Here is a 110,786-nt window from a genome sequence, read left to right on the forward strand (position 1 = left end):
GCAGCAAAACATTAAATATGAACGTCAGGGGACTTGTTTAGGCCACTGCTTAGAAATTTGGAAGTCAACAGTGATCCACAATTTGAATAATGCACAAAACTCAACTACTCAGTAGTCAGCAGTCTTCTGTATTTTTTATCTATAAACACAAATATAAAAGTATAAGAGCTGATGTAATAACATATAGAGTATGTGGCAAGAATGTATATAGAAATGTTTGAAGTTTTAATGAACTATATTCACAAAATATACATGATGGGCACACATGCAGTGCATGGGTCTGCAAAGGTAGCCTAGTAATGTACTGGAATTTACGGTGAGCCCCGAAAAAATTCAATTCAAAATCTAACGGTCAATAAAAATGTACTAAATGTTACCTTCCACTTTCAGTACTTTATGGGAGTTTCTAAAATGATACTCTCTTCAACATACCACTGTGTTTATACAACTCTTCATTTAAGGCATGCAAATGGGATTCCCTACCTTTAATCCTACCAATAACCTACATGATAGGTCTGTACTTCTTTGTAATTCGATCTAATCTTCTGAACCTCTCCGGCCCACATACAGAACTATATCTCCTCCGACTTTGACTAAAACACACAATATTTTTTTTTCTGTGAAACCTAAACAACTATGCGGCTTCTATTCTCAAAAATAATAGCGTCCAGGCATCCTGCCATGGATATCCTTCTCATTTTCTCCTTTGAAGTTGAACCATGTGTTGACCAGTTCTGGATCAATACTTTAAAAAACCACGAAACAATGAATGAAAACAAAAAAGAAGCTACATTCACTGACATTATTGCTGAGTTCAGTAGACCGAGATCAACACGCAATGCCCAGACCCTTTAATCACAAAGCATTAGAGTAGTCCATACTATACAAAGCCTGGGCATCAAGGGAAATTAGTAGAGACTACTATGTAATCCCGTGAGATTTTTGTGCCAAAATTGATTTTTTGGCCAACTTTGTTAATTTGGGGGTGCTGAATCCAAAAAACTTTGGTTCCATTTTTTCCAACCACGTCTTCAGCCGCCATTTTGAATTTCAAAATGGCCGCCATAGCAAACTGTATCTTGACCCATATTTCATAAAGTGAGCATTGTTGAAGCTTCAAATTTGGTGCAAAATGCATGAGTGTGATGTCAGACACTCTGATATATCTTTTTCTGATATTGTGGATTGTTTTGATACAATTTGTAGGCTGCCATCTTGAATTTCAAAATGGCCGCCATGGGAAACTGTAATTTGACCCATATCTCATAGAGTGAGCATTGTAGAAGCTTCAAATTTGGTTCAAAATGCCTTGTTGTGATGTCATACACTCTAATATATCTTTTTCTAATATTGTGCATTGTTTTGTCCAGTTTGTAGGCTGCCATCTTGAATTCCAAAATGGCCGCCGTAGCGTTTTTACCCATATCCTAGGTCGCAATTATTGTAGAAGCATCAAATTTTCAAGAATGGGCATGCTTGTGGTGTCCAACGTTCCAGTACAGCTGTTTCCTAATTGTGGATCATTAGACAGGTAGCCATGTTGAAATTCAAGATGGCTGCTATATAGAAACCATATAATACTGTTGTAAGCGCCTTAGATGAATATGCCAAAATAGTTCTAGTTAGACCGAATCCATTTCCATTTCAAACAGAATGACAGCCATCTCTCAAAATGGTCGTCATAAATTCAAAATGTAAGGACGAGGTTCCAATGACGTCATCAAGCCATGCTGAGGGGCAGGGGGGGGGGGGATACCCCTGTCCCATACATGACATAATTGTGGGCAAGTAAGCATGTAAGCGTTACATCCCATATAGCCAGGCGGGTATACGCGATTCCTGAATTGCGCGCTAAAGCGGTTTGTTTTTGCCTCTCAGGGAACACATCACTTTGCATCGTGGAACCTCGTTAATGATTACATTTAATCCAAGTCAGTAAAATATTTGTACAAAAGCAACCATTGATACAATTGAAGGTGATCTTCAAAAACTTGATGCTGCCTCGAGAGATTGAAGACAAACAAGGAAAAGTCTCGCAATGGCAAGAAATGCCACGGTCACCCTACCAGGCACCACATTCACAAGCTTGTTTGTTGGCCACAAACTGAAACTAGATTTGCTATACACTAGATATATTTCTGGAATAATGCAGAATGAATAAGGAATGAGTAGCCTCTTTCCTGATTGCCCTTGAGTGGGTCATCTTCAATTATTAAGACTTCCAAGATGCTTACTGCTGTACAGCCTATGATTCTCAAACAACAAAGGAGCAATAATAGCTCAGTTCTGTGGCACTTTGCATGCATCAGAATTCCTCCTCAATTTAGAAGACCATCACATGAGGGTAATCTCAAAAATTGTCACTGCCTTGAAGCTGATGAATGTGGTGTTTGGCATTCAGCTATTGGAAACATGCAAGGGGGATATTCTAGAAAGAGATGAAAAGGGCAGTTTTCATCTTCTGTACTAAGAATTCGTATCTAAGAGAATGAAAATATATTCATATCTCGGATAGTATGAAAAGGCCAGACATTCAGCTCGTGCAATCAAAATACACCATGTAAGATTGGATCCAAGGTCATTAAGCATAAGAGGATCACCAACTTCTCAAAACATTGCTACTGGTTCTACAGTCTAAATAGACCTGCCATTATCCAGTCATTGCTGGACGATACAATTATCGGAAGGTATAAGTTCTAAGTAATTCCACAATCACTCTTCATCTCATAATTTCATGGCCTTCTCCTCATTCTCACTAACAAAGGTTCATTTTTAATACCCATGCCTTAGAGATCCACAAAACTGAGCCAAATAATCGGCCTGAAAGTTGAAATACTGAGCAGTCATTTCTATCTGACACAGAGACCACATCACGGAAAGAAAAGAAACAAAGGGTTCATCAAAGATGCCATGGGAGCTGTCACCTGTCACTCACAACGAGGAAACAGATAGCCTCATTCCATTGTATGTATTAGATGCTACTTCAAGAGCAACGGGAAAATCAGAGATATTGATGATTATTACGTATACACTGACATTTCAATTCTCCTGATGGATCTTGTAAGTTTGCTTTACTTACTGCATTGCATGATGTCTGCTCCATCACTGGAAAATTGTTAAAATGATAAAAGTACAATTGGCATTATTGAGAGATTATGTTCTGCAGTTCGTTGTGGAAAAAAAAACGACTATAAAGGTCTGCTTTTTCATGCCTTTCATGGTGCTGGCTGAAGTTGAAAATTTGAGGATGTCTCAAAGAGCAGATGGACCAAGAAGTATCTGAACCTAGAATCATGCAGAATGTGAAATGACACAGTCCATGTCTTCCAGAAGTTTGGCGTGGATGACTTCAGACTTCAACCAGGACAATCCCCCGCTTTACCCTAGTAGAGTCTTGATACAACATTGATACAACATTATCGAGAGAGCAAACCTCGTCAACTCTCACAACCTAATTTGTGCCTCTACTACAGGGAAATATGATATATTACATTGTAGCTATTTCCAGAGGGTATCCATAAACTGTTAAATTAAATACTTGGAGCTTCCTACACCAACGGTGGCCACAGAATTCACTATCATGCTCATAGCAAGAAATGCAAAAGTCATTGTTTCTGGAAGAATTTTATCGAACCAATCCTCCCCGTGTAGAGCCAAGTGCTGTGACTTCAAAAACTCATGCAGGAAATGAGCCTATAGAAGACATTATATCTATTAAAGTGACTATCCCACAAATTTTTAGAATATATAAGGGCTAATATTGTAAACTCTACGACCAAATCTTCTAAACGGGGCATTTAGTCACTCAGACACAGTTATTAAGAGGTTCTTTTGAAAGTCATTTGTTTTGACGTCAGAATTACATGATTTCCCATTCACAATTTTTACCTAAACGCTACGCTTTTAAAGGAATGTTTCCCATGGCTGCCATTTAGCATTTCAACATGGCAGTGTACCTACGGGACAGGAAGTAGTCCCGCCTACGCAATTCACTGAAGTGATTGACTTACACATGAGTGTTCCAGCATGCTTGGGTTTGCAGTTTAATGATCTTACAGCACCAAATATGGTCGAAATCCATCTTGAATTTCAAGAGTGGCGGCCAGTGCGAATAATCCATTATTACAGAATGTATAGGCCCTATGTGTATGTTTTTAAAAGAATGTACACTGTAAGCCACCATAGACATTCATTGCTTGTAACCAGAGATATTAGCTGAAAAGCAGCCATTTTGAATGCTAAGATGGTCGCCTCGAAAGTGATCTGCAATTTCAGGGAGGGGAAAAGTGCATCTGAATGTTCAACATTATAAGCCTGGTTTATGTCCGAAATGTGAATTTTCTTTATTGCTTACAACAGCCCCTAGCAACATGAGATATTGGTCAAAATATACGTTTTGGTATGGCGGCCATTTTGAATTTCAAGATGGCCACCTTCAATATCAAATTGAACCATCGTTTCAGAAAAAGATGTTTCAGAATGTCTGATAGCATACGCATGCTCTTTGCCCCGAATTACAACCTTACTCAATGTACCGTATACGATATGAGATATAGGCCCAATTACATTTGTTATGGTGGCCATTTTGAATTTAAAGATGACTGCCTGAAAATTGTATTAATACTATCTACAGTATCAGAAAATGGTGTACCAGAATGTCTGACATCATAAACATGCTTTTTTCATCAAATTTGAGCCTTGGTCTATGATGCTCACATTATGAGAATTGGGTCAAAATACAGTTTGCTATGGCGGCCATTTTGAAATTCAAAATGGCGGCTGAAGACGTGGTTGGAAAAAATGGAACCAAAGTTTTTTGGATTCAGCACCCCCAAATTGACCAAGTTAGCCAAAAAAATCAATTTTGGCACGAAAATCTCACGGGACCCAATATTTCGACATAGTAGACTGTACTAAATGGTATGCTTCAAAAATAATCGCACAAGCCAAAGAATAAGAAGCAGGCGAGCTCGGCTTTCATCTGCAAAAAAAAAAAGAAAAAGAAAAAAACAAGAGACCCGCGGGTCTAGCGCTCACCTGAGTATCGCAAGTTCACCTTTCACGCAGTCACTAATCTAAATTATTCACAGCTCTACCAAAATTTGACGAGGCATTCTCAAGTGGAAGATGAAAATGTACAATAAGGGCCCAATTTTTTCAAGATTCCTTAATTTGGGGAAATTGGGGCCCCCTGGGGCCCTCTGGGTGGGGCATGGTGCCCAGTTTGATAAATTGAGATCCTGACCACCTAGGGATGCTACCTGCCAAGTTTGACAAAAATCCATCATGAGGTTTTCAGGAAGAAGATGAAAATGTACAATTCAGGCCCCCATTTGGACCCTTCCAACCACCCCCCTCCCCCTACCCCCAAGAGGGGCACCCCTGGATCTCCTATGAACAAACTTGAAACTACAGTCATTAATGTACTCACTCATAGTATTATCTCAGCTCTATAACTTCTGATTCTAGAGAAGATTTTTAAAGATTCCTTCATTTGGGGGGTTTGGGCCCCCTGGGGGCCCCCTGGGCGAGGCATGGTGCCCATTTTAACAAATTGAGATCCTAACCCCCTAGGAATGCTACCTGCCAAGTTTGGTGAAAATGGGTCATGGGGTTCTCAAGAAGAAGATAAAAATGTACAATTTAGGCCCCATTAGGACCCCTCCTCACCCCCACCCCCCCCCCCCCCCGGGTCCCAAGGGGGGCACCCCTGATTCTGCCATGAACAAACTTGAAACTACAGTCATCAATGTGCTAACTCATAGTATTAACCTAGCTCTATCACTTCTGGTTCTAGAGAAGAAGGTTTTTGCGGATTCCTTAATTTTGGGGGGTTTGGGCCCCCTGGGGGCCCCCTGGGTGGGTCATGGTGCCCATTTTAATAAATGGAGTTCCTAACCCCCTAGGGATGCTACCTGCCAAGTTTGGTGAAAATGGGTCATGGAGTTCTCAAGAAGAAGATGAAAATGTACAATTTAGGCCCCATTAGAACCCTTCCCCACCCCCCTCCCCTGGGTCCCAAGGGGGGCACCCCTGATTCTGCCATGAACAAACTTGAACTACAGTCATCAATGTACTAACTCATAGTATTAACTTCGCTCTATCACTTCTGGTTCTAGAGAAGAAGATTTTTACAGATTCCTTAATTTTGGGGGGTTTGGGCCCCCCTGGGGGCCCCCTGGGTGGGGCATGGTGCCCATTTTAACAAATTGAGTTCCTAACCCCCTAGGGATGCTACCTGCCAAGTTTGATGAAAATCGGTCATGGGGTTTTCAAGAAGAAGATGAAAATGTAAAAAGTTTACGCACGACGCACGACGGACGACGGACGACGGACGACGGACGACGGACGACGGACGACGGACGACGGACGACGCACGACGCACGACGCACGACGCACGACGGACGCCGGACGAAGGGCGATCGCAATAGCTCACTTGAGCCTTTGGCTCAGGTGAGCTAAAAATGGAACAGACGTTTAATATTTGATGATTAAGACATATTTTCTATTCCAAGGTTGGTTGGGGAGAGTTACAATTAGGTGGATCTCTTATTCATTATCCTTGACTCTTTTTAGGTCTTTAGTCAAGGATTTTTGTTTCTTCTCCTTTATAGACAATGATATTGTTATCAATGAAGATGATTTCTTTTTTTGTTTTGTTTAAGTTATGAATGGGAACACGCAACTATGGTTCTTCAGAGTTTGTGTGAGTGTGTGTGTGTGTGGGGGGGGGGGGGGAGGGAGGGCAGATATGCACAGTTCGGTCGATTGATGCAGTGAACACATACATGATATTATTCTGTCCGTATATTTCTTTTATCTCTCAAGTAAAACAACTGAAATAAAATGAAGTCAGTTGGGTGATATGCTAAAGAAATGATTTTTTTTTTTTTTTTTTTTTAATATATAATATGGACTGGCCTTGAGGGGGATACGACATTTATTGCCTGAACTAGAATTGTATTGCCCGAGTCGAATATACAGCTGCCTTTATTCTGTGGTCGGGTGATGGTTAGGCCTAACAAATTTAAACATTATAATAATAATGAAAGAAATGAATTTTCATTTGATCAACTGAATCATCTTGTATAAGTTGAGTAAAGTGATCTGCACATCTTTTTATTTATTTTTCTTTGTGTGTGGAAAAGTGTTTTTCACTTTAACTTTTCCATGTAATCATGCAGCAAATATGAATTTGACCCAGTAGCTAAAGTTAAACCATTTGTTGTAATATACAAGTCTTGTATTATTCCTTTATTGTACACACAAATTTATCTTATAAAGCAGCATCAGTGAGTTTGTGCATTTGACATCTACATGTGTATCATTGAACGGAGTTTGAAATACTATCGGAAATGTAAGTGTGTGTGTGTGTGTGTGTGTGTGTGTGTGTGTGTGTGTTAAGTGCATGTGTATTTGTACCACATAATCATACACATTTACATATTGTACTATCAAGGAACAGTGGAAGCTACAAGTATTGTGTTTTTATTGGAGACGAGACCAAATTAAAATATAACTCATGTTTACATGTACGGTAGGCCCCTACACAGTGTATGTGATCATGTGTGGACAATCAAAATGTAATTTTAAAAAATGTAAAAACGAAATGCACCTGCTGCTACATTTACCATCTGCTTTTGTTGGACGTTCGACCTTGTTACAATGATTAGTTTGCCATGCCATGGGAATAAGACTGAATAAAAACAAAGAGTGTATAAATGTGCAACGGTGTGCATTAGATATCCACGTACCAGGTACATGTGCAGAACTTTGATAAATGTCATGGTTGTGATGCAGTCATGCCATGTTCCATTTACAAAACAGATGTTTTCTACAAATAACAGCAGACAGGATGACATGTATACAAACAAATAACTAGACACACAAAAAGACTGAACATGAATTTTCTTCAATCACTCGGCTTTATTTGAGAATGAGACTGATTTTTGTTGTTGTTGTTGTTGCTGAAAACAGAAGAAAAGAGGCAAGTCCACACACTCTTCCAAGTCGTCTTAAAATAGCAACCACCAAAGGAATAAATTCTGCTTCTTAGGATGTACATACATACATTTACGATTCATCTTTGTTTGTCGTTTTCTCCATTACAGCTTGAGTGACCAATTTAAAACGTGTTCGACAAAATATCAGTACAGTTATATCTGCACGGAAAATGTTCCGATGAATCTCACGCATGAAGGATCAGAAGTATTAGAAAAACATCTTTCTCCATAGGCTCCTAGCTTTAGAAACAAATACATCTCAAAATAAATTTCTGCTTGAATTGAGTGATTATACTGATAAAAGAAAAAGAAAAATCTAACAGTGACTGTTGGAAAGATCAGAATGTGCATGAACGTTTCAGTTTCAGTAGAAAAATGGCAGTGATTTAATCAGAAATCTGACAAGCCCCCAGTGACACATCTGCTTTCTGTTCAATGTTAGAAAGCCAAAACCAAAGCAAAACACAAGCAAGTATATCATTTACTTGCCAGCAACAATAACTTCAGGAAGCCTAACAGACAGTTTTCTTTCTATCTCGGAAGCAAGGTTCGAAAGCAAAGACACAGCTTTAATGTTGGTATCAAATGTTTAAATGACTCCTTACTAGAAAAAAAAACGTACTGCAGAGATCCCAACCTTGTATATACACAGAATCGCAGTATTCTGAAGGCTGAAAAGCATTTTTTTTTTTTTGGTGCAAAAACAGTATCTTTACCCTTCATGCAATAGAAAAGTGTAGGAATGCAAATTATGTAAAACAGTATTTTTCATGAAACCTGCAGTATTGAGAGCAAAAAGCAGTACGAAATACTGCCAAAAAAACCCAAACAAACAAACAAAACTAATACAATGTAATTGGCATCCCTACATAGGAACACGGTTGTAAGTAGCTTCCTGATGACAATTCAACATGTATATCACAACATAGTCCAGCTGGAAAAGATGAACAGTTGCCACATACAGGAGGTCAGCTCAGCAATAACCTTTCTGGCAGAGGGCACTGACAAATGGACAAAATGTACAGCATGATACCAAAACCAGGGATAAATCCATTCTTTTTAGCGTCTGCTGTTGCTTTTCTTTTAACTCTTTCAAAACTAAGCAGGAGAGTTCCCATTACTGTCCATAATTTCAGGTAAACAATGATCCTAGGAAAAACAGTTACAATTTCCCATTGTGGATTGTGGTAGAGTTCTCACAAGAAATTACATATCCATGCATGCAAAAACAAAGAAAAAAAATTACATCATAAAACACATTACAAACTGAAGAACAAGTTGATGAAAGATATTTATCTGCACTGGCTGATGGGGAGATTTTCACAAATATATCTACTACATTTCATATTTGACACCACTTTTTGCTTTAAATGTCTGCACTTTCCCAAAAAGCTGAAAGAGAACTGATTTGCAATTAAGATCTACTACGATGATCAACACCTGAAAAATTGGGCATAAAAACTGGAATCCTCACCTGAACAATTGCAACTTTACCCACAAATACCATAAAAATTGCATTGCTTTAAATATCAAAGTTCATAACTTTGCCAATCATTAATTCTGGCGCTTATCTGGCGATCAAATATGTGCTAAAAATTCATTGTTACGATTTATTTAACTTCTTGAAAACAAGTTCGGTAAAGTCAATTGCATTGGTAATGAAGATTTCACAGTAGAGATCTCTTAACTGACAACACTAGTGATGAATTTCAGAAAGACATCATTTCTCAGTTTCGCCTCACAGGACATCCAAACACACACACACACAAACCCTACAGGACTAGCTTTAAGCTTCGAGCAACGAGCAACAATACTGTTAACAGGCGACTGCCTGCAACTACCATTGCTACAATCCAGCAAATCCATGTTAATGTCAGTTTGTTTGCATGTTGTTCTTTTCAGGAGGGGGATATATTTGTGGACAAATTCCTCAAAGCGTCTTCATCCAAGTTGCTCAAGTAATTCCTGGGTTGAAGCGGTAACAACATAGAAATGAAGCTATCATAGTAATGGGAGCAAGTTCACCTCTATCTTGGCGTAAGGGGCATTCATTTTTGGTTCAGTGCTTTAATGGCGACAAGCATACGCTGTCTTGTTGGTGATATATCATGTCTTTTTTTACAAAAGACACCTTTTTTCTCTTCTTGCTAGACAACCTTCCATCGCACAGTATGCTACGTTGCTCTGATCTTCCGCATCCAGGAAAACAACATATCCTATTTCCTTGTGAATTTCAGTTTCAGAGGCAACATTCCCTGAATTTCCTCGTGGATGCATTTCCCAAGCATGCACACAAACTCTTTCCATATGCTATTTTTCCCCCCCAATAGGGAAAATTACGTTGTGTGCGTGTGTCTGCAACGGGTTCTGTTTTGTTTGCACAGAATAAACGCTTCCATGGTGAAGATATCGAATTCACACGTAGCCAACACAATACACACCAACAACATCTATTTCTCTCGAAAAGCGTGCCAAGCCACAAACACAGAGTTCAGTAGGTAAGGAGCAAAACACATTTCCCCAAGAGAATAAGAACAAAATGTTAACTTGAACTGAGTGGTAACAGTACAATCCACAACTATAGGTATCTCAAAATAGCTACAACTTTTGAAAGAAAGAAAACAAACATGTGTCCAGTTTTGTGTCACTCTTCAAGAGTTGTTGATGTTGGCACAGCTGTTACACAAACTAGATTCCCCACACGAAGTCCAAATTTCAACAGATGTCTCATCAATATATGCCTTCTTCCCGTTGCATCATGAAATGTGTTAATTCATAACTACAGACATAGCCTGCACGTTTAAGTTTATATGCACAATTCATGCAATTTAAGCAAAATAAACTTTCTAGACAACATAAAAAAGCCTTTGATGACATTCTCTGAAACTGTGGACAGCCCTTGGGTAAAAAAAAAGAAAAGAAAAAAAGAAAAAAAAAAGATTGGAAGTCTGAAGGTGAAAACATGGAAATCGACATTAATATACCGGGAAGCGGATGTTTTGTTTGTTCCCATTTTATGTCTCCGTCCTGTTACCAGCTATTATTAGGACAAACATACTTCCTGCACTCATTGGTCCAACGTTGAAATGATACCTATTCTCTTGGAGAAAGTCCTGAATGGAATGTCTATTATCTAGCTGCAAGATGATGATGATAATGAGGACAATGACAACAACAACAACTATTGCTCCTATTACTAGTAAGAATGAAAATGATGATGATGATGATGATGATGATGCTGATGATGATGTTGATGATGATGATGATGATAACAATGATAATTATAATAATAAAAATGAGAATAATAATAATAAAAATGAGAATAATAATAATAATTATTATTATAATAATATTAACAATGACAACACTAATGCAAATCTTATCATAATTATCACCATCATCACCATCATCACCATCATCACCATCATCACCATCATCATCATCATCATCATCATCATCACCATCATCATTGTCGTCTTCGTTATCTTCAAGGAAAAGAGGGTTTCCACTACCAGGAGTAGTAGAAAGGGTACTCAGTACCCTTTCTTTGATAAGTGCTGGTCCCTCTGGTGGTCCTGCCATTACAATCAGATGGCTGAAATGGTTCAAGCAAAGTGGTAACTGGAATCATTGGACTCAAAAGCTATGCACAGCGACTTGTCAAAAATCTGAGACAAACTCCAATTTTCCAGCTGGCCAAAAGCAAATCAATGCAAAACCCTTTGTGAGCTCAGTCTCTAAAATGCACATAGTTCCACTTCATTTCAGGGGTATTTCATCAAACTCCACATACAGCAAAAAGTAAAAGAAGCCTATATCTCCATCTCTATCTCTCTTTTGCTCCAGGGGAAGTAACATACTTGTTACTTCCCCTGTTGCAGTCAATCTGGTTACAATGTTATGCGTATCTCTGTAGCAGAAGTTGTTCCTCACAACCAGTTCAAAAGTTGCTTGAAGTGTATCTGATATAGCAACAACTAATGTATGTAACATGGATTTTATAGCAGTGGTACTGCAACTAGACTGCTTTAGACAGCTTAGCACACTGTGGCAGACTACGGCTGCTGCAGCAACTTGCTACAACAGCAACAGCAAAGATGGTTAAAGGACAAGTTCACCTTTATAGACATGTGGGTTGAGTGAATACAGCAATATTAGTAGAACACATCAGTGAGAGTTTGAGGAAAACTGGACAATCCGTTCAAAAGTAATGAATTTTGAAGTTTCTGCTCAGTCACGGCTGGATGAGAAGACTACTATAGCTTGTGATGTCACATTTGTACAAAGATATAAAGAAAGAATAAAGAAAATTCAACATATTTCCGTTTTTCTCGCACAACGAAAGAACACTCAACTTTTCTCTTTCCGAAAGTAGGGGAAATAATATTACCCTTAACATATGTCATTAACAAGTCGAAGAAATATGCACTTTATTCAAAAGGTAAAGTTTTGTGAAACTCTCTTTTTATTTTCCTTGTATTGTTGTACGCATGTGACATCACACACTGTTGTAGTCTTCTCATCCAGCAGTGACTGCGCAGATACTTTAAGAATTCATAACTTTTGAACGGACTTGTCCGATTTCCCCCAAACTTTCACTGATGTGTTCTACTAATATTCTTGCCTTCACTCAATCCACATGTATATGAAGGTGGACTTGTCCTTTAAGAACCACATAGTCCAGAAAGCCACTTAATGTATCTTCCTGCAATAGAGCCAGCAGCTGCTTGAAAATGACTATTTCACCGCATAGGCTATGAGATGACAGATCAGAAAGACCGCGACAAGAAGAGGAAGGAAGTTTTGTCATATGATATAGCAAAGTCATCTATAGAACTGACTAAGTCCCTTATATTCAGTTGAATATGAAAGGAAGAGATTACACATAGCTCACACCTAGCTAGGGGTCTAGGGGACCTCGTTTCATAAAGGCCTTTGCGACAGACCAGGACACTAGTTTATTCAGACGTCATGCGTATCTTCATCGCAGGCGTTGCTCCTAACAACCAGTTCAAAATTTGTTCGAGGTGTGCCTGAAATAGCAACAACTAATGTATGCAACATGGATTTTATGTACTGAATGCACTTAGGAACATATCAGCATTGATAGGCCAACGTGCGAAAATATCCATGAATTTGAATACATCAAAAACTGGCCTGTTACTGTCAGTTGCTACAATTGGACTCTCTCTGACATGACACAGCAAATTCATCTTTTGACATTTAGTTTGTTGCTATGGTGACCAATCATCATCCTCATAAAATTTACCCCAAGACTACATTGTGTCTTTACTTGCTATCAATGCTATAGCTTTACTGAAGATATTGTACACGAGCACTAGAAAATTCATACAACATTTACAAAATATATACAAGATTTGAAAAATAAAAATTCAAAGGCTATCTATAAATAATATAACTGCACAAGTGATATGTACATATCTGCAGACACGTGGTGTACACTTCAAACAAATACTGTACACTTTGTACACACATTTATACTGGAAAATAATCTCACTTAATTATTTAGAAAAAAAAAGACATCTAACTTGGCCCCAAAGGGAAATTAATGAGGTAAATTGTTATAAGGAATGTATTTCAATATCTCAACTGCTTCAAAGTTAACTGTTTATATGATAGTCATCCAAATGCCACATGAATTAGAAATACTATTCATGCTTAAACCTGGCAAGTCATATTCCATCCTCAAGCAGTGGCAAATGTTCACATTCTTCTAGACACAATGTGAGCGAGTGTTCCCTAGAACCCATTCTTTAGAAGCCTTTTCATGATGTACGTCATTGAGGCACCTGATTATGAAAAGACAACAAATTACTGTGCTTTTCGTATTGCTTCTCTATCTGCCACATCTGACGACGAGCTACCTTCAACCCTGCCTTCTGAGCAAGTACAAAAAGCCTACAAGAGCATGTACATGTAACACCATGAACTACCTACCTAGAGACTAAGACCAGATATTATCCTGGTACATGTATGATTACAAAGATGCCATATCTCAAACTTTGATACCCCATCCTCCACTTCTTATCTTTTAGTTCATCATATGTTCTGCATCACTTTGAATGCTCTGTCTGACTTTGATTAGCTTTCCTAACACACAGGATGGTTGTTTATGACTGAATCTAACGTTTATATGGACCACAAGTGCCCACATGAAGATGCAAAGAACAATTTTATAACTTTACTGAACTTTTTCCCCCCTTTAATACACTACTAGATAGCATTCATTTTGGGCACAAGCACAGTTGTTACACAATAGATGGTGGCACCACCAGGGACCTCACTCTCTCTTTTCCTTGCCCCAAAACTCATCCCGCCTTTTCTTGGCTCTCTCCAGGACCTCCGATGCCAGCGAGATGCTGGAGGCGTTGGAGAGCGTGGAGGTGGAGAGCTCGTCGCTGTCTCTCCGGCCCCGAAGCGGAGCCACGCCCAGGTCCGAGTAATTGTCGTCATCGGCCGGGGTCGACGTCGTTCCGTCGGCTCGGGGAGACATGAAGGAGTTTGTGCGGTGCTCCCGTAGGGTGGCTTGCCGCCTGGACTCAGGGATGGCCGTCTGGGGGCGCCCTGCAATGCTTCCTGAGTGGGGTCTCTCCAGTGGTCCTATGGAAAAACAAAAATACACATATTTATCTCTGCTTCCACAGTGACAGTTGTCTTTTGTCTCTAAAGCATAGTGCCAGTCTAACTTCAAGTTGACTTCCATAAAAAGAGTGATATCAAACAGAACAGAAGTTTATCAATACTGTTAATAAATGTAATATTCATATGTATAATCAAAATGATAACATTGGTTGCAACACACAAGCAAATAAGACCGCATATTATCACTCCAGGACTCTCTCATATCAAAAAAAAAAAAAAAAGCCAAAAAATTAAAATCAGGTCTTGTTCCATAACTTTGTGTCTACAACCCCTTCATTCCACAAAAGTCACTAATGGTGGTATCACAACAGAAAAATGGTTTGATGTGCAAGAAAGTTGTGTCAAAATCTAATATATTGTCATAATTAGTGGGTAAGTAAAGTCTATCATTTTTTTTAATGATTAAGCTGAAATGTTGATGCTCATTTCTTTACTCTTTTGTTTTTAACAATCTTGTAGTAAAACTACAAAGATGTAGTAAAACTACATATTATTACCATTTCATATTCAGTATGGAGAAATTATGCATATATCAGTACCTTCACATTCAGCTAGTCAGAAATTCTACTGTTCCATGCGCTATATATTTCACGGAGTTTTAATTTTCGTGAGCTTGGTGAGTTAGGTGTTATTTGCAAATTAAACAACACACAAAAATCTTTCTATAAACTGATTTCAACATGAAACAATGTACATAGTGTACACTTGTACATGACCATGACCATACGATATTGAACACGTGATCCAAGACCACCATTGTAGTGAACCATACAGCAGTCATTACAACAAGCATATACATAGTGTACACATAGATTATACATAGTGTACACTTGTACATGCGCTAGTATGCAATGCACAGTACATGAACAGGGTGCGTGATAATACAGTTACATCTAAACCAAAGTCTTGGCACGCCTACTGTGAAAATGGATGTTACACTTCTTCCTAAGAATGAGTAATGATAACAATTTATTTGTCCATGGCCATACTCTAAAATCGCCTAATCTAACCACTCACAAAATTGTTGGGAAGTCATAAATCAAGATAAATCAGACTTGTATATACCAAATACATTTGTACAGTATTTGTTTGATATCTGTGTAGACTCCAAAGGAACTCTTTCTTAGATTTCCATCACCAAACATTGCAAAAGATTTGTTTGTGAGCACTCATATTACTTTACATCACTAGCCGATAGAGAAGACAGGGTACCTGGATAATTTACCCAGACTTATTATTTACATGTAGGTCTGTATAACTGATCATTCAAGTCACTCGGGTCATCACTGTGCATGCTCAGCAACAACCAGTGTGAGTCTGAACAATTTGTACATCATTGGTTATGTGGACCTTTAACTTCAAACCTTTTCGGTTTCATGTGTGATGTCACGTGTTTCGTGGGTGTAAGAATGAACTTAACTGCTTGGAAAATGTTAGCCTTGCCTACTTGTTTGAGGAAAAGCACACTTTTGTTATGATAATTCTTAGAATGTTGTCTGGATGCGCCTTTTAGTTTCTTTCTGTGGCAACATTTATCACGATTTATGTGGAAATCATAACTTGATTTAAAAAAAAATACAAATGCAAGTGGAATCATTTGCCTGGAAAATGAATTGAACTGACACAAACCTAAAAAGGACTAGAAATGTCGCTATGGCGACTGGTATGCCTCCGCCATAATGCATGATTCTCCTAATAGGTCTAGATAGTAAATGTACATGTGGACAATGTGTGATTACATTTTCACAAAACTGGCAAAATATTGAAATGACAAGTTTGTCACAAATGTGTTGAATGTTCACCTTCCTTGACCTTGGTTTAATTGGATGAATAGGAGAGCATGTATTTGGGGATTTAAGGACTTTAACTTGACTTTGACCCATTCATACATTTATGCATTGAGTAATTTTCATGGTACCGGTATGGAGAAAAAGTGCAATTTCTGTACTGAATAGTAAATTGTTACCATGTTCATCTGGCCTTTGACCCTAAAATTCATAAGATAATCACTTTCAGGTAGAACATGCATAAATATGCAGTAAGTTTCACGATAAATTGAGCCACTTCTGAGATATAGAGGAAAAAGTTAGTTCAGCACTTTCACTTGATCTTTGACCTTTTGACCTTTGAGGCAAACCCAAAAAAAAAAGAAAAAGAAAAAGAAAAACTCTCCAGAGAATTTCTATTAGGTTACACATGCATACACCAAGTGTAAAAAAAAAAAAATAATAATCCTGCTGGCATTGCATGAACATGAGGGAAATAGTAAAATTTTGAAGTGTTGCACTTGACCTTTGACCCCTGACCTTTGATACCATGAACCCTACATTCTCTAGATAACCACTGCCAGTCAGTACATGTATATACTATGTTCCATGAAGATACCTTAAACAATTTTCCAATTTACAGATAAAAAAAGAAGTTGTAATACTTTCACTCGACCTTTTGACCTTTGACCTTTGACCTCATGACCTAAACTTTCACCAGAGAATCTAAATTGGGTAATACATGTATACACTAAGTTTCAAAAAAATATCTTCAGGCATTGCATAGATATGGTGGAAATAGTGAAATTTTATGTATTTGACCTTGACCTTTTGACCTTTGACCTTGAGCACGTGCACCCAAAAGTTGATAGGTACAACTTCACCCCCTAATACACATACATGCCAAGTTTCATTAGGATACCTCAACAGCTTTTGATAGTTACCTTGTCCACAAAATTCATTACGGACGGACGGAAAGACGGACGGACGGACGGAAGGACGGACGGACGGACGGACAACCCGAAAACATAATGCCTCCGGCACCACTTCGTGGCGGAGGCATAAAAACAGGGACATCCAAACGCGGTTCGTAACAAGCACAAAGCAGCTTTTGCAGTTACATTTTCCCTGAAAGTGAAATTCCTAAAGTGTGCATGAGGGATGCTGTAAGTGTATTAAAGCACCACTTCAGTTTTTGGCAGCTAGAAGATAAGAGCAGGGTAGATTGTACTTATAATTTTGTCAACTATGAAAAGTACTGGAAAAGTTTCACTCTTGAGGTTCAATGTTCCCTGAATTTGAGCATTCCTAAAGTGTGCATGGGGGATGCTAAGTGTTAGATTTTTTAAGAAGCTATTCAGTTTTTGACCGTCATAAGATCAGAGCAGAGTAGCTTGCACTAAAGAAAAGTGCCGAAGTAGTTTCAGTCTCTGCGTGAATATCAAAGAGTCGCCAGATCAGAGAAAGTGTCTAGACAGCCAGTTGTCTATAGAGAAGCCACTAACTTTATGCAACCACTCAAGCAATGTCTAATAAACATGTTATGTAGGGTACATATTTCACTGCATAGTGTATCCACATATTATACTCAGGGATGTGTATTACATACATGTACCAATCTGTTATTAATGCTTTTTTCAGAGTTTTCGTATCCCTTAACCCTAAAAGGGGCGGGGGGGGGAACCCGCCCCCCCTCAATGTTTCGCGCTACAATTCTGTAACGCGAGAAGGCCTCGTCGCGAGGCTTCTTGACTTTGTTTGTTCAAGTCTCGCGCAACTTTTGAGACCAAATTTGCAACGTCCGCGCATACTTTTGCGAAGCCACGCCCATTTTTGAAACATTTTTTGCCCCAAAACGGGCACAATTTTGTGATTTTGTGTACATTTCCTATGGAAAACAATGCTCTGTCATGAAAGTCATAAAAACCTGATTATTTTTACAATTAATCACTTTCATTGATTAATTTTGCGCTAATTATGGTCGAAAAGTGGTCAGTGACAATTTCCAATGAAAAAACAAAGAAAAAACAAAAGTTGGAAAACAAGGAAATACATAAGAAATTCTGAAAACAATAAAATACATAAGAATCGAAATGAGTTTTGGAAGTTTTTGTGATGTATAATTGTTGAATATGCTAAAACAGATTTACAGATAAAAAATAAGACTCTCAATGCTTTTAACTAGGCTAAAATATGATATTGAGCTTAATTTGCATACATAATTAATTAATTAAAATTAGAAATTGATTGTTTCAAAAAATCTCATGACACAATCTTGTAGATTATGACGTGGGTCTCACGCATGCAAAATTTCATCGCGATCGCATCACCGATGGCCGAGATCTCGGGGGGGGGGGGGGGGGGGGTGGCGGAATCCATCCCCCCAGTCTGAGCATAGCCAAAAAAGCCCGGCCCTTTTAGGGTTAATATCCAGCATGTTCATTAAAATAACAACATAAATAAAGAGTAAGAGGAACCGTAAACAAAATATCACATTTTGAACTCATCTGTTTTAGAGACAAGATTCATAACATTTTGCACCCTCTCTCATTCATACAGCACCTGGTATGTGTTATGTGTTAGGCAAACATGCTTTTGATGTCTATTTAGTAATACTGATATATGAGCAAGAATGGTAACTTAGTAAACTGGGGGGGGGGGGGGCCTAAGATCTCTGCTGTTGATAGCGCCATCGTGGCGAAAATCGGCACGCAATTTGCCCATCATGTAATCTCAAAGAATGAATCATTAAATTTTCCATAACACATAGATGTTTTCTCTATATCATGCTAACTATGCTAATTTATGCATGCTTTTGTGCATCACATTTTAAGCTTTGTAAAGCTTTAAATGGGCTATTTTTTTTCTCTAAATATTTTTTTTCAACATAGCTAACGAAGTAAGGTGAAAACAATTGTGGTATCACAAGGAATTTCTTGCGTATTTTATTGTTTTCTTAATTTCTTATGCATTTCTTTGTCTTTAATATGTAATGTATTTTTTAATTTTAGTTTTTCATTGTTTATCTTTACCTAGAATAGTTGATGATAAGCAAAAAACGATGTTATGTGAGAAAACCAAGGAAAAGCATTGATTTTACACTTCTTGCAAAACCTGTACATTGTACACACAAAGATCACAGGAAACTGCCATTTTCAGTGACAGTGGTCATGAAAATGTGCTATACCTCAGCAAGCATACCCCCAATTTTCACAGATGGGGTCTCAAAATGTGTGCAAGATGTGAAAGAAAATAGTCATGAAATTTAGAAAAAAAAAAATTCTGCATTAAAAAAAATCATTGTGAAAGGTGGCGAACAGGGGATGGGTGTTGAAGCCACCCGGGGCTACATAGGGTTAAAAGGGAAATCTAGTCAAAATAAAAGTTAGTCTTATTTAAAAAAAAAAAAGAGTAAAATCTCATGATTTCAGCTGCAAACTAGAAATATCACTTAAGGTGATTAATACCCCCGCCCCGTGACGACAGTCTTACCCAAGGAATGATCTTTCCTTGATCTTCTGCCATTTAAATGCCGTTACCATGGCAACGCAGCTTCCGACACGTCCGAAAAATATGTCTTGCACATCTTCCCACCAAGACTATTGTGTGTGCCACATTTCATAAGCTTTTGTCAAAAACTGAGGAAGTAGTTCAATCCACAAGATCTTTCCTTGATCTTCCGCCATTAATATGCCGTTACCATGGCAACGCAGCTTCCGACACGTCCAAAAAATATGTCTTGCACATCTTCCCACCAAGACCAATGTGTGTGACACATTTCATGAGCTTCAGTCGAATACAGAGGAAGTAGTTCAATCCGCAAGATCTTTCCTTGATCTTCTGCCATTTATATGCCGTTACCATGGCAACGCAGCTTCCGACACGTCCGAAAAATATGTCTTCCACATCTTCCCACCAAGATCAAGGTGTGTGCCACATTTCATAAGCTTTGGTCAAAAAACTGAGGAAGTAGTTAAATCCGCAAGATCTTTCCTTGATCTTCTGCCATTAATATGCCGTTACCATGGCAACGTACTTTCGGGTACTGTCAAAAAATGCGTCTTGCACATCTACAACCAAAGGCACACATCTGTACCAAGTTTCATGGAAATTGGGCAAAAACTGAGGAAGTAGTTTGCAACACAAAATTTTCCATCATTTTGGCTCATGATATGTGAGCTGTTACCATGGCAACATACTTTTTGTCACTGTCAAGAAATGTGTCATGCTGACCTATATCCTAAGACAAACATTCAATATGAATTCCATGAGAATTGGAAGAACACTGATGAAGCAGTTTTGCCATGAAGCATTTTGCCCTATATTTTACCAATAACATGCCGTTACCATGGCAACGCACTTTTTGCCACTTCGGAAATATGTGTCTTGCACATTAACATATTCAGATGAACATCTGTACCTAATTTCATAAAAATTGATCAAAAACTGTGGGAGGAGTTCGCGACGCAAGATTTGTACCCATTTTTGCCCATAATATGCCGTTACCATGGCAACGTACTTTTGGATACTGTCAAAAAATACGTCTTGCACATCTACAACCCAAGGCACACATCTGTGCCAAGTTTTATGGGAATCGGTTGAAAACTGAGGAAGTAGTTCGCGACGCAAGATTTGCAACGGACCGACCGCCTGACCGCCCGACCGACCGCCCGACCGACCGCCCGACCGACCGCCCGACCGACCGCCCGACCGCCCGACCGTCCGCTGATTCCTATATACCCCCTTCAAACTTCGTTTGGCGGGGGTATAAAGATTGACTGAAATTGGATGAAAAATAAGGGAGTTATCATTATGACATTTTGAAGTTTGCTAATTTCTGCAAAACAGTTCTTGTAGAGTGGATATGAATAAGCAGATGAGTGAGCTAACCATGTTAGTAGAGACTACTATGTAATCCCGTGAGATTTTTGTGCCAAAATTGATTTTTTTGGCCAACTTTGTTAATTTGGGGGTGCTGAATCCAAAAAACTTTGGTTCCATTTTTTCCAACCACGTCTTCAGCCGCCATTTTGAATTTCAAAATGGCCGCCATAGCAAACTGTATCTTGACCCATATTTCATAAAGTGAGCATTGTTGAAGCTTCAAATTTGGTGCAAAATGCATGAGTGTGATGTCAGACACTCTGATATATCTTTTTCTGATATTGTGGATTGTTTTGATACAATTTGTAGGCTGCCATCTTGAATTTCAAAATGGCCACCATGGGAAACTGTAATTTGACCCATATCTCATAGAGTGAGCATTGTAGAAGCTTCAAATTTGGTTCAAAATGCCTTGTTGTGATGTCATACACTCTAATATATCTTTTTCTAATATTGTGCATTGTTTTGTCCAGTTTGTAGGCTGCCATCTTGAATTCCAAAATGGCCGCCGTAGCGTTTTTACCCATATCCTAGGTCGCAATTATTGTAGAAGCATCAAATTTTCAAGAATGGGCATGCTTGTGGTGTCCAACGTTCCAGTACAGCTGTTTCCTAATTGTGGATCATTAGACAGGTAGCCATGTTGAAATTCAAGATGGCTGCTATATAGAAACCATATAATACTGTTGTAAGCGCCTTAGATGAATATGCCAAAATAGTTCTAGTTAAACCGAATCCATTTCCATTTCAAGCAGAATGACAGCCATCTCTCAAAATGGTCGTCATAAATTCAAAATGTAAGGACGAGGTTCCAATGACGTCATCAAGCCATGCTGAGGGGCAGGGGGGGGGGGGGATACCCCTGTCCCATACATGACATAATTGTGGGCAAGTAAGCATGTAAGCGTTACATCCCATATAGCCAGGCGGGTATACGCGATTCCTGAATTGCGCGCTAAAGCGGTTTGTTTTTGCCTCTCAGGGAACACATCACTTTGCATCGTGGAACCTCGTTAATGATTACATTTAATCCAAGTCAGTAAAATATTTGTACAAAAGCAACCATTGATACAATTGAAGGTGATCTTCAAAAACTTGATGCTGCCTCGAGAGACAAACAAGGAAAAGTCTCGCAATGGCAAGAAATGCCACGGTCACCCTACCAGGCACCACATTCACAAGCTTGTTTGTTGGCCACAAACTGAAACTAGATTTGCTAGACACTAGATATATTTCTGGAATAATGCAGAATGAATAAGGAATGAGTAGCCTCTTTCCTGATTGCCCTTGAGTGGGTCATCTTCAATTATTAAGACTTCCAAGATGCTTACTGCTGTACAGCCTATGATTCTCAAACAACAAAGGAGCAATAATAGCTCAGTTCTGTGGCACTTTGCATGCATCAGAATTCCTCCTCAATTTAGAAGACCATCACATGAGGGTAATCTCAAAAATTGTCACTGCCTTGAAGCTGATGAATGTGGTGTTTGGCATTCAGCTATCGGAAACATGCAAGGGGGATATTCTAGAAAGAGATGAAAAGGGCAGTTTTCATCTTCTGTACTAAGAATTCGTATCTAAGAGAATGAAAATATATTCATTTCTCGGATAGTATGAAAAGGCCAGACATTCAGCTCGTGCAATCAAAATACACCATGTAAGATTGGATCCAAGGTCATTAAGCATAAGAGGATCCCCAACTTCTCAAAACATTGCTACTGGTTCTACAGTCTAAATAGACCTGCCATTATCCAGTCATTGCTGGACGATACAATTATTGGAAGGTATAAGTTCTAAGTAATTCCACAATCACTCTTCATCTCATAATTTCATGGCCTTCTCCTCATTCTCACTAACAAAGGTTCATTTTTAATACCCATGCCTTAGAGATCCACAAAACTGAGCCAAATAATCGGCCTGAAAGTTGAAATACTGAGCAGTCATTTCTATCTGACACAGAGACCACATCACGGAAAGAAAAGAAACAAAGGGTTCATCAAAGATGCCATGGGAGCTGTCACCTGTCACTCACAACGAGGAAACAGATAGCCTCATTCCATTGTATGTATTAGATGCTACTTCAAGAGCAACGGGAAAATCAGAGATATTGATGATTATTACGTATACACTGACATTTCAATTCTCCTGATGGATCTTGTAAGTTTGCTTTACTTACTGCATTGCATGATGTCTGCTCCATCACTGGAAAATTGTTAAAATGATAAAAGTACAATTGGCATTATTGAGAGATTATGTTCTGCAGTTCGTTGTGGAAAAAAAAACGACTATAAAGGTCTGCTTTTTCATGCCTTTCATGGTGCTGGCTGAAGTTGAAAATTTGAGGATGTCTCAAAGAGCAGATGGACCAAGAAGTATCTGAACCTAGAATCATGCAGAATGTGAAATGACACAGTCCATGTCTTCCAGAAGTTTGGCGTGGATGACTTCAGACTTCATCCAGGACAATCCCCCGCTTTACCCTAGTAGAGTCTTGATACAACATTGATACAACATTATCGAGAGAGCAAACCTCGTCAACTCTCACAACCTAATTTGTGCCTCTACTACAGGGAAATATGATATATTACATTGTAGCTATTTCCAGAGGGTATCCATAAACTGTTAAATTAAATACTTGGAGCTTCCTACACCAACGGTGGCCACAGAATTCATTATCATGCTCATAGCAAGAAATGCAAAAGTCATTGTTTCTGGAAGAATTTTATCGAACCAATCCTCCCCGTGTAGAGCCAAGTGCTGTGACTTCAAAAACTCATGCAGGAAATGAGCCTATAGAAGACATTATATCTATTAAAGTGACTATCCCACAAATTTTTAGAATATATAAGGGCTAATATTGTAAACTCTACGACCAAATCTTCTAAACGGGGCATTTAGTCACTCAGACACAGTTATTAAGAGGTTCTTTTGAAAGTCATTTGTTTTGACGTCAGAATTACATGATTTCCCATTCACAATTTTTACCTAAACGCTACGCTTTTAAAGGAATGTTTCCCATGGCTGCCATTTAGCATTTCAACATGGCAGTGTACCTACGGGACAGGAAGTAGTCCCGCCTACGCAATTCACTGAAGTGATTGACTTACACATGAGTGTTCCAGCATGCTTGGGTTTGCAGTTTAATGATCTTACAGCACCAAATATGGTCGAAATCCATCTTGAATTTCAAGAGTGGCGGCCAGTGCGAATAATCCATTATTACAGAATGTATAGGCCCTATGTGTGTGTTTTTAAAAGAATGTACACTGTAAGCCACCATAGACATTCATTGCTTGTAACCAGAGATATTAGCTGAAAAGCAGCCATTTTGAATGCTAAGATGGTCGCCTCGAAAGTGATCTGCAATTTCAGGGAGGGGAAAAGTGCATCTGAATGTTCAACATTATAAGCCTGGTTTATGTCCGAAATGTGAATTTTCTTTATTGCTTACAACAGCCCCTAGCAACATGAGATATTGGTCAAAATATACGTTTTGGTATGGCGGCCATTTTGAATTTCAAGATGGCCACCTTCAATATCAAAATGAACCATCGTTTCAGAAAAAGATGTTTCAGAATGTCTGATAGCATACGCATGCTCTTTGCCCCGAATTACAACCTTACTCAATGTACCGTATACGATATGAGATATAGGCCCAATTACATTTGTTATGGTGGCCATTTTGAATTTAAAGATGGCTGCCTGAAAATTGTATTAATACTATCTACAGTATCAGAAAATGGTGTACCATAATGTCTGACATCATAAACATGCTTTTTTCATCAAATTTGAGCCTTCTATGATGCTCACATTATGAGAATTGGGTCAAAATACAGTTTGCTATGGCGGCCATTTTGAAATTCAAAATGGCGGCTGAAGACGTGGTTGGAAAAAATGGAACCAAAGTTTTTTGGATTCAGCACCCCCAAATTGACCAATTTAGCCAAAAAAAATCAATTTTGGCACGAAAATCTCACGGGACCCAATATTTCGACATAGTAGACTGTACTATGTCATAACCTCACAATTTTCCATTGATCGTGTTAAAGAAATATGACAAAAATTCAATATTTCTGTCATTGAAGTCTAAAAACTGATGTTATTCTTGGTTGAATAACTTTGGAATAGTGATCAGCTAGATATACCCGGATTTGAGCCTTGGGCACCCGTTTGAATGAAGAACAGGAAATTTCAACAATTTTATGTACAAACTACATATTGTAAGAGCTGAAATTTTCACGGTGGTTTTATTTTCGCGAATTTCGCGAATCGCCTTTGCGCTGCGAAAATAACAACACACGAAAATGTCAACGCGCAAATAACTAAGTTCAGTTAGACCCTCGCAACCGCGAAATTAACAACACGCGAAAATGTCCTCAAAGCAGCAATTCGCAAAAATATCTGTACGCGAAAATTTCAGCTCGTACAGTGTATATGGAAAGTTGTGAGGGGATGACATCCTCACTTTGCCATTTGCATATTCATATTGACCGTTAAAGAACTGTTTCCTGAAAAAATTAGTGAAACTTCAAAATGTGATCACTTCCTTATTTTCCACTCGATTTCAATCAAAATTTTACTGTTAAACTCATAATATCTTACTCTTTCTCATCCGACAAACTCACATTTGGACTGGATTTCCCCTTTAAAATGGTCAAGCCATACCCTTACATCAGCAACAAAGGCAGAGCATGCATGTGCAGCTCAGTACCAGTACTCTACAATAACAGCACCAGTGCCATTGCACTGGCATTGTTGAAAAATCAGTCCAGACTATAATATGTAATCTTGGGCCAAGTTTGTGGATTATAATGACCTCTTTCTGAATCATTGACCACAATTAGGATAACATCTTTCGAAAATACCATCAAAAAATTATTATCATTTCTGTGATTATGTTCATCATGTCATAACAGGGATGAATAATTTGCAGTGGAATATATATCTCCGAATGCTAACATTTGGCTACCATGAGAGCACAAGGCGGCACCACAATTTGTCGTACCCTAAATTGAGGCTTGCTGAATCATATGCAGTCTTCCTGTTTTCTGTGCGATTGCTGTTCACTGTATCTCATCTGAACAAATAGGAAATAAACTTCAAAAGCTCAGATGACCACAATGTGAATCCGAACAGGAATCTGAATGAGATTCTGAAATGAAACCAAATGAGGAGGCTCAAAATAGCCCCACAAGTAGCTTCAACAATACCAAAAGCAATTTAAACTTCTTTCACAGCCTGGACTGTTTTACCCACAGATAGGAAATGGCCAAAACTTCCTTGTTGGAAAACCCCCTGTAGCAATCACACTAGTGAACACAGAAAGCAGAGCAAGAAAAAAAAAATCAAAAATGCATAAGTTGTTTAATGAGGAACATGGATTCTGGCCATTCCCACTGGCCTTCACTGACAACAAGCATGTGGCCTCCAAGAAAGGTCCTGTCTTAACCAGCACTGAATAAGATGAAATGCTTCAAGCATACATCAGCTCACACAACAGTTTTTTTTATTCCTGAGTATAATCACTTAGTTTTCAATCTATCATACTAGTAGATTTAAGCCCTGTTGATTCTTCTTGATATGAAAAGTAAATCTCCCTATGATATCATGGTCTTAGCTTAGTTTGGAAGCATAAAGACAATGAAAAGAAGTGTTTTCTTTACAGTTTATGCAGACCTTACTTCTTGTCTCAAATTGGATTTCTCCCTTGTTCAATCTCTGCAGTAAGTGAAAGAGAGCATGAAAACCTTACAGAAGCTTTGAAAACAGTCAGCAGTTACTTGACGCTGAACTCTATATTTTGTGAATACAGACTACAAAGGGTGATTCTGGGTATCATCAATGGAAGTATCTTATACTGTACGTGTTTTTTACAAAACATCCAAAAGTTCATTTTCTTCATTTGAGGGAGCAAACCTGCCACATTTAGTATTAATATACAGAAGAAACTTCCAAATTGGCTTCCGTCCAACTATCTTTAGCATGTAACAATGGATACTGCCATTATCCACTTGGTTTAGGTCAAGCAACACCTACTGTAAAGTATTTCCCAAAAAAAAATTATGATCGAATTTTCTGCATTGATAACTTTTAAAATGGTTAAACAATCCGAATGCTATTTCAGGGTGTGAAACTATAACTTCTTACCTATACATCTTGCAGAAAACCCCATTCAATTTGGTTAAGTGGTCACAGAGAAACGTGAATTGTTGTACGACATGTCATGGGTGCGTTCTTCCAAGTTTAGCACTTGGATGCTCTTAGCATTTTGTAAGGTGTGAGCACATGGACAAAACTTGGAGGGAAGGGATTCCTAACAATTTCTACAAAGATCCCAATTTCTCTGTGACCTGGGGTCTGTGAATGGGGGTTTTCTGTAAGATGTACATGATAAGTTATAGTTTCACACCTAGAAATTGCATTTTTATTGATTCACTATTTTTAAAGTTATTATTGCAGAATGTCCGATTGTAATGTTTGGGGGGACATACACTACTACAGACTGCTGCTCTGGTAAAAAACAAACAAACAAACAAACACACAAACAAACACACAAACAAACAAACACACACACAACAACAACAACGACATGGCAAAGCGGTTTTCACTCACCCCTGCCCGGTGGTGCCGTCTTCAGGGCCTGCCTAGGGGCTGCCCACCGCTCTGGGGGCTCAATCTTGTTGGGGAGGCTGGGCATGGCCGGGCTGGTCTCAAAGAAGTGCTCAGAGTGACGCTGGAACCCCACGGGGGAGAGCGACTCGTCGAGGAGGTGGGGGTCACTGGTCCTGACCCCGGCTGATGGTGACAGCTGAATGCGCTTTGAGATCTAAAACACACACACAGACAGCATGGGGCGATAAGGGTGAGTTGCCATCAACAAATACCCGACATGCCCCCACTTTAAAGGTATTGTTAACCATTGGGAGCAGTGATTTAAAAAATGTTTGAGATATCACATTTGATGCATATGTGTGTATATAAGTTGAATCACAAAACATCCTACAATATAAAAATTTTGAAATAAAGCTTAAAATATAAGGAGATATCACTATTTTCCCACTAAACCATAACTGTAGACGGTTTAGTCTAGAAACATTATTATTACTATTGTTCACATTTTGTATATATTTAACAATACTTAACATTGATTATACTGATTAAAGTTTTTACATTGGTTGTTTCTATCCCTAACTCACATTTTAGAACTATTTTGAAGCACTAAAGCTGGGTTTTTGTTTCATCTGCAAATGGTAAACAATGCCTTTAACATGCTTTACTACATGATTGTTCGGTGTCTAACTCACAGAACCACAATGTATTAAACAAATGTTTCTTGAGTTACTGAGCAACCAGTGGCAGATCAAAGTTCCACTTTCGACTTTTGACGGCAGTAGTAATGATTCCCATAAATGTGAAGGGCAAGAGATTAAGATAATAAATGAGTTAATATGTATATTATGTATAAAACTTTATCCTTAATTCATGAATTCTGAAATGATCAATGCAAAAGAATGTCAATGGGACGCGAGGATGGACGTGCTCACAACATGGCAGGAACAGAATAATATGAAAGAAAAGAATAAGGGGGGTATAGTTGTATATTAGTAGTGGTCAGTATGTCATCCCAATTCAATTGTTCTCATGATTCAATCATTCCTCATGAGCCTCATGCAACAGCACAGACAGGAATTCTAAGATCAAAGAAAAAAAGAAAACCTTTTCTTTCAGGTTTCGACAGATTTCCAACAGAATCCTGACAGCGCACAGCTTAATGGTATTTACCCGATTCTGTTGTGCAGCACTGCGAGGGGGAGTCATCCGCCCATCTGTTAACGTTTTGTCAAGATCGCCAACGTCATCATCCTCATCATCGCTGTCATACTCAAAGCCATTTGTGACGCCACCAGGAATTATTGCTACATTGGATGTCAAAACACACAGAAATGATGGCCACACATTCCTTTGCTGTAAAAACAGTTTGATTAAAAGAAAAACAGGGTATCATAACAGTAAATGTTTATTCTCAGGATTTATATGATATGTATACAAAGACATTCATAATGAGAAGTAGGAAGGAACGGTAGGCATAGCTGGATTTCAGGAGGTTTAATGGCTGAGCTTTTGGTCTTCCAGTGGACCTTCATTAGGGCTGCATTAACAGACAAAATAAATTAAATGACTTCTTACAGCATCAATCTGCTTAAAACATCACTTATGGGAGGTAGGGTTGCAATGTGTGTGGAATACACCTGAAATCATGAACATGAGTTGACCTACTCCTTCTTCAGGAGTCTTGACAAAGGCGCAGGACGCCAAAATTTTGAGTCGCATAAACTCATGCTTTATTGGCCTAAAATGCATTACCAGTTTGTTTCATCATTTCTTCATGGAGGCAACACAGGAAATCTCAGCATGTTTACATACATGTATAGACATGTAGTTGCATGAACACTCAAAATCAAGATATGACCTAAAGGGCATAGAAATGCTTGTAAAATAAGGAAAAATATTTATTTTGCTTTCAACGTATATCCAGGTAATACATAATGGCATCAGTACGAATTTTATCTGGAGAGGAAATGGGCATTTAGTTTGTCCTTGGAAGCTGCTTATCAGACTAAATCACAACAGGATGGAATACCTGGAGAGAAGGAAGTTGTAACACCTTTATGGGCTGGGCGACAGATGTGATAAGTGCCTAACTGCTGCAATAAACAGCATTAAAGTGGTGGTACAATGTAACAAGAAAAACTGGCTTAAAATGATGAAAAGGCACACTATATTTTCTGGGAAAGCTTAGCCCTGTAGAAATATGAAGTCATATGTTAAGATATGAAAATTTCTCTATAAAGTATAGGAGAGACGGTACTTTGACTCCTCTTACAGAACGCCAGAAACCTATCTGAGGGCAACATTCCTGGCACTGAAATTAGGATGTCATTCTCAAAACACACTTATCTTAAATGCGATCTCTAGCTCTGCACAGGTATATGTGTAAGTGTACATGTAGACATGTGTATGCATGTATGTGTATATAAAATTGCCTATGTGGACACATTGTGTGGCGTCCAACTGATAGCTTCAAAGTTGATCAAAATATCTTTTTATTTAAATCTAATATACAGGATTCTGTAGGTAAATGTTTTCATTTTTGTATACATTCTGTAAGCACTCTAAGGATTTTAAATATTAATTGTATTGTATTGTATTGTATTGTATTGTATTGTATTGTATTGTATTGTATTGTATTGTATTGTATTGTATTGTATTGTATTGTATTGTATTGTATTGTGTTCTGTTCTATACATCCAGTGCTCAGCTGCAGAACTGATACGATGATTCTGCATAGATATACTGCAGCGAGGTGATGTTGCAAGCAGTGATTTAGGAAGTCAACAGAATATCTTCTTCACAGTCTCAGCTATGGTACATGAACATTGTTTCATTTGTCTTTATATAGTCATTTACAATGATTATCAAATTTTACCAAAGATATTGGATTTATTATTTTGTTCAGAACTAGGAATACAGAGGAGATTTTTGACCGGGCATAGGGTGCTGGTTGGAGTGGATAGGCCTCAGGTGGGCCTGCCGCTTCAGGAGTGTGGCCAAGCCCATCTCTGTCACCTTTTCCATCTTCCTCAATCTCCCCAACTTTGCCAATGTTATCATCAGTGTCTTTAGCTGCATTCATCTGAACAAAATAGCGGATTGATGATCACGCTCCTAATCTTGGGATTTTTCGCAAGCATTCACATGCCCAGAAATACAGTAGCAATTGCACTCCAAATCTCTTGATTTTTTTGCCAGCATTCCCTTGGACAGAAAGAGCCCGCTAACCGCCAATCAATAAATCGATTAACTATTGTTCTTGTGCCTCACATTGGCATGCAGCAGGCTGTTGTAAAGTGCACTTAGTGGAAATGTGCATGAACATACAGGGTCTGCTTCTTTTCATACAATGCACTCTCATTATCGATGACATCCTCTTTGGTATGGATCTTAAAAAAGTAATAACATTAATTATTCTTGCAAACCTCAATCTTGCTATCAAACTACAAAAATAAAGGTGTAGTTCTATTGAAAGCAACACTTACCCTTGGTTGTGGCTGGCCTGGATACATAGGTCTTGCTGTTGGGCTTTGAATCCCCGGCCTGCCTCTGTGTTTGGGGGGATGTGCCGGCATGCCATGCCTTCCTGACGGCTGCTGGGGAAGTTAACAGGGCTCCCCCTACATTGGATGGGTGTGACAAGGACAAAACTCACATGAAGGTTGGTGTGTTGCACCATCTTGTTTTGGCAGCTGACATCTTGACTTCTGAACTCAGTTATAATTTCACTAGATGAAACATTGTTTCATACTCTTCAACTGTTGCACCACTTCTGCAACATGCTACAGACAAGAAAATTAAAAACTACAAATGTCTGTTCAAAAAAATTGATTACAGACGGAAAGATGGATAGCCCAAAAACAATGCCTTGGCATCACTTTGTGGCAGAGGCATGAAAAAAGGTTTCTTATACTTGAGCATGTGAATAAAACTTTTTGAACCAACGTATTCACAGAAATACTTTGAATGGCTGGCTGGACAAACAAGTGATGGATTGTCAAAACTTAAATGTTCTGGCACACTAAAGTAGGTATCTCACTGAGCGGCGAACGTTTGCGAACGTAGCGATTTGACATTTGCCAACTTTTCTGACAAATGTTTTACGAAAAATCAGGGTTCGCTTCTGCCATTATTGACAGTTAGCGACTTTTAGCGATGCTTACCGACAATCAGCAACACTTGAGCGAATGTTTGCGAAAGTGTTTGCGAAACACAGGTGGCGACTATTAGCGACTGTTTCCAGAACACGGAGTGTTTAGTGAGATGATTCACTTCTATCCATGAAGTCAATGAGCTCACTTATGGTCCCTGCGTGTAGTTAAGTCTTGGGGGGAGTGGGGCCTTTGCACATGCTAGGCTTTCACTTCAGAATTCATTGCCATCTTACTTAAGAAATGACAGAGTTGTCTAAAAATGAGATGAAAACTTACTTGTTTCAAGATTTTTGTACTTTTCCTGTTTCTGTATCTTATTTCATCCTTTCAACTTTGAGTGTGCCTTGAGCATTGCATTTAATGGATCTGGCAAGAAGTAAATTGCAACTACTATTATTGTTATTATTTGTTTCACCTCTGGCTGGGGTGGTCCTGTCTAAGTGATGTCTTGCTTTTGATGTCTCTGCCTTCAGCGTGGGCGTAGGGGGACGCCCAGTCCCATCACTACTATCTAAACCAGAGCTCAGGGAGGATGACAGGCTGCGAGTAGACTCCTGAGTCATGATGCTGCTGCTACTGAAGTACAGAATCAATAAATAAGAGATGATAATTCTCAACCCAGGTCTTCGCACAGTGATGTATGGAAATAAGAAATAGCAAGCCGGCTATAGATTAATGAATAAAGCATTACACAATTACCATTGACAAGAATTTATGGAACAAGATAAGAACTAGCGATGGATATTCCATGACAAGATATCCAAATACAGACACGTTAGTACATGTAGCATGTGAGTATAAAATCAAAAGCTGCAATTGTCACAGCACATGTGAAGAAATAGAAGGAAAAACAACTTTGAAAAGCATTTCAAACTCTGCGATGCTCCATTTCATTACCTTAAGTGATGGCACAGTTTTTCGACAACTGATCAACCAGTTTATATTTTCATCATTCCGATATAAGTTCAGTGGCCCGTTGCATAAAACTTACCATTGAATTTCAATGGTAACTACCGTCAAAATTAGGCGTCACAACCAATCAGCATCGAGGACTATAAAATTTACCGCTAATTTGAAGACTTACCGCTAGAAAGGAGCGGTAAGTCCAGCGATAAGGGTTTTATGCAACAGGGCCCAGAATGTAATAGCTAAGGCTTGTGAGCAGTTTCATGTGGTGATGACCCAACCTTTGCAATGAAACTCTTTTTTAAAAATTATTATTATAAAAATGAAAACTTTTCGTCCATATAAAAATATCAACACTATCAACTAGAGAGACTGCAGTTAAGATTCAAGAGCAGCTCCTTAGTGTGAAAATAGAAAAAAAAACAAACAAATGTTGGCAAAATTTGAAAGCTGGTTTCAGAAGCTGTCCGTGCATCCGTTCCTGTGTATTTCGTAAGAGTAAATTTTGAATTAATCATCCATTGCATCAACAGGTTTTATGCATGTGTATCTCTCCCATGACAAAATGACAGTCACTAGTTGAAATAAATCTATAAGACTTCAACTGTTTTACTGCAGTTCATTGATAATTGCTAAAACACTACTTTTTCCCCCCTCTGTCAATAACACAACAACTTATAGATATGTACAGGGTGTTTGTTTGTTTGTTTGTTTGTTTGTTTGTCTGTTCGTTTGTTCATTTCCATCTGAGAAGATGGCTGGATAGCCCATATTCAGCTATGCTATAAGCTGGTCTTCCATGGGGTCCAATTGGATGTGAGGTGGGACCACTTCACCGGGTTAAACACCCCGCTCTTTGCGATGAATGAATGAAGCGGGATCTTTTACGTGCGTGAGCTGTGACTCTCTCACACATGGGACCTCCATTTTATGTCCTATCCGAGGGACAGAGTGTTTTGCCTCTTGCTAGAGAGGACGGTATGTCTACACACAACATTGCTCAGTCCAGACTCAGGTTCGAACCCGGGTATTTACGATCATGAGGCAGACGCGCTACCGACTGAGCCAACTCACCGCCCTGACAGGTGTTCATTACCCGCCATAAATATTATCATAACACACTTTCTAGAAGTAGAAGTTTTGGATTTAAGCAGGATCTGGTATCAAAAGCACTTCAAAATACTTCTTCAAGATATATCATACAGTGCTTGTGTGATCAAAGGACACATTGAAACTGAAACTGAAACCAGGTGCTCCTACATGTAGTACCAGAACAAATAAACAGGTCCCCCACCATCACCCAACATATCCCATTCCATATTAAAGAGACAGTGATGACATTTATTCAGAGTACAGACATAGCCAGCATAATTATATATTTTGGCAGGCTCGCTGTCATATTTTTAAGTATCATTCATTGAGATCAAGGATGCTTAATAGTTGAGAAATCTTGGCACAGAATACGCCTGCCTTAGTCAATGACAACGAAATAATAGTTTAATACCCTGGCTGTACTCCAGGTCAGTAATGAAGACAAATGGAGGTTAATATTACTTTTGCTCAATTGTTTGTTTGTTTGTTTGTTTTTTTGGTTTGCTTGATTTTTAAATCTATTTTTTTTGGCACATTTACATATGATATGACAATCTTTGTTCACATTGTATATTCCAATTCGGCTAAAAGAGAAACTAAAGTGCCTATCACTGTTGGTGCGGGATTCTTAACTTTGAAGAAAATTTTCATTACTGCATTTAATCAAACCTCATAAGTGAATGATAAGGGCAATCGCATAAAGCACACCTTCACTCCCACCTCCCCAAAAAGGTAAATAAACAAGAGACCCGCGGGTCACGCGCTCACCTGAGTATCGCAATTTCACCTTCCATGCATTCTTGCACACTCTTACCTGAGAACATTGGAAACTTACATAGGTCTGCATATGGATTCCCCCCCCCCCCCCCCCCCCCCCCCCTCCCCTCAACTCCAGGGAGTGGGTGGCAGGCAGCCCTGGATCTGCAATGAACAAACTTGGAACTACAGTCATCAATGTACAAACTCATGTTATTAACTTTGCTTTATCATTCCTTGTTCTAGAGTAGAAGATTTTAAATATTCCTTAATGTGGGGGGGGGGGGGGGGGGCCTCTAGGGGCCCCCCAAGAGGGACATGGTGCCCATTTGAAGTAATCGAGATTCTATCCCCCTAGAGATGCTACCTGCTAAGTTTGGTCAAAATTCATCATGAGGTTTTCAAGAAGAAGATGAACATGTACAATTCAGGCCCCATTAGGACCCATCCCACTCCCCTCTCCTGGGTCCCAAGGGGGGGGGGGGTACCCCTGATCCTTGAAAAGACAGTCATCAATGTACTAACTCATAGTATTATCTAAGCCCTATCACTTCTGGTTCTAGAGAAGATTTTTAAATATTCCTTAATTTTAGGGGGTTTGGGGCCCCCCTGGGGTCCCCCCAGGTGGGCCATGGTGCCCATTTGAAGTAATTGAGATCCTATCCCCCTAGGGATGCTACCTACCAAGTTTGGTGAAAATCAGACATGGGGATCTCAAAGTGAAGATGAAAATGTACAATTTAGGCCCCATTAGGACCCCTCTAAAGCCCCCTCCCCTGGGTCCCAAGGGGGGCACCCCTGATTCCCCCATGAACAAACTTGAAACTACAGTCATCCATGTACTAACTCATAGTATTAACTAAGCCCTATCACTTCTGGTTCTAGAGAAGAAGATTTTTAAAGATTCCTTAATTTTAGGGGGTTTGGGCCCCCCTGGGGCCCCCCAGGTGGGCCATGGTGCCCATTTGAACAAATTGAGATCCTATCCCCCTAGGGATGCTACCTGCCAAGTTTGGTGAAAATCGGTCATGGGGTTCTCAAGAAGAAGATGAAAATGTAAAAAGTTTACGCACGACGCACGACGGACGACGGACGACGGACGACGGACGACGGACGACGGACGACGGACGACGGACGACGGACGACGCACGACGGACGCCGGACGAAGAGCGATCGCAATAGCTCACTTGAGCCTTCGGCTCAGGTGAGCTAAAAAGGCCGAAGCAATAAGGAATACTGATAAGACCATTGAATATACGACACTTAAACCCAATCAACTGTCTACTAACAAAGACCTTCATCCAACTCATACAAAGAATGTATCATAATATACAAGGTGCATGTGCAATCCTTCTTTTTTGAACTAATGTTTGAAGATGAGTTTTCTCTTTGCTAACCAGATCTCAGGAATGATAAATGAATATTACAATTCTCATGGAAGAAAGCTTTACATCAATGAATATTAATGAATATTATTCCTTTAAATTGCCCCCCCCCCCCCCGAAAAAAAGCACATGATCTCGCCTGTTTCCTCATTCTAAGTCAAACCTGGGGTAACTGATATTCCCTACCACTACATGCTGTGATGTAGTTACAGGTGCACCAATGATTTCCAAGCAGATGTCAATAGACAGAACAAGACAAAAAAAAAATCCTGTTAATGCAAGAGGACCTTCCTCTAAACCGAGTCATGCACGAGTGTTGTTCAAATGTCACACAGAATCTTGTCATGACTTCACAATCCATGTCACAAGCATAGCTGATTTTGATAGAACATTCCAATTATTAAAATCTTAACATCTTTTAGTATAGCACACAATTTCAATTTGAGTGGCTTGGACATTTGTATGCAGTCATGCATGAAACACACTCACACATGACTGGTAATCTGGTCCCATGCTCAGCATGCATGCAGAAAAGTGACCTTTAGACTTACATTGTGGAATGTTTACCTGCTCCAGCCGTAAAAACATGTAAATGTATTCTCCAAAAAGTAGGCTCCCTTTCAGCGATGCCATTGTGCAAATATCAACATGAAATAATTTGTGTTCATGTAGCCATTTAAAATGTTATCTGTTAACACAATTGCTGATACACTTACAGTATCTGGTGGAAAAGCACGCGAAACTTGTAAGATCCATTACTTTCTTATTTCACATCTGATTTTGATGTAACATATACCATTGTGTCTGTCTGATTTTACTCTTCATATAAAGGTCAGCTTCGACATGGTGTAAACTCGCATTGGGAATAAGACAAGGCAAGTGCATAATGTGTCTCGCCCATTTGCGTACAAGAAATTGTACGCAAATGGGATATAACAGATAAAAAAAGAGATATAACAGATAAAAAGAGATATGAAGGGTAAAAAGTTATGGCAAAAAAGAAACGTGCCATATAAACTTAACATTGGGCCCTTAAAGTTTGGTGACCCCTGCCTGTGACCTTTGACCTTGTGGTGATCATCCACTCCCCAAGGGACATCTACCATCCAAGTTTGGTCACAAACGGACCAATGGATCAAAAGTTATGACCCATAATAGAAATGCGCCATAAAAACTTAACATTGGGCTCTAAAATTTCGGTGACCCATGCTTGTGACCATTGACCTTGTGGTGACCATCCACCCCCCAAGGGACATCTACCATCCAAGTTTAGTCACAAATGGAGATATGAATCAAAAGTTATGACCCATAATAGAAACGCGCCATGAAAACTTAACATTGGGCTCTAAAAGTTCGTTGACCCCTGCTTGTGACCTTTGACCTTGTGGTGATCATCCACTCCCCAAGGGACATCTACCATCCAAGTTTAGTCACAAACGGACCTATGGATCAAAAGTTATGACCCATAATAGAAATGCGCCATAAAAACTTAACATTGGGCTCTAAAAGTTCATTGACCCCTGTTTGTGACCTTTGACCTTGTGGTGACCATCCACTCCCCAAGGGATATCTACCATCCAAGTTTGGTCACAAATGGAGTTATGGATAAAATGTTATGACCCATAATAGAAACGCGCCATAAACACTTAACATTGGGCCCTAAAGTTCATTGACCCCTGCCTGTGACCTTTGACCTTGAGGTGACCTTCATATATGATAAAATGTGAAACTTTGTATGACCCCTCTTCCCTCGAAGTTTGATTGCAATTGAAGCCCAGAGTAAAGAGTTATTGAAGTTTTTGTAGCGTTAATGACAGACGACGGACGGACGGACGACAGACGGACAGACGCCGCAGGCGATCGATCCCTTAGTCTCCCCTCACCTCCAGTGGGCTAGACAAAAATGGTGAGCTGAATATAAATACATATAGGTAGGACCAGGCACACAAAAAGGATGGTTTTTGCAAACAGGCAAATACTGATTAAACAATGAGGCACTCACTGGGTGATTTCAAATATGGTGCTTGTGCTGGCGTTAGTGCTTTCTAAACACTATTTTGGAGATTTTTAGAAATTTATGCCATTTTGATTTTCTTTTCACATCACTTGTCCTTTACACAGTATTCAGGGCTGCATCTTTTCACATTTGACTTGAAACAAGTGCAATCACTATTTTGATCAGGCAATTCCAGTGCAACTTCACGATGGTGTAAAGATAACTCTAGTGTTGAGGATCCACAAATATGATTGGTGTTGCATTTGCATTTGTTAGTCTGACTGTTGGTGTTACAGCTCGATTAACCCTAATCAGGCTGGGCTTTTTTGGCTATGCTATATCTGGGGGGGGCAGATTCCGCCCCCCCTTCAGATCTCACCTATGGAACGCGTGATCGCGCCGAAAATCGGCACACGCGACGCCCGCGACATATACTATCAAAATGTATGGTTGCTTTCTCCGAAAAATTTTTCTTATATTTTATATTAATCAATTATTGCAATTTATGCATAAAATCAGTTTTGGGCTCTAAATCACTTATTAATGCTCCAATTAAGCTAATTTCTTTTTAAAAATGTTTCTTGTATCATTCTCCGGAGACATAGGATTAAAAAAAAAATCTGTATCGAAAGTAATTTATGTATTTGATTGTTTTTTGAATTTCTTATGTATTTCTTTGTTTTTCGACCTTTTGTTTTTGTTTTTCGACCTTTTGTTTTTGTTTTTTTTGGCCAAAATTTGTCACAGACATTTTTCTAAGCTTTATTATGCTAAAATAAATTAATTTCGTCCATTCTAAGTCAAGATATGAATTTTTATGTGAATCAATTGAAAAAACACAATTTGCATTGGATTTGTACACAAAATCACGTTTTGGAGCAATTTTGTCAATCAAAACGGTACGCGCGGGTGCAACAATTTTGGTCTCAAAAGTTGCGCGATACTTGAAAGAAAAAAGTCATGAAACATCGTGGCGGGAGCTTATCGCGCTGCGAAGATATTGCACGAAACGTCGAGGGGGGGGCGGATTCCCCCCCCCCCAGCCTGATTAGGGTTAAGGCAGTTGATTCGGATATATCATCAGTGCCGGCACTAGCAATGAACTTGAAGTCACCCACTCCATGAGAAGCATGTGATATATTCTTACCTTGACCTCCTATTCTGTGGGGCTGAAATATGATTGCGGTTGTCGCCCTCTGGTGAGCTTTGGTCACTGGGCTTGTAGAGGAGCTTCTTGACTGGTGGTGGTTTCTGCTCAGCCGGGACATCTTTTTCAGGTTTTTCTTTCTGTTCACTACAATGTTGATGTGTGTGTTTTAATGTAAATAAACAAGGCAGAGAGAGAAATGAATATTTCTTGACAGTAGCTAAACTCCTTAAGTGCAAAATACATGTTCATAGACAGTACATTTACTTTAAAAGCACAATGGCATTCCGTCACTGGAATATTTTTAATCAAAGCAGCGACTCAACAGCAAAAATTTGTTTGTGCATGTTCTTGTAGGATTTCAAATATACAAATTTTGGAAATAAGAAATATTTTCTTCAGAAGTCTGTATGGTGTTTATATTCAGTGAATCAGATTAAAGATATTACATGAGGCAGATATTTGGGAGTAACTTGTGAAGGCTGGCCTCTTCTTTACCTGGAATCTTGGAAACTTTGCTGTGCATCAACAGAGTTATAAAATATATTCTGACCCTGATCAAACATCTATAAACATTGTACTGGTAATTCTTGCTGAGAGTGAGCAACTTTGCTGAGGTTTCTAAGAAACTCAAAGCTTTGAAGTTTTCTCCTCATCACAGTTATTCATTTGTTCAAGAAACACATGCAGACCAGCACACAGAACACTCTGAAGTAGAGTGACTGTTACTGAAGATGCAGAAGAATAAACTTAATAAGATAAACTGAATTTACTACGAGAAATCAAATAGATAGACATAGGGTACACATGCCATTTCCCAAATTTTGATTGTCTTTGTAAAACTCACTCTTTCTTCTCAGATCCTGATGTCCGACTGGACACTGAGCTGGATGCGCTCTGCTGACCGTTGGCCGTTTCCTCCCACAACTTGGCCTGGGCCGCTATGAGCTGGGCCAGATGCTCCCTGGAGAAGTGGGTGCCACGGGACCGCTTCTGGTATTCCTTGGCCCTCTCACGGAGCTCCATAACCTGGGGGAGAGAAAGGATTGGGAAGGGTGGGGAGGTTCCAAGTGAATTAATTTCTTGTTTGTACATGATATTATATATATCCACCTCTTTTCTCATCCAGTCATCTGTTCCAGTACTGCTTATTCATGATGATTGTGCGTCACCCGAAGGGTTTGGTCTTCATTTCTAGGCCATTTCAATGGGTTTGTATGCCGTTTTTTGTTTTTTGTTTGTTTGTTATTATTGTTTTTAATGACTGGAAACCGAGCCTTTGAGGCATGTGGGACTATTCTGTTTTTTTCCCCTGGGGGAAGAAAGTTTGCCATTTTGAAATGGGAAAAGGCATGCACACATATAACATGACTACATGTATTAGGCATCAGCAGGGAATGGTGATCAAACCAATAAAGTGAAGCACCTGCTTTTGCCTCTTACCTTTAACCCGTTGAGGGTGAGTCCCAATTATGCTTGGGCAATTGTCTATGGGAAACGTGTATTTGAAATCACTACCTGATACTTGCATTTTTGTATACTATGCAAAAGAGACAGAAATAATTCACATGTATGTCTTGATTTGATGTATCAGAGACATATAACTTAGCATGACTTTATGGCTTCCCCCAGTTTGTAATGTACACAAACTATTGATGTTTAACTCTGAAATCAATTTACCCATCAACATATTACGCTGATGGGTAAAGTAAAGTAATAAAAGTACCCCGTTCTGAACGCCAGCAAAACGCCAGTGGCTCAGTTCCCTGCCGCCTAAAGAAAGTTTACTTGATACTCAAGTGCAGAAGTATTGACAATGAAACAAGTCTTCTCATGATCAATCTGATTAATTCACAACCAAATGTCATACAGCTGTCTTATGTCTGGTATCTAAATAGCTAACTTGATAAAAATAAAAATCAAAACATGGCATTGTTAAGATGTAGATTGTCAACTTTTAGTTCTAAGTTACTTGGCTAACAACACAATTGGTCCAGTGCAAAGTGATACAATGCCAGCCATGCACTCAAGGGAGAGGAAACCAATGCACTACATAAACATTGCAGAATAAACTTTTCTATTCAAGTCAACTGAAAAGGACTAAAATATATCATCTCAATCGAGAAAAAACTCCTGGATTAATATGAGTCAAGACCCAGTCACATAAATCTGAGTCAAATTACTATGACTATGATGCACACGGTTATCACATATTCTAGTACTTGGATGAGTATTGTTCTGAACGTAGTGGATGTTAGTCTTTGTCAAAGGCCCTCTCACTGTAGTAATTGGAAGGAAAGTGAGCAAGGGATGTCATGTTTAATAGACAAGTCAAACCACCAAAGAGAAGTAAGCCCAAGGACCACTGGAGACCTGTTTGAATTTTTGACTTACACATCTGAATTACTGGATTTCACTACAAGCGTTTGGTGGTGAAAATCGCAACCAATCAACAGAGGAAATCTTTGAAGGGTTCCGTGGCGGTAGAACGTTGGGTGGTAGAAGGCTTAACGGTGCACCACGTTTTCTTTCTAGGGTATGTGTATGGCCTGAAAAGACAAATCCATTCCCTTGAGAATGGCGAGAACATGCTTGCGGAAACGTCGGGTTTGGGTAAGCCCTTTTCAGGGCCACACACATACCCTAGAAAGAACACGTGGTGCACTGTTAAGCCTTCTACCACCCAACAATCAACAGAGCTCCATTTGAAGAGGCTTAAATGTATAATACTTTCTGCATTGATGGCAAATGTAACTGGGCAAATCTTACTAGCAATTTCATTGGTTTACCTGACTAAATGAATTATTCGGCAGAAGTGGTGTGCTATCTAAAGCTTATTCCAGGTTTCTGAATAATGATTCACATTTGCTGATCTCAAAAGGCCCTCACTTCAAAGTTCTACAACTTGATATCATGTGCAGATCACCACCTGACACAGTTTGATCAGCTGTTGCCAAAAGAACATACACATCCCAAGCTATAAAGTACAGGAATGAAAATACCATGACTGTCCCTCACCTCTGCAAACCATGATGGTATGTCTCCAACAGACTTTGACCTCTGTAGTGGCTTGCCCGCATCCGACGCGTCATCCCTGGGCTGGACATGTGGGGGGTCCGCTCCTTTCCATACCCCATTCTCGTAGCTGAACAGCTGTGGAGTCTTGAAGTTTGACTTGTATTCAGTCCTCCACTTCCTGCATATATTTGAAACACAGCCAGAACCCGTAAACAGTTTGCCAATTCATCAATATTCTAATAAATACACACAGGATTTATTCAGAGCAAGTTCGCCACTTTTTCGAGGTTCTTGTACAGTTGTACACAGTACAAATATCGCACTATTGGTCCTGGTGGTGGAAGCATCAAAATGACTGGAACGTCAACAATGTAATGATGACATATGACATCTTTAATACAGCTATGGTATCCCATGGAAATACAGCAATAATGTGCATGTGATGTACTGGTAGATGTACGTGGCAGAATCTGAAGTATGCACCTCAATATTCACATCTTTATCTGGTATATCACCATGGTAACAGAGTGGTTACCAATGGAACCAGAGTAGTTCCATGGCAGTTGATTTGAATCAGTATTAATCATTTTGAGAAACAGTGCACTAAACACTTTTAAGAATGATTTGTGATATTTTTTTTCTTCTTAAAATTAATTTTTCACACCATTTTTGGAACCCTTTACCTCTCGACTAATCCTGCCAGAGACACAATACTGAGATGTAAGGAAATGGTGCTGGTATGACATTCAGAGAGTGCTACTGACCTGGTGGCTGCATGTGGAAAGAACGGTCTTTGAGGATTCTGGGACTGTTTCAGGAGCCTTGGGTCATCATGGGATATGACGGACACCACACCAGCTGGGGGCATTCTGTCTGGGGCTATTCCTACTCTCTTACTTTTCTTATTCTGCAATATATAACAATAACAAACAAACAAACAAACAAACAAATATATTAATGACCATATGCTCAACTTTTGTACTACAAATCAAAAGTAGTCACCAATCTTGCCTACCTTTTGACATTACATACAAATACATGAATTCGAGAGTAACTGCAAGGTCTTGATCAATTCAATTATCTATTTTGATAATGACAGCATGCTATTATGCCTCAACATAAATCATACTCTAGGTCACTGTTATATATCTAAATGTATCAAAAATGTGGTGAGGGTAAATAATTAAATGTCATGAATGATCAAGACATTACTTCTCTGAAATCACTGCTGGTACATTTGAATACAAACAAGAATGTTACAAATCAAAAGGACTACCGTAAAACGAGGAATGTTCGTGTGCATTTTAATTTCGCGAATTGCGCGAGGGCTAAGATTCGCGAAATTAAAATGCACGCGAAATTTCTTCTCTACACTATATGCATTGAACGCTAGTGGCAATTCGCGAAAATTTCTTGTCACAAAAAGGGCCGTCGGCTGCAATTCGCGAAAATTTCGTGCCACGAATATATCATGTTTTACAGTATTTGAAGTATATCTAATATGTCACTTTTATATGGCCAGCTGTCTATGACTATAAATGATTTTATCAGATTTACTGCCAAATTTCTGACCATTAAGGTCAATTGTCCTGTGATATTTCACAAAAATGGATAACATCATGCTCATGAATGAACAGTCCAATGCATCCCTCAAATTGCACCCTCTGATATTGATCTTTCTTCATTCATTCAGTATCCAATCTAATATTTCAATAATGTTGTGCCTTTTATCTACATGCAATTCAACTAATCAAAAAGTTTGACTGTAATCAATGTTTCCATTGATTACAACCAAGATGCATTCTGAATCTATGAACATAATAATCTGGGCTAAATCAAGAATCTCTGCACAAAAGCTTTGCACAAAAACTTAATTTCTGAATGAGCTGTTGATCTTTGATGTTTACTTATAAAAGGGTTACTCCATCTTACGTTACCCTGAATTCAGGTTTCTTAAAAGGCTTAATTTACCATTTGCAGATGAAACAACAACCAAGCATTAGTGCTTTAAAATAGTTATACAATGTGAGTTAGGAATAGAAACCACTGTAAAAATTTGAAGCCGTATTATCGATGTCAAGTATTGTCAAATACACAAAATGTGAACAATAGTTATAATAAAAATGTTTCCAGACTAAACCGTCTACATTTATGGTTTATTGAGAAAAATACTGATATCTCTGTATATCTTAGGCTTTATTGCGAAAATTTTATATGGTAGGATGTTTTGTGATACAACAGGCCTACACATATACATCAAATGTGATATCTTGAAAATTTTTAAAATCACTGCTCCCAAAGGTAAATAGGACCTTTAAAATCTGACTGACTGTTCTGCGCATTACTCCAGCATATTTGGGGGAAAAAAAAAGAGACATTCTGGCTAAATCAGTATAGAGACCGCAGACAGATCAACTGACTGACAAACTCCAAACATACAGCTTTGGGCAGACTTGAGTGCAAAGACACTAAAGGATTGACAGCTCTGAAGTTTGATATATCACGGGCTGTTAGTGAGTCGTACATCACACACACCTTTGTTTTGACTCTGTATTTGGCCTTGATTTCCTGCTGGGCATTTTGCATAAGCTGGTCTTGGGCAGATGAATGCCCCGGCTGCTGCTGCTGCTGCTTGAACTGTCGCTGGTACTCGCTGTGTCGTGGGATCTTGTCGGGGACATAGGGAGCTAAGTTGGCATTGGAGTTATGAACCATCTGCCACAATGAAAACAACAAATTTGTTATCACTGATGCCAGTTTTAAGCATAATTTGACCACTGAAGAAGTGCATAATCCCACAGGCATCTGTTTAATTGTATTCATAAAAGAATTCAGGACACATGCAGGTTTAGGCATGGTAACACTGAAGGTGTCGGTACCCATTCCAACCACATTCAATCTCTTCTCAGTACACATCGAGCCTTGAAATGCTCTAAAAGCTAAGATTTACTAGGTATTTAAAAGGATGGTACAGTATTGGTGGAGATGAGAATTGGGCTTTTAACTTTTTGCGAGATACCAAGGAAAAACCTATGAAATAGTACAGAACATACCATTTTAAGAGGAATTCAAAGTTTATTTGATGAAAATCGGGTTCGTAACAATCATAATAAAATGTGGGTCCCACACTTTATTAGAATCACTCTGTTTTGGATATCTCAGCCATTTCAAAACCAATTTTCATCAAATAAACGTTGAATTCCTCATGGAATTACATGCTCTTTCATATTTCATAAGAGATTTCTCATTATCTCACCAAAAAATGTTAGAAACCTGAAATTAGGTCTCAACCAAAACTATACAATCCCTTTAACTTACGGTTCTGCTTATTTTTTTTCCCAGTGACTGGAAAATTCATGCATCAAGGTCTGTCTAGATCTCCTTTAACCAATGAAGTTGTGATATAGTAGTCCTATTGTTTTGAGCTGTTATTGTTTTCTTACAGTCTCTGCAGTACTAAAGCAACATTCATATGATGTGAAAAAAAAAAAATCATCAAACAGCATTTTTGTTTTGTCTTACACTGCTCTGTTTTGCTTTTCAATCAAGCGAGTGTGAACTTTCTTACAAACACATGAAGTTGTCTGTCTATTGACACTTGAAATAATGGGTAAAGTGGAATACTGTTGGTCATCAATTATTTTGCCACATAATGAAGAACACGGGCATTTGCTCCTTGGCCAGGGACTAACCTGTTCTGCAGCCATGAGCGGGGATTCTTTGGCTGATGGCTGCTTCCATGCAAACTGCCTCTGGTACTCAGACGAGTACCTTGGTCCCCCTGGTCGGGCCCTTATACCAGCCCTGTACTGAAGGGCCTCATCGGTCTTCAGTCACATTACGAGGAAGACAGGCAAAAATTTGGTAAATGTTACTGTTAATCACATTAGACTTTTCATGACCAAGTGAAAACAAAACATTAACATGTGTTCATTTTTATGCCTCTGCCCTGAAAGGTGCCCAAAGAATTGCTTTACAGTTGTCTGTCTGTCTGTGGCAGTCCTTTTGCAATCTAATTGCATTCATATCAAAGACCATGAAATGTGTGAACATTTCACAAGGTGAAATTATCCATAAATGGTTCTAAAGGCATATAACACTTTTCTTCATGCTGCTAGAGCATATGCTTGACTTACTGCCTGATGTCAGCTAGTACTATGTTGTTCTTGAATGCTTCTTATGCTTTGACACAAAATTATCCAGCGAACAAGCTATTGTGGGTAACAAAAACCAATCAACAAACAAACAAACAAACAAATGAAACAAAACAAAACTAGAAATATCACTTAAGGTGATTAATACCCCCGCCCCGTGACGACAGTCTTACCCAAGGAATGATCTTTCCTTGATCTTCTGCCATTTAAATGCCGTTACCATGGCAACGCAGCTTCCGACACGTCCGAAAAATATGTCTTGCACATCTTCCCACCAAGACTATTGTGTGTGCCACATTTCATAAGCTTTTGTCAAAAACTGAGGAAGTAGTTCAATCCACAAGATCTTTCCTTGATCTTCCGCCATTAATATGCCGTTACCATGGCAACGCAGCTTCCGACACGTCCAAAAAATATGTCTTGCACATCTTCCCACCAAGACCAATGTGTGTGCCACATTTCATGAGCTTCAGTCGAATACAGAGGAAGTAGTTCAATCCGCAAGATCTTTCCTTGATCTTCTGCCATTTATATGCCATTACCATGGCAACGCAGCTTCCGACACGTCCGAAAAATATGTCTTCCACATCTTCCCACCAAGATCAAGGTGTGTGCCACATTTCATAAGCTTTGGTCAAAAAACTGAGGAAGTAGTTAAATCCGCAAGATCTTTCCTTGATCTTCTGCCATTAATATGCCGTTACCATGGCAACGTACTTTCGGGTACTGTCAAAAAATATGTCTTGCACATCTACAACCAAAGGCACACATCTGTACCAAGTTTCATGGAAATTGGGCAAAAACTGAGGAAGTAGTTTGCAACACAAAATTTTCCATCATTTTGGCTCATAATATGTGAGCTGTTACCATGGCAACATACTTTTTGTCACTGTCAAGAAATGTGTCATGCTGACCTATATCCTAAGACAAACATTCAATATGAATTCAATGAGAATTGGAAGAACACTGATGAAGCAGTTTTGCCATGAAGCATTTTGCCCTATATTTTACCAATAACATGCCGTTACCATGGCAACGCACTTTTTGCCACTGCGGAAATATGTGTCTTGCACATTAACATATTCAGATGAACATCTGTACCTAATTTCATAAAAATTGATCAAAAACTGTGGGAGGAGTTCGCGACGCAAGATTTGTACCCATTTTTGCCCATAATATGCCGTTACCATGGCAACATACTTTTGGGTACTGTCAAAAAATACGTCTTGCACATCTACAACCCAAGGCACACATCTGTGCCAAGTTTTATGGGAATCGGTTGACAACTGAGGAAGTAGTTCGCGACGCAAGATTTGCAACGGACCGACCGCCCGACCGCCCGCCCGCCCGACCGCCCGACCGACCGCCCGACCGACCGCCCGACCGACCGTCCGCTGATTCCTATATACCCCCTTCAAACTTCGTTTGGCGGGGGTATAACAAAACTTCATAAGTTCATAAGTTCATGACATATAGATATCAATCCAATGAAATAACTTTATCAATAAATCTAATGTGGCATCCTATTGCAAACGAACATGGAATAAGATTGTCCTGAAAGACATGTGCCCACATATCATCTATTGATGTGCAGCAATTGAAATTGAAATCCAGCAGCATGAAAAAATGGTGTTTGCCATTCAAAAAAAGAAAGAAAAAAAATCTTATTCACCTCTGGTGGTGCCTTGCCATTGGCTTTATGAGTATCGCCACCTGCCCTGCTAGGCCTCTCAGTCTTTGTAGTCACAGGGCCTTTGGCTGTTTTCACAGGCGTGGGCGGGTCCTTTCTCTTTGTGGCTGGAGGGGGCGGTGCCCTGGCATTAGTGATGACGCGAGTTTTTGCTGCTATGGCATTATTCTTCTGGGTCTTTACTTCCTTCTCTGTGGCCTCTCTGAGTGGTCGTGACAAAAATGAAACATGAAAACAACAAAATATCTCAAATGAAAGAAAATCTGTTGAACTCCACATGCTGTAGTACTCATATGATATCGAAAGGACTTCAGCTGCCAATTCATGACTGCATTACATCCAACTACAATATGGTGTACACATGTTCATTGAGCCTTAAAGAAGTAAACCTTTTAATATCAAATAGACAAACATTAGCAGAAAAGCTACCAACTTAATCTAACATGCACAAGGTGTAAACTGTACCTTATTACTTTCTATTTTGTTCTGACACACACAAACACACACAAAGAAATGTTACATGTGTTGTACAAACACCTGCTAACGTGTATAACCCACTCGCTTGGGTATATTTTATTTTCTCCCCTTAATTTTGTCTCCTTCCCCTCCTCCCTCTAACAGAACCTACCGCTATTTCTTTGAGACAATTTCAACTAATGCTGTAGTAAAATCAGTGGATATGTTCTTCCTTGGTATCAGACTATGCAGGCAATAGAGCTGGGATAGAAATTACCTTGAGCACTCAACCACACTATTTACACACCACGGTTTCTATTAGAGGGAAACACCTCAATTCACACTATATAGAAGCAGTAGACAGAAAAAGAACAAAATAATCCTGAAATTCTATTTTTGTGATTTTGAATGATCAATATTATTCATGTGTGGCTTATTCTAACCTGCTTTTTGTAGCGCCGCTATCTCGTTTCGAGACGCTGCTGTCTCTCTGCACATATGTTTTGGCGAGGGACGTCCCTGGCTTTCTGCTTGGCTTCCCAATATCATCGCTCTCGAGAGATGCATCAGATTCTATGGCTGCCATATACTGCTTTGTCGTATAGGTCATCTTGTTGTCCACGGGGATGGGCTTTCTGCGTCTCTGCAGGGCTGGCTCCCTGGTTATAGCATAGGTCTCCGCTGAAAAGACATTTTTTTTTTTTTTTTTAATAGAAAGAAGGCAATGAAAGACAAGCGTCAGAGGACTCTGCTCATCTCCTGTCAAAACTGAAGTCAAACTCTGTCAAATCATGTCAAAATATGTTTGTCAAAGTTTCTTTTTCCTTCACAATCCTATAAACAGATATAGCATATTACACATCATGTACAGTATAAGTGTGCCACTTCAGACAAGGTAAAAGATTACTGAATGAGCAAAGCTTTGGGTCAACTGTAACACTGAAGACAATATTTTGTTTTGATGTGTATAAATGGTGTGAAGGTTCAGACGAGTCCCGACCAAGTCATACAATGCTTCCTTGCATTGGGGTTGCATGAAATAATTGGCTTTGAATGGGCCAACAGGGTCAGTAGACTTTCAGTGATCAGGAGGAATAGGTGACACAGGCATGACAAAGAGGGGTGAAATGTAAGGCAAGGAAACACTGTACATACATGTACACGTGTATAGCATTGTAGGTAAAATCCAGGTCTAAAGAATGATAACATGTTCAGCACAGTCATGTAGTGTATGATAGTGACACAGATTTTCTGGTTGATGTTGATTGGTGTAGTGGGCAAACTGGTCCATCAGTTAATTATAGAAACTATCTTTAATTGGCTTCAAGCTCATGTGATTGATGGAAATACTTACCAAAGTCCACGGACGAGAGCCCAGCTTTAAGGGCCTGCTGCTCCTTGGTTGGAGTGAATGATGAGGACTTGACGGAGTCATTCCACCGAAACTTTTTATGATACTCTGAAGAATGCTGTAGACAATACAAATCAATGTGATGGCAATGTACATGAAGTAAGGGAAGTCCTTACAAATTTTATAATTTCACATCATCTAATACATATTAAAATCAACAGAGCTCTCCTTGTATAGATTTGCGGAATTTATTGTGGTCCTTGAGCAGACAAACCAACACTCTGGAAAATCCCAAATAAATCACACTGAACAAGAACGGTGATATAGGAGGCTCAAATACTTCAGAAATGCAGCAATGTAACCATTATGATACCACTTGCTTAACAAGTTTGCCTGTGTAGAATTTATGCATGCTTTCATCTTTTGTTCAGCTTTTTGAGTCCCCATTCATGCATTCTTAGGGTACGGGAAAGCTGCCAAGTCATCATCCTTGTTCACTGTGATTTGTTATAAAGTTTGAACACACTCCTATTCCTCATCCCAATCACTACAAATTTTGACACTTTGTACTCAGTATATAAAACCAATTTATAGTTATTCAAATATAAAAGTCTGAAAATCATTCAGAAGTTTCCTTTAACTTGTAGAATGCTCACTGTCAGTGCACTTTTAATACTACAATAAGAATAAGATACAAGTTTGTACTCTTATTCCTTTATCTCATGTTCACAGCAGGGGACATGGTACATATACATATTGATTTTCCTCCTTTTATCATGCCGGGATATTGCACATTTCAACTATTATATTTATGAAAGGAACAAATTCGCAGACATTATCTAAAAATGACACTCGCGACTTCAACTCCCCCTGTAATCTGAAATATACAGTTGTACTGTCATTATATCAAAAGTTAGATTCACGATACGAGGATATCAAGAATGCACATCGCACCCATGTATGTGAATATGAGGCCATTGATGATGATGGCAAGCCAACTTGAAATTTGATACTCTTTTGTCTTGTACAGTCCATAAACTATGGGCACTGATCTATAAAACATTATAACACTTTCGTAATGGTTCTGGGGAATTCCAGTGTACTTCAACTAGTGTAAATATCACAAAGCTAAAGCACTTTCATATGTACTGTAAAATATGAATGATTTTCCAGTATCTTGTGCTACAATTACATTATCTGGGTGAATATACAATGTATGTGCTGTGAAGGACACACATTGATTGCATAATCTGCAAGTTCCTGTACAATTTTGCATGGAATATTACAGCACACAAATACCATACAGAAAGATAAGGAAAGGGTATCATGTACATTTGTACACTTGTATGTCATAATTTGGGGTGGGGTTGGTAGTATGAGGGATACATGCAAACTATGTTCAATATCTATAATGTGTGGTATTTACAGATATGTGTACATTGTACATTGTACAATGTACATGCTTCCCAGCCATTCAGATAAGCATGAATGATTGTAAAATGCCAGAACATAAGACTAACATACTCAGCATCATCTAGATTGTATGTTGATACAACAAACATGCCATAAGAGCTCCCCTGAGACTTCAAGTGTTAGATTTACGGAAGAGCACTAGTAATAATGTCGGGCTAAAAGATAAGCTACAACAGACTTTTACCTCAGTACACATCAATTCTATTTGCTCATGTTCTCTCACACACAAAATTGCCTATAAAGATCCACTGATCATAGAGATCCTGCCAGTGGGACTATTTTTGGCACAGATTTGCTGACGTATTGTTATTCTTTTCATTTACAACTGACACTCTGTTGATAAACGCATACAATTCTAAAGGTGGTTTCAGCACCATTCCTTGTCTTAAAGAAAGTTGCTTTGAAGTGAACAAAAGTGTCAATATCATACTCACGGCATAATTCAAAGTGTTAAATTCATTTTGGCAAATTTAGTTTGATCAGCTGGTGTTCGTGAAATCAAAAATTCCTGAAAATCTTGCTTTCTGTAATTAATACAATGCAATGTACATGCATTGTTTCCAAAGTGGGAAAACAATTTAAGTTTTCTCAAAGAAATGGATGATACATACTGCAAGTACATGTCTTACTTACAAGTGTATATTGTCCATCGTTGTAATTCCTTTGTGATTCAACCACTCCCTAAATTGTCTTACATGTCCCAAAGTGCAAAACTACAAAGTATGTGACATACACTGTATAAACAGTTGGATCTGTGAGCATTTGAGAGCAACGCCTAGGCCTAGAGAAAAAAATCAGGGTTCTTCTGAAGAATTGCTATTCAACTAGTACATCAGCACCTACAGCAAATGTCATTCTGCATTGTACAGAGACCTTGGCATAGCCACCACTGACTAGCACCCAGTTGCATACTTCATTGTTTTAGTGGATTTCAAATGCTGTTTACAGTTTAACAGTGCTCAACAAAATACTTCAAAGGCTGGATAGTCCATAACTATCTAAAGAAAACCAAAGGCCAAATATAGATGGCGATAGAAAAGCAACAATAATAGAACACATCAGTGAAAGTTTGAGGAAAATCAGATAATCCATTCAAAAGTTATGACTTTTTAAAGTTTCAGTGCTGTCATCGCTGGATAGGGAGACAACTATGAAAGAGCACATGACTTACCTCATGTGAAAGCAGGGGGGAAATATCATCCTTAACATAGGTCAGTAACAAGTCAATGAAATGTGTTCTTTCAACAAAAAATTATGTTTTGTGGAATCCTCCGTACATGTATCCTTAAGGATTGTTGTCCATAATTACATCATAAAGTGTAGTTGTCTCCTTATCCAGCAGTAACAGCATCAAATCTTTAAAATGCATAACTTTTGAATGGTTTGTCCGATTTTCCTCAAACTTTCACTGATGTGTTCTACTAATATTGATGCTTTCACTCAATCCACACTCATTTTTTTGGGCTTTAGTTTCCTTTAAAATGGATTGGGAACATGTACGCTTGTACATGCAGTACCAACATGATTACTGACAAGATAAATTTGCACACTGAAAAACAAACCTGCTTAGTTTATATCATAAGTCATGGCTAAATCAAGGTCAATAGATCCTGTATCTATAAAGTAGAATAACCTTGTTGGGTGATAGACTTCAAAGAAATCCTGGTGCTAATGCAGTTTCATATTCCCAAAATACTATCTCATATCATGTAAACTGCATAATGCCTATTATGTTCACTGTACAGTACATCACTACTCACTCTTTCTTTGAAACTACAGAGACAGAAGTAAAGTATTTTGGCAGAAAAAAAAAGAAGCCAATATCTGAAGAATCTCTGCTGTTTTTGCTCACTATGAACTGCATGTTGACAAATTCACTCATGCTCTGATGACAGGACAAGGTCAGACATGACATTCAACATTGGTTAAAGTCAGTCTCATTAGTTGCATTCACACCAAAGACAGACAGAACAATGGGATAATGATCACAATCCAAATCTCGAGATTCTTGGCACCAATTCAGATGGACAGAAATATCCCGCTAATTGTCGTTTGTGATGATTTATTGACCACAGTGCACATGCCCGAAATCTACCTAAATGGTGACCCTTGCCCTTGTGTTCGCGCGCTGTTCAATCAAGCATGTTTTGAATGACAGGACAAAAAATCTTGAGATTTTTTGCGCCAGAGTTTACATTGTATACCCCGCTGGGCGAATTATTTACTCTTTCTCAAATTATCATAATAATTCTGAAATAATCACTAAATTTCTTGGATTGTAGAGTAATGCTGATCACATGTTTAGCGAGATTTTCATATCCACACTTCATAAGCAAATCTTGAGAATGCATCTCCAGGTATCGCATCCTAATTTGCTATGCATTTTTACATCACTGCTACACAAACTAAGTTTTGATTACAATTGTAAGTGTTGACATTTGATGTACAAGATGACATTTGAACTCAGGACTTCTAAAAAGCTACAAAATGTAGTTCACTAGTTGAGCATTTATCATGCATTATGTGGAATGCGCTGAATGCCACGGGACGCTTGCACAAAAGGCGCCCAAAGGCTGGTGGATGGCAGAAGAATTCATAAAGAAATAGAACCTGCAATACCTACAAAGTGATTTAAATAGTTTGCTGACAAATTTGAGTACCCTCCTACTCTGACAGTGTGGAATATCAGTAATTTGGAATATATGTACACACAAGATGAGGTCAGCTCTGATTTTATTTTTCTCTTTACGTGCATTTGTAAAATGATGTCAGACTTCAGTTTCATGGGGCTGATTTGATTTATGTGTGGAGAGGTGAGAGCCACAGAAAAAAGCACCAAAAATTTCGAGTCGGATCAGGTCAATATGTGCGGCAGCCCTGCATTGAGCGAACCAGCTAGTGCCCATGTTTCGGTGCGTCACTGCACATCGGTTGATTAAAACTCGATTTTTGTCAAAAAGCGTAGACAAAATTTTTTCTTCTTTCCAACATGGAGAGTGGACATGCGTGTAACAAAAAATTACTGTGTGAACTTCTGACAATTTTTATGTCAGGATGTCGGATGGATGAGAAGTGAACAAGGGCCCTCAAGAGCATCTCGCCCAGAGGGCCTCATGAGCATGTCCCCGGATGATCATGAGGAGGGATCCTTGAGAGCAGGAGCCTCCCTCATGAGCAGGTTTCCTGGACTGTACTGTTGGCCAGGACTACTATCTTGTCAACCAAGTGCTCTAGATACTTGTACCTCTACTTCTGTACCAGTAGTCAGTACTCAACCTACAATTGTAGATCATTTATAATATGCCACAGCTATACAGATACAGGGCTATTCAGTTATCTTGAGTATGATGGTCAAAAAAAAGTATTCATTATTACAATGTATCACTTTTTATCTTATTCTTTGCCAACAGAGTGGTCGATATGTGGAATTATTCTCATTCTTCTTCAATAAGCACAGGCCACCGTCGGGTGTATTGACATTGTTATACTCTTCCAGAAGATGAGGTCTCAGCGTGCTCTGTGAATAAGAATAAGTTGGACGAGCATTGGAAGAAAATCTGTGTACTGTATACGCTATAATTTTCGCGTACATAAATTTTCGCGAATTGCCGCTGTCACACATTTTCGTGAGTGGTTAAATTCGCGATTGGGGGACCAGAGAAAATATGAAGTGGCAAAGAAAGTGTGAATTTTCAACTTACTAGCAAATAAGAATGATACTAGTTATACACTGCATGAAAAAAAACTTACCAAACTCTGCGAACTAGTAAGTTAGAATTCAACATTTTTGAAGTGGTTAAGTCCATCGCGCTAAATTTCTGACAAGTGGTCCCCTTGCGATAATGGATTGGCTCTCTACAGTACAGCTGTATTCGTAAGTAGACGTGGACGTGCGTAAACAAGCTTAGCCAGTATGGTCTGTTCGGTAAGCCGTGACATGGTATAGAAGTACTGAAATGTTCGTATCATCAAGGCAAGGGATTCATTTTGGAAGGTAATATTTTCGCGTGTTGTTAATTTCGCGAATAGCTCCCGACTCGCGAAATTCGCGAAAATAAAACCCCTGCGAAATATATAGCGTATACAGTATTTGGCTACAAGTATCCACTACTACATTAAGTCCTTGGTCTCAAGCAGTTTTCATCCCTCCCTGCCATGTGTGTACGTCCCATGGATTTTTAGAATATAACTTTAAAGTCTAAGATACATTTCTGAATGAGATTAGCCTACGCTATATATATTTAGATCAAGAGCAGCTGAGGATGCAAACAATGCTGATCGATGAACAGTCTCTGACTGAAATACATGTACACCATCGCTCTGGATTAAAAGTAAGTATAGTGTACTATATACATACATTTCCTAACATAGCCCTGTCACTGGGCAGAAGTTAGAAAAATGTGTCTGTCCGGAAGAGTTTTTTTTAATCATTTTTTTAAATACTTTTATAATATTTACGGCAGTCCTCTGTAACCTGTTAAAACATGTATGATGTAGACATGCAGTCTGGTCAGGCTGTGTATAGTAAGTCTACTAGTACTCCACTCATCAACCACCTATTTTTAGATCAACCACCCTCGTGCAGTGGCTTTCTCACTTATAAAATCAAACATACGCATGGGACGGGGCATAATATGCTAGAATATTCAAACCCTATCTATTACAAATCAAGAGAAATGAGGTCCAGGATCAGGAGGAAACAGGTTTGTTTGTTTGTTTGTTCATTTCCATCCGAGAAGAAGGCTGGATAGCCCATATTCAGCTACGTTAAGCTGGTCTTCCATGGGGTCCAGTTGGATGTGAGGTGTAGCCTAATCTAGTAATACTAATAATTAGGTAAATAACCTGAGGAAACAAGAGGAAAAGGAATTGAAGAAAGTCTCCATGTGATAGTTAGTATGCACATGATTGATGTAAACATGACTACACATGTCTTTGCCATTCACTTGGGCTTTTTACTTGCAGGCGGTTGATTAAAATGAGCAGGGATGCCAAGTTCAAAAAATTTTTATGAGTGAGATTTTCATGACTCGGCATCGCTCGGCATCTCGGCTCGCGAATGTGCCAGCGAGCGAGGGTGTGGGAGGGGTTTTCCCCCCCTTTGGCCTTCCACGGTAGGGAGCTTTTTCAATTTTTAGCCATCAGGTGCATACTTGAGTGACCATTTTTTACTTATTTTGAAAGACAAAAGGGAAATGTACCTTCAATTGCAACTATCACTTTAATCTTTGGAGCTATGCTCATTATTATAGGCCAAAGTTGCAGACTTCACCCGATGCGTGTGAAAAATGGGTGCCATGTGTGAGATCGTGAGACGGCCCCTAAATGCTTGAGTCTCACGCAGAATGCGTGAGACTTGGTAGCTCTGAATGAGTTTGCACCGGCGCACAGTAAAAAATGTAATCCGAGAATTGTCGCAAAGAATTCCGCGCATACGGTTCTACTACTACTAGTCAACAATCAGACTTCAGAGCTCAGGGTCCCGTCTTATAAAGACTTGTGATTGATTTAAATCAATCACAACTTTACGATTGAATGCAAATCCATCTTATAAAAAAGTTATGATTGAAATTAAGACGGAGAACTGCAATCAATCAATCACAGGTTGCGATTGATGGCAGCTTTCAAGAGATTTGTGATTGATTTCTATCACAAGTTTTATAAGACTTAGACAGGGCCCAGGATATGAATCTGCGATATACCGGTACTGTATTCTGCCTTGAGTGAAATGAAATTATGGTGAAACTGAGTTAACAGTTAGAGGGATATTTTCTAGGATAAAATTACAAGGTAATGTTAGATTCTACAAAAGTGGTCGATGACTGTTGGGTAGGACCTCCCTAGGCAAACTAAAAGTGTTTAAACATTCAGCACATTTGCAGGCTAATTTGAAATTTGACTAAACTGACTCATCAGGGGTGCCTTCATACTACGATAGAAATCTAACGTTAACCGTTATGTGTCGTGACCCTGATCTCCTGACATGGATCCGAATCTGCAAAATAAAAGACACGAGCACATTGTCACAGAAGACGTTTAACAGATCAATAAGCTATACTGTAATGTCCAGTGGTGAGTTGGGACGCGGGTCAAGTGGGACACGTTCTCTGAATCAAAAACTGTTCAACCAATCAGCGATTGGCTTATATCTACAATAAGCCCCTAGCAACCATACATCACACTAAGAAAGCCATGCAGCTCGGCAAATTCTAAGTATGTATAAATTGCTATTGAAAATTTTCCCCAAAATATGACATTTTTTTGAAATCAGGCTAATTAACCTGTTGTCTTTGTATTCATGATTTCAAGGACACAATTGAAGCTGGTGGTGAGCCTTATTGATATGCAACTAATATAACTTGTTTTTGACAAATGCCTGCGTGGTTACTGAGCAGTCGTACATATTCATGTATATGCCATGTGAGGGACAGTTGGGACAACGTGTCCCATTTGTCCCTAATAATAGCATTACATGTAAAACAGTTCAGATTTTCAAACATGTTGTTCAAACTTGTTTTGTTAAAATAAAGATCATTTTAAAGCATGTTTGACTGTTTTCATTACCAATGTTTCATTACGCCTTCCAACTTTGGCATTTCCGACATTTCTATAGGATGTCACACTTTACAAACACCGTCCCATTTCTCCCTTGCCGTTGTCCCACTTGACCCACGGGTGGGTCAACTTCTCCCCCAAAATAAGGTTTTTTCTTTTTATTAACTTCAGAAAATTGAAAACAGTGCCACCCCCAGTTTATAGCTCTTTATGTTACCTACCATATGAACCTTCATGCAAGCCCGAAAGGAAGTGTAATCATCTCTTCTATAAAAAGATATAAGAAGAAAATCGGCGAACTTGAAATAATGTCCCACTTCTCCCCGCTCTCCCCTACTAGGGTAGGGCTCTCAACAGTTAGGCCTTCTACACTTAGCAGTTCTAGATCCTCGTATTATGTTGTCCACGCTGCTTCCTTGCGAGTCGCATTCAAAAATTTAAAGCTCTTCGCAAAAGGGGAACTCGAATATCTGACGTTACTTAGTACACATTAGGCGTTTTCACATCAGCCCGATGTTTCGAAATAGCGCGCTATTTTCTGAAAGGGGGAATTCAAAAATATCTCGAGCTTGGATTTTTATCGGGCTGATGTGAAAACGCCTACTGTAGTACTGAGTGTAGTCTGTAGTCACTAGCTTCACATTTAAATACCAGTACACTGGTCACTGCATTGCAATCACACACGCATTCCATCCATCCGCACGTCAAACTACGAATACCCTCTTCTGCGAGTTTTGTCTCTTTAATTTAAGCCAACCAGGAAAATTTTCATCATTGTACAGCTTCTTACCTTGGCTCTGACAGGCATCGTTACAGCTGCTTTCTAGAAACCCATATTACGGGAGCTGGAGCAGTTGCAGACTTCAAAAAGTGTTTGGTAGACAAAGCATACAATCGATCAGCCGACACACACAGGTTAGGCATTTGGCGCATGCAAGCGGAGCCGATCCAGGCAACAAGTTGATCTACGAAAAAACGAGATCGCAGCACCTCGACCCCTCTCTGCATCGGGCATTTACGGTTTGTGTTTGGCGTCCTAGATCATTGCGCATGCGTAATCAACGGTTTACACGATCCTAATCCAAACAGGACCCTAGAAAATATTAGGGGTGTGTTTAGGGTCGGTCAGGATCGCTGGGAAAGGGGGTGGGGGAGCTACGATTGTATACCAACGTATGGACAGAAGAAGCGGCTACCAGTATTATATCGAATAAAACAATTAAAGATGAGAATTTTTAGAGGAGCTATCACATTCTGTCGTCGAGGAGAAGAGGCCCTCTGTTGCGAATGAAAGAAGAGTGGAAGAGGGTGTATTAAAAATTCTCATGTCCAAGCTTAATAGTAGTAGGACTACTAGTATAGATCATTAGTGTGCAGGAATATGACGCAGATACCATACAGGACAGATAAGTCCCAAATTAAACCAAAAAAAAAAAAAGAAAAAAAAAGGGCCAATTCAAATCGTGTGTTAATCCAGGCCCTGGTTATGCCATGTGGTTTCAAATTTAGTCTTGTATAACATACAAAATGTATCTATGTATCTTTATACAGAAATGTGAAATAACTAATAAAAGTGATAGGACAGGAGTTATTCCAACAATCCAACCTCGTAGACCTTATCATGGGTGTAAATCCGGGGGGGGGGGGGGGAGGATGCATCCTCCAGTTCTTGGAGGAGGAGTGCCCTGTACAAGCGAAACATATAGAAAAAAAAGATGGATGAGGAAGAAGAAGAAGAAATGTGATCGGCATATTACATGACGTTCGCACTCCCGCCAGTGACAGAGATATGCTATCTTTAAGGATATGTATTCATTTTCTCAAGCCCGGTCACTCGCTTCACTCACTCGAAAATAGAAATATCGACTCAAGGCATGGTTCAGATGTTGAAAATGTAAAATATGCCATGCATTTGCATGATCTACAAATTGAGGTCCTACGCACTAACACAACAACAACAACAACAACAACAACAAAACAACAACAACAAAAAACAACAACAAAACAACAACAACAACAACAACAACAACAACAACAACGACGACGACGACGACGCCAGAAATTGACCCCCCCCCCCCCCCATTTGGCATTAACAAATCTTTTATCCTTTAGGCCTATGTAGACCGGGGGCACATTGTGTCCCTATTAATTGCCACTTCCTATACACCGTCCTTCCCAATTTCAACCAAATTTGCTGACTTTTCCTAAACTTTTATTGAAAAAATTTTGATATGTAATTTAGCCATGTCCAATATTGCTGGTTTGCCATGGCAACCTTAAACTGACAACCATGCCTGTCAGATTTTGCGTTTTTTCTGCTCCAATTTCCGGTAACAATAAAATAATGGACGAAATTGGGGTTTTCTTGGCTCTAATTTACTGAAGGACCATATTGAATAATGGTCATGAATTACCGTGAAATGGTCTTCTTAATGTTTCTTTTTTTTCTGTATGACATAGGCATTGAACAATAGACATAGTGAATAGAAATGATCGAAAATACAGCATTTTCCAAAGACTATCCTTTTATTTTGTGTCATTTTCACACAAGCATTGCTGTAATATCATTCATTTATCATATTATCAATCTGCAAACTCAAAATTTCAATACTACGGAAATATGAATTGTGATACCAATAATATGTACCTATCCCAAGCAAAAGGTCTCATATATTTCTTTATATTGTAATGAATAGTGCCCCCATCACTTGCTGACCTTGAGAAACTTCAACCATAACAATATAGTCACGGTTGCCTTCCTATTCCTTTGTAGCAAAATATGAAAATGATTGATGTAAAATAAAAACATATAAGAGTTTGTTCACAAAAACCGATAAGTCCATTTTTTAAGATTTTGAAGTACGGTCTCTGTCATAAAGTACAAAATAATACCTTTTAAATGATATATTGGTCACTACGTATAATAAAGGTACATTTTTGAAGTTATGGTCAAAAGAAGCAACATTTTTCTTATTATTCTCCTTATTTTTCTTGACCTTTAATCGCAAATATCTCCATTTGGCAAATATGGACTTATCGGTTTTTGCAAACAAACTCTTCATATATTGCGGAGAAGAAAAACATGATTTTAGCATATTTTCTGTATATTTCTTTATATTTTGGTAAATACCGCCTCAATGGGTGACCTTGAGAAATTTCAAATGTAGGGTCATGTATAGAGTATATGGCCCGAATTCACGAAAGTGGTACAAATGAAACCATGGTTTAAACCATGGACAAAAACCATGGAGCGCCAAGTGTCGCACGGAATATTTCGTTATACGAATTTGGTCATTTCGTCGACAAAATGACCGTTTCGTGGACGAAATTTTCATTTGGTTTCAAAATTTTGTCATTTCGTTACAAAATAATAATTTCATCAACGAAATGACTGATTTCGTAACGAAATATTCCATGCGACACTTGGCGCTCTATGGTTTTTGTCAATGGTTTAAACCATGGTTTCACCACCTTCGTGAATTCGGGCCAATGAGTTGATCTATACCCATGTGCCAAAATAATATGACGGTGATATACATCATATTATAGGGAGCACAATGTGCAATGGGCTTAATAGGGTAACATTTCATAAAAACAGTGCACATTTCTTGGAATAGACATTTTCTCTTTTTATAGAAACGAAACTCGAATATTTTACCAACAGTGTGCAATTGTCCATATCCCGGAATTTCAGGTCTAAAATGCAAAATCTTTCTCGTCCCCCTTCCACGCACACTTTCTCACATTCTCTGAAGGTGCGTGGACGTGCACCAGACCTCTCAATATCCAGTCTGAAAATGGAAAAATCTCTTTCTTGAGGAAGGGGATAACGCACGCCCTCCCCCGCACATCTTCATTGAATACTGATGTATATTTTCATGCCTTTTTTTTTTTAGATAAACAAATATCTAATATGTAATCAAAGAGTGCACAATTTCTCTGATTTTCATTTCTGAAAATGCAAAATCTCCCTCTTATGGGAAGGGGCTGCCCCTCCCTCTCCCAACACTCTTAATTCCCCAGCACATATCCATAAATGTATTTCTAACCTTTTTATTGAAAGAAACAAAAATTTAATATTTCACATGAAGTGTTCACCATCTCCTTGAATTTCAGGTCTCCAATACGTCTCGTGTGCATCGGGAGGGGTTTAAATTCCCCCCTCCCACACTACCCCATATTTCCCTTTATAGTCCTTCTTACATTTTAGATTTTGAAAAGTCGAATATCAATCCAGCAAAGGGATGCACGAGATCTCTGAATTTTAAGTCTGAAAGTGAAAAAATTTCCCGCCGTATTCATGTGCCCACACAATCCTCCCCACTATTCCCTACTATATTTGCATGTCATGAAAACAAAAATCGAATACTTCACTAAAAGGGTGCAATAGATTCCTGAATTTCCGGTCTGAAAATGTAAAAATCTCCCTCGTGTGTCAGCGATACCCACACCCACACCGCGTATTAAACCTATTAGGGTTTAGGGTTTAAGGGTTAGGGTTAGGGTCCCCAATCTGTGCCGTCTAAAAAAAAACACGCCCCCCCCCCCCTTCCCGGCCGAGTGTTTTTTTTAGACGGCACAGATTGGGGAAACTAAAAATCTATCGGGGACCCTATCCCTAAACCTAACCCTAATCCTAATCCTAACCCTAACCATCAAACCCTAACCCTAACCCTAACCCTAACCCTAACCCTAACCCCAACCCTAACCCTAACCCTAACCATAACCATAACCAAAACCCCTAACCCAACGTTTTTCCCATAGGTTTAACACGCGCCATGCCCCAATCTGTGCCGTCTTAAAAAAAACGCCTCCCGGCCAGTTGTGGAGCTCCGAGCGCCAGCATGTTCTTTTGGGGTAAGCACTATTTGGGCACCCGTCCCGCTTCATCATGAATATTCATCAGGCAGTAAGATACTGTACTAGTAAATGGCAGAACGCCGGATACGTGCAAAACGTATTGCCGGGAAATGTAAAAATCTCGAAAAATTGCATCAACGGGGAATGTTAAAACGTCTCGCCAGGAGATGGAAAAATGTTCAGTTTTGCCTAGAAATGTAAAAACGCTGCTGGGAAATGAAAAAAATATGTATTTCGAAGGTATTACGGATACATGTAGATGATGAATATTCATGATGAAGCGGGACGGGTGCCCAGATAGTGCTTACCGTTCTTTTGGTACATTGTGGAGTAAGGAGGTCTAGCGCCATCTAATGCAACAATACGGCATGCATCGTATCCACTTGATCGTATCGGATTGTATTGTTATCGTACGTGTGCCTCAGGGCCGACCAGTGGGGCCGACTCATACCGTGCGATTTCTGGCGATGCGACATCGCACAATGTAAAATCGCCTGAAAAATCGCACAGTGTGAGTCGGTCCTCAACAGCTCTTTCGTCGCGTCGCGTCGTGCACTCGTGGTACGTCGTGGTCTAGGCTACGAGGTCATCGCTTTGACATCCGATACGGAATCGGCAACTCGAACTCCCTCAAACCAAGATGGCTAACGTTACGAGAGCTTTTGTGAGGTGCAGGAATAGTTTAAAGACATTGCTGCAAGCTAATGTAAGTTTTCAAATGTCTTGTCTTTCGGCGGTTGCCGCAATATTCTTCCCAAATTGCAGTGTATGTGTTGGTTACAGAAAGGTGGCAGTGGTGTGGTCCCACTAATTTATTGTGATGTATGGTATCAAGTCAGTGCGGTAAATCGGCCACTCATTTAACGTTACGTCGTTAGAGGGCCCTCCCTAGGCAGGGGGTCTAGACTATTTCATTCTCAAGTCTAACGTGAGGCCTATATTTACTGAAGATCTAGAGTCTAGTAGTAGGACTACGTATAAGCTAGCTAGACGAGTCTAAGTACTTATGCCTATAAAATACCAGTTCGGGAAACCCACTCACAAGGGGGGCCCCTCCTTATAAGTAACCCGTCCCCCTTATAAGTAACCCCGTCCCCCTTATAAGTAACCCCCGGGGCACCCCTTATAAGGAGTCTCCACGCTTTTTTGCAATGCAACGCGAAAATGAAAGGACTGCGGCAATTCGCTTGATTATGTCCATAAAGCTTCACAAGTTTCCTAGTTCAGTTCGGGAAACCCACTCACAAGTGGGGCCCCTCCTTATAAGTAACCCGTCCCCCTTATAAGTAACCCTGTCCCCCTTATAAGTAACCCCCGGGGCACCCCTTATAAGGAGTCTCCACGCTTTTTTGCAATGCAACGCGAAAATGAAAGGACTGCGGCAATTCGCTTGATTATGTCCATAAAGCTTCACAAGTTTCCTAGTTACTCACAAAATTTGAGCAAAATCGGTTTGAGGCATCATATCTAAAATCATGGATTTAAATGCGATGTCAAACGACCCATGCGAATGCTGAAATGCGAGCGATTACTGGCGTGAGTGTCGCCAGGCGCGGCGGCGCGGCAATGCTTGAGTGCAGACGTGGCGACCGAGTACGGAGATTTTCGTACTCAGTCGCCACGTCTGCACTCAAGCATTGCCGCCCCGCCGCGCCTGGCGACACTCACGCCAGTAATCGCTCGCATTTCAGCATTCGCATGGGTCGTTTGACATCGCATTTAAATCCATGGTTTTAGATATAGTAGTGAGTGTGTGCACCTATGGAGGTTGCCCCTCTAAGTAGCTCCCAGTGATACTCTATTTTTCGCCATTTTGCTTTCACAAAGAGTCATCAAAATATGTGTAACGTTGCAACTTTGTCTCAGGATACTGCTAGGAAAGTTTCTTCCAGTTTGATTGTGTGAATCTTAAGAATTCTGAGTTTCAAGTTTTGGAGTTTTGCGATAGCTGAGACTGTCTAGCTGCCATGTTGACCATACATGCAAGCCTGTTTCACAGCCACACTTGGATGACCTTCCAGGGATGAATAGAAGCCCTGCTATTCATGCTACATAGAACCCAGATTCTTGGACTTGGATCACAATGGCCTCTAAGAGGATTGAGTCTATTGTCCTCTTCTGCCTTCTTTTGTGTACACTGGCCTGTGAATGCAATGGAAATCCCTGGGCAGTACCTGTGTTAGCTAACTTGTACACCACCTACAAGGGCTATGTTGGGCAAGCAGAGTATTCATATACTACCAAGTACTCCGGACCACCAGTACCATATTACTCGAACTCTTCAGCGAATTTTCGCCCATCTCTTGTGACCTGTGGTGACGTAAGCCCCAACCCGGGACCTTCACGTGCATCTCACATACATCAGCATGACCAGCAGGCTGTGCCGCAGTGGCAAGATAAAAGTAATGTATGTTATCATGGGCCCAGACTCTCCCTCGCGGGTCAAGCTGCAGTTTGTCTTCATACTCAGAAGCTCGACCGTGAGGTATGGAATCGAATCCACCAACTGGGCATTGCTCGCCGACGGAAAACCCACCGTGGTTCAAAGGGTAGAAGAAGGGGCAGACCAGATGAGAGAATCAGTGGTATACCGAAAACTGGGGTATGTCGTGCAGAAGTTCACAAATCTTACCACATCGCCACTCGTGTCTCCTACCGCCCTGAATCAAGTATGCTACCGGTTCAACGGAGTGTAAGCCACCACAATCTCGTTCAAATCATCAGAGAGGTCAAGCCATTCCATGTGAGTTATAATTTGCCACGCTTTTTTATGAGCAATACGAGATCCCTTGTTAACAAGTTTGATGAACTAGAGCTGTTACTCCGAGATAAAGATATTGATGTGTGCGCCGTGACTGAATCTTGGCTGACCTTAGATACTGTTGACTACTTCTCAGTCCATGGATACTTACATTTCTCAAAATGTCGGACTAGTCGAAGAGGAGGAGGGGTGTCCTTGTTCATAAGACACGAGCTTAATCCTTCTCCTGTTACGGACATCGCTGTGCCCACCGACCTTGAAATCGCCTGGGTGCATATTCGCCCCCGGCGCCTCCCTCGCAAAATCTCAAGCATATACATCGCAGCTCTATACTCACCCCCAAATAGTGGTACTGAAGAACAGATGATCGATCATGTCGTTCAGTCAATCGATGACCTGCGATTGAGACATCCATCTAGCGGGCTGGTTGTGCTGGGTGACTTTAATCGGCTAGATACAGATGTCATTTGTGCCAATTGCTCTCTTCGACAGGTAGTGGACAAACCCACAAGATCTGGCTCAATCCTGGATAAGATTTTAACAAACCTCGGGGACTTCTACAAACAAGTTGCCATACTTTCCCCCCTCGGCAAAAGTGACCACAACGTGGTAACCTGGTTTCCCAAGGAAGTATTTCCCCGAGAGCCCAATGTGTTGACTAGGCGTGTCTTGAGACCTATCCGTGACTCTGACGCAAGATGTTTTGGTAGGTGGATCTCAAATCAGTCCTGGTCTAGTGTTCATGATGCCCCAGATACCCAGACTAAATGTGATGAGTTCTACTCCATCCTTCACCAAGCCCTGAACACATTCTTCCCTCAGAAGGAGGTACGAGCCCACAACAGAGACAAACCATGGATCACCCCTGAAGTGAAATCGCTGATAAGTAAACGACAACATCTCTTTGTGAATGGCCCCATAAGTGCTTGGAAATCCTGTCGCAATAAAATCTGCAGGAGCATTCACCGAGCGAAGAAAGAATTCTATCATGATCGTGTTGCCAAATTGAAGAATGATGATCCTGCGTCATGGTACAAAAACATTAAGCTCATGACGTCACGTAGCCAGTTAAACGAGATAATCCATGTTCCGGATGTTGATCAGTCGAAAGCAGACGTTGTCGCTGAAACCATCAATTCCCATTTCATAAGCGTCTCAAGTGGTATCGCACCCCTTGACATGTCCAAACTCCTACCGTTGACGTCTGATACCCCACCACTTCCAAGACTTGAACAATGGGAAGTGATGCGAGAGTTGCAAAAAGTGAGTCCAGGGAAGTCTTGTGGACCTGATGGAATCCCGGCGAGAGTGATAAAGATGTTTTCACTTGAATTAAGCTCCCCGTTATGTCACATTCTGAACAGTTCCTATACTGAACGTGTTGTGCCACATCAGTGGAAGCAAGCAATAGTAGTTCCTGTCCCGAAAGAGAAACCAGCCAGAATCGATAAGCTTAGACCAATAGCACTTACAGATCATTTTGCAAAACTTGCTGAGTTGTTTATCACTAAGTGGTTGGTGTCTGCCATTGATCCCTCCCTTGACAGTAAACAATTTGGTAGTAGAGCTGGTATGTCATGTACGCACTGCTTAGTGGATATTGTCAACTTTTTATCCAAAAACGCCGACAAGCTAGGTACTACGTCCGTGGTAGTTACAACAGATTTCTCCAAAGCTTTTGATAGAGTAGACCACTCAATAATCATGTCAAAGTTGGTTGAATTACAAGTCCATCCTTCTCTCATATCTTGGATTGCCAATTTCCTCACTGACCGATCCCAGCGTGTTCGCTACCGTGGTTGTCTGTCCTCAAGTAGATCTCTCTGTGCGGGAGTACCACAAGGAACACGTTTGGGCCCAGTGTTATTCCTGATTCTCATTAACGACGCCTTGATGCCATCCAGTATTGAACATTGGAAATATGTAGACGACATGACGATAGCGGAAGCAACACAACGAGGATCGGTCAGTGAAATGCAAGGTACCCTTCAGAAATTAGACAGATGGTGCACTACAAATAACATGCAACTGAATGCTTCTAAATGTCATGTAATGAGGGTTGATTTTGGTAAAACCCAGTTGCCTTTTACACAATGTAGTCTAAATGGCCAGACTTTGGCTGAAGTGGATGTGGCAAAAATCCTAGGTGTACTTGTGCAGTCTAACCTCAAGTGGGACAGCTACGTGAGTGCCATGCTGTCAAAGGTTAGTAAGAGATTGTTCATGTTAAGATCATTGAAATCTTATAAACTTCCAATGGAAGATTTGTTAAAAGTGTACACAGGTTACATCAGACCCCTGGTTGAATACGCTGTCCCGGTGTGGCATCCGGGTCTTACACAACAGCTGTCACTCCAAATTGAAAGGGTGCAAAAACGAGCCCTACGAATGATCTTAGGCGAATCCTATGGCACTTATCTCAATGCTCTCGAAATAACACAACTTCAGTCTCTTGAGGCTCGCAGGCATGATGTATGCTGCAAATTTGCCAAGTCACTGCTAAAGTCACAACAATTCAGGCACTGGTTACCAGCACCTCGACAGACCAGGTACTCTTCATCTTTAAGAAGGTCAACACAATATCCCACTGTGAGGTGTAGAACAGAAAGGTACAAGAGAAGCCCAATTCTATATCTTATTGGGTTATTGAATACTTCACAATAAATAGGGAAATAGTTGTATGAGATTTTTTTTTTTTTATAGGCAATTGTGAAGTAACTGAAATTAAAGTTGGTGTACATTGCGGTATTGAAATGTGAATGTGAAAGGTATGATTATTGTGTTGGTCACAAAAAGCGTTGTCATGGCAAACATTCTTTTAAATTGATTTCAAACCTGTTTTGTATATCAATGACCTGAGGTGTAATTATGTTATTTGAGAGAATATTTCGGGCCGTGAAGTCAAAGGTCAAAGGTTAAACGTCAAGTGAATATATATGTATCGATGGGTAAAAATTGTTTTGGAAATATCAGGATTAAAGGTCAAACGTAAAGTGAAAATGTTATATTTTTTCCTCTCATACCCGGAAATGGTTTAAGGTACAATGTACATTCATGTAACTTAATGAATATTTATGTTTATGTTATGTTATATATAATATATTTGAAATTTTAGGGTTAAAGATGAAGGCCAAATGTACATTTCTTTTTCTTTGTTTTTCCCATGCTTGTGCAATGCTGGAGGGTATATTTTGAAACTTAGTGTGTATTCGTATTACTTAATTTTTTTTTTCCGGGGGGGGGGGGGCTTGAGGTCAAAGGTCAAACGCCAAGTGAAAATAATTTTGTTTATATATATTTGGGAAATGGTTCAAGGAACTTTCATGGAATTAAATGAATATGTATGTATTGGTGGGCAGAAATTGTTTTGGAAATATTACGGTTAAAGGTCAAACATAAAGTGAAAATGATATTTATAATTTTTTTTTCTCATACCCGGAAATGGTTTAAGGTATAATGTAATTTTATGGAATTTAATGAATATTCATGTACCGATTGGCAGTGATTATTTTGGAAACTTTAGGGTCAATGATCCATGTCAATTCAAATTTTCATTATTTCTTGTGTATGCAGTGTCTGAGAGTTTCTTGTTCGAATTGTTCTTGTTTTATGTGATCCTGCGTGTCATTTTGATTTTGTAATTTTACATTTGTATATTTATTTAATACTGTGTATGTATATTCTCACTTTTGTAAAATCATTTGTAATTCAGCCTCAGGCTGCGATCAATGATTTGTTGAATAAAGATACCATTAATATATATGATGCCTCAAACCGATTTTGCTCAAATTTCGTGAGTAACTAGGAAACTTGTGAAGCTTTATGGACATAATCAAGCGAATTGCCGCAGTCCTTTCATTTTCGCGTTGCATTGCAAAAAAGCGTGGAGACTCCTTATAAGGGGTGCCCCGGGGGTTACTTATAAGGGGGACGGGGTTACTTATAAGGGGGACGGGTTACTTATAAGGAGGGGCCCCCCTTGTGAGTGGGTTTCCCGAACTGAGTTACTCACGAAATTTGAGCAAAATCGGTTTGAGGCATCATATCTAAAATCATGGATTTAAATGCGATGTCAAACGACCCATGCGAATGCTGAAATGCGAGCGATTACTGGCGCGAGTGTAGCCAGGCGCGGCGGCGCGGCAATGCTTGAGTGCAGACGTGGCGACTGAGTACGGAGACTCTCTCGTACTCAGTCGCTACGTCTGCACTCAAGCATTGCCGCGCCGCCGCGCCTGGCGACACTCGCGCCAGTAATCGCTCGCATTTCAGCATTCGCATGGGTCGTTTGACATCGCATTTAAATCCATGATTTTAGATATGATGCTTCAAACCGATTTTGCTCAAATTTCGTGAGTAACTAGGAAACTTGTGAAGCTTTATGGACATAATCAAGCGAATTGCCGCAGTCCTTTCATTTTCGCGTTGCATTGCAAAAAAGCGTGGAGACTCCTTATAAGGGGTGCCCCGGGGGTTACTTATAAGGGGGACGGGGTTACTTATAAGGGGGACGGGTTACTTATAAGGAGGGGCCCCCCTTGTGAGTGGGTTTCCCGAACTGATACTTGACTTGTAGATCAGTCCGGGAAACCCGCTCATGAGGACCGCCCCCACGCCTCATGAGGACCGCCCCCATGCCTCATGAGGCCCGGGGGGAACGCCTCATGAGGCCCCCCTATTCACTTCTACTCATCTCACATCTGACGTATAAATTGTCGCAACTTTGCACGTTGATTTTTTGTTACACACACATGTCCACTATCCATGATGAAAAGAAGAAAAAATCCTAGGCCTATCTGTTTTTTTTTTCAAAAATCGAGTTTTAATCAACCGATGCAGAGCGCCCATTAAAACACGTGTGTTTTAATGTATATGTATATGTATATATATCCGTTTTCAGTGGTCATGGAGTTTAATACCAAGACTTGAAAAAAAAAAAAAGAGGGCATTAACTGATGATGTCTCAACAGTATCAGCAGCTAGCAAAAAGACTGTTCTAAGAGTTCACTGATCTCTGGCAGATGAAAGAGTGGTTCCTATTCATTAAGTTAATTCTTTTATATCCAGATCTAACTCCAAAATTCTCATTGTTCTTAACTTTCTGGAAGGTTGCTGTTGCTAGTGTAGCACCAGTGAGGCACCTGAATTTGCAAGAGTACCAGAGCAAGAAGCTGATGCAGCAGTATGATGTGACAGTCCAGAAATTCAGGGTGGCTGATGAGGCCCAGCAAGCTGTTCAACAGGGCAAGGAACTTGGTAATGCTTGGTTTTATTTGTCTCATGGTTGTGGTCTGGCCCCATGGCGAGCTGTTTCAAACTATCAACAGTCAATTATTTCTTGTTGTCCAACTGTTTTTTGCACATTTTGTGATTACAAATGTATAGATTCAGCAGCTGTGTCCTTTTCCATCTCAACAAACAAGTTGCTACACTACAGGGCCAGTTACGTGGCATAATATATTCCTTTGTAGCAGCTGGCAGATGAAAAGCATGAGCTGGGTTAGATTTTGAGCAGAATAAATGTGTGAAGTTTTCATTTTCTCAGTGTCTGTTAAAGTCATTACCATTTAGTACAATATAAGAGTGCTATGTCAATAGTCAAGCTCATATGTTCTCGCAAATTGTGATAAATTTTAGAGCCAATGATTCTTAATGATGAACATGCATTGTAGTTAAGTGGAATTGACATAACTTGTGTGTCCATCCCATTTGATTAGATGTAATGTGGAGAAGAAATTGAATAGATGTTTTACATTTGGTTTAGAGTATCCCAAAGGCTACATTCACATATCCATTGTATTAGGTTGCTCTGCAGTCATGTTCTCACTCCTCATGACTTCATACAGATGTCCATGAGATTGTACTGAAGGCTCAGATTCTAGCTGGAGGTCGAGGCAAAGGAACATTTTCCAGTGGTCTGAAAGGTGGAGTGCACTTAACAAAGAAGTAAGTTAAAGAGTCTTTTATTCTTGATGCCTTATCCTCATAGTCGTGCTGTAGGCAGCACAGCAGGCAGCATTTGTCACATTGTTTGTAAGTCTCAATATCGCATTATGCGCAACTTTTTCTGTCTTTTTTCTTCTTTCACCACAATAGGTTGGGCTTGGGGCATCATATTGAAAGTTGATTTATGTTTGTGTGACCATACAATGAAAAATTGTGTAGAAGATTGAGTATTAATTACCATCAGTGAATCAAAGGTTAGAGGTCAAAGTCAATGATCCATGTTCATCCTACGTCCTCAAGACTGCATAACATGTATTGTGTGAAATTGCTTGATATACATGTGTGGTGTGTGTGTGTTCTTGACTGTTTGACAGCCCTGATGATTTGGGACCACTAGTGGAGCAGATGATTGGATCCAAGCTGGTGACAAAGCAAACCACAAAAGATGGAGTCCTTGTAAAAAAGGTACTTTCGACTTATAATTATATCTTTATGTGCAAGACTTTTGCAAAATCTTTGCTAAGTTCACATAAGTACCTGCATGCAATGCTCACATTATACACACAAGTGTACTACAGGAGGAACATAGTTTTTCTTTTGAATTATGTGTACATTCATGAGTCAATCGACTGAGAAAACGGAAGAATTTGAGAAGTGACAAGTGGCCCGGATTTATTAAATAATGTTTACTCCAAAGTGATTCGTGAATGATCATAACTGTAAACTACTTTTTGACCTTAGTTCCATGAGGTGATTAATGTATATCATATGTGAATTGATATGAATCGCAAGTTCAGTATAAGCAGGTCAAATAGTTAAGTGTTGCTTTGAATTCATTTGATTTGATGTGATATCAACGTTTGAATATTTTTTTAATTTAAACCCCAAACAGAGTTCTGGTACGCCTGCAAAAGTTGTCAAATTTTGCTCCAAAATGTGAATGTATGCCTAGGAAATGTGCGGAATAACGCTGTAATAACAAGATATTCGATGAGTAACGACGACAATGGGAAATATTAACCGAAAACGTTCAGTCTCAGAACTTACCCGAACGGGGTCAGGCTAGACTCGGACTCGGGGATGACTCGGCCTCGCTTTGCTTGACGGCGGGATGAGTTGTATCGGTTTTCCCTCTGGATTGTACAGTGTTGTACTATGCATATGGGAGCGGCCTGTATAAACTACATTGTAGCATTCTGGCTACTCGCAGTAATGGTCTGAGTTGTTACAACGCGCGCATCAAAAACCTCTTTGGCGTGCATGCAAAATTAGTGTGCGCCTCTCAAGCACCTCTAAAAACAATCAAAGACGCTTGATAAACAACAACAAAAACTTCAAAGACAGCGTGTCTCAGCAACTGAGGTGATGTGCGTATACTAGCAGGCTTGAGGACCGCGCGCTGTCCATGTGTTTTGTACAGGATTAGCACGCACTTTCCCGTCTGCTCATTAAGGCCTCGTTTGGTACTCATAGTATTATAGAGTACTGATGAACATGGCGATCACGAACTGTGTGTAAATTGTCTGAAATAGGATCGAGTTTTCCCTGAGACCGAGTTAGTCTGGAGCCTTCTGGAAGAAAAATCGGTCTACCAACTTTTATTATTTTTCTCAAAATACTCCAAAACGACTCATCATTCCGGCAAACCGCGTCAGCCAGGTAAGTTTCTTTGTAGACTCTTTCGATATATTGCAAGCAAATATGAAATGGTGCTAGACGGGTTCTCAAGCCCTTACCAGAACTTTGATTTCACTTTAAAGAAGAGAATAAGTGAGAAATCCGAACTGTGTTACATGTATAGGTGATGGTTGCAGAGGCACTGGACATTGAGCGTGAGACTTACTTGGCCATCTTGATGGACAGGGGGATGATGGGACCAGTCATCATTGGTAGTCCAGCAGGTGGTGTGGACATTGAGGAGGTTGCAGAGAAGACACCCGATCTCATCTTCAAAGTGAGGCTCAAAAAGTTTTTCCAAATTCTGTAGGTTTTTAGTAGTTTTGCTGACAAATAATTCAGGAGACTGATCCAAAAGAAGTAAAGTAAGCTTGGATTTTCAAAAGTATACATTTGACTTGTAATGCCATATGTCTTGCATATGTTTTGTTTTATTTTATTTTATTTCGTTTTGTTTCTTGGTTGTTTGTTGGTGTTTTTTTTTTTCAGTTCCCAAATATGATAATTGTGCACTCTGGCTTTTCCATAACCTGCAGCATTTCACAGGTTTTAGTATTCTGGTGTAAAAAGTAGAATGTGCTGAATTGTGTACAATTGATCATGCAATATGTTTGCTTTATTGATTATTATGTGGAAGTTAGCTCACATAACTATGTGCTAATGAGGAATCATACCCATAAAATGATGGTTAAAAATCAGAATGGCAAATCTATAACGGCATACCTTAAATCATTACATTGCTGTGTACCCTTCAACTCATACTTTACATGATACCATTTTTTTTTTCTTTCATTTGCCTCTTTCTTTTTATGTACAATGTATTTTTTCATCCTCTGTCTATTCTTCACATTCTTTTTCCTCTTTAATATCTTATTGTTGTTTTTGATTGTGTGACCCTAGGAACCTGTTGACATCAATATAGGTGTCACAGATGAACAAGCGTTGAGAATGGCAGAGAATTTGGAGTTTAAGGGAGATCTAATTAGAGTGGTAGGTACTCATTTATTTGACAGTACAGCACCTTTATGGGGATATTATAGTAAATTGAAACATTTTCACTTGTTTGTTGCTTTTTAGTTTGCAACCAAGGTGTTTTGCATTGCTGTCTGTTGAAAATAAGTTAGCGACAGGATCACTGAAAAATGTTACCATAAGGGACAATTATAAGCAATTTAAATGTCATATAGATAGATAGTTTGAAACATTTACAATATTCTGCTGGCAGATCTGTATAGATAGGTAAACTGTGATGCTCTTTGATGTTCTTTTGTAAGTTGAATATTTATGCTTTGTGATTTCTCCTGATGTGTCTGTCGACAGTTCAGGTCAGGTTCTGAAATTTCACTTCTGCACCAAAAACTTGATTTATTAAAATAATCAAATTTGGTTGGTGAATTTCTTATATTACCTGCTAATTGACTGATCAAAGCATTGTGATGATTACTATGATGTATTACAATGTAAAGATATTTTGAAATAACCAATTAAAGATTTTCACCAGAAGGGTAGTGATACATTATGAACATCATTAACGTATTGATAACAAAAGAAAAGAAAGCAAAGGAATATTTCAATCTTGTCAGGTAGGTCAAGATATCACTTAGCCACAAATGGATACATTTGCCATGTGTCATCCATGGAAGTAAATTCAATTAGAAGAAAGGAAGACTTGAAGAAAAAAAAAGTTCTCCCCCGTATATCTTTTGTACCATCAAGAATCCAGTGTTATAAAACTTATTTAACCCGATTGGGTGTGACACATGCAGAAAATGCTGTCCATAAATATGGAACTATTTCATTGAGGGCATACTCACATGCAGGTTCTGAGAGCATCAAAAACTTATTTTGATTATCACTTTTTTATCTGGTGGGCTAAAATATTTCAGATGAATGCCAGTATTTAGTTTTTATTGATGTAACTTACACAATGTGGTTTAAGCTGGAAAAGAGAGGGAACTCGGGTTCTGCAGAATCTTATCCCCTCTGAGAATGCAAGTTATTTTGCTTCTGTAGAAGTCCATTGTTCTCAGTGGTCAAGAAGTATTCTTTGCTGATGCCACCCACAGGCAGCTGACCAAATCAAGAATCTGTACAAGCTCTTTCTTGGAGTGGACGCTACACAAGTAGAGGTCAATCCATTTGGGGAGACACCCGATGGACGAGGTAAGTGTGATTGAGAGCCCACACCCTTGTGCTCTTTTACTCTGCTGAAAGTTATACCAGCAGGTAAAGTGACAGTGTTGGTAATCTTGAGCAAAATTATCAGTATTAAAACAAGTCTGCAGGTTAATCTCGTACTACACACGTGACACTGCACATAATCTTTGCCAAACGGCAAAGAAGTGAAATGTATCACTGTTGAGATTTCATTTCTATTTTTTTTTTTTTTTTTTTACGTTGGTCTCCTCTTGTCATACCAGGTGACTTGATGAAGACTTTGTACATTTCATGCTATGTCAGAGGGACTTTGGTCTCATGTAGTTATTTTGATATAAAGCATTCTTGGCACAATGAGATGCAGGAGAACAGGCACACATTGATAGATATGGAGCCTGGAGGTATAAGAAAATGTTAATGAACATTAGTATGTTTGTTTGTTTATTTTTGGTTGGATGTGTAAAGTGCTACCTGTTAAACCTTATTTCAGCTGTGTTTTAGCATAGAATAATTTAAATTTGAAATGTGAGTGTGATTTTGTTCACTCTGCAATTACCTGGTATGTGAGAAACTACAAGCACATGCAATATGTAGAGGGTTTCCAAATACTGCATGATCTACACTGTATGTGTCTCGAAGTACTTCTAAATAATGGCGTAAAAACTGGTTAAAGAAATATTCATTTCATAATCATTCTTTGACATTTCCTGTAGAATTGTTGAGTAAGTGAAATATGATTACTGTTCTGAAAAAAAAAAAATGTTTGTTATTTGCTGGTGATTTGCAGAATTTTTCATTGATGAGCTCAGATCCGTTTACTTGTAAGAAGGGATGGCACAGCATATTTCATATTTCATTTCTTTCATATTTCATTCCAGTTGTATGTTTTGATGCCAAGATCAACTTTGATGACAATGCCGAGTTCCGACAGAAGGAAGTCTTCGCCATGGATGACCAAACTGAAGCCGACCCCAAGGAGGTCCAGGCAGCTTTACACAATCTCAACTACATCAGCATGGATGGCAATATAGGATGCTTAGGTTTGTAGAGAAGCTGCTTTTACAATTCTGTTTCACTTTCATTTTCCAAAGATGTCTTTTGATCATGTGACTACAGTGGTTAATGAATATTGATGTGCAGTGCACTCCCGTTATAACAAACACTTTCAAAACGGAATTCTTGTTAGAACAAAATCAAAATTGAGGTTGCAAAATTATAATTTATATGTCTTTACACAGTGTTCTGTTTGGTTATAACCAAATTTCTTTATAACAAAAGAAAATTGCAAGTCCCAAGGTCTTTGTTATAAAGGGAGTGTACTCTATCTAGTTTGCAGTTTTTATCCTCTTGTAAAACAACATATCTTTAATTTCCCAAATTTAGAACTTGCCATCTATAGTCAAATCGTAACATGGTCTCCACCTATTCCATCTCCATCAGTCAATGGTGCTGGTCTTGCCATGGCAACCATGGACATCATCAAGCTTCATGGAGGAGAGCCAGCCAACTTCCTGGATGTTGGAGGTGGTGTCGGGGAGAAACAGGTGTTTGAGGCATTCAAACTCATCAGTTCGGATGATAAGGTGAGAATGGATGAGGTAGTTCAGCAAAATGTAGATGGCTTACACCACAGCATTGATCACTTTACAAACATTCATATTATTTAGCCAGGGCTCGACACTAACGGTGGCCCGGTGGCCCGGGGCCACCAAAATATCAGAAATGAAGATTTTGGTGGCCCGATTGGGCCACCAAAAAAAGTCGGATGTTTGCCTTTAATTTTGGAAATGAACGGCGGTAACAATTGGCTCCGTAAGATGCTAAAATAAATGTCAATGTTTGCTTTTTATTTTAGAAATGAATAACGGTAATATTCGACTCCGTATGATACTAAAATAAATGTTGGATGTTTGCTTATACTTTTGGAAATGAATAACGGTAACATTCAGCTCTGTTCGGTGCTAGATTTAATGTCAGATATTTGATTTTGCTTTCGGAAATGAATAGGGATAACATTCGGCTCCGCGGCTGGAATGAATGTCGAATGTTTGCTTTGACATTCGGAAGTGAATAATAATAATATTCAACTCCGTAAGATGATAAAATAAATGCCGGATGTTTGCTTTTACGTTCGAAAGTAAATAGCAATAACATTCAGCTTTGGAAGATGCTAAAATAAACGTCGAATGATCCCTTTGACGTTCGGAAATGAATAACAATAATATTCAACTCCGTACGATGATTAAATAAGATAATGTTGGATGTTTGCTCTTACTTTTGAAAGTAAATAGCAATAACACTCGGCTCCAGAAGATGGCAAAATAAATGTCAGATTGTTGCTTTTATGTTTGGAAGTGAATACCAGTAACACTCTGCTCCATACAATGCTAAAATAAATGTCGGATATTTGCTTTTACATTTCGAAATGAATAGCAGTAACATTCAGCTGCGTTTGATGGTAAAATAAATGTCTGATGTCTGCCTTGACGTTTAAAAATGAAAAACAGTAACATTCAGCTCCATATGATGCTAGAATAATTGTCAGATGATTTATTTCACTTTCGGAAGTGGACAGCAGTGACACTCGGCTCCGTATGATGATGAAATAAATGCCGGATGTTTGCTTATAAATTTGGAAATGAATAACAGATTGTTGCTTTTACATTTGGAAATGATAACGGTGTCAATCGCTTCAGTTAGATGCTGAAATGAATTTTGCATGTTTGCTTTCACTTTCGGAAATGAATAGGGATAACATTCAGCTCCGTAAGATGCTAAAATGAATGTCGGCTTCTTTTACATTTAAAAATGATTAACGGCAACAATCAGCTCCGTAAGGTGCTAAAATACTAGTAAGTGTTGGATGATTGCTTTTACAATCAGAAATGAATAACGGTAACTTTCGGCTCTTTACAATGCTAAAACAAATGTCGGATGTTTACAATGTCTGTAAATGCTTCCACTTTCTCATTTCAAACGGAATTTTTGACCACGAAAATAGCATAAAATTTCAATATCATCTATAAGCCTATTTGCTAAATCTTAGAACTCAGAATAATGGTAAGATGATTTAATTTTCTATTCACTAATGTTGGACATGGGTACCTGTATTACTTCAGTAATGCTTAATATTTATGTTTCTATGTTTAGTAGGACTGATTTAGTTTTTTCATGTTTTTCTTGATTTTTTTTTTCGGGCCACCAGATATTACTTTCGGGCCACCAAAAAATACAAATTCATGATTTGGGTGGCCCGATCAGGCCACCAAAAATAAAAGTTAGTGTCGAGCCCTGATTTAGCAATACCAATTAGCAATGCCTCAATAGATATATACTGTTAATGATTCATTCGACATAATGTGAGATGAAGCTATTACCAGACATACACAGTAATGTGAAGTGTTGCATTGTGTTTTATTTACCTGTTTTGTCTTTATGAGCTGAAGCGTTCCTTTTCTTTGATAAAATGTGAGAGTTGAACATCTTCTTAGAGAGGAGGACTGCATCCTTTTGCTGCAACAGATCTCTCCTCAAACCCATCTCTCCATGAATGTAAGGGGGGCGGGGGATACCTGGTTGTTACATCCTCCTCACCATCAACCACCATTAACTGTATGTCTTTTAATTGTCTGTCTGCCTCTGTTAGGTGAAGGCCATCCTCGTTAATGTCTTTGGCGGCATTGTGGACTGCTCCACCATCGCCAATGGGATCACCGCTGCCTGTCGAGGAATGGACCTGCAGGTGCCCCTGGTGGTCAGATTAGCAGGTCAGGGAAATGCATGTACCAAAACATTGCCTTTGCTACTCTTAAAGTCTAGTAGTAATCTTTTACACCCCTTCAACTTCCACCAAAGTTAATCTGAACTTGATTTTTTTTTAAATAAATAGCATGTGTAATATATCTAGCTCAAATTACCATTATCACAGCAGCTGTGAACGCAAAGGAATTTTCTTAAAACTCTAAATGCTTTCATTGTCTTGCATTTCCATTAAAAATTATATGTAATGGTTGTTTTATCAAAATATGCCAGTAGGACTAAATATGCCAGTAGGACTAAATATGCAAACATGCAACTAATTGACTCAGATTTTTGTATCACAAGAGATATATTTCTGAAAAGACCACTACTATGATATCGAGCTTACCCTTTTCATCTCAACGAGTAATGCAACTTTCATATTTTCCCATTTTGCTGCTACAAGTTGTAAAATGAAGGTTGGAATGAATCCTCTTCTGTATATATGTAGTCTTTTGTCTACTTATTTATTCAATCAATTTTCACTGGGAAAAATGATATGAAAGAGACAGTCAACAGTCCTCAAAAGAAAATGTTACATGTAGCTTTGTATTTGTTCATTTCAGAAATTATGAATGCATCATGTGAAGTGCGTTTTCTGTGTAGTGCCATGCTGTTAAGTGTAACATGTTACTGGCATGTTATCAAAATTGTCAGTTTAGAAGATGCTCCACTTTTCATTTCAATGTTGACGTGTTTTTCTTTGATTTCTCATATTTGTTCCTTTTTCAGGATTTAATGTGGACAAAGCTAGGAACATCCTAAAGGAGAGTGGCCTTCCTATAACGACAGCTGAGGATCTAGAGGATGCTGCCATTAAAGCTGTGGCTTGCCTGAATTAATCCTGTCTAGTTTGACCTGCATATGTGGTGAAATGACAGCCACAGAATGCATGATGATTGTGTCAAAAAAAAGAGATTTTAGATAAATATAGATATACTTTAAAATCTTAGCTATGAATCGTGAAGAAATCCTGACTCTTCGTATTGACTTGAAAGTGGCATGAAGTTGTGGAAAATCACAAGACAAAAGTTAGCAGAACTTTTCAGCTTCCATGATTGCATGGAAGAAAGATTTGTGCAACAAGAATGCAAATAAGGTTAAAGCATGACACTGGCCCAAAACCAAAGATGTGACAATCTAATTACAGTGTCTTTGTTTTTCTTTTTCTTGTCATTTATATGCAGAAATCATGATAGACCCACATGCTTAAATCTTTGTTATCATTTGCAGCTCACATGATTTCTATCAAGTGTATAATCTCATCTTGATGTAGCCAGTCCACAAGCACAAGGATTCTTTGTACTATGTGTAATGACTTTTAGAACAGATTGCGACAATGCTCAAGTTTGGGAAAAAACGTTGCCAAAACTATACTCTGGGATATTCAGTATGCCACTACATGTCATTTTACATGTCATCATTATCTTGGCCTTTTGAAAGGGAAGGTATAATACCATGCAGTATTATCCCTTTTTGAATAATGTTGCTCCATTTGCAAGTACAGCTTTGTATTTATAATTTCTTACCTGGTACCTGTTGCATTGAGAGAGTTATGATACAGATTTATAATTAAAGGCTCCCACATGCTGGCATTTAATTCATTTCAGAGCTATGTTTGCTCTCACAAAGGTGATGTACACTTTATATTATGCTACAGGGCCATGGTATTTGTGTTCTGCTGTGCACACTTTTGTTGATGGTATTCAATTCATCATAATGAAGCATTGAATGTCTGTTGTGAACCCTGGATTTATGATGGCAGATCAATGGAGAGCCCCTGCGTAGTTCATATAACGTAGACAGTCTTTACTCGCAATGCCCGCCACTGGTCACTTCGACTAATTTTCAGGTATGAACAGGGGTAAAAAAAAAGTGGAAGGTGTGGCTTGAAACTGTATTTTGCCATTTTAGAATAATACAGAAAATATTCCTCTGACATTGTGTAGTAAAAAATGCTCTTCTGCTTCTCAAGTTTTGAAGCCAGTCTGGTAGTCGCTTCTTTGCATATTATGCTACTCATATCAGCTGTGTTTGCATGTTATTGCTGTATTGCTGAGTGCTGCTTCCATTTTGTGGGATATTTTTTTGTTTTTGTTTTTGTTTTGCTTTGTTTTTCCCAGGTGATATTGCTAAGCTGAAAGCAGACCCCCTTTCTCATTCCACTGGAGGAAAGTGCTGTTCTAAATATACACACAGTATTTAGTCCTACTGTGTTGGAAATTACCTGGTATGCATGTGTGTGTGTGGTGTGTGTGTGTAGCGTCTTAAAAGCTACTGCCATTGAATGGAACCAAAACCCCCGTAATCAGGTAAAGATGTGAAAGTACCTCAATACTGTCTTAGTGGGGGGAGGGGGGGGGGGGAGGGATGATGCAGCGAATTTCAGTAATGTAGCAACAAAAAAAAATAATAATAATGTGCATTGCATGTGGCAACACAGATACATGGGCGTATCTGGCTAGATAAGAATGACCGAATCTGATAGTAGATTCATATATAAATCTTGTGTTCTCAAGCTGTGTGAACCATTGCACAGTTGCCCTATTAATAATTCATGTGTATTGTAGTTATGTATGATCTCCTGGTTACTTTGTTTGCATTTTTTTTTTTTCAGTGCAAGCCCCAACAAATCATTCCTTTGATTTGTAAAATATAAGGTGTGTTTGATCCTGAAATGAAGCGAATAAAAGATATTTATGTATAAAACATAAAGATAAACTATGAAACATGTCTTAATAATATGTTGTGACAATGGACTGATGTGTTGCTGACCGCATATGTGCAGAAGATTTATGTATAAAAAATTGAGACAAACTCTTCATGCAAGTCTTTGTAACATGTTAATGTGACTGATGACTTGTTGCTGATGGCATTTGTGCAGATAAATACATTATGTTTGCTAACTCACCAACAATATACTTCATTCCGAATCTGCCTTGATTTTTTGTTTCATGACAGAACTAAAGTAAATGTCATGTTTCTTGCTGTAAGGAAATGGTTGTCTTCACATTCTATATACATGTACAGTATAAGTTAATAGGAAAACAAGGTCACTAGGACTGCCAATTTTACCTTGTTAAAATGGGTACCTCACAAACATACTAAAAAGAGACAAGCTAAATACACTACTGTAAAAGTGAGTATTTTCGCGCAAGTAATTTTTTTGCACTCGGCTGGGTAGGACGAATTTCGCATGTTTTTAATTCCATGGAGTCGGTGAATTTACTACTGGAACATAAGCCATGCAAATACAGTAAACCTCGGATAAGTCAACGTCGAGTGAGTCGAAAATCACTTAACTCGAAGCAAAATGAAAAGTCCCGATTTTTCCCTATGTATTTTCTCTAAGAAATATTTGGATAAGCCGAAGTACGAGAGTCGAATTTCGGCTGTGTCGAAGTAAAACATTCAGTCCCTTTTGTACAAAATACACGTAGTTTACATCACTTGAGCCGAAGAAGATTTGACTGGCATTCTCATTTTAAGAGGAGAACAAAAAAAAAAATCGGCATGTCGCAAACTCCGTCCCTGACCTGCTGCAGGTAAGCATGCACACTCACCGTACCGCTCCGCACGCATGTCGAATACATACACATGTATACATGTATACACACAGCACATCGATCCATACTTTATCCATACACACAGCACATCCATACTTTATCCATGTCAAGCCAGAACTCCTTGGTCAACCAATCGCTGCTTTGATATTCTAGTGACAGGCCAAGTGGGCGGAGCTTGTTTGTGCGTGCCCCGGCTGTTCAATGGAGGTGGGATGGGCCTGGGAGAGTGTTTGTCTCAGGGTAGATTGACAGAGACGGCTACCTATGTTGCACCATTGCATGGACATAGCACATGCACATTACCACATTAGCGCAGACATTCTCAGAACTACGTTTAACTACTAGTATTGATACAAATTCCATGTTCAATTTAGAACAAAATAAGAACATTATCTTCAAGAACAGACAAATTTGAATGCAAACACACACCCGCACGCACACACACACACACACACACACACGCATGCATGCAAATGTACTATAATACATGTACTAAACTGTGAGTCGAAAAAAAATCGACTCTCGCGAGAGTCGAAGTTCACTTAAGTCGACGCATTTTTCTCAGTCCCGAGAGCTTCGACTCATGCGAGGTTTACTGTATATTCGTGTGCCTTTATTTTCACACTAGTTTTTGGTTTCGCAAAAATTTCCACGCCACAAAAATATCCACTTTTACAGATGGAAAATCAGGACTGCCAAAGTCATGTGGTTACAAGCGATACCTCACTATAGTGTAGTATAATGGAGTTTATCTTATTATTTATTAATTTATAAAGGTTTTATATATAGGGCCTATATATAAAACCATTTATAGAATAATAAATACATGTAATAAAGTAAAATCCATCATACACTCATTTCGACAGTGTTCACAGTACATGTAGCACAATGACAATAAAATCAAACACGAGAACATACACTTGCTATATGCATGTTTAAAACTTTATTTCTTCAATAATTTATATACAGCAGTTCATATACTGGACAATGTCCTTATTGACATTTGTTGTTGGTTGTTTTTTGTTCTCTTTTATACCGATGTCATATGCATTCTTGCTCATCTGTACTGGTTCCATTTCCTTGGAACTGTATTTTATGACTGCCTGAGCATGCCACTTAATGAAATATTCCTTTCAGTTTCCCACTTAAAATGTCTTACCGTGCAGAATTTTTTGATTTGTGTAACAGATGTTGCTGCCAGGGGGCAAGTTTTCAGGATCTAATCTTTCAAATTCTTGTTGTTTTTCATATCATCTGAAGTCATGTTGCAGTATTCTCCATGACAACTGCCATCTCATTGTATGACATTATGCTGTTCTCAGCGCAGCATATGACAAAGGTATACACTGTATTGCCAGATGTTTAGCAGCACAGCTGAGGCAAGGACAATTCACTCAACTTCATGCTCAGCTCAAAAGTGTATCACGAACGACAAGTACCACCTATTCCATTCTGCTTTCTTAAAGCAGTAAGTAAGACTGCAAACAACTTTCAAACAGACTACTTGTGATCAAGAAAATCTTCTGTGTGTCATCACAGGTATTCATCTGGCAGAGTGTCATGACACAACAAAGTATACACTTGAATGCTGTAGCAGAAGGGATTTCAATATCCTTGTGTCCCTGGGAGAGTGCTAGTTCTTGGGCGGGACCCACTCATGAATCTTCTTGGGGGTGGTGGAGTAGGGCACGTACTCCTTATTGGTTCCTGAGAAGTTCTCGAGGTGTTCCTCCATGATAAACTTGCGGGGCACTGGAGGGACCTTGGTTGGCGGGTCATCTGTGATGTTGTGCAGCCACCTGTGCCTGAAGAAGTGGTGTGAAGGAAAATGAAATGACGTAGCTGGTGAGAGAATCTACCTTGTACATGTACGAGATGCACACATATGGCCTTACAGAAGAATAAAACAGAATTAGCAACAAATCATGAACTTCAAAAAGATTACATGTATCTCCTCGAGTGTTATTACAAAATACTATCACAAAATACATGAAGACATTATGATGACAGGTCATTGGATGGAAAGGAGAATTTACATTCAATACACAGCAGCACACACATCAAAACTATTTTGCTTTTGGTATACACAAAAGAATCACTGAAGTGTACAAAAGCTTGTTATCTTTGGACTGTTAAAGAGAAATTGTATGTGATGTCGAAAATTCATGATGAATTGAAATTGTCATTCATGTGTAAGAATGCCAGCATGCACAAATCTTGTACATGTACCACACCTTTTATTTTCTTTTTTTTCCCTCATGCCTATATGAAATTGTGAATCTTGAACATATGAGTATGCAGTTACTTATGATTTTACTCCAAGCATGTAGAACATGGAAAATGCCATAACACTTACCATTCAGGAGGGACAAGGCTTGCATCATAGTTCCAGTAACGATCCTGGCGGTACTCCACCCACCTGTTTCTTGCTGCACACAGTAAGCATAACAGGAATATGCATCACAAAAGAACTGGTGGCTGCACATAAACACCAACATATTGGGGCATCATAAAATGTTTACTGCCATTAGCCTGGGATATTTGGAACTGGGCCCTGTTTCATGAAGCTGTTCGTAAAGTTACGAACGACTTACAAACGACTGGTGATCAGTTCAGATGTGCTGGCTATACTTATCAGAATTTCAATAATTCAGCACAAGAACTGATCACCAGCTGTTTGTAAGCCATTTGTAACTTTACGAACAGCTTTATGAAATACTCCCCAGGTGTACAATAGCAAATTTCCTCTCCAAATGCTACTACCATAGCATTATCCAATGAAAATTTACCCTCAAAAACTACATAAACCTAGGTACAGTCAACCTTGCCTAAATCAAATCTATTTGGACTGAAGAAACAGCTTTGATTTAGAAAAAAAATGGACTTATGAAAGATTAAAATCAATAGAATATAAAGAGAAGAGGACTTGAAAAGACCTTTGACTTTGAAGGCAATTATTTGACTTATTAAATGCGAGGTCAACTTAAGCAAGGCTGACTGTATCTCATGTGAGGCTTAGAGACAGTAACTTGTCTACAATTGGGCAATCACACCATTGCCATCAGACAGTTAAAGAAAAAGGTAGGTTTATAATTGTAGATCCTGAAGTGATAAGGCTAAAATCACGAACAGGAAACTCATTGTACTGTACATGGATTAAATCAACAATTTCATGACACAAGCAGGAAAATGAATATGCACATAATGGTACAGTCAACCTTGCCAAAATCAAATACATTTGGACTGAAGAAATAGCTTGGCCTTTGACTTGGAGGAAAAACTGACTTACAAGGGATTAAAATCAATAGAATTTAATGAGAAGAGGACTTGAGAAGACCATTGACTTAGGCGATTACTTGACTTATGTGAGGTTGACTTAAGCAAGGTGGACTGCATTTGTATTGGCAAGGAGCCTTCATGACATCTTCACAACTAAAATATACTCACCTAGAAAAAATCTGTCATTTTCATAATACTTGTTGCCATATTTGTCCTCCCCAACTAGAACTCCAATCTTCAGGTCCTCTCCTCTGCAAATGAAACAAATAATCTCAAGAATAATGAAGTGTACAAACACAGTTCCTTTCATCTCACAACAGTTCTGTATTTGTCACAAAAATGTTGTGTTGTAAATGCACACATTTCTTTCAATTTCTTAACACCTGTGACAAAGTATGTGGGTGCATCCCTTGGTATCTTTCTCTTCTTTCTTTGTTTCCATTTTATTTAAGTTTCATGTATTCCTTTTTTCCCCCTTTCCTTCCTTTCTTTGTGGGAGTCCTCTTGACCGACTTTTCTTGATTTCCCATCCCATTTTCTTCCTGTATCTGTTCTTTGCTTCCTTCTGGTTATGCTTCCCTCGATCAACTTTCCTTTCTTTCCACACTAGTATCTTTTTCTCATGTCCCTTTTGATGTACGTTTTTCTTTATTTCCTTTTTTTCCCTAAACTTTATGACTCTTTGTTTATAACTTTCTTTTTCATCTTCCCTTTCATCTAGATTTGATTCATCTCTCATTTCACTAATCTACAAGTACTATTTTCATTTTTTTTTTCAAATTCAGTCTTTCTTTTTGCTTTTCTATTTTCTTTTTCTATTTTGTATTTTTCAATTTTTCCAAGGTTAGCCATTTCAGTTCACTCATTTCCCACTTTTCCCATCCTTTCTCTTGATATTCTTTGTGTTTATATAATCTCACATTTCATCATCTTATCATATTCATATACAAAACCTCACACACACTACACACACACACACACACACACACACACACACACAACACAATCAACTCCAAAGATTGCTCAATCGCTATACCGCAAGACTCGGTGCAAGGGCCTGAGGGAAACGTGTAAAAACAAATTTAATTCTTTTTAACGATACCATAGAACATGCTGTAGCTGTTTGAGATTGCTACATTCAGATCAATCGCAATGCTCGCTGCCTTGCCGTGAAAATATGTTTCGTGCAGGCCTACACCCGCGACACAGTGTCTGCTTCCGTGCAACGTAGTTAGCGCAGGGTGATCTAGCTGTGATCGACTGTTTTTTGTGTCAAAACGGAGAATATTTCGTATCTACTACACTAGACTTGGATCTCACTCATCGTTAGTCAGACTCAGAGACAGAGACAATACTTAAAGTTTAGTTGTTGACTGAATAGTAGAAACCTGTCCAGATTAGGCAGAGTAAGACGTCCGTGCATGTTTTGAGATCTTCTTCTTCTTCAACTTGCAAAAAAACAACAACAACAACAGGTAGAACTGCTAGAGTCTAGAGTCTACACTTCGTTTGTCCTCAACAACAGTAACTTTTCGTCTAACGTTAGAACCAAAGTAAATTTTACAAACGAGTGAGAAGCACAAGATCAGTTCGTTGACAAGGTCAAGGATAGACTCATTCAATAGAAATCAAAAAATGTTCTACGTTCTTCAAAAGAACTCTCATTGCAAAGTAAAAAACCACAAAATCATACCTTGTGCCTTGGAACTTCAAAAATATGATTTTAATCAGTAAAAACTGACCCCGAAATTTCATTACAGTATGCAAAAAAAATATGTGTTGATTTTTTTACCACAAACCACTGCCGATATCACGCAATAGCTGTGATCGAAACTTGTGCGTGTCCGTATTTTTAAATGTGCGCTCTGAAATCTACGTCGTCTGCTACGTCACCGCTTGCTAGTGACGGGTGCGCGTGCACGGCATCAGGGAGTCCCGTTTCGCACAAGGCATCGCCTGAAGTACCGGCTGGCAGACTATGCTGTACTCGCTTATTTGCAGGGTGGCCTAGCGGTGCGGCGTTCAGCGTCATGCGATGCGTATGTCAAAGTTAAATCGCTCATTACCGATATGCGTGCATGTGTCAACGGCTACCCACGGAGGTGGAAGGAATTTCTGAATAACTAACATTAGACTAAGTTATAGTTGTAGGTTTTTTTTTTTTGTGAAATTCAACAAATTTAAATTAATCACGATGAAAAGGAGGCAAGTTTGTTGCATGGCATTTGTACGTTTGTATGCAAACTTCAACGTATACAACTCCCATAGACGCACGCACGGGTTTGTTCCCGCGCGCACGGAGAAAATGCAACCACACGCAAACTTTGACTCGAGATCGACTGAAAATTGTCTTGCAGTGCCCTACTTCCAGCTGCCACACACCCGTTGTGCTGGTTAGCGCAGCTTAGGTTGTGCATTGAAGAAATCGTACATCACCTAAGCTTTCCAAAAATGTCAAACAAAATAATGAAGTTTGCATTTAATATAGGTAAATAGACAAACAAAGACAAAACTTAACAAATTTTCACTGCAAATTTGGTACGATACGTCACGAATCATCGCAATTTGCGCTGAAATTCCGGCTTTCTGAAGGCAACTGTCACCTTCGCTGGTAAGTGAAAATCCTGTATTTTCGATACGTACCGAAAAATGCCTGTTCACACAAAGTGAAAACTAATATCCTTCCACTTTTCCATTGACACATGCACTAAAAATTCGCAGCGATAGCACAACGATCATCCCGCATACAACACGTATGCCTATGGGGATACAGTGACGCACAGCGCACATTGAATTTCGGTGCATATACGCGGCAGTGGCAGCTAGGGCCATTGGCGGTGCCTATCATTATATCAAGGAGGTGCAAAAAGTATACTAGCGCTAGCGCCATTTAAATTACTGCATGTACAACGTACAAGTCCAGTTAGAGTACTTCATTTTTCCTTTATTCATCAGTGTAAATTACAACATACTCGGCATACTCGTGAAATAGGCCCCACCACTGCGTGTCCGTACCAATTACTACAGCGGCTCCCCTATTTATACTCGTGAATTCAGCCCCACCGTGTGGCGATCATCGGTAGGTAAGCACGGCGGTGGGGCTTCCTTCCACAGTATAATACTCGTGAATGCGGCCCCACCAAACGGCGTTTACGCGAATCTGATACAGCAGTGGGGCCGATCTCCACAGCACATCATCTTTTGTCCTCCCTTTCTTCTCGGAAGGACTCCCTAATGTCCCTCGACTAATTTAACGGCCAATTTAACCATAAATACAACCCTAACTAGAACTAACCCTAAACCCTAACCCTAGGACCTACCCTTGCTTGCTAACGCATGGGTGCACGCGCACTGCGGTGGGGCCTATTTCACGATTTTGCCACATACTCTGTATTACTAAGTAAATTTAATATGCTCTCTACTAGGCCTATGTAAACTCAAATAGAGTAACTGCGTCAGTAAGCGGCCGTGCAGCCGTTCGCGGCAGGTACAACATACACGGTAATATACCGCTAAACACAGCACTGCACTGTTACATGCACACTACACATATACTAACACACTAGCAATCAACAAAAACCAACTGATAAAATGGGCACAATCTCTGACGAAAGTGAAATTTTCTCACGGAAATGACAACATATCGCATACAAAATGAAATTTTCGGTACTTCTTAACATAATAGTTAAGAAACAATGGTCCAAGAAACTGGATTTTTTGTCGTTTTCTTGATGTTCATGGATTTTGAAAACACATCCTCACTTAAAATAGAACTTTCGCGAGCCGATGTGGGCCGCCATTTTTTTCGGAAAGTGGATGTTACCATAAAAAAAAAATGGGAAAAACACGAGAAAGACATCAACAACACCGCCAGAATTGCGATCTTGTTTGCGGCCAATGCATGTGCGCACGCTATTTTCATGTGCTTTCGCAATGGGAATTGGCGCTTACGCAATGTTCGCGAGACATGTGAAGGCGTTTCAGCTAAAGATCGCGGAGCACGCGCTTATTGCATAGGGATTGTACATCGTGCCGCAAGCAGAAATACTACGTCGCATATCGCCCTTATCGGCAAAAATTGTGCCGGGTTTTGCCTTGGTAAATCATGAAAACTGCGTTGGTCAATGGTTAATTTCTTTTACGAAAACAATTGCGTTAATGAATAATCTTGTCTATGATATATGAAATGGTTGAAAATAATTTGCCTGATTTGTTTACAAGTTGGAAAAACCCTTAACAATGCTTAAACTGCCGCAAACGGGATATACTGCACAGCACAATTGTTAAGGAAGAAACACACATGGAAAACTATACATGGGACTATAGCCACTCTTCTACCCTATACTGTCGGCTAGCGCCAGCCGTGTTGCCATCCGTTCATTGGTCCGTTAAGGAAGTGCGCGGCATGTGTGCGTGCGGTAGACTGACTGATACTACTGAAGAACGGTGATCATCAGCGTAGCCGTAGCTGTAGCAATCGTCATTGGGGTCGACTTGATATGAAAACGATTAGAAAATTCCAAATAACACGGTATACCCATTTCCAATGACCTGATTTTCATCAATCTCTTCTTTCATAATGTTTGCAGATAATTTTAAGAATCACCAGCTCAGCTCAGCATGCAACCAGCCGTGTTGCCACCTCAACGACACTATGCACTTTACTTCATAAGAGATCGACAGCCGTGTTGCCATCTATATTTAACAGATAGAAATGCACTTTATTCCATAGCATAGGAGACAGCCGTGTTGCCATCTCAATGACACATATAGAAATGCACTTTACTTCATTAAGAGACAGCCGTGTTGCCATCTCAATGACACATCAAGAAATACACTTTTTATTCAATAAAAGACAGACAGCCGTGTTGCCATCTGAAAAAAAATGAAACTGTGACTGTGTATAGTGCGTACGCGCGGGTACACGGGTGCGGTGTGTGTGGCGAATGGAAACTGTAATGGCAACACGGCTGGCGCTAGCCGACAGTTACCCTATTCGTTCATGGAGGTGTCACTGCTTAAAGACAACCTTGGAAAGTGCGTATTGCAATGATAAACAATCATTCTACGAAATTCGTGACGTGAAAAATACATTAAACATTACATTTATCTATAACTTACCGTAGTAACTTCCAGAATGAGCCTCTCAATCCCCCACTTTCTCGGAGGGTTTGGAAGAATCGTCCTGTCATAGAAGAAGCCATCTTTTGCTGGCTTACTGTTTGTTAGTTTGAACTACAAGTATCTAAATACTAAAAGTTATTGATCAATTTGATTAATGCAAACATCAAAATAATGGAAATACAAAATAGATAAATACATTAAAATAAATATGTAATACTGCAAGAACTAGTATTGCAGAATATATTGCATTCTATCTTTACCAATCAAGCTTGTTTTGATCGAGGATATGGTTCTGTGGCTCGTAAATTGACTTACTTCAAGCAATTCTTGCTAAAATGTCACGTCAAAGTAAGAGTAAGACATCTCAAGAAAAATTATCGCGATCCTTCAAGCAACGATTTGACGTGAGTAAAACTGATACATGGCAAATATATCTATGATGATAAGGATAGATCTCTGTATTTTGCTATTCTTCTTAGGACAGTCGCTCTGCTCTGAGCTCTCGACTGTGTCCGAGATGGTGACAAGTGCAGTGCACATGTATACTGTAGTCCCATGCGTTTTATTTTGCGTTCTATTCTTCACCAACTTATACATACGGACGGCCCGGTCGACTACGGTTCACAGTCACCGATATGATGCATTTTGAGAAGTGTACTTTGAAGCGTAGCGCGTACGTATAGTTTTCGCCGGTAACTCTGCTTTCGTATCCAGTAAATGTATGATACTAACGTTAGTATCTAGATATATATCTCGAATTCTACGGAACCAAACTCTACACCGAAATCCTTCTCAGCTCAGGTTACGTTTCTCAGGTCGGGACGAGTTCGATGCATTTCAGTTCGGGAAACCCACTCACAAGGGGGGCCCCTCCTTATAAGTAACCTGTCCCCCTTATAAGTAACCCCGTCCCCCTTATAAGTAACCCCCGGGGCACCCCTTATAAGGAGTCTCCACGCTTTTTTGCAATGCAACGCGAAAATGAAAGGACATGTACTCAGTCGCCACGTCTGCACTCAAGCATTTGCCGCGCCGCCGCGCCTGGCGACACTCGCGCCAGTAATCGCTCGCATTTCAGCATTCGCATGGGTTGTTTGACATCGCATTTAAATCCATGATTTTAGATATGATGCCTCAAACCGATTGTGCTCAAATTTCGTGAGTAACTAGGAAACTTGTGAAGCTTTATGGACATAATTAAGCGAATTGCCGCAGTCCTTTCATTTTCGCGTTGCATTGCAAAAAAGCGTGGAGACTCCTTATAAGGGGTGCCCCGGGGGTTACTTATAAGGGGGACGGGGTTACTTATAAGGGGGACGGGTTACTTATAAGGAGGGGCCCCCCTTGTGAGTGGGTTTCCCGAACTGATTTGGCAAGTCGCCCATAATGCATAAATGTAATTATAATTTGACAACAAACAACAAGTTAAACGCCGTCCAAAAATAAAATTTGACCGTCTGCCACATGTTAAAATCTAATGTTAGGCCTATTAAACATTGTTAGAATCGTATGCTTTTGCTCATGGTGAAACCTTTTGGCTTGGTGCGGGTGCCTGTATTTACTTGATATTTTATTTCCAGTTAAAGATCTATATCTAAAAATACATGTGAATTTAATTGTTTGGAAGCATTTTAAAATCTTATTGTCAATGCAATGTTTGACCATCGACTTTCAGGTTGTCGTGGTTGTAAACTTGTAGCACAAAACAAACAAATTTTTCGCCTCGTGAATTTATCCAAATGATTAAATATGTCGATAATTATGACTAGATCTATAAAAATGCTGTGCAGAGATTAAACTGCAGATAAAAGAATTCTTGTATTCTTGTATTTGTCCATTCTTGACAGGCTTTGGACTGTCCCTTTGTGGATGGAGTCGATGAATCCTGGATAGCTGAGCTTCTTTACCAGCCAGGAGAGGCCAGGATAAGACTTCTCCAATGGCTCCTCTCAAGGTATAATGTATTTTCAGTACAGTGGACTCCTGCCATCAAATAATCAAGTCCTCAAGACTGACAGTTTTCTTTTGCTGTAAAAATCGAAATTTCATTACAGAACAGTGAAGTATTATTTATTAATATGATGATTTTTAGACCAAACTATAATTCGTTGTAATAAGAATTTCTTTATAAATAATTATAACCATCTTCATTTTAACAGGAGTACACTGTACTGCTGATGTGTGCAGTCAGAAGAGAAGTTATATAGAATTTATGTGTAATAACATAAAACAACTAATTTAGATTGTATTCCAAGGAATTTTTTTACCAGCTGGGCATCGCTTGAAGATGATAATAATATTATTTTTTTGCCTTTTTTTAGTGTCTTCTCTTAAAGGGTGTGTACATTTTTGGTCGAGGTGCGAGATATTCAGAAACCACTCCATTATCTCACTAAGGAATGTTCAAACCATGAATCCCCACCTCAGCCAGTACTGTACAGTTCCTTTAAACAAAAATCTTTTCTAAAATTGTCAATTACTGATGTACTTTTCTATTGTTTCCTTGTAAGAACTGACAAAGGAAGTACAAAGTTATCTGAGAAGTTTAAAGCCTCTATATCTTGAAATCATTTCATCATTTTCAATTAAGTTTGTTGTCATTCTCAGATAGACATATCCATGAGATGTTGAAGCAATTGTGGTTGTATTTGACTTCTGAACTAATGCTGTCTTTGCAAATATCTCACATCGCAAAGTGGTAACTTGCACTGTTATAAAAAGTTTTGCGCAATTTGTGTTTGGGACATTTCTTTTTCGTTCTTTGAAATTGGATGAATTCGATTTGAACATTTCAAAGCAAATTATGTCACAGAGCTGAGAGCACCAAATCTCTCAAGCAGAGCTATTACAGGAGAAAACCACACATTTATAGACAGATGTTTTATTTCAGTGTATCTTTGGACATTACAATTCACATTTTCAATGTACATCGTGTTCCATTGCATTGCAGGTATGATTCCAAGTTAGCAGAGATGTTTGACAGCCAGTATTGGACCAGTGAATCCAAGATGGATGCCAGACTTCAAGGTGAGCCTGTAGGTCTTGTCATTGAATTCATTGCCTAACTCATAGATCAATAGTTACGGTGTCACTTCAGTTGCTGGTATTCAAACATTTGAACACACTTCGCTGTCATTGAATCAAGGCCTTCAGCTGTTCATGCATGTCTGTAACTTTTATTTTCTGGCTGTTTGTATTATTTTCAGTGTTCCATATTTTCTTTCATGAATGAATGAAGTTTCAGTTTTCCATGAATGGATTTGTTACCCACGCCGATGTAATCGGCAGGGGGTTATGTAAAGGGTTCCGTATGTTTGTTTGTTTGTTTGTTTGTTTGTTTGTTTGTTTGTTTGTTTGTTTGTTTGTTTGTTTGTTTGTGTGTGTGTTTGTTTGTTTGTTTGTTTGTTTGTTTGTGTACAAGATAACAAGAGAACGGGTAAACGGATTTGCACGAAATGTTCAGGGAATGTTTGGATAATGACAGGAAAGAATCGATTAGATTTTGGTGATAATCGGTTGACCCTTGCAAATTCTGTGTGACCTTGAAGTTTTGACCCCATGGTATAGTGACCACTCCGAACATTTTCCATTTCTTTGCGATTTTCCGCTACCATACAAATATGGCGCGCCATTTGATCAATAATGCCGATTAACTGTTCATCGCCGAAAAACACTGTTTATCGGCGATAAACACTGAAAAAACACTGTTTATCGGCGATAAACAGTGTTTATCGAACGAAAAACACTGTTTATCAACAGAGAAAAACTATGTTTATCGACCAAGTGATAAAGTGTTTATCGAGAAAAACTATGTTTATCGACCAAGTGATAAACAGTGTTTATCGACAAAAACCTATGTTTATCGATCGACCGATAAACAGAGTTTTTTTGTGATAAACACTGTTTATCGACCGCCGATAAACGGTGTTTATCGAGAAAAATTCTGTTTATCAGTTGATAAAGGTGTGATAAACAGAGCTTCATCTTGATAAACAGAGTTTATCGCTCGATAAACAGAGTTTATCGCTCGATAAACAGTGTTTATCGCTCGATAAACAGTGTTTATTGCCGATAAACAGTGTTGTTGGTCGATCGGCGCGCCATATACAAAAGCGTATCTCCCTCCCAAACGATCCGACTTCGCTGCATGCAACTCTGTTCGTAAGACGATCCAACTTCGCTGCTCAACACCATTCGTAAGAATTTCGAAATTTGCGTTTATTTCAGGAACTATGTCCTTCTTGATTTATGAAAGTTCGGGGTTCGCTCTCCGTCGTCACAAACTGTCCCGTATTTGGTGATTTTTCAAATTAACATTGATTCTTTTTTTGTTTGTTTGTTGGAGGAGCATTCCTCAATCATGAAATAATTTTGCTCGGTCCCAGTCACACTGCACGATATGCGCACTCATTGTCAATGCGTGTTCAAGGCCGGTGAAAATGCATCGCGCTCTACCCTGTTGGCGCAAAATTGCATCGCGGACGTTGCGGCGCTCGTTGGTGACCGAATACTGGTGCAGTAGATATTTGCATTCAACCCTTGCATTGAATAATTGCCGTAGGGGGGTAATTGCCCAGGGGGTACGTAAATTTTGTTTTTACCCACGCCGATGAAAATCGGCAGGGGGTTATGTAAAGGGTTCCGTATGTTTGTTTGTTTGTTTGTTTGTTTGTTTGTTTGTTTGTTTGTTTTTTGTTTGTTTGTGTACAAGATAACAAGAGAACGGGTAAACGGATTTGCACGAAATGTTCAGGGGATGTTTGGATAATGGCAGGAAAGAATCGATTAGATTTTGGTGATAATCGGTTGACCCTTGCAAATTCTGTGTGACCTTGAAGTTTTGACCCCATGGTATAGTGACCACTCCGAAAATTTCCCGTTTCTCACTTTGCGATTTTCCGCTACCATACGAACACATAAACTCCCAAACGATCCGACTCAAATGTTCGTAAGAATTCCGAAATTTACGTTTAGGCCTATTTGAGGGACTATGTCCTTCTAGATTTATGAAAGTTCGTTCTCCGTCGTCACAAACTGGCCCGTATTTTGATGATTTTTCAAATTAACATTGATTGTTTTTTTCGTTGGAGGAGCATTTGCTCAGTCAGTCACACTGCACGATATGCGCGCCCAATGTCAATGCGTGTGCAAGGCCGCTGAAAATGCATCGCGCTCTACACTGTTGGTGCAAAATTGCATCGGGGACGTTGCGGCGCTCGTTGGTGACCGAATACTGGTGCAGTAGACATTCGCATTCAACCCTTGCAATGAATAATTTCCGTAGACACTAATCATAGGGGTAATTGCCTAGGGAGCACGTAAATTTTGTTTTTCTTTTGCGCTTTTGTGGATACCATCAAAGATCGTACACTCATATGACCTTTGATATCATCACACTCTCGGCTTGCTATGAGCAAAATATCCCGCAACAAAACGGCGTATTTCTCGATTTTTAGCGCTTTTTCGGCGACCCGTCGCGTAGACAATACTCTTAAAACTGGACTTAATTCGCGCGCGCTTGGAAAAGTTCTGATTCTGCACTTTTGACGGTGGTATTTGGGATTTTCGATGGATTTTTGGAGGAGACTAAAGGACTTTCCTGTTGTGAATGAGTGCTACCGTATGTGAAATGATGTGATTTGCGTGTGATGTGACTGTAGAGCCAAAGATCGCACACTTCAGTGTACGATCTTTGGTAGAACTCACTGGCTGGTGATAAAGCACACTGGCAATTAAGTGACCGAATTCTGGTAGATGACCGAATGCACATTATGTTTACCCCGACTTTGTACAAGGCGTGGGTCTGCCGCCTTTGACGGCCCCTCTCTAGTATTGAAAATATTTTGCCACAGTGATATTTTCTTGTTTGGTGTTCTGAGCTGTAGATTCATTGAACGCACAACCAGGATGCACTTGTACAGTGTCACTTTCTCTGACATGTTGTTTGCAAGAACTTTGTAGTATTTACCAAGGGAAGTTATGACACAGAATATATATTGGTGTTTTGTTAGCAATATATTATGAATTGTCAGTCAATGATTGATATACAATTGAACTGTATAAACAATTCATGGTTTAGGATTTTTTTTTGTTTAAAAATAGTCAAATAGACTCTTGAAAATTTGCAGAATTGAGTTGAAATTTACTGCTGCCTTCCAAACTTTGTGAAATCTGAAACTTGTGAAATTAAACACTGATGTATCTGATGCAAGACCCACCTACAATAAAACACACTTTCATATGTTTGGCTAAATTCTAGATACACATGGACATATATCAGGGAAGAGCAAAATGTTTCCTCAATTTCCTTCTGTTGACACTGTCTCGGAAACACTGGGGAATTAGATATACAGGTAGACACAAATCTCCTTTCTTCTACAGTTTGTTTCATTTGAATTTGGACTGCTTTGCATGATACACTCTCAAAAGGAGTGCATAACTGCATTTCATATTTTTTGGTTGTTTTCACAAAAATATTGTCATCTTCATTGTTGAGTCATGTTTTTGAAAACTTTCATATTTTGTTTACAGTTATAACTGAGGTCTGTGCGTACCTAGGAATATGTCGACCAGGAGATATTGATCTTGTTAGGGTGAGTTTTTGTCTTATTTTTAACACAGTTTATACTTACATGATCAGTGCGACTGCACACAAGTAATACCTGGTATATTTCAACAAATCATTTCATAGAGTACTTCACAAACACTGTTATGGCAACTGCTTGTGTGCCAGAAAACTGCAGAGTAGTAGCTCTCTTTTATCACACAGTAAAATTCTCAGTCATTAAAAGAAAACAAACTAGGTTTCAGTAACTTGCTATCACAAAGCCTATGTGAGCAAATTACAGTCTTCATTAAGAACATCAGATGATTCAAATCCACACCAAAGTGTCATAGCATGCAAAAACTCATGAATGCACTGCTGGACAAATATGTACGTACTGTGTATTGTAATGTACTGCTGGACGATTTCATCTTTCAAAGGGCAAGTCCAAGATAAGGTCCCCTCAGAAGGCAAAATTTCATCTTTGCTCAATATTGACATGTTTGGTATCATTTTGAAGCTTATGAGTTGAAGTTTTGATTTCCATGGAGGAAAAAATGATATTATGTAAATTTATGCAAATTTCAAGGGCTTCATTTGCATAAATGTGAAACACAGCGTTACGTATGGGACATTTATAAAAATTCATATTAATTCAAAGGAAAGCAAATGATATTTGATTAATATGTGGACATAAGAAGTTCATCACATAGTTTAACTTGGTATGAAAATTTAGGGATTATGCAAATGATTATGCAAATTAGCTCGTGTCCTATCGCGAGATGTCCCATACGTAACAAAATGAGGTCATTTTTTTAGGTTTTTTCTGAAATTGCTAAGGCTATTTTAATGCCCTTTTGGAAAGTTCTAATTTAGTGTTTAGAGAAATTAAATACCAGAGAAAAAAGAAAAAAAAGTAAAAGAAACATTTTTTATTGGGCATTGAAATAATGTTACATATGGGACAAATGCGTTACGTATGGGACATTCTCATACATATTGCATGTGAATGCATGTAGCTAGCTGGGAAGGTCTCTCAGTACACAAATGGTCAATCATCCTGAAGAAAGCATCCCAACATTGCAGCTACTTTTTGAGTTATAGACACTTGAAACAATACATGAACTTGACTGAACAATTTTCAGAAAGGGGGAGGGGAAAATGGCAAAATACACAATGAAAAATCAGCATTAAAGGGATGGTATAGTTTTTTGTAGAAATGAGGATTCAGTTTTCAACATTTAATGAGATGATTGGAAACCAATTATATGAATTACTTAAGAGCATACAATCTTAAGACTAGAGGAATTCAAAGTTTATGTGATGGAGTTCCAATTTGAAATGGTTGTGATATATATATAAAAATAAAGTAAAATGATTTTTTATTTATTGCAAGTGATACACAAATTGTCCTTATTCAGTTTTCAATAGTAGCCACGACAAAATTCATGGGTATACATACTGAGGTGTGACTCGAATCAATGACCTGACTGCTAGACAGACATCACATATCTACTCGATCACTGGGGTTCCACGCAGCAGGTATTGCTTATTTATTAAACTTGATATTTCTTGTGTCAAGTTGTTTTTTATTGAAACTGAATGGCAAACTGCCCTTCATCAATGGAAGTAAACACTTAACTATTCAATTTTTCAGTAGTAACTATCCTGATGAAAATAGGGCATACAGTACATACTAAGGTTGGTCATAAAAAATATAGAATATGATTAAATGTGATTATGATGGTAAATATCTGGGGAATATTGTTTCCTTGTCAATGTAGATCAGTATTTGAGTAATTTCAACTGATTCCACCTCAATAATTATGCAAAAATTTGTTTATGGGTATTTTGCAAAATTATTTTGCAAAATACCCATAAACATGGTTCTCCACACACTAAACGAATGGGGGACAAAGGGCATGCATACCCAAGTTGGTCATAAATATATAAAAATATGATTGAATATGATTATGATGGTGAATATTTGGGGAATATTGTTTCCTTGACAATCTGGATCAGTATTTGAGTAGTTTCAACTGATTTTACTTCAATAATTATGCAAAATACCCATAAACATGGTTCTTTACACACTAAATGAATGGGGGACAAACTGTCCCATACGTAACTGTCCCATACGTAACGCGTCATGTCTGTCTTTAATTAGAACCTGTAATTAGAGCTTTTTGCCTAATTACATGAAACTTACCTGTGATAATCTTGAGTGTTGTGACTTTCATCACAGTGAGTTACAAGTTGTTGAATGATATACTTTCAGAGAGTTTTGAGGTTGAAAAAAATGTTCAAAAAAACAAAATTTTTCTGGTCCCATACGTAACGGCACATATTTTCTCTTCTAGAATATAATTGTCAAGGTCATTTTTCTCAATTTTTAACATGATTATACTTCTCCTAGATATCAATCACCATGATGAAGTTCAATATGATCAAAGGCCATTAACACTATTTTTCAGGTCATAAAAGTCTCTGAATGTCCCATACGTAACGTGCGCGTTATCTTGGACTTGCCCCAAATTGTTTCGTTTCTTTGCTGTGGACTTTTTGTGCATGTGCAAGGATGCGTAGAAAAATATCTAAAATGGTCCTCTTGCCATGTCTTGAGAGTGGTTTGAAATATTAGATATTTTGTATTTGAAACTGTATTGAACCATCTGTTTGCTTTCATGGTTGTTGTCCGACAGGGTGTGTCCACCTCGCATTCCAGTCAGGCAGCATTCTGGGACAAACTCCTGGACATTGTGTACATCAGTGACATGTGTGACGAGTCCAGGGCCCTCGGGGTATCAAGCCATGGCGTAGTGAGGTGAGATTTAGGCCCCTGTTGTACCTACAGTGTACAGAGAATCCAGTAATTGACAGCTATAATGAGTATTTAATAGCGAGAAGCATTTCATTATCATGATGTCCATCAAAATTTGTGTGGAGAGGACATCTGGTAGTGGCGTAGAGTATGTCAAATTTTGATTGACCTTTTATTAATATTGCATTAGAAGATCTTTACAGCTGTGTCTTGAAAATGTTACTGTATACATCTCTTGTTACATGTACATTTTGCTTTTAATGTAGTGTAGTGTATCCTTTGATCTGGGGCTTTGTCTATTTGTATCTGTTGGTTTTTTGCTGCCACTTAAATTGTGCATGACATGGGACAAGCTTTCTGCACAATGAAACGTTTTTTCCCCTCTCTATCTCTTTCTCTGTAATGCCTTGTCAGCATAAAAGGAGTTTGATGTATTTGACATAAACGATTCAGTCTGTCCTTTTGTGATAGTTCCATGTGGTAGTTCATATGGTTTATGGGCAAACTACCCGTATAACTTCCTCTTCGTTGCTCTCTCGCTTCACTCTCTGTCTCCCTCTTTCTTTCTCATCACATTTAAATGGTTGCTATGTATGACATCTACCATTAAAGTGCATTCCTTCCCTTTTTGCAATGACCCCCACAATCAGTGAGAGTCTACCCCTGTGGGATCAGTTCAGCTCCGACTGTCACTTCATATCATCTCTGGCCCATGGGCGTGACCTCCAGGAGACGCTGTCCACCAAGCAGAGCCTCTTTCCACCAGACATCACTCGCACCCTCGCCAAGCGGGCCGCGGCGGCTGAGGAGCAAGGTGGAGAACAGAAGTGGGTGATGCAGTTCCCAAGTTTTTGCAGTTCCTGATTTTCTGCAAAGAATGTCCATGCCAGGGTATCTTGTACATCTAGGAATATTTGCCATAAAATTCTTCTGACTTCTCAGAAAATGGCTGATGAGAAAAAAATTGATGTTACCAGATTAAAAAAAAAAGAATGTAAATCCTTAATTTCACAGTTATTTCAAAACAAACATTGTGAAATAGATGTGGAGTTCAGTAGAAAACCTGATTTTTTTCCCTTTTTTTTGACTGCTTTAATAACTGTAAAACATTTCCTACCTCTCAAATCACTGAATATATTGGCAGAAAGCTCATGAGTAGAATACCAGTCAAATCTATGGCCCTGTCTTCTCATTTGAATTATGTAAAATTTCCAGAACTATTTCAGTATACTGAATTCAAGTAGCTCACTACTTTTCGGATTGCGGTTTGCTGCCTCAATGTAAAAAAAGTCTAACTTTGAAATCCGATTTGATGTCTCTTTTACATTCTCTTCATGAAGTGACAATCAGATTTTCCTATAGTGCTAATATGAGGACATTCAATGTTAACTTGTTCAATGTACCCCTTATGTTGATTTTCTTTTTCTTTTTTAACAAAGGTCTTCATGTGAAGTTGTTGTTGTTGATGGAAAAAATGGAAATAAATGGGGCCCTGTTGAAAGATGATTTGTGCCAGACAATACTGAGATCAAATCGAGCAATATAATGAGCCGATCAAATGTTGCTATTATTTAAACTTAATGCTTATAGAATGTTTCCATGAGGGAGCTCATAGGAAAAGGGGGAAAAAAGGAAAAGAAAGAAAAAGAAAAAAAAAAGTTGCAAAGTTGACCCTGCTTCTAATTTCTTCGTTTTCATCGTGTGCTTGTGTAGATCACCACCCAATATGGACGCTCTGCTGGAGATGTCTACACATCTGTCCATGGAACTCATCCAAGCAAACCAACATCTCACAGAGCTCAAGGAAGCGGTGAGTGAAAGTCATTTCCTCAAAATCCATCCTTGGTAAGGGTAAATCAGAGGGTGTGCTGTTTTTTGTAGAATATCAAATGCATTTCAATTATCCTCTCACACATATCACAATATTGTGTAATCAAGGTTTGCTGAATATGATCTAAGCTAGGTGACTGATGAAATGTGGATACTGTTGGAATGATTACCCATGGACTTACAAATGTTGATTATAAACATGATATGGCTGTTGACCATAATATTTAAAGACATTTTGAAAGTCTTTTACAATCTTATCTATGAAATTTATAAAAAGAAGAAGTGCATGTGTTAGCACAATGAAATAAAGTAACTCTCTTCCACTGGACATAGGTGGATATATATCAGTGAAAGAAGCCACAAGAATAGATCAAGCCATGAAATTAAATGTTCTGATGTAAAAGTGATGATGATGTAGAATCACAATTGTAGCTGTGGTAGAGTGGCAAAGTTTTCAGTCAATGAAAAGAAAAAAAAGATAGGTGTTTTTGATTGATGTGATGTTATGATGTTTCCTCAATGAATCTCATCAGTACCCTGGAGGGAGGGGCTTGTATATTATGTGTGGCCACTGTGGCTAGAACAGAATAGATCTTACTGCCAAACACACACATAGAAGTTGATAGATTATTATATTTTTTTTTTTTTTGATAGTGGATCTGCTCTTTTGTAAACCCAAAGTTTGCTTGCAGGAATTAAAGAAATGAGATTTTCACAAAGTTACAAAAAGAAGCCAATGTCAAAAAGACTGAAGATGTATGCTAAATTCTATGACAGCAGGAGCTGCAAAGACCTCAAACAGCTTCATGCCAATGCACTCATCAAGGGTGCTTGAGCGAATTGAATAATGAAATATGATTTGTTCTCTGCATTTCATTACAAACTGTTATGGAAGTATGTGATGTCTTTAGTACTGTACCTCAAATGATGAAGACTTGGACGGACGTTTCCTTTCCTGCTCTTAGACGTGAAAAGAACATCAAACATATTTGTTTGTTTGTTTTTTTCTTTCCAATATCATCACCCCTGAATTGTAATGAATGTCATTCATAATAACTGCTGATACTTTTGCATCGTTATACAGAGAAACAGTCCTCTGTGGTTTGCTACTACAGGTGTGTTAGTCTAAGGCAGGTCATCTCAAGTCCATTTGGTAGCAACTTGTCTAGAGTGCATCAAGAACATAGTGTGTTTACCCATACTGTATGTCAGTGGTGTCCACTAATGTTGGCACATTCGCCTTTGAGTGATAAGCACAGAAAGATGGACTGTGCAACACCAAGACAATGGACAACCATGTTTAGAATGTGATTATTATATTGTTTTGTTTTTCTTCGTGTAAACACAGCTCTTGTCAAGCTTGCGTTCCATGCATGCTTCATATGATGGCATCGTCAACACAAAGCTGGCTCCACATGAAGGAAAGGAGGCCATAGATGGTGCCGATCTGCTTGGTAAGAACATTCAGATTCTTGTTCTACTACTTTAAACTTTAACGAAAGAAAAAAAATCATTTCATCTATGGTAGTGATTCTCATTATGTAATTCCTTTAATGCTATTAATTTTGAAGGCATTATTTTCCATTGCCAGATATACAGTGCACTCCCGTTATAACGAACACAGTTATAATAAAATTCTGGTTACTACGAAGTAAAAATTCAGGCCGCAACATTATCCACTCTGTATAATTTTATCGTTTATTTGTTCGGTTGTAACGAAATTTTGATACAACGAAAGAAAACTGCCGGTCCCGGGACTTCATTATAACGGGAGTCCCTTGTACTACTTTTCAAATGAGAAATGGGGTATCAGGTATTACTGTTTGGGACATACAGAATGTCTTATATTTCAGAGAACAATGTGCAATAGGTTTACAGTGTATAGTGTTTTCTTGTTATACCATGTGATAACTGATATTCTTTAAGAAATGCAGCTTATTTGGTAATTCAATATTGAGATCCATATGTTTTTAATCTGGGAATTGACTGCACTTCATTTACATGAAAGTATGTGCTATTAACAAATTAATTATGATTTTCATGATTCTGATCACTCTCCACATTATGACCACTATCATTACTCAAGTTCCATAACATCATTTAGGAGTAATTAAAAATCCTACTTGTTTAGCATTGCATTTTGAAGACCAGTCCCTTTTGAAGACAGACTTTCATGTCCTTTTTATTTATTTCTTTTTTTTTCTGCTTCTTCATCTTCTTCTATTACGGTGTTGTACTTGCATCTTCAGTCTTTTTGCTTCAATTTAAAACGCCTTGAGCATTTAATTAAAGTGGAGAATGGCGCTATAGAAATTGTATGTATGTATTATTATTATCATTACTTCCTTAATCATTCCACCTTTATGACCTTCTGGCTCTCCCTTTTATTAGCATCTGTTTCGCAGGCTGCCCTGAAGTCCTACGGGGAGTTCATCAGCGTCATGGAGGAGTCGATATCACGAAATCACGAAACGTGGTCGGAAAGTACGCTCCTCAGTCAGTCGTTCCGATGAAGTTCCAGAACCGACGGGGATCGGCTTGACGGGCGTCCTGATTATTCAGTTGCGTAGATCTACAATGGAACAATGCAATGATCATGTCAAAACTGTTTCTGTGCGTTGCGCCAGAGATACACTGTACACGACTTCTATGTGTGGCTCTTTAAGCAGCTGTGCAAACTAAGATGATATCCCAGGCAGCTATAGGATTGCACTATCACTGACTCGAGGCTTTTGCATACAGTATGTTCGTGAAAGTCTGTTTCTGCAGTCGTGTCTCTGTCATTGAAGAATGGAAAACTATTTTCAGGGGACGAAAGCAGTGCACTGAGGTAAAATGTTCCATTCAAAACTTACAAGTAAGTCAAAAACTGTCTTGAGTTGATGCTATTCCAAAATCCTGATCATGTATTGCATGATAGTCCATGAGAGTGTAGTTGCATCAAAGCAATATACTGATATATTTTTAGCAAAATTAAAAGATTTGCAACTGTCTAAGCGCCATGTAAAAGCTTAGTTGCAAGCTGAAGAATAGAAACTTACTCATGAAAATGAATCAATAATAGACAAAGTTATGAACAATCAATGATATATGTGCATTATACAGCTTATTTACTGATGTAAAATATCTAAATATAAGGCTAGGAAAGCACTAGAGAGCATAGATATCCCCACAGCTGCAGATATACCACCAACAAAGGATGGTTTGCAGGAACATTTGCCGAAATTGTCAGTAACAAATGGGTGTCTTTCAAAGACATATTTTTTAAATTTAAACCAACCATCTAACTTAGTTTGACCAGCTTCAAGATTCTGCTGGAAAAGAAATGTTTCTGTAAACACTTGTATCCTCATTGGTGACCCACATTGATGAGCCTTTAGGGTACTGCATTCCCAATGTTTATGATTTTCCTTTCAGCTTCTGAAGTCTTTTGTGAATACTGAAGAATAAACACCAGCTAATGAAAAAAATGGCTTTCCTCCATATCAGTGGTAGTGTACCAGTCTTCATTAGGCACTGTAAAGCAAGGAATGTCCGCTTGCATTTTATTTTCGTGAATTTCACAATAGCCAAGATTCGCGAAATCAAAATGCATGTAAAAGTTCTTGTCTACTCTTTATGCATTAACCCTAAAAAGACTGGGCTATTTTGGTAGCTCGAAAGACTGGGGGGGGGGGGGGGGGGGGGGGGGGGGGGGGGGCCTAAAGGGCCCCCCCTTAAGATCTCGGCTGTGGATCGCGCGATCGCCACGGAAATGTGCACAATGGTAGTGTGCGATGTAATCTACAAGATCGTATATTTAAATTTTCCAAAAATAGTCTTCTTTTATTTTATTTGATTAATTATGCTAATTTATGCGAGAAATCAGACTTTTTGATCTAAATCAGTAAATAAAGCTCCAAAAGTGCTCATTTTTGGTCTAGATATTCTTTGTGGCATTCTTAGCAAATGTACTTGAAAAAAAAATCGGTATCAAAATTAATTTCTTATTTATTTTATTGTTTTATGAATTTCTTATGTATTTCATTGTTTTTTTGACCTTTTGTTTTTATTGTTTTTTTCAGCAAAATTTGTGGCAGACCCTTTTTGAAGCATAATACTACTAAAACAAATTGATTTTAGCCATTGAGAGTAAAAATAAGCATATTTATATGAACCATGTGATAAAACTCAATTTGTATTGACTTTGTACACAAAATCACATTTTTGAGCCATTTTCGGTCTCACGTGCATGTACAAAAAGTTATGTAACTTCAGAACCGTACCCCCGGGCGTCACAAATTTGGTGTCAAAATGTGCGGGAAACTCGAAAGAAAAAAGTCATAGAGCATCGCGGCGAGAGCATTGCATGCTGCTGAGTAATCGCGCGAAATGTCGAGGGGGGGCCTTTTAGGCCCCCCCCCCCCAGTCTTTTTAGGGTTAAACGTTTGAATGCCAGTGACAGTTCGCAAAAATTCCATGCTGGAAAAAAAGGCTGTCGGCTGTAGTTCATGAAAATTTCATGCCGCGAAAATATCTTGCTGTACAGTATTGAGAGCTCTGTAAATTACTCCTTTGATCCGCCCCAGCACTTCACTTGGTAGGTTCTGGTCATAGCATTTTCCTTCGTAGTTTGCCTTTGCAATCAAAAATTCTTTTCAAGGTCTGATCACCCAAATTTGGCCAGAAATCCGTTCATTTTTTTTCCCAGAAGCGAAAAACCCTTTCACAGTCTGCATTGCTACATGTATGTGGGATCACAAACACTCCCTTCATGGCGTTGCTGTACTTCACAGCTCCATTGTTTTCTCTTAACTGACCAAGCTTATGAGCTAGCTTGGCCGGGTAAATAAAGAAAGGTTTCTTTCCTTTCAGGCAAAACTGTTTGAAGTCCTCCATTCTGCCCCTCCTTAGGTTTTCATCCAGCTTGCTGAGATCCTCAGCGATGTATAACTTATGCTTGTTGCACTCCTCTGCCTTTAACTTCTTCAAACATTAAGTCTTCACCTTCTCTTTCTGACTTGAAAGTCGAGAAGCATATGCAAATCATCCGTGGCTTAGTGTTATCTGCTGGAGCTGTTAAACCTGGCCCAGGGCTTGCTGCATGGTGGTAGGAGTACAATGCACTCTTTCCATTGTGTATGTTTGTGGTGACGGACTGATAAAATCTTGCAGGATAGTGTCCACAATCCACTTACATTCTTCCCCTTCTCCTCCATCTGGAATTTCATGGAAGACCAGATTTTGTCTTCTTGACCGGTTCTCTAGGTCATCTACTGCAATTCTCAAGGATGAGCTCTCCTCCTTGGGGCTCATCAGCTTTTTTTTGCACGTTTTCAGCATCTATTTCTAGGGAGATTATTTTCTCTTCCTGTTCATTGATCTTCATTGACAGATCATTCAATCTTATCACCAGGATGCAATCAACAGGAATACAGGAAAGGAAGTGATAGGATTACTGACCAGACTGTGTTTATATCACAGGTCGTAAGATGTGTCTGCGTGGCTGACTTCAGGCTATGGAACGTGAGAAGGGATTGAGGGAAGAGATGAAGGAAGAAAGATGATAGGGATATAGTTTGTGGAGTGATCAGCAGTTTCAGTCAGCAGTTCACGTAATACACAATATTATTCACAAACACAATAAGACGCAACATCTCGCAATACATGCTTACCTGCAATGTCATTGCCTCTAGAATTTCATCTTGGACATCATGTGAAACATACCTGTTGATTTTTTTTTTTCTTAAGCCACTCTAGCGTTTTAGGATTGTCTTTGGCTCAAAGATGATAAGAGTCGTATGAAGTTCTATTCCTCGTCCTCATGGCCTTGAAAAGCCAGACCTTGCTTAGCTAAGAACTGTATGTTTTTGATGATATTTGCCACGTTCCTTCTAGATTTCTCCTTCTGTGGGCTTAAGGTCTTGTCAAGCATTTCACCAATGTCAGGACATGTCTTTGGTAGAAACATCAAGACATGTGCTGCGATTTATGGCACTGCGATATTTGGTGTTCCTGAAATTTCTCTTCCGCCTTCTTCCAATTTGAAAAGCCGTCTCGAAGGAAAGACATGTCCTTGTATTTTGCCTTCAACTTCTGTTATTTCTCAGCCTTGTAAACATGTGTGGCAGAGTACTGTATCTGAAGACTTATAGTGTACTCATTGAAACTCTTTGTACAATGATGGTTGAAATGACTGTTCGAGTGGCTTGTATTCTCTTTTAACCCGTTGAGGACAGACTGATTATGCTACAACATGCATTTCCCATTGACACCTGCCCGAGTATATTCGGGACTCGTCCTCAACGGGTCAATGGGGTACTTAAAGTTGAATGGTTGGTTAGGTGTTGATGGTGGATTTGATTCTGCCTCCACCTTGTCATCCAAAGCTGGCTTGTCTTCTGGGGGTGCCAATGGATCTTTAATCATTTTCTCTGGCGAGTCGCTCAGCTGATTCCCAGTTTTGAGTGTACTTTGTTCACATTTCTCTTCCTTACCCAGCACCCTAGGAGTCTAGGACTGCAAAACATTTCTAATGATGTCTGTATTTTTTCCCCCTTAGCAGGGGGCTTTAGTTTGACCTATTGAAATAATAAGAAAGATAAAAATTTTTCAACATTTCCATCCTTATGCAAGCCACCATTGCGTTATGATAGATTGATAATTTGTTTCATTAATATGATGTTTAAGAGGAGGAGGAATATTTTGAAAAAAAAAATCCAAGTAATCCAGCTAATGAATGGAAGAGGCAACCTCCCTGCATCCCCTAGTGATATTTCAGGAAACTGAATGACACTGACCTAATTTGGATAATTACCCATCACCTGTAATATTCACCAATATACACTAAACGTAGGCAGTGGCGGATCCAAGGGGAGTGGACCAGACGCGCCCCCCCTCTTTAATTCTTGTAAAAAAAATTTCAAAAATGGGGGGCATGCGCCCCCCTTTAATTTTGTAAAGGCGTCCCTTCCTTATGGAATTCCTGGATCTGCCCCTGCTTATGGATGTGATAATACTTTAAAAAATCTCATCATGTGCTTTGAACTGATAGCTTTGCCAGGCATTTAAAAAAAATCTCTAAAAGCTTGAACACATTCTCATCAAAGATTAAACAGGTCCCTGAACTCTGGCTCCATTATTAAGTTAAAAAGAAAAAAAACAAGTCTCGGCTTCTTGAGGACCTGTTTCAATGAAAAAGACTGAAGTTGACCACATCACCAAGCTTGAAAGTCTGTATTAGACAGATTTGCTCAGGAGTTCTAACTACAAATAACATGCATTGTAATCAGAATGATACTGTTTGTGATACATCGTGATGGTAATATAATAGATATGGATGGATAATCGCATTTACACATAAGACATTGTCTCGCCTAATCTTTATCTGCAATATACGATGTATAAGACATGGTGTTGACCCATTCTTCTTGGCTTTAAAACTGGCCATTCATTAGAGTATTCCATCTTAAATGTCTGCATCCTTTTGTGTCTTGTTGTTTTTTTTGTATACAATCACTGGAAAATTGTGTATTGCATAATCATATCAACTGTTTGAGAACTGGTTTGAAAAAATTAGCAGAACTAGTCCAGGCTAGAAGGCACCTAACCTTGTTTTTTGATATATACAATGTTTTTTGATGGTTTCTTGTCAATTCGAGGGTGCTGATTCCAAATCCGATTGATGCCACTCGCGTAACCTTGAGCATTTTCGGCAAAATGCAAAAATCCAAAATGGCCGCCAAATATGCTAATTTGGCCGTGATAATCAGAATAAGGCGCATTCTATTACTAATTATTCCGCCAAACTTTGTACATTTCCTTTCCTAGAGTTTCTCCATCTATATTTACAAGAGAATTTTCGTTTCATATAAATTTATTTGGTATTTAAAGCTCATTTTCAATTCAAAATGGCCGCCATTCCTATGCTCATGTACAATATGAATGGTAAAAAAATGCATAGAAATATAGAACAAATTTACTGCATTTCCTGTCCCGTACCTAAGCTGTTATAAAGTGTTGCGTGTGCAACGCAAATATATTGAGTGCCACTTACAATATAAAGGCCCTACATGTATCTTTATTCTTCAAAGTGGTCGTCGATCACTCTTATTCTGTACAATATGAATGGCAAAAATATATGTGGAAATAGAAAGCCAATTTGCTGGGTGTGTTTTTTTTTTGACATCCAACTACATTGTTTATTAAGATCTAGTGCTTATCATATATCTGAAGGATGTTCTTAACAAAAAGTTATTCTTTAATGATGCAAAAGTCCTTATTTACCACATAAATTTGGATTATTACTTGAATTATTTGAATTATGAATGGTTAGTTACGATGTTTAACACAATTTCTTATCTTTTATTCTGTTTCATCAAAG

The 110,786-nt window shown here is 39.0% G+C and overlaps 4 protein-coding genes across 4 annotated transcripts; 2 read left to right on the top strand and 2 right to left on the bottom strand.

The window, feature by feature from the left end:
* Positions 1-14,304: 14,304 nt before the first annotated feature.
* LOC139743777 (nuclear protein MDM1-like) lies at positions 14,305-58,983 on the bottom strand. Its single transcript, XM_071654231.1, has 15 exons — positions 58,852-58,983; positions 50,037-50,151; positions 49,126-49,363; positions 48,209-48,428; positions 46,075-46,209; positions 44,918-45,097; positions 43,147-43,289; positions 42,383-42,560; positions 40,212-40,393; positions 39,365-39,511; positions 32,498-32,658; positions 31,414-31,548; positions 29,099-29,232; positions 27,929-28,142; positions 14,305-14,624 (listed from the first exon to the last, which is right to left on the bottom strand). Exons 1-15 carry the CDS (start codon positions 58,867-58,869, stop codon positions 14,305-14,307), a joined length of 2,520 nt encoding a protein of 839 aa, XP_071510332.1. The 5' UTR covers positions 58,870-58,983.
* A 4,517-nt stretch (positions 58,984-63,500) lies between these two features.
* LOC139743778 (succinate--CoA ligase [GDP-forming] subunit beta, mitochondrial-like) lies at positions 63,501-81,581 on the top strand. Its single transcript, XM_071654232.1, has 11 exons — positions 63,501-63,627; positions 70,791-70,938; positions 71,529-71,628; positions 72,003-72,093; positions 73,430-73,582; positions 74,206-74,295; positions 75,372-75,468; positions 76,341-76,502; positions 76,903-77,045; positions 79,109-79,229; positions 79,993-81,581. The coding sequence occupies exons 1-11, from the start codon at positions 63,562-63,564 to the stop codon at positions 80,100-80,102; spliced, it is 1,281 nt and encodes a 426-aa protein (XP_071510333.1). The 5' UTR covers positions 63,501-63,561; the 3' UTR covers positions 80,103-81,581.
* A 2,657-nt stretch (positions 81,582-84,238) lies between these two features.
* On the bottom strand, positions 84,239-91,309 carry LOC139743769 (NADH dehydrogenase [ubiquinone] 1 alpha subcomplex subunit 12-like). The gene is made up of 4 exons (XM_071654221.1): positions 91,227-91,309; positions 86,274-86,356; positions 85,183-85,255; positions 84,239-84,631 (listed from the first exon to the last, which is right to left on the bottom strand). The coding sequence occupies exons 1-4, from the start codon at positions 91,307-91,309 to the stop codon at positions 84,460-84,462; spliced, it is 411 nt and encodes a 136-aa protein (XP_071510322.1). The 3' UTR covers positions 84,239-84,459.
* Positions 91,310-91,564: 255 nt separating this feature from the next.
* LOC139743753 (HAUS augmin-like complex subunit 7) lies at positions 91,565-104,937 on the top strand. The gene is made up of 9 exons (XM_071654208.1): positions 91,565-91,633; positions 93,077-93,183; positions 94,180-94,256; positions 97,761-97,822; positions 100,476-100,597; positions 101,245-101,421; positions 102,308-102,404; positions 103,773-103,878; positions 104,816-104,937. Exons 1-9 carry the CDS (start codon positions 91,565-91,567, stop codon positions 104,935-104,937), a joined length of 939 nt encoding a protein of 312 aa, XP_071510309.1.
* The last annotated feature ends 5,849 nt before the right edge of the window (positions 104,938-110,786 follow it).

The sequence above is a fragment of the Diadema antillarum genome, unplaced genomic scaffold (genome assembly GCF_040938485.1).
Source record: "Diadema antillarum isolate AM-2024a unplaced genomic scaffold, OU_Dant_1.0 seq00001105_RagTag, whole genome shotgun sequence".
NCBI classification, from domain to species: Eukaryota; Metazoa; Echinodermata; class Echinoidea; order Diadematoida; family Diadematidae; genus Diadema; species Diadema antillarum.

Coding starts and splice junctions, on each gene's coding strand:
- LOC139743778 (XM_071654232.1), top strand. CDS start 63,562: ATGGCTAACGTTACGAGAGCTTTTGTGAGGTGCAGGAATAGTTTAAAG. Junction 73,583..74,205: donor CACCCGATCTCATCTTCAAA/GTGAGGCTCAAA, acceptor GTGTGACCCTAG/GAACCTGTTGACATCAATAT. Junction 77,046..79,108: donor TCATCAGTTCGGATGATAAG/GTGAGAATGGAT, acceptor TGCCTCTGTTAG/GTGAAGGCCATCCTCGTTAA.
- LOC139743753 (XM_071654208.1), top strand. CDS start 91,565: ATGTCACGTCAAAGTAAGAGTAAGACATCTCAAGAAAAATTATCGCGA. Junction 94,257..97,760: donor GATGGATGCCAGACTTCAAG/GTGAGCCTGTAG, acceptor TTTTGTTTACAG/TTATAACTGAGGTCTGTGCG. Junction 103,879..104,815: donor AGATGGTGCCGATCTGCTTG/GTAAGAACATTC, acceptor CCCTTTTATTAG/CATCTGTTTCGCAGGCTGCC.
- LOC139743769 (XM_071654221.1), bottom strand. CDS start 91,309: ATGGCTTCTTCTATGACAGGACGATTCTTCCAAACCCTCCGAGAAAGT. Junction 86,357..91,226: donor TCATTCTGGAAGTTACTACG/GTAAGTTATAGA, acceptor TTTCATTTGCAG/AGGAGAGGACCTGAAGATTG. Junction 85,256..86,273: donor AAATGACAGATTTTTTCTAG/GTGAGTATATTT, acceptor TACTGTGTGCAG/CAAGAAACAGGTGGGTGGAG.
- LOC139743777 (XM_071654231.1), bottom strand. Junction 39,512..40,211: donor TCAGGATCTGAGAAGAAAGA/GTGAGTTTTACA, acceptor TCAACATTGTAG/TGAACAGAAAGAAAAACCTG. Junction 28,143..29,098: donor GTGCTGCACAACAGAATCGG/GTAAATACCATT, acceptor TGTGTGTTTTAG/ATCTCAAAGCGCATTCAGCT.